Below are 144,179 nucleotides of genomic sequence, written 5' to 3' on the forward strand. Positions count from 1 at the left end.
AAGAAGACATACAAATAGTCAGCAAGTATATGAAGAGGTGGTCCACATCACCAAACATAGTAGTTAATAAAATTAGCAAACATTTGTATGATTCAGTTCTGATGTCATAGCTTTTCTCAAGGCTTAAATTCTAATAACTCATAATATAATTATTGCCCTCACAGTAGAAGATTGAAACCCATTATTGGTATTTTTAATTTTCATGATGTTTTGCTCATCACAATGTGTGAAAAAAAATCTGTACAATGTATGTGTAGAATAAATGCTGAATTAACATAATAAAATTTGGGTTTTTTGTTGAAAATCATTTTGTAAATAACAGGTCCTGGAGACCAGGAAAACCATTCTAGTCTTTTAGACACATTGATGTATGCAATTTTTACAGATCACTGATAATTGCTGATATTTTAAACAATCAAGATGTACTTTGGCAGGTGAATGGATAAACAAACACACTACATTCAAACAATAAAATATTAATCAGCACAAAAAAATGAGACAAAGGTGCTATCAAGCTATAAAAAAAGGAACTTTAAATCCATATGACTAAGTGAGAGAAAGCAAACTGAGAAGGCGCATAATTTCCAGCTTTATGACATTTTGGGGAAATCAAAGCTGGGAGATAATTAAAAGATTAGCGGTGTCTGAGGTTTGGGGACAAGCAATTAGCTATGATTAGGGCAGAAGGGGTTTTCAGGGTAGTAAAAATATTCTGTATGGATAATAACGGTGGATATTAGTTAACCATTGATATTGTTGTCCAAAATGACAGAATGTACAGCACGAGAACAGAACCCTAAGGTAGCTATGGAGTTTTGTTAGTAACAGCATCACCTCCGAATTATAAAAAGGTACCAAACTAAAACACGAAGTCAATGAAAGGGGTCCCTGTGAAGGGTGGTGACAAGATCTATGAGAATTCTCTACGTTTTGCTTAATTTTTCCATAGCCTTAAAATTTCTCAAAAATAAATTCTGGTATTAAAATAAAGCACCGCTTTATGCCATTAATAGATTATCCTGCAAAAGAAGCATGTTATCTTATAATACACTTACCATCGTACTGATGAAATGGTATAATTCGCCACAAATGACATTGCCCTGCAGATGTTGAACTCTGTGTGACATTCACATGGTTCTGTGTGCGTGTGTGTGCATGTGTGGTGTGTGTGTGTGCGTGTGCCTGCGTGTACATGTCTATGTGTCCATGAAGACTCTGAATGTACTGAATGCACCTGTTATTTGATGTGGTGTGCAGTTGACGCTGCTAATTATAAAATTAATTTTTAAAGTGAAATGACCTAATGAAGCTATGTTTTGTTTGTTCATATGTTTGATATTGTTGTTCTTAATCTGTATTAAGAACTCAGATGTAATTATGAGACTATATTTTAAATAGGCATACCTACTAAAAAACTCATGTAGCTTCAGATGAAAAACATTAACCTTGGAAGCTAATCACAACGCAGTATGTTAACTACAGATTTTTCTATATAGAGAGAAGATCTATTTGAATGAACTCAACTAATTACTAAAGTAACATCTGCTTTGTGGTTAATATAAATTATGAGAACTACGGTTTTTGACACACAAATTGAGTCACACTCATTTATTTTGTTTATAACAAAATGCACTCTTTAGAATTCAGATTAAAATGTCCTGAGGCATTTTCCTTAATCTGCCAGCAGCTAAAAACTATGAAATGGTATTTTTAGACTTTTTATATTAATTCATATGCTTCCATCTGTAAAGCAATGGCTGTGATTTGATAATATTTCTAAAAGAAGTGAATATTTATGTTTGAGAAAATTAAATTGTCACTTTTCTCATGTGGATAGTGGTTTATGGATAAGAACTACGCTGAGGCAAATTTGGCTGTAAGTACAACTGGGTAAGCTATAGGCCGGGATAAAACAGTAAAATAATTAACAATGCAATTTAATATTTCTGTATCACTTATATTTCCATACTTTAGAATTTGACTCTTTTTGTTGGTAAGTCATTTTAGTTACTAATTTTTGAAAAATACCTTAAGTGGAATTTTGCCACAGTGAAATAACAGTTTCCTTCTTGACTTGCTTTCCAATTAGTATCTCTGAGTGACTGAATAAGTCAGTGCAAACTGAGTCATGAAGTATACCATTATGTTTGTGATATTTAATTGTATTATCAATAACACAGTCGTGTCTGACTCTTTGTGACCCCATGGACTGCAGCCTGCCAGGCTCCTCTGTCCATGGGCTTTTCCAGGCAACGATACTGGAGTGGGCTGCCATTTCCTTCTCCAGGGGATCTTCCATTGTAGGCAGATGCTTTTACCATCTGAGCCACCAGGGAAGTCCAATAATAATACAGTACTGCCATTCAAAAATTCACGTCAACACATATCTTACAGCCATGTGCATGTGTGTAAGCTAAGCTACTTCAGTCGTGTCCGACTTTTTGCAACACGATGGACTGTAGCCTGCCAGGCTCCACTGCCCATGGGATTTCCCAGGGAAGAATGCAAGACTGGGTTGCCATTTCCTCCTCCAGGGAATCTTCCTGACCTAAGGATAGAACTGTGTCTCCCGCATTGGCAGATGGATTCTTTATCACTGAATGATCAAGGAAGCCATGATTTCTAGATAACCTCTGGTAAATCTAGCATCTTGTAGTAATTATGTATTTATAGGGTATTTTCATTACTCTTCCAAAATACAATATAGTTTATAATTTTTCCCTAAATCTCCAAAGTCTAACTTTTAAGTATTTAGTGAGTGGAAAGAACATGAGAGTAAAGTCAGTGGATGATTTCTTTGATGTAATTATGTGACTATTCCATGTGTATGTATGTTACAGTGTGTAATACCTGTTTGTTTAATAACCAATTTTAAATAATTGACTGTGATCTGTAAGAGCCAGCCAGGTTGAAATGATCTCTCTTTCTCTGTCTCTGACTGTGTCTTTTTCCCCGCTCAGAGATATAAGTAGTAAAATAAAAAAAATTTGTCTGAAAACTTCAAAGGAGTCCCCATTTTTCCAACTCTTAGTTTTATATCAGGTTAGCTCTTTTAATTTTCTGAGACTCAGTCTGATTTTAAAGCCTTCTCAAGGCTTTACTTGTATCACAAAGGCAGATATGAGGCTGGATGAAATGCTATGAAAACTAATTTGCTATTATTTGCTATTAATTTTGAAATAGAATTGCTATTAATCTTGAAATATAAAATGTTTATTGTGACTGCTTTCTGACTACATCAACCCCTGGCTGTCCTAGGAAGCTCGGAGCAGAATAGGTGACTCTGGTAGGTGTCAGAGATCAGCCTTAGATCACAGCAGACAGTAGTTCCATCATGAGAGTATAATGGATCAAGAAAATGTCCAGAAAACAATGCATGGAAGCTCAAAAAATCAAGCAATTGAGATCAAGATGACTTCTTAACAGGTGAGGGTGCCTTTGTAAGGAAGATGGATGTTTAGGAGAAAACCTGGGATAGGCAGAATTCCTTGAGGAAGGAAAACAAGTTTTGATATTCAGTATAGGCCTGGCGTGCTGCGATTCATGGGGTCGCAAAGGGTCGGACACAACTGAGCGACTGATCTGATCTGATCTGATAAGAGTGTGTGCCGGACAAAGTAGAATTGCTGGATCACATGGCAGTTCCATTTCATTTATTTTTGTGGCATTTCCTTATTGTTTTCCACTCTGACTGACCAACTTACATTCCCACTAACATTGTACTTGGGTTCCCTTTTCTCCACGTCCTCTCTGACACTTGTCACTTACGTCTTTTGAATGCCAGGGATTCTGAAAAGTGGGAGATACGTCTAATTATGGTTTGATTTGCATTTCCCTGATGCTTAGTGATGCTGAGTGTCTCTTCATATGCCTTGTGACCATCTATGTCTTAGGAAAAATACCTATTTAGGTCCTCTGCTCATTTTTTTGGAGAAGGCAATGGCACCCCACTCCAGTACTCTTGCCTGGAAACTCCCATGGATGGAGGAGCCTGGAAGGCTCCAATCCATGGGGTCACAAAGAGTCGGACAAGACTGAACGATTTCACTTTCCCTTTTCACTTGTATGCATTGGAGAAGGAAATGGCAACCCACTCCAGTGTTTTTGCCTGGAGAATCCCAGGGACAGAGGAGGCTGGTGGGCTGCCGTCTATGGGGTCACACAGAGTTGGACATGACTGAAGCGACTTAGCAGCAGCAGCAGCAGCTCATTTTTTAATCAGATTGCTTGTTTTATTGATAATGAATTTTGTGTGTTCTTTATATATTCCAGATACTAACCCCTTATCAGACATACCATTTTTTCCTGTAAATATGAGGAATTTTATTTTATTTTTTGCTGATATACTATGAAGCAAAACACAACTGACACCATAGAAAATAGCTTTATAAAATATCATTCACCTCACACTTTATCAGATTTACAGCATTCTGTGCATGTTGAAGCTTATGTTAAGGAGCTGAAAAAAACTTGTTAGTATTCATTTATATATACACAATAAGAAACAAAACAAGTAACTGTTAGGTTTTCCATGGATTTATTGCAAAAAACAGTGCTAACAATGTAACCTGCTAAGCTGTAAAACAAACTCAAAAGGACCCAGCTAAGCTTAAACATGACAATAGTTGCTCAGTGTCTCAGCCTTTAGCTTTCTTCATCAGTTAGGTTTTTGCCAGTCAAGATCACACCCCATCTGTTCAATTTAGCTTCAGTGCTGGAAATAAAGTATGAAGAGAGCCTCTCCAGAGCCCAGATCGATCAGGTTGCCTAGCGCCAGAAATACCTTTAAGATCATGCTACTTTAGGGAACTGGCGATACTGTGAGGTCTGTATTGAAAACATTTAGATGCCATGATGTTCAAGTCTGACCCTAGAAATAAGTCATCCAACCTCTTGGAGAAAAGAATTAATAAAGCAGCATGAACAGAGAGGACAGGGGACATCATTTTCTGCTTATAAACATGGTTTGCTTGTTCTCAGGTGTATTTGGGTAAAGTATTAATCTCCTGCTGGGCAAACTTTGAACCAGATAGTGCAGTAAGTTAATAAAAAGAATATCATTTGCAAATATCTTCTTCTATTTAGTAAGCTGCCTTTTTCATGTTCTTGATGGTTTCCTTCCTGCACAAAAGGTTTTAAGTTTGCTCAGGTCGTATTTGCTTATTTTGCTTTTGTTTCCCTTGCCTGATGTGAAAGATCAAAAAATATTGCCAAGACTAGTATCAAAGAGCACATTGTCTTTTTCATGCACGTGTGTAATCTAAAAAAAGGAAAACAAAACAGACTCATGGATACAGTTAACAGACTAATGGTTACTTCCAGAGGTTAGAGGTGTGAGGTGTGGGCCATGAAAGGGGGAAGGGATTAAAAGGTACACACTACTAGATATAAAGAAATAAGCTACAATGTATAGCACAGGGAAGATAGCCAATATTTTGCAACTTTATGTGGGGTATAATCTATAAAAATATCAAATCACTATGTTGTACACCTGAAACTGGTCTAACATTGTAAGTCAACTATACTTCAATAAAAAAGAAAGTCTCCATAAAAATAACAAGAATAGCTTTTATGTCAAGCTACTAAGTGCTTCCTGCTATGAATCTAAAATTTATAGGCCCCTATTAACAATCTAAGTGAATTACAGCAGTTTTTAACTGTCAGATTTATAGGTAATCTTCTATGACCTTTCTATGTTCTTCCATAACAATGACTGTTTTTAAGATATTACAGTGAGAACTACACACACACACACACACCCCCCACAAATGTGGGAATATCTACTATCTTTATTCCATTTGCTTTTGAAGGGAGAAAGCAGGGTTCATTGTCATCTAAAATACGATATAATTTTAAAATATACTTTATTTAAAAATACCACTCAGGGGCTTCCCTCATAGCTCAGTCTGCAATGCAGGAGACCTGGGTCTGATTCCTGGATTGGGAAGATCCGCTGGATTAGGAAACGGCAACACACTCTAGTATTCTTGCCTGGAGAATCCCATGAACAGAGGAGCCTGGCAAGCTACAGACCATGGGTTGCAAAAGTAGGACATGACTTAGCAACTAAACCACCATCACCACCACCAGAGAGTGGGTGAAATCAGTTATGTAAAGTGAGGTATATGCCTAAAATTTCTTCATTTCAAATCAAACATTCCCTTTAACCTCAGTTATCTATGTTTAGGCTTAGGGGTGATGAGTCCCACAGGAAATGACAGATTTCTTTAAGTGAAAAATTACCTTTTATATACCACCTTTTAAAAAGTACAACTTTTTTTTTTGAATAGCTATCAAGTTAGAAAATCAAATTATGTCTTTATCTAAAATGGTCCAAAACAAAACTTTTGGTTTTTCTAAGCAAATTAAATCTGATTTCAGTAGAGTACCAGAAAGGTGGCAAAGAATCTGCCTGCAGTGCAGGAAACCTGGGTTCAATAGGAAATGGCAACCCACTCCAGTACTCTTGCTTGGGAAATTCCATGGACAGAGGAGCCTGGTGGGCTACAGTCCATGGAGTCACAAAGAGTTGGACACAACTGAGAACATATTTCCTCTATAAATTACTTCAAAGTGTGGACATATCTATTGGTAAATTAGTATGAAAGATAACTGCATTTCTTGAAATTATACCAAATCATGAACCCAAATCATGACCCTCACATAAAAATCAGGCTCCAGTACTTAATAAAATTTGTGAAGTGCTTCAAGAGAATTTAGAGAAAATATGATTTATGCTTTCAGAACCAGGCTAATCCCAATTTCAAGAGAATATTGTTGAAACTTTTAATTAAAACTAAATAGAATAAATAAATACAATTATCTAGAAGGATAATCTTTTACTGAGTTCTTATTTGAACCTTCATGGGAAAAAAAAAAAAAACTAATTAATTTAACTGTCCATGGATATCCAGTTACTCAGTAAATATATGTATGTTCCACTTCTGGATGTGTTTGTGCTCAGTTGCTTCAGTCATGTCCAACTCTTTGTGATCCTATGGACTGTAGCTCCCCAGGCTCTTCTGTCCATGGGATTTCCCAGACAAGAATACTGGAGTGGGTTGCCAAGCCTTCCTCCAGGGGATCTTCCTGACCCAGGGATCGAACCTGGGTCTCCTATGTCTCCTGCATTGCAAGAACATTCTTTACTGCTGAACCACCATGGGATGGGAGTCAGTAATTTTGTTTCATGTCCAGTACACAAAGCAAGAAAGATTTTGGAGGAAAGGGAATACAGCTTGGCAACAAAGAAAGGTCTCAGAGTAGAAGGAAGATGATATATGCTATTTTGCCTTGGATGGTAGGTTTTACTGAACTTCAGAAAGATTGTTTCCATAATTTAATTTACTTCCTTTGTTTCCTAATCTGATGTTAATTTCAATTTAGATTAAAGTGGAAAATCTATACCTTGGGCCCATTATCACACTGGATGACAATGTGAAATTGCCTCTAATAGCCAGTATATGGATGCTATTCCAAAACTGATTATCTTCACTTATTTATCTCAACTGGTTAAAGCAAGGTTTTAATGAAATTTAGGCCATGTACTATGAACACAGGGAATGTAGTAGCAATCCCTGGAAGGAACTTTTAAATTTGTCATTGTCCTTCCACGGACTTTTCACTCATTTTAAACTAGTCATTTTATAAACAAGAGTAGACCAGACAGAATGGATCATTGTCTATAAAAATAATCAAGCAAGATTATTTTAATGACTGACAGATTGCTGCTGACCTAAGACATCAGCAAGGAGAACATTAGGAGTTTTTGAAATAAAACAATCCTTGGAATCAGATGATACACAGAGAAAATGTATATTATAACCTAAGTAACTGGCAAATTAGCACTTTGGGGTGGCTAAAAATTAGGATCAATAGTCCATGAATGTGTTTTTCAGAACTCCCTTTATAATTCCATCCAATTAAAGGAAATGGCACCCCACTCCAGTACTCTTGCCTGGAAAATCCCATGGACGGAGGAGCCTGGTGGGCTGCAGTCCATGGGTTCGCTAAGGGTTGGACACGACTGAGCGACTTCACTTTCACTTTTCACTTTCCTGTATTGGAGAAGGACATGGCAACCCACTCCAGTGTTCTTGCCTGGAGAATCTTGCCAGGGACGGGGGAGCCTGGTGGACTGCCATCTATGGTGTCGCACAGAGTCGGACATGACTGACGTGACTTAGCAGCTGTAGCAACAGTGTCGTCAAAGATAAAGCTTATGGAAACCACGACACAAATGCACACACACACACTCATAGCTCTGTAATATGTTTCCCTTTCTTCTATCTCAATTAACCAAGAAGTCAGATCAAGGGTTGCCAAACTACAGTCAGCTGCCAAAATCTGGCCAACCACTTGTTTGTGTAAATAAATTTTGCTGAAACGTAGCCAACTTCATAGATGTACACATTGTTTATGTCTGTTATTTTTTGCTAAGAGTTAAGACGTAGCTGGAAGACTATTGGTCTTGAAAAACTCGAGATGTTTACACCCCTTTAAAGCAACAGTCGGAAGCCTTCTAATAAAGATTTTTTTTTCTTCTAATAAAGATTTTAGGACAAGAGGCACTCCCTTCCCCTAAACACTGGTGGCACCTCATATGTTACCTTCCCTCCACTCCCAACACAAACAAAGCGCTTCCTCTTACTTTTTTTCCTCTTTGTCTCTAAAACTAAAGTGTTTTTTTTTTTAATTTATTTATTTTAATTGGAGGCTAATGACTTTACAATATTGTAGTGGTTTTGCCATACACTGACATGAATCCGCCACGGGTGTACATGTGTCCCCCATCCTGAACCCGCCTTCCACCTCCCTCCCCATCCCATCCCTCTGGGTCATCCCAGTGCACCAGCCCTGAGCACCCTGTCTCATGCATAGAACCTGGACTGGTGATCTGTTTCACATATGATAATATACATGTTTCAATGCTATTCTCTCTAATCATTCCACCCTTGCCTTCTCCCACAGAGTCCAAAAGACTGTTCTATACATCTGTGTCTCTTTCGCTGTCTCACATATAGGGTCATCATTACCATCTTTTTAAATTCCATATATATGCGTTAGTATACTGTATTGGTGTTTTTCTTTCTGACTTGCTTTGCTCTGTATAATAGGCTCTAGTTTCATCCACCTCGTTAGAACTGATTCAAATGTATTCTTTTTAATAGCTGAGTAATATTTCATTGTGTATATGTACCACAGCTTTCTTATCCATTGGTCTAAATCAGGAAATTGAAAAGCAGAAGAAATCAAAGATTCAAAAATAGGTGTTAAGTTTTTGTGGAGTGAAAGATGAAGTAACCTGTGACAAGCTAATGTTCCCACTGAAAGCAGTAGCCAAAAATGGATAATACAAAAAAACAACAAAACTGTACCTCCTCCCTGCTATTCTTTGTTATCTCTTTAGAATTTTCTCATAAACTTTACTATTATAAGAAACCTAGAATATATCCTTACGAATGTCAGCAAGCTTCATGTTTTATTTGACAGAGAGTGAAGGCGTTCAAACAATAGGAACAAAAGAATAAGTGAACATCTTGATTCACTGAAAATTAAGCCTACCACAAGGATAATTATGAGCTGTGAATTGAAGCATGAGGCTTAAACTTAGCAAGTTTGTACTTTGAATTGTGTTGAAATTAACTGTGTTGCTATTTTTCTCATACTGACTTATGCTGCATGTAAAAGACAAGATGCTCTAAACTAAGGAGATGGTATCTTTGTTCAGGCTATAGCAATTGGGAGACCACTGAGAAATTTCTCAGAGAAATGGAAAAGGGCCTGTGGATTTACAGAGGCAGGCCAGGGGGAGAAGCACCCAGGAGTCCACAAGAAGTTATAAGGAAGAATGGAGACAGTTTTACCTTTCTTGTTCACTCTCTAGGTTGTGTCTGACTCTTCATGAATACAGGAATTATTCTTAGATTTTTGCAATCCTATAATATAGTTATATATTCTGAAGTCTACAGCTTTTTGCAAATTTGTATTATGACATACACGTAAAGCATAATGGATATCATTCAACATTATGGAAACTGTGAAATAGGATCGGTTGTTGGGAAAATAGCAGGTGCATTTGTCTCTCAGTCTATGAGAAAATTGAAGAAGACTGCTATTCTCAAAGTGAATATAAGTGTTTCCACACTCTTCAACAGTGGGGTTCTGTTGCTCTCTGCTCCTTGAGTCTGCCTGGACAAATGACTTGATTTATTCACAGAATATGGCAGTAAAAGGCTAAGCAAATTCTGGGCCCAGGTATCAAGAGGGTGGCAGTTTTCAGTCTTCCTGTGTTGGGATCTTACCCTGAGCGCCCCATGGGAGAAAACCGGATTGGCTTCCTGGAGGATGAGAGGCCTCATGGAAGAGAAATGAAAACTGCCAGAGAATTGCCTACACTCACTGCCAGACCTGCGAGAAAGATGTGGATTTCCAGCCTCGTCATCTAGCAATTGTGCTAGGAAGGGCAGGTAAAAGCTTCATTGAACCACCCAGCAATTTACTGAATGGTGAGAAGTTACAGATCATTGCCTTTTGAAGCTATTACAAATTTTTATACAGCATTGGTTAACCTAGCAGATTTATTTTAATTAAAATTGATGCATTTGAAAACAATTATTCTAGAAAATTATCAAATATTATCTATTGATGTTATTGCTTGCTATGTCAGTTGGCTCACCATAATTTTGCACTTTCTAGAATATGTATTATTCATTGCATAGAACCCCCTCTTGGGAAAATATAAGTAGCATATGTATACATAGATATTTAAATTCTAGACCATTATATATAATTATATGCAGGAAAAGTGGCTCTCTTAGTTTGTATATTTTTATTTTTTAAAAGATTGTTTTTATTTTATATTTTTTAAACTTTTTGTTTTGTATTGGGGTATATCTGATTAACAATGTTGTGATAGTTCCAGATGGGCAACAAAGGGACTCAGCCATCCATATACATGTATCCATTCTCTCCAAACTCCCCTCCCATCCAGGCTACCACGTAACACAGAGCAGAGCTCCATGTGCTGTACAGCAGGTCATTGTTGGTTATGCATTTTAAATATAGCAGTGTGTACATGTCGATCCAGAACTCCCTAACTATCCCTTCTCTCCATGGCAACCATGAGTTCATTCTCTAAGTCTTTCTCTTTTGTTAGTGATTTGTATATTTTTAAGGCTACAGAAACCAATGACACTTGAATGCTTTAAGCCTTACTTTTTGTAAATATCACCCTTTTCTGAAGTCAGGGCTTTGTCCTGAGTGGCCTGAAGTTTTCTGTCCGGGGGGCATCTGAGTTGGACTGGGAACAAAGCACAGTGGACCGTGGCACAGTGGCTGTCGTCAGATCCACTTGAGTAGTTTCCGGTCCCTTCATCTGGGGCCATCACTTAGCCAAAGACATTTCTGTGGTTTATTAAATTGGCTTTTTGACCAGCTTTGAGTCAATGAGCCAAACTGTTAGATAATTGCCAAGGCAACCTGAGAAAAGTCATTATCCCGCATAAAGCCAGTGGAGGAAGAAACTTTATAGTTAAAGCCTCCAGTCCTTCTCAGGCTCAGTCATCCTGAGGATGACCTGTAATGACTTTATTCACATAGAGTAACCAGTGAATGTGAAATGTACTTAATGTGCTAAACTGCTTGTTTATCACATAAAATATCTCATTCTAATTTAGCATGCTTTCAAGAACCAAGAGAAAAAAATGCTAGTTTTCCCTTCATGGGTGGACCTTTAGGACAACACTTTCTGCTGTGTATGTAAGAGTTCTTAAGTCTGAAAATCTCAATTATGTTGCTTCTCCTGGGTGGCCTGGGCGCATGAAAAATATTTGTCATTACTGTTTGATTATTTTTGCTTGATAAGAATTTAGGAATGTTTAGTTTAAAAAGAAGTAAACTGAACTCAAGTTTCTAAAAAAGATGCTATGCTAAACACTTTCAGTGTCCAGCATGTATCTTGTGAAATTTTGACAAGTGGCTAGATTTTTGGAACTTAAATCAACTTGAACATCAAGTTTTAATTTCCCAGATAAATTTTGATGTAATTCTTTTTTACATGTGTATTATACTTATATTTATTATATATTAAATATATATTTTATATTTATATATACGTGAATATACATATATGTGTGTGTATATATATATATATTCAGTGCTTGGTACAGTGAATTGCCTTATGGCTAAAATTACAACAAAACCTGTCAGCTGTGATCCTCATTTAGAATGTAAATACTAACTATGGAAGCGTCCATGGCAAGACTGGTGTAAACCTTTTTGCTTTCCATTTCTTTTAAAGTTATATAATTAGCACAGACTAAAATACTAATTACCAGGTAGTACGTTGATACTTAAAAAATCCTATGGTGGTCTGGGTTTTATTAAACTCTCCATATAATTTCAGTTTGCTTGGTTTTTAAAACTTGATTTCTATGAATTTCTATTGTACTTTTTTTGACATAGAAATATTCTGAATATTTTATCATTTGATGAATATGATAACCTGCTTTCTCATTCTTCTAATTTGAGTATTTTTACTGACGTTGACTCTGTATAAAACCAAGATGAGAAAATTTCTAGTTTATTTTCAGTTTCTCATGTTGTAATTGCAATGCAGTTCACTTTACTTGAGGAATCCGTCTTATTATCGGAAGCAAAATAGAACATTTTTTTCCCCAGTAAAAGATAACAGAATCATGTAGGAGAGAAAATTTCCTCTAATAATTAGATGACACTATTTTAGTTCTTGGGATCTAGCCAGACTGTAAGCTTGAGTTTCTAAGACTATAAAATTATTTTATTTTCTAACTCCACAGCAAAGTTTCAATTAAAAATTAAATTGAATTTAATTCAATTGAATTGGTTCAATAGATATGTACTGAATGTATGGACTTCTACAGTGGCTACCAAAAATGCATGAAATAATGCTGTAGTTTTTGCAACACCATGCTCATGAGAAATGAGAAAAAAGATTGTACTATTTAGTTTCTAAAATAGATGTTCCACAGTTAATGTATCATTTATACATTTTTAAAAACATGTAATCTGTACCTACAATTGTATCAGGCCTACTATTTAATAAGCTTAGTATATATAAGGCGTTTATAAAAGTCAGGCTTCCCTGCCTGCTGGCTCAGTGGTAAAGAATCTGCCTGCCAGTGCAAGAAATGGGTTCCATCCTTGAGTCAGGAAGATCCCCTGGTGAAGGAAATGGCAACCCACTCCAGTATTCTTGCCTGGGAAAACCTGTGGACAGAGGAGTCTGGCAGGTTACAGTCCGTGGGGTCACAAAATAGTTGACAACTAAAATAGCAACCAAACAATAACAATATACAAGGCACAAAGTACACAAATATAATGTAGCCTCAAAAATTACTCAGTTCACTCATATGTTATCAATAAATGCTTTAAGAGGTTTTAATACCAGGTTTTTCATTGTCAAATTTTATTTTACTGTAACAAAACTCCTTTAATTTTCATTAAGTCTAAAAGTGTGGACAATGATAGAATTACTGATATATAAAACAGTTTTATTTTCCAAAGAATTAATAATGTTTAAAAATAATCAAAGTATACTCAATACTAATTTTAAAATAATACTATCCAAACATTCTCTGACAAGAGCTGTGTTAAAAAATTTTAACTCTTGGGACTGCCAGTATCATGTAAAAAATAAAATTTGTAATTAATATGCATTTTTCCTAGTTTCAGAAAATAACCTATTTATTATCATTGAGTCATAAATATAGTACTTTTCTAACATTTTTTCTAGTTATGCTTTGAGTGCAAAATAATCTAAAAATGTTACATATCTTTAAAATTTATGAAATATGATATTGATAAATTCCGATATGGTTTGAAGAGCATAGTGTGTATATAAATATATGTACCTCAATTGTACCTATATGTATTTATTTGTCTATATCTAGTTCAAGATTCTATCACATAGCCCAACATCACTTTGCAAAATTTTGGAAGCTTTGGGAAAGCAGAAAGGAAGTTCAGATAATTCCCATATTCTAATACTCTACTCATATAAAATAAACTCCACAAATCATCTCCAAAACCTCAGTGTTAAGCTTCCTTGCCATGTAACCCTGCCCCTGACTTCATCCATGACACAGGCATTCACCTTTGAGGAAGCTCTAGCTCTGTACTCTGACCTGTGTACTTAATTTACACTTTATTAAGGCTACTCATCCCACCTTCTCGCACTGAAGCTTGCTATTGGTTTATCTAGCTACCAGTGCACTAGCTTAAATACCTTGATATCAAACTATCTGTATCACAATACCCATTCAGAAAACTAAGATCATGGCATCCAGTCCCATCACTTCATGGAAAATATATGGGGAAACAGTGGAAACAATGGCTGACTTTATTTTTGGGGGTTCCAAAATCACTGCAGATGGTGATGGCAGCCATGAAATTAAAAGACACTTACTCCTTGGAAGAAAAGTTATGACCAATCTAGACAGCATATTAAAAAACAGAGACATTACTTTGCCAACAAAGGTCCATCTAGTCACGGCTATGGTTTTTCCAGTAGTTATGTATGGATGTGAGAGTTGGACTATAAAGAAAACTGAGGACAGAAGAATTGATGTTTTTGAACTGTGGTGTTGGAGAAGACTCTCGAGAGTCCCTTGGACTGCAAGGAGATCCAACCAGTCCATCCTAAAGGAAATCAGTCCTGGGTGTTCATTGGATGGACTGATGTTGAAGCTGAAACTCCAATAGTTTGGCCACCTGATGTGAAGAGCTGACTCATTTGAAAAGACCCTGATTTTGGGAAAGATTGAGGGCAGACTGAGAAGGGGATGACAGAGGATGAGATGATTGGATGGCATCACCGACTCAGTGGACAAGAGTTTTGATAAACTCCGGGAGTTGGTGATGGACAGGGAGTCCTGGAGTGCTGAGGTTCCTAGGATCGCAAAGAGTCGGACAAGACTGAGTGACTGAACTGAACTGAATCCAAATGGACTTTTTTTTTTTTTTTTACCAAAAGGGAGTCAGTATAATTTTTGTTGCATATTTTGCATGTAATATTTCCTTTGAATCTCTTAAAAATCCAAATAATGTTGGTTCCGTCATTATATTTAGATTCGTGGAGACAATACACCAGAAATACTATGCCTTATGTCAAAGTAGGAGAGGTTAGTCTTGAACACAAGTCTACTTCTGGTCAATATTTTTACTGTAAATCCACCAATGAAGTCTTTATGTGAAAGAACTATGTGAAGGAAGTACTACATAAATAAGTTGCCAATAATATTTCTTTAAAAAATAAAAAGTAACTTTAAACTGTCTGAACTTATTGCTTATGAAATGCCAACCGAACTGAATTGATGTAACTTATCTAAACTCAATCTTTTGTTAAAAACATATCTTGTTAACTCTGAAAATAAAAGTCAAAGATATAACATACTTATTAAATTATAATGTTTCTATACATTGTACTACATTTTAAGGGGATTATGATTAATTATAAGTAGTAAATCTCAGATTTTGGTAAGAAAAACAAGTTCAATCTATAAATTCAATTAAGTAATTGATAAGAAGTTAATTACGCAGTTCCTATGGTCAAAGGCTGTCTCAAATCAGAACTTTTGGTGACATAAATTAGCAGAAATTTCCAACTTAATATTCCAGAACCTCCAATTGTCAGTTGCATTCAAAACATGTCCCATTTTTGGGAGCAAATCAGATGGATTCTGAAAAACTATAACTCTGACATTATTATGGCCTTAAGAAACTGTCAAGCTGTGCCTCTGAGGCAACAAAATGAAATCAAAACAATTAAGGTAAGAATCCAAAACTTTTGGTATGTTGTCTTTGTGAAATGGTGGTTTCTTTCTTTGGATAAATAACTAGGGATGCACTTGATTGGTCATATAATGTATATATGTAAATATATGCTAATTGTCAGTGCCTACAACTGTTTGCTTTTAACCAGCAATCTAAGAGAGTTCAAGTTGCTCCAAATTCTTGTCAATTCTTGGTACGTTAGGGTTTTCAGTCTGAGACATTTAGTAGGTGAACATTTGCCTCTTATTGTGGTTTTTATTTGCATTTCCTCTAATGCATTTTGAACCACAAATTTTCCCCTCATGTTAAGTTTTCTATGAAATAATTGATGGGTGTTGCTGATTTCTAGTAGACCAGCATGTCTGACAACCCCAACTTGATGGGGCTGCCATAACAAAACACCACAGACTGGGTATTTCTCACAGTTCCGCAGGCAGAAAGCCCACGATCAAAGTGTCAGCAGGTTTAATTTCTTCGGATGCCTCTTTCTTGGTTTGCAGCTGGCCACCTTCTCGCTTTGACCTCACACATTGTCCTTCCATCTGTGTTGTCTTTGTCATAAACTCCTAGTTTTATAGGGACATCAGTCATATTGAATTAGGCCCCATCCCAAGGACTCTGGAAAAGGAAATGGCAATGCACTCCAGTATTCTTGCCTGGAGAATCCCGTGGACAGAGGAGCCTGGTAGGCTATAGTCCATGGGATTGCAAGAATCAGATACGACTTATCAACTAAACCACTAAAACACCACCACCAAGGACTCCATTTTAACTAAAAAAGTCCTATTTTCAAATGTAGTACCTGCATTCTGAGGTACTGGGATGTTAACATAAGGATGTAGGGGGCATGTTCCAGTCTACAGCACAGGTCAGAACCACTCACTCAGTTTTGTTATATAAGAATAGTGAACAGTTTTGCTCTACATGAATAGTTCAGCTGCTAGTGGCTTTCAAATCCTCTGCCCCCTTCTCTTTCTGCCTGGATCTTGTCAAGCTCCTAAGAAACCCTGAATCTCCAACCACAAAAGCCGTGGCCTTTACCAGGGAATCTTCATCTGAGACCCACCTCCTAACCACCCTAAATCCTCAAACTATTTTAGGATTTTCTTGGTCTTAACATGACCCTTCTGTCTCCAGAAATCCTCACCAAATGAGTAATATTGCTACATGTATTTATACCCTCTTGCTGAACCTATGGTACGGTCAGTATCAATATTGGAAACTTAATTGGATGTGAGGTGCAGCCCACCTTGGGGGTGACCCTAATACCAGGGAATTACTTCTCATTTGCTTTTGTTGAAAACGAATGGTTACTTTCACAAAGGGTATACCCAAAGACAACTATTTAGCAATTTCATATTAGTTAATTGTGACTAATAAAATAAATGTTACCAACAAAATGATACTTAATACTTAAAAAACCAAGAGGGTATCTGAACTATCTAAATTATCAGAGCTAATAGAACACCAAATATTTAATTTTGAAATTCCAATACTGATATTGGAGTAGAGCAGAGATAATTACCTTGCCAAGAAAGGTCCATCTGCTCAAAGCTAAGGTTTTTCCAGCAGTAGTATACGGATATGAGAAGAGTTGGACCATAAAGAAAGCTGAGCACTGAAGAATTGATGCTTTTGAACTGTGATATTGGAGAAGACTCTTGAGAGTCCCTTGGACAGCAAGGAGATCAAACCAGTCAATCTTAAAGGAAATTGTTCCTGAATATTCATTGGAAGGACTCATGCTGAAGTAGAAGCTCTGATACTTTGGTCACCTGATGCAGAGAACTGACTCATTGAAAAAGACCCTGACACTGGGAAAGACTGAAGGCAGGAGGAGAAGGGGACGACAGGGGATGAGATGGTCGGATGGCATCACCAACTCAATGGACATGAGTTTGAACAAGCTCTGGGAGATGCTGAAGGACAGGGAAGCCTGGCATGCTGCAGTCCATGGAGGTCCCAAGAGTCAAACAAGACTTATTGACTGAACAACAACAAATCCTGACATTTACAACATTCCAAAGTATGAATGAATATTTTCTTGAAACTTCTTAGTAAAAAATTTGGTGGAATGTGTTAAAAAATCAAAAATAGAAAAAAAAAAAAGCTTATTTGATGTCTTGCTTTACAAATATATTTATTAAAGTACTCAAATAGAGACTAAAATACATTCACTCTGAAGATATGTGGGCTGACATACTTTGGCATTTTAATGAAAAAAAGCAAAGAAACAACAACCCCTAAGAAAAGGCCTTCAGAAGGAGGGGCTTTCAACACAGTTTACTATCAAACCTGGAATACAGAGCAGGTGGGTTCTGAGTTGAAATGTTGATTTCAAGGTTCTCCTCACTAAAGCATTGATGGTAATTCTTCATCACAGTAGCTCAGAGAGTAAAGTCTATTCAAATTCAGTCCAGATGTTCTTCTGTACCAAGCAGTTTTGGTATAATCCAGTCTCATCTAGGATTCTCACTTCTTCCTTTAGGGACTTAGTCGTTAAAGCAATTCATATGTTGCCAAGACTCATCAGTCAACAGCTAGAAATTACATTCAGATTTGCCAGTTCCATAACCTCGATCTTTATGACCAGTGACTTTCAGTGCCCTCGCCCGACGTTCCCCACCTCTTTGGTATTCTTGGTGCTTGCTAATTCTCCTCCACGTGTTCTTGAATGATACTGGGAGCTCTTGCTGACAACCTTCCTCTTTATCGAGCTCCCACATTTGCTGGCAGTGCTGCCTGAGTTTTCCAACCACACAAAGCTCCCCGGGACAGTGGAAATGTGCTGGGCCCACATCACTCATCTTCCCTGGGCTCATCTGCACAGCCCAGCGCAGAGAGCATCTTTATCTGGTTGAAACAATGTCTGTCAAGCAGGGTGAACCGAATTCTGTTCATGTCTCTCTCTGTATCTCTTTCTATCTCTCATACACGTACATATGTATGCTCTTGCGTTTGTACATGTATACACACACACACATTTTCCTATTATGTTTTATGCTTATGAATATGCATATTATAATATATAATACATTATAACATATTTATAATACACATCAATGTTTAGATATATTATATATATCATTCTGTTCTGTGCTTAGCCGTTCAGTCATGTCCAACTCTTTATGATCCCATGGACTATACCCTGCTAAGCTCCTGTGTCCACGGGATTCTCCAGGCAAGAATACTGGAGTGGGTTGCCTTCCATGGCCCCTCCAGGGTATCTTCCCAATCCAGGGATCGAACCCATGTCTCTTGCATTGCAGCCAGATTCTTTACCAGCGAGCTACCTGGGAAGCCCATATATATATATATATATATATATATATATATGGAGAAGGCAATGGCACCCACTCCGGTACTCTTGCCTGGAGAATCCCAGGGATGGGGGAGCCTGGTGGGCTGCCATCTATGGGGTCACACAGAGTCGGACACGACTGAAGCGACTTAGCAGCATATATATATATCTCATATTATGTACATATGTACTTTGAAATCTTTCTTTGTACAAATATTCCACAACCCATAGTTTTACAAACACCTATTCTGTGGTTTTAAGATAGCCAAACATGAATACACTATTTAGCATCTATCCAATAAGAATTTGTCAAAAAGTTGTATATTACTATGTGGGAAGCATGACATGTTTAGGATGTGCATGTCTATCGTGTGTTGGAAATTATGTATACAAATGTATGTATTAGAAGTAAAATATGTACTTTAAACAAAAAATTGCTTTCATTATACAACTAGCATTAAATGTTTTATTTTCTATTATTTTCTATGATGCTAAAATTTAGTCTTAAAGATTAAATAAAAACTAAGCTAAGATCTAAATCTCTTCCTGTTCTCTCTGAATGACTAGACCAACATCTGTAAACCTCCCATCACCATAAAAACTCATGATAGCTTTTAACTGTTAGGTAAAATGGGTAGTAATTAAACATGCAGTTTAGTTTAGGCTCTCAGTCATGTCTGACTCTTTGCGATCCCATGGACTGCAGCATGGTATGTGCAAATAATTTGGAATATGAGTATAAACCTAGTCTTTCAGGTTTTAAATCAGTTCAAATAAGTAAATGGGTTTGAGGCTATTGCAGAGATCATGGATTTTTCCTGACATGAAAGACTTCCACAAATACAAGAAATTCAGTTGACCTGCAAGTTGTTTGCAGAACGGAAAGGGCACAAGTCCTTCAAGAGAAGCTTCTCAATCAAATTTAATGTCAGTTAGGTCAACCTCTTTTTAATTTTATGCTACATTATACATCCCTCAGGGTTCATTGTTCCTTTTTTTATAATGCTGTATATGTTTGATTATTTAAATTAGCAGTCATGAGGATGCTCTCATTTCTGTGCCGATATGCAAATTATTTAAAATTTCGTTTCTAAAGCCTTCTGTGTGCATCCTAATTCTTTGTGTCTTTCCAGGACTTTTTAAAGGATAGCCAAAATATGTTCTCAGTTGCAGAAAAACTGTTGCCAAGTTTTTCAACTATAAAAATATTTTTCTACTTCTGTTGTTTTTCCTGGCTAGGCTATTAAAAATTATCCTAGTTCTTAAAGCACATGCCTCATAAAGCCAGTGTACCTAATTAGTCAGTTTGAGGTTAGAATATTGGGTGGGTGGCCTTGGAAGGCATATTTTAAACAAGATTCTGAATTCAATTTCCTCTGCTCCCCTTTTTAAAATAAATCTGAGTTTTAACGTGAGAAGGGTGATGATTTCTATTTACCATGGAGAATTTTTATGGTGGATATTCATTGTTCTTTTTTCTCACCACCAGCTGCTTCTACAAAGGTATATAAAATTATTAATGTATATTCTTTGAAATCTTTATTTACACAAATATTCCACAGCCCATAGTTTTATGCACACCCAGTTTGTGATTTTCAGATAGTCAAACTAAAGTAAGATATTTAAACTTTTTCCTATAAGAATTTATCAGTGGGCACTATATTACTATGTGGGGAAATGATAACATTGTTCGAATTTGTGTCTCTATGTTTAGTAAAGTCAGAAAATTTAGCACAGTCAGAAAATGCAGTGTTTGATTTGGGTCTTTGAGGATATAGAAGGCATCTGTATGTGGGGATTAAAAGGATGACATTTAGAGAAGAAGCAAATGGAAATAAAGAATAAAATTAAAGCTAGAGAGATGGAAATACACAGTTTATATTCAAAAATTGCCAGTGGATTGGATGGGTAAAGTGCTTTATTTCTGGTGGAAAACTACTGAAAAGATAACTCCATATTGAGTTCCTAATATATGCCACGAATTTCATATAAATCATCTCATCCGGTTATGATCATGATATTAGGTGTGGTCATTATGATTTCACAAACAATACAATTCAGAATAAGACAAGTGAATTAAGCTGCCTGAAATCACAAAGCAAAAGGAAGTGGAGCCAAGACTGAACTCAAGGTGTGTGGGTTCTAAATCTGTGTTTTTTTGTTTGTTTGTTTGTTTGTTTGTTTGTTTTAAAATCTAGTCTCTAGTCACTAAAGCATGCTGCCTTAAGATAAGGCCACCAGGTATATATGGCGACTAGTGGCTGGAGATACTCGGGAATTAGAAATAATCTCTTCGCACCTCTCACCCCCACTCACTCCACAGGGACATTTTGGCCCACTGCGTAGCTGGCCCAGCATTAAGGCAATCTTATACTTCTGAACTATGTCTTTATTTCTCCCAGTCATCTTACAGATTATAATTCTGAATCCTTGCCAAACTGAAAAACATCACCGATTATTTTAATCCTTTTCCTTCTGGATTTAAGCAGAGACCGCAAATGTTTAGTCCTTTTCTAAAGTGTTCCCTTGTGTGCCCAGGAGAAGTTAATTCTTAGCCCAAATGAAGTCATAACAAACAGTATATGATTTTATGTTTAGAATCTTCTCCCACAAAATCAGTGGTTCTCAACTCTGGCTGCATATTTGAATCATATGGAAAACTTTTAGAAATACAGAATATACACTTGCTTCTCAGATACAGAAGTCCCTTAAGTGTAAATAAATTCCATTCTGAGTGTTTATAAGGTCAGTTTGTTCGTGAACCCACAAAGCAAGCCTAGACGAGCAACTATCACCATCAGTTATACAGCACTATAATCTAATGCTTGTCGCACAAATAACACGTACATAAAAAAATAAACACAAAAATAAACCTTATAGTATAGCACCTTGAAAAATACAGTAGTACAGTACAGTAGCTGTCTTATAGGGGCTGGCATGCACATAAACATCTTTGAAAGTTTGCAACTTGAATGTTCTCATGTAGGGGACTTACTGTATATTTATCTCGAGTGGGGCAGGAATTGGTCATGTTAAAGCTACCCAGTTGATTCAAACATGCAATCAGTGTTGAGAAGGACTATCCCATAAAATAGTCAGAAATCCCAGGGCTGATCTCCTTCAGAAACCAGTTCATTCTGAAGGAGGTCAGCCCTGGGATTTCTTTGGAAGGAATGATGCTAAAGCTGAAACTCCAGTACTTTGGCCACCTCATGGGAAGAGTTGACTCATTGGAAAAGACTCTGATGCTGGGAGGGATTGCGGGCAGGAGGAGAAGGGGACGACAGAGGATGAGATGGCTGGATGGCATCACTGACTCGATGGACATGAGTCTGAGTGAACTCCGGGAGTTGGTGATGGACAGGGAGGCCTGGTGTGCTGCGATTCATGCGGTCGCAAAGAGTTGGACACGACTGAGCGACTGATCTGATCTGATCTGATCCCATGAAATAGTCTGACTCTTTGTGACCCTACGGACTGTAGCTCTCCAGGCTCCTCTGTCCATGGCAGTCTCCAGGCAAGAATACTGGAGTGCATAGCAATTCCCTTCTCCAGGAGATCTTCCTGATCCAGGGATCAAACCCAAGTCTCCTGCATTGCAGACTGATATTTTACCATCTGAGCCACGAGGGAAGCACATAATATAGCAAGTTAGGTTCATAGCTCAACCTGTAGCATAACACAGGCTTCCCATGTGGTTCAGATAGTAAAGAATCCACCTGCCAATGTGGGAGATGCAAGAGACTTTCATGGGCAGGCCCTGGAGATGTTCTTACTTGAATTATCTATGTATATGTTTTGTCCTGCTATACAACGAAAAGAAAAGACAGATGGCGGAAGAGAGGTAAAATCTTGAGAGGAATGATTATGTGCAGAGCAACGGAAGAAACAGATGAGCATGAGGCCAAGACAAGAAAGAGAACTTGCAAGGAAGTAGCTGTGAAATGTGCAAAATAATTTTTTATATTTTATGGCAGATGATTTATACAAGAGGAATTTGCATATGGTAAGTGTATGATTATCGTTAATCAAGAGGCCTGTTCAAAGTCAAAGTAATGGACAGAGACCAAAATTTAAAGCAGTTGAAGATGAAGAACAGGTATGGAATTGGAGATAAGTGTAGACACTGTATTAGTCTTGACCCATGGATTGAACCTGGGTCTTTTGCATTGAAGGCAGATTCTTTACCATCTGATTCACCAGGGAAGCCCTAGTACTATATCAGTTATTTTTTAGAATTTAGAAAAGTAACAAAAATATTAGAGGCTTACTTGATTATCTTTATTAGAAGAAAATTTATGGTGATTTAACTTCTTTGTTTCATGTGAGCATGGAAACCATTGAACACATCTATAGAAAGTAGTTATGGAGTGAAGAAAGTGAAGTATTCTAAGTTGCCATAGATCGGAAAAGGCCTAGATGCTGGAAAAGATTGAAAGCAAAAGGAGAAGAGGTCGGCAGAGGATGAGATGGTTAGATAGCATCACCGGATTAATGCACACAAAAGTGAGCAAACTCTGGGAGACGGTGAAGGACAAGAAAGCCTGCTGTTAACCAGGCTGCAGTCCATGGGGCCACCAGAGTCAAAAGCAACAAAGTGACACCACCACCACGGGGAAGTCTGCCCTATAGAATTCAAAGCTGTTGCTTTTTGAAGTGGTCTCTTCTCTCAGATTCTGTGAAACAAACCCCTCTCTATTTTCTCTCTCTCTTTCTCTCTCTTCCTGTATCTTACATTTATTCTCCACATTTATTTCTTCAGCATTTTCTCTGTACAACCCTTCACCACACTGTTCAAAACACTGAACAGTGTGTGTGTGAATGTGTATACCACACACACTATATCTCCCATGATTTTAACCACCAGTGTATAATAAGATAACCAAATCTACTGTAAGTAACATTGCAAACTTCTCAATCTGCAATCTAAATTTCCAGAATCTTATGGACCACACTCTATAAATTCAGCATTTCCTGACTTGAACTGACTCCTCCGCAGCAGCCATCCATGATATTCCTGTGGCCGTTAGCAGCATGAAATGCTCCTCCGAGGGGCCTGCTCCTGCCCGCACTTCAGTTACCTCCGAATGATCGTCATTCCTTTATGAGTGGGCTCCTGGTCTCCAGATATGGTCCCTATGTCCTTTAATCCACTCTAAGGAGACCCAGGTCCCCACATGTGTATCTGGTTATGATACTGCCCTTGCTGCTACTGCTGCTGCTAAGTTGCTTCAGTCATGTCCGACTCTATGCGACCCCATAGACGGCAGCCTACCAGGCTGCCCTGTCCCTGGGATTCTCCAGGCAAGAGCACTGGAGCGGGTTGCCATTTCCTTCTCCAATGCATGAAAGTGAGAAGTGAAAGTGAAGTCGCTCAGTCGCGTCTGACTCTAGCGACCCCATGGTCTGCAGCCTACCAGACTCCTCCGTCCATGGGGTTTTCCAGGCAAAAGTACTGGAGTGGGGTGCCACTGCCTTTAACTTGTGACTATTGTCCCTTCTGCTCAGAATGTGTTACAAACTGAAAATTATTTTTGATACCTCCATTTTTAAGGAACCTTCTCCAATACCTAAGAATTATTTTGTAGCCCTGATGACATAAGACTTTGTTAATACACCCTGAATGGCCCCTCAAGTTTCTATATAACATGGCTTATCATTTGTAGACTTGGAAGTAATTAATGAGATTAATTAATGAGTACATACCAGGTACTATGGGCTGAATGCTGAGGATGAATGGGAAGAAAGCGAACAGAGCTAAAAACAGTCTTAGGAATAGTAACACCCACTCCACCCCCTTTCAGATGTGAAAAACCCTGATCTTCTTTTGGATTTGCTCTGTAAGTGCTCCATAGTATTAAGGACTCAGTCTGCATGCATCTATTGCAAAAAAAATATATGTATCTTTAATTCTCTGTTCCAAGAGCAGTCTTTGAAACCCTATCCACCACTTAAAAATGTTTTTTGGGATTTCCCTGGCAGTCCAGTGATTAAAACTCGTGCTTCCAATTCAGTAGGTGCGGATTTGATTTCTGGTTGGGGAACTAAGATTCCCACGTACTGAACAGCCAAAAAAAATGCCTTTAATTTATAAAAATGTTTCCTATATCACAATGATTTATCCATTAGTCTCCAACCTTACCTTACAAACCTCCATAAAACAGCTTTACTAGTTCTTAAGAGAATTGGTTTCTTTGTCTAGATATTTCATACACTAATTGTTCAATACGTCACCCTTTAATTAGCTTATTCATTTCTTTAACTGCAGAGGTCAAGGAAGGCAGTCTTTAGGACAGTGTATTTTAAATTAACTCAATAGGGTTCCATGATTTTGGAGAATTTTTCTGTATTCATCTCTGGACAGAAGAGTCTAACAAGTGAGTCTTCAACTGGAGTAACAATTCTTGGGATTTTTAACACTGAGTCAGCAACTATTGTTTTTCTCATGTCTCAAGCCTGTACTTCAATTTGTGGACCAGAAGCATATAACTTAGACTGTGGAGAACATTTATAGAGAAGGAGTTGAAATGGTAGCAGGGTACTCCCTTACCTGTGAGTAAAGCCTTTTCCTTGCACACTCTACAGTGGAGTTTCCGCTATTGTGAAAATTCTGAGTCTCTAACTTGGAAGATTCATATATCATCGAGACGATATTGACAAATATTGTAATACCCACTCTCACTGTTCTACTATAAAACATCCCATTCCTCTAAAGCCCTATTAAATATTAAAAAGAATGGCAACCACATGGTAAAATGAGGTTACTAGAATGTAAAATAGAATTTAAATATTTTAGAAAGACATATTGCTAACCTTTAGCAAAGTGCTGCCTCTTAAAAAAGAAGACAAGGTCTCTATCCTGAAAAATAATTCTTTCAAATTAGCATCTCCATGGCTAAAGTCAAAATGAGTGAGATGAGGGTTAAATGTCCAATTAGACAGCACACAGTTTTCACGATTATCAGAAAGTTGCACTGGCAAAAGATTTTGGTCTTGGCTGTGTTCCATACGTCTGAAATGAGGCGACTGCCTTCTACAAATCCCAGACTCAGTGGGTTTTGGTAAAAAGTTACTGGGTTATTATTTATTTCTCTCCTGTAACATAGGGAAATGGAAAGATTTCATCAGTGATGTAGGGGAGGAAAAATGATTTTCCCTCTACCCTTCTAGGTTCTTGGCTGAGAATCCTCTGTAATTAAAAAAAAAAAAATTAATAGCAGAACAGGAGAAAAACAGAAGTTTAATAGCATAAATACCTTCTGTACACATGAGAAATATCCAGGAAAGCTTAAGTAACTCTCTTAAATGATACAAACCACCACTTTAAAGACCATCTTCAGCTAAAGACACAAGAAGGTACTGGGGTAGGGAAGCCGGTTATGGGAGATTATCAGGCAAAGCACAGTGAACAAGGACATGGGCACTCAGTTCAGTTCAGTTGCTCAGTTGTGTCTGACTGTTTGTGACCCCATGATGCTTTTGAACTGTGGTGTTGGAGAAGACTCTTGAGAGTCCCTTGGACTGCAAGGAGATCCAACCAGTCAATCCTAAATGAGATCAGTCCTGGGTCTTCATTGGAAAGACGGATGTTGAAGCTGAAACTTCAGTACTTTGGCCACCTGATGAGAAGAACTGACTCATTTCCTTGATGCTGAGAAAGACTGAGGGCAGGAGGAGAAAAGGGTGACAGAGGATGAGATGGTTGGACGGCATCACCAACTCAATGGACATGGGTTTGGGTGAACTCCAGGAGTTGGTGATGGACAGGGAGGCCTGGTGTGCTGCAGTCCATGGGCATTAGGCAGATCTAAGTTGTTGTCTTTACTGTTGGTGTTAGTTTCCAGAAATTCGATTACCCTTCTCTTTCTGGCACAAAAAGGGAGCATGCATGTTCAGTCACTTCAGTCGTGTCTAACTCTGCAACCCTATGGACCATAGCATGCCAGGCTCCTCTCTCCAAGGGATTCTCCAAACAAGAATACTAGAGAGGGTTGCCATGGCAACCAGGGATCAAACCCGCGTCTCTTATGTCTCCTGCATTGGTAAGCAGTTTCTTTACACTAGCACCCCCTGGGAAGCCCACAGAAAAGGAGTCACCCTTACAAATGGAAATTTCTCTTATAAAGGTTTTCCACAATTAGGTAACTTCTACTAGACTCCACGAGAGCCTCTGTGTCCTCTGTTTCTTAAAAATAATCAGCTTAAAATAATTCTTAGCTAAATTCTTAGTTAAAGAGGTATACTTGGGGTGACAGATTCTGCCCTCCTTCGGTGCCATCAGATTAGCACCATGCTCAGACGGCACAATATCTGGGAATGGAAAAGTGAGTCTGTTCTCTCTTTGTCCCAGCCTTGGAGGAAGTTTGGTGGTTGGCTGTTGGCTTGTAATGCATGCAAGACTTCCTCAACATGAATGTTTTGGATATTTGCTGTTATGGGAATTGTGATGGAGGTTGCCCTTGCTTGTATTAAGTCCAATTCAAAACCGAAACGTGATTTTCTTTTAATAGTTCCATATTAGATAGCTTTACAGTATTTTCTTTAAAATATGTTGGCGCATGGACTGCCAACTAAATGTGGGCACTTGCCGTCTGCCTCTACAAGCATTAAATCTCTGGCCACTGCAGTCGCTAACCTTCGACACATCCTGAAAAGAGATCAGTGTGAAGATCAGGAACAAGGCCTTCTGTGCCCTGGGGAAAACCTGGCAGAACACGCCTTGAGATAGATATTTTCAAAAGAAGATTTTATGAGCCCAATTCTTGCATCTCCTCATATCTAGAAAAGCCCTAAAATAATTTACTTCATCCGCTCCTCACGACCAGTAGTCAGCCTCTGCCAACCGTGCTGCGTGCGACAAGACACATCCCCCTTCACTAAAATCGCATATATACTGACCTTCCCCCCACCGCTAAGGAGCAGTTTCTCAGAGCTATCTGAAGTCCTGTCTCCCAGGCTATCATCCTCACTTTGCCCCAAATAAAACTTAACCCGCGACTCTCATGTTTGCATTTTTTTTTTTTTAGTAGACAGAATCTTGTCTTTGTGAAATATATGTATTTTCTTTTCACAGAAGTGTGACAAATTGTACTTTTCTTCTTCCAAGAAAACACCAGGTCTTTTTGGAGAATGTATATTATTTGTTTACTTCAAAGCAAGTTACCTGAATCATAATAAAGCAAATAGATTCCCACTTAACATATTAAACATCCTGGCATCACTTTAAGCTAATACAATGACATTTTCAACTATGTTCTTAGTTTTTGAATGGAAACAAGGCTGACGGCAGTCCTCACAGACAATTTATTAAAATTAGGAAATTGTCAGGAAGACTCCAGCAGAGATATGGCATTTACTCTGTAAAGTCGTCCTCAGTTTAACAATAAGGTATTCGGATAACTTTTTATTCTCTCCTTGGGCTCAGCTGGATGAAATTTTTACTACAAAGAAAGCCTGATTTTATGCATGTTTGACGTAATTCAGAGGGATTTATGAATACCACAGTAGCCTGTTTGGATTGGCTGTGAAGAATGCGAGGCAGATAGTTTTCATTTCTTTTCAAGCTGAAATATCTGATGTGTTCTTGCTAACTCTTTTTAGCAAAACAGGCATTTTAAATATGAGAGTCCAAGCATCATGCATGCCTGTTTGTTCATTTTCAGTGTCCTTTTTGAAATACATGAGAAAATGTGAAATTTAAAAATGCAAGAGCTCAAAAACTATGAAATAAATGAGGCCAAGTCCAAAATGTGGTGCTGAATCTGACTCTGTATTTTATTTTTTTATTTCATAGAATATCTAAAAGGAAACAGTTGTGGAAATAAACTGTCAGTGTAAAACACACACACACCATTGGCACTAGAATATATGCTTTCAATTAAAACATGGCTGATGTGTGGTTTTTGAGGTAGAGATTGACTTAGATAGCCATATTTTGGTTAGGATTCGTTGGCTCAAATCATGACAATAGACATTTTAGTAATTATAGATTTCTTTTTTGTGCTTAATACTTGTATCACTTGGTGATGATGGTATTGACAGAAAAGTACTATCTTAAGTCGGGTTATAAGAAATGACTTACCTAAAATCTTGTTGTCACATATTCTTTTCTAATTTAATTTTTAATTGAGGATAATTGCTTTACCATATTGTGTTGCTTTCTGCCGTACATCAACATGAATGAGCCACAGGTACAGGCATGTCCCTTCCCTTCTGAACCTCCCTCCCACCTCCCACCCCACCCCACTTCTCTTGGTTGTCACAGAGCATGGGATGGATTTGAGCTTCCCATATCATATGAAAGTTCCCACTGGCTATTTATTTTACATATAGTAATGTATTCCTTGGAAGGAAAGTTATGACCAACCTAGATAGCATATTCAAAAGCAGAGACATTACTTTGCCAACAAAGGTTCGTCTAGTCAAGGCTATGGTTTTTCCTGTGGTCATGTATGGATGTGAGAGTTGGACTGTGAAGAAAGCTGAGCACCGAAGAATTGATGCTTTTGAACTGTGGTGTTGGAGAAAACTCTTGCGAGTTCCTTGGACTGCAAGGAGATCCAACCAGTCCATTCTGAAGGAGATCAGCCCTGGGATTTCCTTGGAAGGAATGATGCTAAAGCTGAAACTCCAGTACTTTGGCCTCCTCATGTGAAGAGCTGACTCATTGGAAAAGAGTCTGATGCTGGGAGGGATTGGGGGCAGGAGGAGAAGACAACAGAGGATAAGATGGCTGGATGGCATCATTGACTCAATGGACGTGAGTCTGAGTGAACTCCGGGAGTTGGTGATGGACAGGGAGGCCTGGCGTGCTGCGATTCATGGGGTTGCAAAGAGTTGGACACGACTGAGCGACTGAACTGAACGAATGTATATGTTTCAATGCTAATATCCTTAAATTTGGAATTTGTTGCTGGGAATGAATTGAACAAGAGCATATGCATATTAATGCAAGTGATAACACCCATCATTTAGCAGATGCTTACAGAGGACAAATCTTTTGTCCAGTTCTGCTTGATGAGGTGTGAAGCATTGTGTTGGGTATGGGGATTGTTTAGACATGGACCTTACCTGGAAGACACATCTTTTATGAGGACCACATTTTTCAATCCCATTGAATTCTTTTCTGACTCCAGAACCAGCATTAAGAAAACGTGCAGATCTCAGCACTGAGGTAGGGAAATATTTCCCAGGATAATTACAAGATGTCCAGGAACCCAAGACATGAGACAAAGGAAATATCTTACTTTACATACTGTATTATTACCACCAGTATAAAACAAAGCTAAGGCATTGTTATGTCATGATTATTCAATTTATATAAATTTTGATGTCTGTACCCAGATCATTCTTTAAAAAGACAGTAATCTGATCCACTATTAGTACATAAGACAGTTTTGTTTTGTTTTCTGAATTCAAGTTATTCTGCTACCTTGGATCAAAATATTCAACTACCAGTATTCTATCTCTTCAAACAGTGATATTTATTATTTGTTACTTTAATCAGTTTTTTTTCTAATTTTTTCAAAATTTAGTTTGACAAAATTATTTATGTAATAGAATAAATGTTTACCACTGGAGTTTCATCTTATTAATTACTTTAATCAGTATTAATAACTGCATTTAGTATTAGAATTCATGCTAAATTGCTAATGAGAACTTAGATACTTGGCTAAATTCAAAGAAGAATCTATCATTTATTATTTTGTTTATTTTCACTCACTTCCCTTCTGAACCCCGACAGTTATCTGAAATTTTTCTAATATAAATGAGTGTACACACTGCTATATTTAAAATGGATAACTCACAAGGACCTCCTGTATAGCACAGGGAATTCTGCTCTGTATTATGTAACAGACTAACTGGGAAAAGAATTTGAAAACAAGTAGATCCGTGTTTACATGTAAGTGAATCACTTTGCTATACATCTGAAATCAACACAACGTTGTTAATCGACTATTACTGTTGTTGATTAGTCACTACATTGTGTTTGACTCTTTTGCAACCCTGTGGACTCTAGCCCTCCAGGCTCCTCTAGTCATAGGCTTTTTCAGGTAAAATACTTGAGGGGGTTGCCATTTCCTTCTACAGGGCATCTTCCAGGCCCAAGGATCAAACCTATGTCTCCTGTGTTGGCAGGTGTATCTGCTGAGCCACCAGGGAAGCCACGAATCAATTATACTCCAATATAAAATTAAAAATGTTTTAAAAAGTGAATTTGATCCCTCGTAAAATGAGAACAAAATCTATTTTAATAAAAACATTTGCCTACATGGACCAAAATTGTGCTCAAGGATTGTGAAAGACCTAGCAAAAATAACATCTGGCAGCTTTCACAATTATAGCCCATCCATGAGAACCTCTTGAAGATCCTCCTTTATGTTACATAAGCACCACATCAGTGGAGGCATCCACATGACAGATACTCTTCATGATTCCTCTAATTATGAGAAATGTTCCTCTCCAGATGAGTGTATGAGTTGTGATGTTAAGAGATAATTACGCTTTATTTTCTAGAGACTCATATTTAATTTCTAGTAAATGAAAAGTATATCTTTTATAAGCAGCACTGAAGCAAGTTGTATTTTAAAATTAAATTAATTTGCTTTATATGCATTGGGTGAATGTTTACATGTGCCTCTGACTGATACTCACTGAAGCACAGTGTTTCCTGGGATGTTTTCTGAAGACTTAATAAAATGTGAAACTTTCATCTACTATTGAAAACTTAATAAAACTGGGATTCATAGTGGAGGAAAATGTCTGAAGTTAATATCTGAACTTCTGTACGTGACATTCAAAGGATGATTACAATTTGTTCTGTGGGTAGTTTAAAAATTAATTTTCTGCTTCTTTATTTATTAGATTTTTCTTATACTGTTTAGATAGGTTTTTCTCTGGGCTTTTTTATTAGTGCAGAAAAAATACAGAGCTTAAACAAAGTCCAAAATCCTTAGCCAAAGTTGTTTTTCAGTGCTCATTTAACACATTTCCAAATAATTTCAAAAAAAAAAAAAATGAAGAGTTTAAATTCCAACCTTACCTAAGCATTAAAATGATTTTTTTTCTAACCCATGATCATTGCTTTCAGAGAAAGAGTCTTAAGAAAGAAGAACTGTTCAAGTTTACTAATTTGAAAAATAGGTGAATTTTCATAGTTAATTACCTTTCTTTCAGTTTATGGAAAAGAGCTGAGCCATTGTCAAGTTACTGGCAGCATCTTTAACATCTTCCAGTTGGTACCGCAGGCCTGTCTATGTGCTTGACCTGCACTGAGTGCTATTCCGGTGCTTTTGCAAGCCACTGAGTGGTGATCATTCGCATGGACCCCAAGTGCTGGCACACCCCTGAGGGTAAGGCCTTCAGTCAACTAGTGCTTTCGTGAGCTCCCACTCAGCTAAGTTGAAGGCGATATTAGCATTTTCATGGGATTCAGTGTAGTCAAAGTTGCCCTTCTTTCAGGGAAAAATTGAATGCCATCTATATTATTATCTTTAAAGTAGGAATCAGAATAACGTTGACCCCAAATAACTAGAGCAAGGAATTCATGGATACATCCCAGTACATAGCCAGCGTGCTGTTTATTACCTGCAGTAGATTATTGCTGGTGAGCTGACATTCCCTTCTATCCTCTTTTTGTCTGTTTCTTAATTATGGCTAAACATGACGATGACAAGTTAAAAAAAAAAAATTCAAGAATGTTTATTGTACAATTCAGAAATAAACAAATTTCAAGAGATGAAATCAAGGGTGGGTAAAGATAATGGTGGGCAGAATTCCTGAGCTATCAGTCATAAAAAGACATTTTCTCTATTGATGCCTAATTTCAGATACACACATCTACATTCTGGGCTCTATTCCTCTCTTAAACATCTGTCATTGTGCTTCAAATCAAGTCTTTCAGATGAATTAAACTTTTTTTTTGGTGGGAGGGGGACAGAAGGAACCAGGAGCCATGCTATAATTCTCATTGGATGGTTAGAATGATCATCCGCCTTTGTTCTGATAGCATGCGTAAAATAATAATAATATTTCCTCATAGTAAAATAAATTTTACTCATAGTGCTCATAGTAATAACAATGATAATAACAAGAGCATATAGGAGGTTGTGGAAATTACATTTGTTTATGTGCTACATTGTATAAAATACTGCTGTATTTTATTATACTGCTGTATATTTAGTATTTATATTTATAAATACTGCTGTATTGTATTATACTGCTGTATAAGGCACTGCCATAGTGTATAAAGCACAGCTATATGTATGTTCTTGCTGTAAGTTATGGTCAAATATTTCCACCTGTAGTAAAACAATGGAAAAGATAATCACAAGAAAAGAAGTGACGATACTCCCTTATTTTTAAAACCGCTGAAGACGTATTCTACGGTGTGTTTTCCAAAGGATTTGGCCAATTTGCCAAGCTTATTTGGGCTTCTGACTGGCTAAGCTATTCATGCTTGGGGAAGCAGGGGAGCTTGAGGACACAACATCAAATGATTACTAACAACTGCACTTATTCGGTGTCACACACACTGAGCATCGTTCCATATGCTGGGACAGCACGATGAAACAAGCGACAACGGTCTTCCTTTCCTGGGAGCTTTTATTCCAGTTAGGAATACAGAAAAGGACCAGTAAAAGGTCACCACGGAAGATAATGAATACTAGAAAGCAATGAAGCTAACGTAACTTCATTGAAAAGACAATGAGAGTAGGCAGGATTGGGGGAGGGTTTGGATTTAAGTGGTGAGGGCTTCCCTGGTGGCTCAGCTGATAAAGAATCCGCCTGCAGTGAGGGAGACCTGGGTTTGATCCCTGGGTTGAGAAAATCCCCTGGAGAAGGGAAAGGCTACCCACTCCAGTATTCTGGCCTGGAGAATTCATGCGCTGTATAGTCCACCGGGTTGCGAAGAGTCGGACACAACTGCGCGTCTTTCACTTGCTTACTTGGATTTAAGTGGTGAAAGGCCCTATTGCCTATGGGCTGATCTGGGAGTGGATATGAAGGACAGAGGCAATGGAGAAAGCAGAGACCGTCCATCAGAAGCAGGCTTGAGGACTTCCTGGTGGCACAGTGGTACAGAATCCGCTTGCCAGGGCAGGAGACATGGGTTCAATTCCTGGTCCACAATGACCCCACATGCCGTGGAGCAACTAAGCCCGTGCCCCACAGCTGCTGGGCCTGTTCTCTAGAGCCTCAAAGCCACAACTACTGAAGCCGCCACAGAGAGAAGCCGAAACATCGCAACTAGAGAGCAGCCCCCGCTCTCTGCCGCTAAAGAAAAGCCTGCGCGGTAAGGAAGACCCGGCACTGCTGCTGCTGCTGATAAGTCGCTTCAGTCGTGTCCGACTCTGTGCGACCCCATAGACGGCAGCCCACCAGGCTCCCCCGTCCCTGGGATTCTCCAGGCAAGAACACTGGAATGGGTTGCCATTTCTTTCTCCAGTGCATGAAAGTGAAAAGTGAAAGTGAAGTCGCTTTGTCGTGCCCGACTCTTAGCAACCCCATGGACTGCAGCCTTCCAGGCTCCTCCGTCCATGGGCACAGCCGAAACTAAATAAATAAACAAATACACAAATGACTATTTAAAAAAGAAAAAGAAGCAGCCTGGATTCTTTCAAAGCACACATCAGAGGTAGTCTGTTGGGTGTAACCAGGCAGAGTAAAGAAGCACAAGGCAGGAGCAGATACAGCTTGAGTGGGAAGCAGGAGGCAGGCATGTAGAGACATGATAAGTCATTATAGAGAGGCCATGGGAGAGCTGCAAGCAAGCCAGTAAAGTGATGGGACATGTGTATGAAAACCAGCATCTGGGAAATTATTCCTGCATAATTATATTCACAAACACACACGCACACACCCAAAGTGACAAATGAAAGATCACAGCTGTACACCCAGAGTGTAGATAAGATGCTATGTTTTTGGTACCATCTGACAATCTTGAGGTTTGTTTTCATTGTCATGGTGGAGAGATCAGTTGGTTTGCCTTTGGACAAATCAAGTCTAAGGGAGAGATCTAAATCTACCGTATTCCCTCAAAATCCTGTGAACAACCATTTAAGGCAGGGCCTAAACATTTAGTTCTAGTGATGTGATTCGGACTCCATCTCCACATACTTTTTAAGTGCTGCCAAAAATGTTTAATTGCTGTGCCTAATCTGTGTTATATTACTATTAATATGAACATGACTCCAGGATTGAATTTTTGAATCTCCTTCATGAAAGATAAACAATATAATTCTATTCACTGTGCATGTACAGACCTCCGGTTCATGTTTTCTGTCTGCGAAAAGTCGCTTCACTGTGTACTATAGCTTTCTTTAGGAAAACTATAAATGCTGAATTTTCAAAGTCCATGAAATAACGGCATGACAATCATTTAAAAGATTTAAGAATCCAACTCTTTTCCAAAAGCCTTTCACAAAGAAATAAAACACATTCTTCATATTTATGATTAGAAATGATGTCATTAAGATTTAACATTATCATCAATATTTTGAGTTTGATCATTATTATTCAAGAATACTATCAAAAGAACATGCATGTAATGATGATAGATTTGTGGGTGAAATTGCATATTACTTTATCCTGGTAATATGTTTTCAGAGTGATAGTTAATAACTACAACCTGATCTTCTCAGCATTGTAAAATAATTTAGCAATATATATTTTACCAAATAATAATATAGGAAAGACTAGAGATATCTTCAAGAAAACTGGAAGGACTGATGCTGAAGCTGAAGCTCTGTTACTTTGGCCACCTGATGCAAAGACTCTGATGCTGGGAAAGATTGAGGGCAAGAAGAAAGGGAGCAACAGAGAATGAGATAGTTGGATGGCGTCACCAACTCAACAGACAAATGAACAAAGTTTGGGAGATAGTGAAGGACAGGGAAGCCTGCCGTGCTACATGGGCTCACAAAGGGTCGGACGTGACTTAAGCGACTGAACAATAGCAGAAATATATGTTTTATGCTTATGATTTGCAGACTGTCATAGACTGAAAAGTGTTTCTAAGATGGTTAACTCCCAGAACCTGTGATTATGGTACCCTACATGGTAAAAGGTCTCTGTAGATTTTATTAACTTAAGGATGATGCTATGAAAGTGCTGCACTCAATATGCCAGCACATTTGGAAAACTCAGCAGTGGCCACAGGACTGGAAAAGGTCAATTTTCATTCCAATCCCAAAGAAAGGCAATGCCAAAGAATGCTCAAACTACTGCACAGTTGCACTCATCTCACACACTAGCAAATTAATGCTCAAAATTCTCCAAGCCAGTCTTCCACAGTAGTGAACTATGAACTTCCAGATGTTCAATCTGGATTTAGAAAAGGCAAAGGAAGCAAAACAAATTGGCAACATCCATTGGATCATTGAAAAAGCAAGAGAGTTCCAGAAAATCATATATTTCTGTTTTGTTGACTATGCCAAAGCCTTTGATTGTGTGGATCACAACAAACTGTGGAAAATTCTTAAAGGGATGGGAATACCAGACCACCTGACCTGCATCTTGAGAAATCTGTATGCTGGGCAGGAAGCAACAGTTAGAACTGGACATGGAACAACAGACTGGTTCCAAATTGGGAAAGGAGTACGTCAAGGCTGTATATTGTCACCCTGCCTATTTAACTTATATGCAGAGTACATCATGAGAAATGCTAGGCTGGATGAAGCACAAGCTGGAATCAAGATTGCCGGGAGAAATATCAATAACCTCAGATATGCAGATGGCACCACCCTTCTAGCACAAAGTGAAGAAGAACTAAAGAGCCTCTTGATGAAAATGAAAGAGGAGAGTGAAAAAGTTGGCTTAAAGCTCAACATTCAGAAAATTAAGATCATGGCATCCAGTCCCATCACTTCATGGCAAATAGATGGGGAAACAGTGGAAACAGTGTCAGACTTTATTATGAGGGGCTCCAAAATCACTGCATATGGTGACTGCAGCCATGAAATTAAGACTTTCCTTGCAAAAGGAAAGTGATGACCAACCTAGACAGCATATTAAAATCAGAGACATTATTAATTGGTTGACAAAGGTCTGTCTGGTCAAGGTTATGGTTTTTCCAGTGGTCATGTATGGATGTGCGAGTTGGACTATAAAGAAAGCTGAGTGATGAAGAATTGATGCTTTTGAACTGTGGTGTTGAAGAAGACTCTTAAGAGTCCCTTGGACTGCAAGGAGATCCAACAAGTCCATCCTAAAGGAAATCAGTCTTGAACATTCACTGGAAGGACTGATGCTGAAGCTGAAACTCCAATACTTTGGCCACCTGATGTGAAGAACTGACTCATTTGAAAAGACCCTGATGCTGGGAAAGATTAAAGGCAGGAGGAGAAGGGCACAACAGAGGATGAGATGGTTAGATGGCATCACCTACTCATTGGACATGAGTTTGAGTAAACTCCAGCAGTTGGTGATGGATAGGGAGGCCTGACGTGCTGCAGTTCATGGGCTCTCAAAGAGTCAGACACTGAGTGACTGAACTGAACTGAAGTGAAGGATCTTGTGATGGGGACACTTTCCTGGATGGTCCTGAATGTACCTGACAGAATCAAAGAGTGAAGCAGGAGGTCAGAGGTAAAAGGAAGCAGAGACTGCTGTGATGAGGTCCTAAGACTGCTGTGATGGCATTTGGGGAATGCCAAAACCTTCTAGAAACTGGAAAAGAGGAGGAATGTGTTCTAGAGTCTCCAATAGGAACCAGCCTTGCTGACACCTTGATCTGGGGCCCATAAAACCTATTTCACACTTCTAATCTCCAGAAGAGTAAATGAATACATGTGTGTTATTTTTGCAGCACGTTTGCCCCTATTTTTATTGCAAAAAGAGGAAACTCATACACATATTAAACTGTATTAATATGATAGGGAGATAAGATGAAACTCTACAATATTAAAAATTGTAATAAGAGCATGTAGCCCAAATTCTCTCCTAAAGAGGTGCAGGAGAATTAGGCTTTGCTTGGAAACTGTTCAGTACATTTGTACCACATGAACAAGATCAGAGCTTCTGAGGAATATGATTGGGAAGCAAACAGAACAGCTTCCTCTGAAAAAGCAATCAATTGTGATTACCCATTGAGGATTTTAGAGAATATTAATTTTAGAATATTATTTATATCCAGTATTTACTTTTTCTCCCTCATATATCTTAGGGGTATAATGTAATTCATAGAATTTACTAAAATAAGACCAGGTTTAAACTACATGTGCATCTGTGGTCTATTTTTTTTTTTTTTTTAATTTTTATTGGAGTCTATTTGATTTACAATGCTGTATTAGTTTCTGCTGTACAGCAAAGTGAGTCCATTATGCATATATCCCCTGTTTTTTAGATTCATTTCCTATATAGGTCATCACAGAGCATTGAGAAGAGTTCCCTGTGCTATGCAGTAGGTCTTTTTTAGTTATTTTGTATATAGTACACATCTGTGGTCTTTGGTGCCTTAAAGTTGATGGGACAGTTCAAGTTTGTTTACTGAGAATGTGTAAGAATGACAATAAAACATCTCGTAAGGTTCTGATCATGGTTCCATCGCATCTTGTTTTTTCCTCTGTGTCTTTAAGGGTGCAGTCATCTTATGAAATGCCACCAGCTGTCTGGAACAGCAGGACTCCACCCAGACAGATAATACTCCTGCGTGCTTTAAAGCATGGCGCCTCCTCAGATCACTGCTTTCCAGCCTGTAACCTGAGACTAAATACTGAGGCTCCGTTTGGGTTGAGGAATATTACTTTTTGTCATTGTAACAAGTACAAGATCAAATTCAAGGAAGCTTTTTTCTTTTTTTCCCCAATGTTCACTTTTTGCTTTGAGTTCCAGCTGTGAGTGGAATTAACTTTCAAAATAGAGAAAATGCCTCTGCAGCTGGGGAGAGAGTTGGGGGCCCACTTGAATCAAATGCTCTTGGTTGGAGGGAGGAAATCTCATGAATACCCCTCCACTATTTTTTGTCGCTGTAGGAGGCCTTTGCAGAAAGAATCTAAACATTATTCTGCCTTCCCATCCTCTAACTGAATGGACTGGTAGCGGTGCTTGTGAAAACTGGTTGTTAAGAAAGCACCGACTTTGGTCACCACTTGTTCTAAGAGAAGAGAAGTCTTTCACCAACTATTCTTGTTCTTGTTTATAACCTACATCGTCTCTACTCTTGAAATTATTCAAAAACTGAATGATGGAATAATGCCCAATGCACTTTTCAGTGACTCCTGCTCACTGAGCTTCCACCTGTGGCATGCAAATATATTTCATCCATTAGATAGTTTGAGCACCATGTTTTCACTGATTAAACTCTGTAATACAATCTAATTTTACTACTAGTAAGATTGCAATATGATTTGTGATATCTCCAAGTGTAGTGAATTACATTTCTGGGTTACTTTTAAAAATGAACAACTCTATTTATGATTAAGATACTTGAGATAAAAAGAGAAAACGACAACTCACTTTGTTATTAATTTATTCTGGGTATATTTATTCATTGGCTTTCCAGATGGCTCAGTGGTAAAGAATTCACCTACAATTCAGGAGACTGCACGAGACACAGGGTTTGATCCTTGAGTCTGGAAGATCCCCAGAGAAGGAGATGGCACCCCATCCAGTATTCTTGCCTGGGAAATCCTGTGGACAGAGGAGCCTGGAGGGCTACAGTCCATGGGGTCATAAAAGAGTCTGACATAACTTAGCAACTAAACAGCAAAAATGTATTTATGCATCACAGTTTCATTGAGTACCCACTCTTCAGTAATTAGGCACTGTTCTAGGCATGGGCAATAATGGTGGCACAAAGCACATGCTGCCCCTGCGTTCTAGAACTTTCATTTTTGAGGGAGAAAATGGTGATTAAATAGGAAACACATATGATGGCCGTCTTCAAGATTTGTAAGCCTGATGAGGAAGATAATAGAGGGTAATATTTTTAGAGAATGCAGGCAGTGAAGAATGGGAGATTACTCAGAAAAATTTCTCTGTGGAGACCTAACTAACTTGTCACATGGAGTTCTAAGAGAGGGAGTATCCAGGTGTGGAGAGGAGTAAGGACCCATCCTGGTGGCCTCTGTGTCTAGACGTCTTGGCGGACAAGGTAAAGGAGAAAGAAGAAAGGGAAGACAACGAAGGAGAGGTCAAACAGAGACTTAGAAAGTGTTTGCTTCTCAAAAAAAATAATATTTGATATTCCAGTATAGCAGTGGCACCCACTCCAGTACTCTCGCCTGGAAAATCCCATGGATGGAGGAGACTGATGGGCTGCAGTCCATGGGGTCGCTAAGAGTCGGGCATGACTGAGCGACTTCACGTTCACTCTTCACTTTCATGCATTGGAGAAGGAAATGGCAACCCACTCCAGTGTTCTTGCCTGGAGAATCCCAGGGACGGGGGAGCCTGGTGGGCTGCCGTCTATGGGGTCACACAGAGTCGGACATGACTGAAGCGACTTAGCAGCAGCAGCAGCATCAGCAGTGTAGCCGATTAACAATGTTGTGATGGTTTTAGGTGAATAGCAAAGAGACTCAGCCATAAATACGTATGTATTCACTCTCCCCCAGACTTCCCTCCCGTCCAGGCTGCTACATAAGGTTGAGCAGAGTTCTGTGTGCTCTACAGTAGGTCCTTCTCAGTTCTCCATTTTTAAATATAGCAGTGTGTTCCTGTCCATCCCGAACTCCCTAGCTATCCCTTCCCTCCATTCTTCCCCTGGCAACCATAATTTCTTTCTCTATGTCTGCACGTCTGTTTGTAAATAAGTTCATTTGTATTATTTCTTTTTAGATTCCACATATAAGGGATGCCATACATCTTTCTTTGTCTGAATTACTTCACTCAATAAGACAATCTCTAGGTCCATTCATGTGAAGTGTACCTTTTTTTAAAATTTAATTCCCTGTAGGACTTTGTCATGAGCAGGTATTGTAGGTAACATATCTGCTTTCCACTACCTGTTCCTAAGATCATTTTGGGTTGATAGGTATCATGAAAGTGAAAGGATTAGTCGCTCAGTCCTGTCTGACTCTATAACCCCATGGACTGTAGCCCGTCGGGATCCTTTGTTCATGGAATTCTCTAGGCCAGAATACTGGAGTGGGTAGCCATTCTGTTCTCCAGGGAGATCTTCCCAACCCAGGGTTCGCACCCAGGTCTCCTGCATGGCAGGTGGATTCTTTACTGTCTGAGCCACCTGAAGCTATGATAATCTATTTGCTTCCTGGAAAGGCTCTTCAGGCTGTGCCCCTCAATTACACTGCTGATACTAGCATGACTTTGATTTTCTTTCCATCATAGCATAACACGATTAAAAAGAGGAACTTGTTTACTTGCCCTGAGGACTCCAAGAATAAGTTGTTACCCAAGCTACAGAAGGCTGCATTAAAGCTCATTTGCCTGCTTTTGAAAAGTGTTCTTTTGGCCATAACATGTTGAAGTTGTGTTGAGAAGAAGAAAAGCTGAGATGCATTTTCATAGCTGCCTCCCTTGTTCATCTTGCCAAGCATTTTCCACTTCACCTGCTACTTCCAACGCAATTTGATGTTGAATTTCTCCCCCTTAACATGACTCCTCAGGGCATTAATTCATTCATCCCATTCTGGGTCGCATGTGATAAATCACAGTTCTCCACATCAAGCAGTACTAAATCTTGTTTGTGCTCCATTAATGAAATCATCTATTTTATCTCATCACTGCAGGTAAGAACAATTGTCCATATGTTATACAGCCTTATCACGACTTCTAAAATGTCGTCATGGTTATATACTATCTAGTTTGTGTTTAGAAAGCAGCATGTCCGTTTACTTGAAAATAATTCTGAAACTGTGTAGAGCTATTCATCAGCCAGTCTCAGCTGCTACTGAATGAATAATTCTATGATTAAGAGCTGGGGTCTGTGCAGGCAGTCACAGAATCTGCTGTTTTTATAGAACTTGATAAATTAATTAGTTCATCTTGTGATTATGTGATTCTGTTAGGAAGAGCAAAGCATTGCTAGGATAGCTTGGGATAAACAAGAACATACTGAATTTACTTTTCCTTTCTCTATTTTTTATAAAATTCTGGGCAGAAATAAAATATCTTAAAAACAGATAAGGCTACCCATACTGCATAGAGTAATCGTCCTAATCAATTAAGCTGAAATCTCAGAAAAAAGCATTGAGTGTCCAGTGCTTGATTAAGAGATCAATTAAGTCTAGTGAAATGAAAATACATCTGTAATGAGTTGCTATTGTGTGCCAAGTAATGCACTGAACAGTTTGATTTTTCAATTTATACTTCATTGTAATATTATATGCTCATAACTGAGGATATTAGAGCATAGGAGAAAAATATTTCGAGGATAGAGAAATAAAAGTATATGCATGTGTTTACATGTATGTGTATCTACACAGATATGTACACATGAATGCATATTCACGGATATGTGACATATCATTTGTGGAATGCACATTCATTTATAACTCACTGGATACATGCATCTGCATATATTTATATGGAAGATTACTTATTCAAGGGATGTGATTTCTTCCCATGTAATTTTGATATAATACTGCATAAGAAATGCCAAGATTCCAAATTTTTTATCACACTATCAGAAGAATCACCAGGTAACTATCTCATCAATAGCAATCTTCAGTATAAAATCTGAACTTGCATTATCCAGGATGATGGCTTTCAGATTCATTGTTTATGGAAAGATTGAAACATAATTTCAAAACATAGGAAAATGATGTTTAAGAAAATAAAACCCATATTTCATACTAGAAATATTTGCTTTATTTTTAATATCTAATCAAAATATGAAAAGGCAATCAAAAGAGAATACAGTTATGGTAGCATAGAAATATAGAGAAAAGGGAAAAATTAAGACAGAATGTCAAAAATTTTTCTAAAAAAATAAGGATTCCAACCAGCAGAAATCCTCAGCATGTTTGACAGGACTTAGTGCTGGTTTATCTCCTAAGGCACAAAAACTCTTTGCAAATCTCCATTTGAGATTTTTGTCTGCTTCAATTTCTACTCAAGTATCCAAATGGCCTTCCAGAGAACATCTCAATCAAGAACTTCCTTTTTATCTGAGTAGTCTACAACTCCAGTGGCATTCATAATTTCAAATAGTCTGTGAATAGTATGAAGATTCACATTTATTTTCAAAAGTAGTCTCTGAGACTGGGAGCTCATAGCACTAGTGGGAAAGAAAGCATACCATTCATTTGCATTAGCCCTGACTCAGTGCATTAGAAACAGTGGACTGATCAAACAGAAAACGGCTCTAGACATCTGTTTCCAAATGCATGAGAGCTGTCATGCCCAGAGGTGACTGGATCAACTCTCTGCAGCTATAAGTTTCAGAAACTGGATCAAGGGCAGAAGTTGCAGGAAGATAGACTCTAGCATCCTTCAACGAAGTGCTCTGGAGCCTGAGAGTGCTCCAGTAATGGAATTGTTGGCTGTGCAGAGACTGAGTTCAAGAGAAGAATTCAAGCAAAGTCACAATGATCTTCTCCTAAGCTATGACAGAACAGATCACTGCCATGGGTAGATTAGGATGATTACTTAAGGAACCCAATGCTCTAAATGTAAGAACCTCTGATTGCCAGCAGTTGATTTCACCATTGCTCCTTTTTTTCAAAATATGAATATCTCATCTTGGAAACAACAGAAAATATCAAATTAATTTTAATATATTAGCAAATTAATATATATATTATTACTTATTGATATTATTATAAATTAATACATTGTATTAGTCACTCAGTCATGTCCAACTGTTTGTGACCCCATGGACTGTAGCCGGCTTCTCTGTCCATGGGATTCTCCAGGCAAGAATACTGGAGTGGGTTGCCATTTCCTTCTCCAAAAATTAATACATTAATTGATAATATTTGCTGTATAATACCAAAGCTAATTAATTTCAATAATACTAATATTAATTACAATTTATTATCAAATTTATTAGTTTGTAACTCAAACAGTAATGGATCTGCCTGCAATGCAGGACACCTTGGTTCAATCCCTGTGTTGAGAAGATCCCATGAAGAAGGAAATGGCTACCCACTCCAGTATTCTTACCTGGAGAATCCAGTGTGCAGAGGATCCTGGCAAAATACAGTTCATGGGGTCACAGAGTCAGACTAGACTGAGCAGCTAACACTACACTACCAAATTAAACTTTATATTAATATATTAATTTGGTAATCAGTTCAGTTCAGTCGCTCATTCGTGTGCAACTCTGTGGTCCCATGAACTGCAGCACGCCACACCTCCCTGTCCATCACCAAGTCCCGGGGTTTACCCAAACTCATATTGTGATTAATATTGGTATCAACTGTAATTAATTAGTATTTATTTAATATAGTATTAAAATATACAACAAAAATCAATTAACATTTGTATTAATTCACAATTACCACTTGATGAATTAATAGTGGTATTAATTAATATTAGTATTAAAATATGTAACAAATAAAATCAATTGTAAAAAGGTCTAGGTAGCAAAGACTTTACAACAAAGGCAATATAATAAAGTTGTACAGAAGTAACTCAAATGAATTAATTGAAGAAAATGAAATATGTATCTCTCAGCCTGTGTTAAAATGCCTGGAAGAATTTACTCACTATGTAATAAAAATATTATGAGACATTCCAGGCTTTTTAACTGCACACCTGTGGTCAGATTTTGACTATCATGATAATTAAACAATCAGCACTAGCTGGCTATTTGAATGAAGCTTGGTTTCTGGTCTTTAGACACTAGCTTGAAATGCTCTGCAGTGGCAGTTTCCCCTTCCCACCACCTTGCTAAATGTTTTTGGTCATAGTGCATGAAACTCTCATTTAAAAAACAATTAGTGATGGAAATACTTGTAAGCAAATTCCATGAAGCTAAAATTCTCGGAATTGCATTCTTTTTCTATTTACCCTTGAATTCTCACTGTTTAATCAGGACATTTTAACACACATTCAGAACATTTTACACTGTAAATAGGACAAGCCTGGCTCAAGCACATTAAAAGAAAGGGAATACAAAAGTCTATTATACACTTGCTAGTCCTTTGCATTATAGGGGACTGGAATGCAAAAGTAGGAAGTCAAGAAACACCTGGGATAACAGGCAAACTTGGCCTTGGAACCCGGAATGAAGCAGGGCAAAGGCTAATAAGAGTTTTGCCAAGAAAATGCACTGGTCATAACAAACACCCTCTAGAAGACTCTACACATGGACATCACCAGATGGTCAACACTGAAATCAGACTGATTATATTCTTTGCAGCCAAAGATGGAGAAGCTCTATACAGTCAGCAAAAACAAGACTGGGAGCTAACTGTGGCTCAGATCATGAGCTCCTCATTGCCAAATTCAGACTTAAATTGCAGAGTAGGGAAAACCACTAGATCATTCAGGTATGACCTAAATCAAATCCCTTATGAATATACAGTGGAAGTGAGAAATAGATTAAAGGGACTAGATCTGATAGAGTGCCTGATGAACTATGGATGGAGGTTCGTGACATTGTACAGGAGACAGAGATCAAGACCATCCCCATGGAAAAGAAATGCAAAAAAGCAAAATGGCTGTCTGGAGTGGCCTTACAAATAGCTGTGAAAAGAAGAGAAGTGAAAAGCAAAAGAGTAAAGGAAAGATATAAGCATCTGAATGCAGAGTTCCCAAGAATAGCAAGGACAGATAAGAAAGCCTTCCTCGGCGATCAGTGCAAAGAAACAGAGGAAAAAAACAGAATGGGAAAGACTAGAGATCTCTTCAACAAAATTAGAGATACCAAGGAAACATTTCATGCAAACATGGGCTCGATAAAGGACAGAAATGGTATGCACCTAACAGAAGCAGAAGATATTAAGAGGTGGCAAGAACACAGAAGAACTGTACAAAAAAGAACTTCAGGACCAAGATAAACACAATGGCGTGATCACTCACCTAGAGCCAGATATCCTGGAATGTGAAGTCAAGTGGGCCTTAGAAAGCATCACTACAAACAAAGCTACTGGAAGCAATGGAATTGCAGTTGAGCTATTTCAAATCCTGAAAGATGATGCTGTGAAAGTGCTGCACTGAATATGCCAGCAAATTTGGAAAACTCAGCAGTGGCCACAGGACTGGAAAAGGTCAGTTTTCATTCCAATCCCAAAGAAAGGCAATGCCAAAGAATGCTCAAACTACCGTACAATTGCACTCATCTCACACGCTAGTAAAGTAATGCTCAAAATTCTCCAAGCCAGGCTTCAACAATAAGTGAACCATGAACTTTCAGATGTTCCAGCAGGTTTTAGAAAAGGCAGAGGAACCAGAGATCAAATTGCCAACATCCGCTGGATCTTCGAAAAAGCAAGAGAGTTCCAGAAAAACATCTATTTCTGCTCTATTGACTATGCCAAAGTTTTGACTATGTGGATCACAATAAACTGTGGAAAATTCTGAAAGGGATGGGAATACCAGACCACCTGACAACAGTTAGAACTGGACATGGTACCACCAACTCAATGGACATGAGTTTGAGGAAGCTCTGGGAGTTGGTGATGGACAGGGAGGCCTGATGTGCTCCCTGTTTCAGCTTCAATATCAGTCCTTCCAATGAACACCCAGGACTGATCTCCTTTAGGATGGACTGGTTGGATCTCCTTGCAGTCCAAGAGACTCTCAAGAGTCTTCTCCAACATCACAGTTCAAAAGCATCAATTCTTCAGCACTCAGCTTTCTTCACAGTTCAACTCTCACATCCATGCATGTCTACTGGAAAAACAATAGCCTTGACTAGACTGACCTTTGTTGGCAAAATAATGTCTCTGCTTTTGAATATGCTGTCTAGATTGGTCATAACTTTCCTTCCAAGGAGTAAGCGTCTTTTAATTGCATGGCTGCAGTCACCATCTGCAGTGATTTTGGAGCCCCAAAAAATAAAGTCAGCCACTGTTTCCACTCTTTCCCCATCTATTTGCCATGAAGTAATGGGACCGGATGCCACGATCTTTCCTGAATGTTGAACTTTAAGCCAACTTTTTCACTCTCCTTTTTCACTTTCATCATGGGATCTTTAGTTCTTCTTCACTTTCTGCCACAAGGGTGGTGTCATCTGCATAACTGAGGTATTGATATTTCTCCCCACAGTCTTGATTCCAGCTTGTGCTTTGTCCAGCCCAGCATTCCTCATAATGTACTCTATATAAGTTAAATAAGCAGGGTAACAATATACAGCCTTGACGTAAATTTTGGTTGAAGAATTCTAATTGCATTTCTAAAAACTAAAATAGATCATTTTTCTTGAAATATTTGAATCCCTTAAGTTATATCTTATACTATCTAAGAATTTGTCTCCCATTTTTTGATCTTAGATTTATAGATGCTCTCTTCATTTATCATAGGAAGATATTTTGTTTTGGATTCAATTTAGACAACATAAATTATACTTATTAATTTTTAATTATCTATTCTGTATATATGTGTAGGATCATGTCTAAAGAATAAGACTAAGAACATGTGACCAAATAGTCACCTTTTCTTTGTTTGTACAAACATTGTAAGGACATGTTCCTGGTCATTTATTTGAGGAACAGCCAAAATTTATTACAAACATATTTTAAAAATCCACATGTTCTACTCTGTTAAAATGGATATGGCCAGCATACAATTTGAAGAAATTACAATCTTATGGGGGAAAAAATGTCACAGATAAAAGTATATAGTTTTTCTTTCAAAAATATGACAATTAAAAGTTTAAAAGTATGGATGTGTTTATATGTGTGTGTGTGTGTGCTCAGCTGTTCACTCATGTCCAACTCTTTGTGACCCCACGGACCATTGCCCACCAGGCTCCTCTATGCATGGGACTCCCCAGGCAAGAATACTGGAGTGAATTGCCATTTCCTCCTCAGGGGATCTGCCCAATCCAGAGATTGAACTCAATTTCCTGTGTCTCCTGCATTGGCAGGTGGATTCTTTACCACTGAGCCACCTGGGAATACCCAATATATGTATGCTCATGTATATTTATGCTCATATATATGTATGCTCATGTATATTTATTCTCATTGTCATATGGCAAAAACCAACACAACATTGTAAAGCAAGTATCCTTCTATTTTAAAAAAAGAGTGTAAATGTAATTTTCCTGGGAATGTTGGGTGGGGATTTCCCCTCAGATTTGAGTGACATTTGAATTTTTGGATATACGCTTGTGAAGAGAGCTTCTGGTTAGCAGTACCTCCTCCCTAGCTCTCTTTTAGGTGCAGTCCCCACCTCCACCCCCTCCCCACTGTTATCCGCAGTTTCACTTTCTGCAGTTTCACTTACAGTCAGTTGCAGTGTGAAAATATTAAATGGAAAATTCCAGAAATAAGCAATCCGTAAGCTTTCAACTGCAGCTCATTCTGAGTAGCATGATGAAATCTCAGGCGGTCCTGCTCTGTTCTGCCAGGTCCTGAGTCATCCCTTTCTCCAGCATCACCCACCTGCTGGTCACTCAGCAGCTATCTTAGTTATCAGGTCAGCTGTCACAGTGTTAAGTGTGCTAGTGTTAAGTGACCTTTAATTTACTTCATAACGTCCCCAAAGCCCAAGAAAGCGATGCTGGCCACTTGAACATGTGGAAGAAAAGCCATAAGTTGCCTACTATAAGTGAAAAGGTGAAAGTTCTCAGCTTCATCCAGAAAGAGAGAAAGTCACATGCTGAGGTTAGGAAGATCTACATTAAGAACTAATCTTCTAGCCACAAAACTGTGAAGAAGACAAAAGTAATCCATGCTAATTTTGCTGTCTGACCTCAAACTGCAAAAGTCACAGCTACAATAACATTGTTTTTGTTGTTTTAAGCCATGTCTGACTCTTTGCAACCACATGGACTGCAGCACATCAGGCTTCCATGTCCTTCACTATCTCCCGGAGCTTGCTCAAACTCATGTCCATTGAGTCGGTGATGCCATCCAACCATCTCATCCTCTGTCATCCCCTTCTCCTGCCTTCAGTCTTTCCTAGCATCAGGGTCTTTTCCAATGTGTCAGTTCTTCGCATCAGGTGGCCAAAGTATTGGAGTTTCAGCTTCAACATCAGTCCTTCCAATAAAGACTCAGGTTTGATCTCCTTTAAGATTGGGTAGTTTGATCTTCTTGCAGTCCAAAGGACTCTCAAGAGTCGTCTCCAACACCACAGTTCAAAAGCATTAATTCTTCAGCATTCAGCTTTCCTTATGGAAAAACCATTGTCTCGTAGAGTAAGATATTTTAAGAAGGAGAAAGAGAGAGAAAGACAGAGTACATTCATATAACTTTTATTACAGGATATTGCTCTAATTGTCTATTATTAGTTATTATTATTGTTAATATCTTACTTCACCCAATTTATGAATTAACTTTTTCATAGTTATGCACATTTAGGAAAATACAGAGCATATACAGAGTTTGGTACTATCCACAGCTTCACACATTCTCTGGTGGTCTTGGAATGTATGCCCGTGGATTCGGGGAGACCATTACAGATGCCAAATCAATTTTATACAAAGCTTTTCATCTCTCACTTTGCCAAGGGAAAGTATGTAGTTAACAACTAAACTATCTGTTAAGGAAATGCAAAAGTCACCCAGAGGGCTTCATGGTCTTTGAAAATAAGTGCCTAAAAATTTGCAGATGTCCCGTATGATTTAAAAAATCATTTACAATAAATTTAAGCAGAAGGATGAAATTTCCCCAGTAAATGTGGCCAACAGGCTTATCTAGATCTTCAGTTTGTATCCAAATATGGTATTTTTAAGACTCCAACACAATATGATGTATTTACCTTGCAGAACATCAGTTTTTTCTGTTGTTTCCCAAAAAGAATGAAAAGAAATTATCTAATATTTAATGACTGCACAATTAAGTCATTTTTTCTTCTCTTCCAGTAAGTAAATATTGATTTATTATTAAAGAAAACAGAAATATTCCTAGGTAAAATTGTGACTCCCTATGGAGTAAATTCTCGTTGCCCTTTCGTATTTATTCAATATTTTAGTGGACTAGGAGCCTGATGATGTACCCTGTCCTGTGTTGAACTTTTTATTTATTAATTAGTGATTCTGAGAAACTGAGTCCTGAAGACTGAGTTACTTGTCTCAGCAAAACGTACAGACGTAGATGGTACGTTCTCAGTTTTCAGTTTATTCTACCCTGCTGTGCTAACATACAGCGATAGATACGCAGGATAGGAAAGTCTGATGTGGTAACTTACATTTTAACACATTTTCCTGTTGTTTGAAGGTATTTGTGTTTTAACTGCTGAATTAGGTTGCTGGGACTGCCATACCAATGCACCACAGGCTGTGTGCTTAAACAACAGAAGTTTATTTTCCCACAGTTCGAGAGGCTTGGAGTCTGAGAGCGAGGTGTGACTGCAGGCTGATTCCTCATGAGGGCCACAGGGAGATGGTTCAGACTTTCCTCCTTGACTTGTTGATGGCTGTCTTCTCTCTGTGTCCTCACTTCATCTTTCCTCTGTCCATATCTGAGGACATTTCTCTTCTTCTAAGAATGACATTTGGACTCAACATCATGACTTTTAGTTTCATTACTTCTTTGCTGGTCAGTCACTAAGCCATGTCTGACTCTTTGTGACCCCATGGACTGTAGCACACCAGGCTCCCCTGTCCTTCACTATCTCTTGGAGTTTGCTCAAATTCATGTCCATTGAGTTGGTGATGCTCTCTAACCATCTCATCTTCTGTCACCCTCTTCTCCTTTTGCCTTCAATCTTCCACAGCATCAGGGTCTTTTCCAGTGAATTGGTTCTTCATATCAGGTGGCAAAAATATTGGAATTCCAGTTTCAGCATCAGTCCTTCCAATGAATATTCAGGATCGATTTCCTTTAGGATTGACTGATTTGATCTCCTTGCAGTTCAAGGGACTTCTTTAAAGATTTTACATTTGAATGCAATCACACTCTGAGGTTTTAAGGGTTAGTACTTTCACATAAAAATTTTGGAAAGGAGGCAATTCAGCTCATAATAAGTACAGAAGGGGCAAAATGCACAGTTTGTGTTCAAAGGTTTCATCTGGTTTCAATATCTGGTGGGTACTTTTGTATTTGTACTAGTTGGGAAGATAACTCATCAAGAAAAATAGCAGAGGAAGAAATAATAAACTATAATATGTGTCACCTAAGGCCTCATCTTCTTATGACACATCTCAGTACTAATAATGAAATCCAATTACTTTATTTTCTCTTCCATATTGAGATTATATCTCATAATTTTTTGCCTACTTTTTCTATGACCTGATCCCACTATCTTACATGCCCATGTCCATCTGAAGGAAGCTAAAACCTTCCTTTATAAAAACAAAATTAATCAAAAATGCATTTTCCATGAATTATCCTCCACTCTAAAACCAGTTGTTTGCTGCACATGGAGCAAAGCCATATTGTAGGAGAAACATGATTTTCATGTACACAGTTACTATATTTCTACTTAGTCTATTTTGTTTTATGAAAGCTATTAATTTAGTTTATGTATGACATCTCCCAAACAGAATAAAAGGTGCTGGAGGGCAATGCATGTTCTTTAATTTATGTTGGTACCCAAGGCAGCATCCGGGATCATGCCATACAAATAATGGCTCCTCACTGAGTATTTTTTCACCAACTGTGCACTGTGGCACAACAATCATTCCAGTAGGCTACATGGTTTATGAAGGCTGAGTTCCCTCCTCATAGTAATGTGTGTGCAACCTGTTTTACCATATCTAAATTGATCCAGGAAGCATATTTTTCTTGATATATGCCTCAAGTGGGATGCCATTATGGGAAGTCAAATTCTTGGTCAGAGATGTTACTTGGACTGTGCATATCTTACACAAACACTCCTGAATGCTTTGTGGATAAAAACACATTTTCTCTCATCCAGCGGAGTTACAAGTCAAGTGACTGCATGCATTGTGCTTGGGTTATCTTTTAAGCAGCCATGCAAAATATGCCATAGATTTCAGCACATTGTATGTCTAATCTCTTGATGTTGACATTTTTCTTCTAGAAAAATGAGTGGAAGGCATGTATTGCTAAAAGCTCAAGTAGTTGTATTTTAAGTGCGAAAATGTCACTGGCAGGTAAACCACAGGCTAGAAATGAGTCAGGACCTTTGAAGAGGACGCAAGTCATAGACTAAGAATCCAGGTCATATTTTCAAACTAATAGCATTTTGACAGACTCTATTGTCAAAATGCTGAAAAAATATCACAGATTTGTTGTAATCTAATCTATGCTTCCCTGGTTGATCTCAAAAGGAAAGACCATTGACTATTAATGGACCTTTGAAAATTCTCAAGATGTTCATATGCAGATACAAGTTTTAGTAAAAGTATAAATAAGACAATGTTATTTTTGTTTCTTCCCATATTTTTGTCTTCTTTGGAAAGAGATATGTATAGTCACATATTGTTTGTCTTTTCTTCACGAAAAGTTTCAAACATATACGAAGGGAAGACAACAGTGTCATGGAGTCCCATCCTCCCAAATCTACAGCCAGAAATGTTTTGTAATTATGTAATTTTAAACAAAAATCAGATTGCTCATAAAAACTGACAACTTATCAGCTTGTTGTTTTGTGGGTTTAATATCCTTGGTGGCTCAGCTGGTAGAGAATCTGCCTGCAATGTGGGAGACTTGGGTTCAATCCCTGAATTGGGAAGGTTCCCTGCAGAAGGGAAGAGCTACCCACTCCAGTAATCTGGCCTGGAGAATTCCATGAACTATACAGTCCATGGGGTCTCAAAGAGTCAGACACAACTGATCAACTTTCACACACATACTCTCACACAATGTTATATTAAATATTAAGTATATTATTTAATTATTTTATATTAAATACATAGGTCAATTATATCAGTTTTATTAAATACCTATTAAAATAGCTTTAAGTGCCTTTAATATTTGTTGATATTACAGGAAAAAATCCAAATGGATATTTTATCAACAGCCCATTTCCGCCCCCCCCATCAGATAAGAATGTCATTCTATCCAAAACTGGCTGTAACATCCACTGATTTTACTGGGGTTTTGTGAAATGTTCAAATCATACATTTTTTTTTTTAAGTCAAGTTCTATAAACCAAGAGGAATCTTGATGGAAAAAATCAAAGCAAGATGTTATTAAAATCCACCACTACAGAGAACAGTATGAAGGATCCTTAAAAAACTAAAACCAGAACTACTGTGTTGCCCAAAAGGCTTGTGTAGCTTTAACAAGCTCTAACATCTTACAGAAAAACACTAGCAAACTTTTTGCCCAACACAATACCATATGACCCAAGAATCCTACTCCTGAGCATTTATTAAAGAGAAAATCATAATTCAAAAAGATAAATGCATCTCATTGTTCACTGAAGCACTATTTTCAATAGCCGAGACATGGAAGCAGACTAAATGTCCACTGACAGATGAATGAATAAAGAAGATGAGGTAAATATATATAATGGTATACTACTCAGCCATAAAAAGAATGAAATAGTGGCATCTGCAGCAACATGGATAGACCTAGAAATTAGTATACTAAGTGAAGTAAGTCAGAGAAAGACAAATATCACATGATATCACTTATATGTGGAATCTAAAATGATACAAATGAACTTACTCACAGAACAGAGACAGACTTCACAGAATTTGAAAACAAATTTACGGTTGTCAAAGGTGGAATGTGGAGGGAGGGATAAATTAGGAGTTTGAAATTAATATATACACAGTACTATATATAGATAATGAACAAGGACCTACTGTATAGCACAGGGAACTCTATTCTATATTCTGTAATAACCTATATAGGAAAAGATCTGAAAAAGAATGGATATATGTACATGTATAACAATCACTTTGCTGTAAACTTGAAACCAACACAATACTGTAGATTAACCATATCCCAACATAAAATAAAAAAAAATCTAACTATTATTCTTTTGTCCACTTGACAAGAAAGGGGTAAAGTTTGCTTTTTAGCAATGAGAAAATAATATTTTTTATTAGAGAGAGTCTAATATTATTATTATTTTATTAGAGAGAGTCTAATAATATTGTTATAACATTATAAAAATAATATTTTATTATTATAAAAATTTTATAATATTTTTTATTATAAGAGAGTCACCTAACACTCTTTTCACACTTACTCCTTAGATGACCATTTAGAAGTCATATAATTTATCTATTTATTTGTTCACATATTGACTCAAAAAATCATTGAATATTTTCCTGCTGCCACGCTGTGCTAAGCACTGGATTAGTAGTGAGCCATGCAGATGAGCCCTAACTCCAATAGAATTTACAGATCAGTCAGACACTAAGAAACTCATTGCAATAAAAATGCAGATAATGGGAAAATAGTGGAGATAGAGCGTGTTCTAGACAATTGTTAGCAGAGGATGCAATCAAGGCAATAAGTCAGCAGGCAGAAAAGTGAGTTTAAGAGGACTTTGCAGCTACATAAGTGAGGTGGGGTAGTCAGTTATTATAGGATGTATCAATCAGAAAGAGTGAGGAGGAGAAAGACACAGAGAGTACATAATGCCTCTCTCTCCCTCTCTATTGTTTCTTAACTAGAGATGGATCAAAACCCAGTAAAATCAATTATCTTTTGATTTTATAGTGCTTCCCTTTAAAGAAAGTCTAGAGGTTCTACCAAAAAAAAAAAAAAAAGCTATCCTTTTGCTTCAGAATACTTTTTAAGTAGCAGAAAATATAATTTAGTATCTCAAATAATCTGTACTAATTTTTTCTGTACACCTTTTTTTTTTTTCAGTAATCTTTGATCAAACTCCTGCCTGTTGTCACCTTGCTTTGAGCCTGTCCATTGCTAGTTGGACATCAACTGAACCAACCACAGACAGTGTGGTACTGTAGTATTTACTACTGAAAAAAATCTCTATAAGCAGATCTGTGAATTCACTTATCTAATGAATCTCTGTGTACCTGGACCCACGTTGTTCAAACCCATGTTGTTCAAGGGTCAAGTGTACCTTTTTAAAGTTCTCCTAACTTGTTTTTGTGCCTGTTGACTTACTGCCTTAAGTCCATTTCCCTCGCTGAAACCAGAGTAAATTCTCATCAAATTGGGTCAGTGCCCCTAACCGTCATGTCATTCAAGGTCGACTGTCCAAGCACGAAAGGAAGGAAACCGAGGTTCCCCAAACCACCTACTTGCTTTACTGTGTCCGACCTAACTTAAAACCGTATAAGATGTCTCAGCATGTGTATGATCATCTTAATCTCTAATTTTCAATGGGCTTGGAATATTTTCCAAAAGACTTCAAGTATACATACATCCTCTTTAAAGTGAATTTTGGTGTTCTCAGCATACTTTTTATGTGTAAATACCTCAGGGAAAATGGCAACATGGAAAAACATAACAATTTATATTTTCTTCTTTGAAGTCTTTTCCATAAAGTTAGCACAGTCATTTGAGTTGATTTGGAAAAGCTGCAAGTAACTGACAAGAAAATACTTGGTAGGCTCAGTCAGTTTCGACAACTGGTCAATTTAGGTTAAAGATAGGCCACCCCGGTAAATTAGTTTCAAATGAACTGCCATGATCAACAACAGCCACAACAACCTGTTATGAGGCTAACTTCAACTTTATCTTAGGATCCAGAGCTTAGGTGAGAAACTAAGATCCTAGTGTTTAATTTAGTTTTACTTTGAGTTTATTTAAAGGAATAATTCAGGTTTCTTTTCAAATGACTTCTTTATTTGATTCCACCATGAAAGAGCTCTGTTTACACAGAGGCCTTGGCATAGGATTTATTTGAATTTGAATTGAAATATGGGATGGTTCCAGAATCTATCATATTTACATTCCTGGCAAAACCTAAATTTTGCTGGAAGGCACATATTCCTCTGTGAACTGTGTAGGGATCTGAGAAATTTGGGTGTTTTCAAGTTCTTTTTGAGGTTACGAAAGCTTCCTAAAGGAAATATATTGTGGCTTTACAAATTTGAAGGTGACAATTATTTCAGTATGCCAAGATCACCATGGTTTTCTGTTGGTATTACTTCTCGGTATATGAAAGGGAAGACGGGAAACAGGAAACAGTTTTTCCCTAAAACTGTGCACTCTGGGTTGGCGAAATCAGCCAGTGTTATCCTACAATCCAAATACAGCATTTCGTGCATCACTGTAGTTTTTTTTTTGAAGTAACATGCAGATTTAACCAGAGCAGGCCACTGATAGCAATGGTTGCCATACAGAAATCTTCCCAAGGGTATTACTGAATATAGGAACAGTGTGTTTTTGAACAATCACACATTGAATAAATGTCTTTTGAAAGATATTTTTTAAAGGACCAGGAAGATGGATTAGGTTTAAACTAAATTGTGTATTTCTTACAAACTTCCTCCTCCCCCATTCAGTCACTGTGAGAGTCTATCTAACTTAAGTCTTCCCTCAATGCTCCCATTTGGATTTTGTGTTCCTATAACACCTTGCCTTAATATTTGAATATCCCTAGATACTTGCCTATTTCCCTCCCTAGATGTTGAGAGCCTTAATAATAGGGACTGCACGTTATTCCTGAACATAGCAAACTCCTTCCTTGTAGGAGATAGAAACAGCTATTGTTTATTGACTAGAGGGAACACATCTTATTGGATTCAATTACCATATCCCTCTGTGAAAGTTAAAGTCAAAACTTGGCAATGTAGAGTGGCAATGTAATAAAACGGTGGGATTCAGGTTGTCCTCAGAATATTCCAGTAGTATTGATGGAGCACAGAACACACCTGGAGTAACACCTGTAGGACCAGCTTAAAATTAAGTGTAGGAGAAATATTTGCTGTTAACCTTTCCATGTTCTCAAGTCTCTCTGAAAGATATTTGTGAATAGATGGAGATATGTTGTGGGACTACTTCTGTGCATTTTAACCAGATTACCAGGAATGAAAATCCCCATGTCATAACAAATGAACAGCAGGAAAAATGGTGTCATATTCTCCTTGCCACCATCCTCTCTTTTACAGTTACATAGAAAATTAGGAGGCCATTCCACTCAGGATACGGCATTTTTTTCAAACCCATCCCACTCATATAGGTTGTAAAAAGGCCTTAAATACCCAACCCTGTTGTTTAACATAATAATTATATTTATTGTGATTTCTTCCATATTAATTGATATTAGTACTCTATAGCTGCTGTAACAAATGACCATGACCTTAGCATCTTAAAGCAGCACACATCTATTGTTTTACTCTTCTGGAGACCACAAGTCCAAAATCAGTCTAGCTCATTTTAAGCACCCCATAATGAGTTATTATGAGGGAATAGACATTTAAGCTCTTACTAAATATTAGAAAATGTATATAGTTGACAATTCTTTTTTAAAATACATGATATTTACTTTGCTAAAAGGTTAACAAGACAATTTATATCAGATTATACATGTCTTTCCTTCTTTGAGTCAAGGAAATCTAGGCTTTACTGAGGTTTGTACAAAGGTTTCTTATGATGTACTCTGCATATAAGTTAAATAAGCAGGATGACAATATACAGCATTGACGTACTCTTTTTCCTATTTGTAACCATTCTGTTTTTCCATGTCCAGTTCTAACTGTTGGTTCCTGACCTGCATATCATTTCTCGAGAGGCCGGTCAGGTGGTCTGGTATTCCCATCTCTTTCAGAATTTTCCACAGTTTATTGTGATCCACACAGTCAAAGGCTTTGGCATAGTCAATAAAGCAGAAATAGATGTTTTTCTGGAACTCTCTTGCTTTTTCGAAGATCCAGCGGATGTTGGCAATTTTATCTCTGGTTCCTCTGCCTTTTCTAAAAACAGCTTGAACATCTGGAAGTTCATGGTTCACGTATTGCTGAAGCCTGGCTTGGAGAATTTTGAGCATTACTTTACTAGCATGTGAGATGAGTGCAATTGTGCGGTAGAATGAGCATTCTTTGGCATTGCCTTTCTTTGGGATTGGAATGAAAACTGACCTTTTCCAGTCCTGTGGCCACTGCTGAGTTTTCCAAATTTGCTGGCATATTGAGTGCAGCACTTTCACAGCATCATCTTTCAGGATTTGAAATAGCTCAACTGTAATTCCATCACCTCCACTAGATTTGTTCGTAGTGATGCTTTCTAAGGCCCACTTGACTTCACATTCCAGGATGTCTGGCTCTAGGTGAGTGATCACACCATCGTGATTATCTTGGTCATGAAGATCTTTTTTGTACAGTTCTTCTGTATATTCTTGCCACCTCTTCTTAATATATTCTGCTTCTGTTAGGTCCATACTATTTCTGTCCTTTATCAAGCCCATCTTTGCATCAAATGTTCCCTTGGTATCTCTAATTTTGTTGAAGAGATCTCTAGTCTTTCCAATTCTGTTGTTTTCCTCTATATCTTTGCATTGATCGCTGAGGAAGCGATCTTCTTATCTCTTTTTGCTATTCTTTGGAACTCTGACTACAGCATGAGAAGCACTAGGCTGGAAGAAGTACAAGCTAGAATTAAGATTGCAGGGAGAAACATCAATAACCTCAGATATGCAGATGACACCATCCTTATGGCAGAAAGTGAAGAGGAATTAAAAAGCCTCTTGATGAAAGTGAAATAGGAGAGTGAAAAAGTCGGCTTAAAGCTCAACATTCAGAAAATGAAGATCATGGCATCTGGTCCCATCAGTTCATGGGAAATGGATGGGAAACAGTGGAAACAGTGTCAGACTTTATTTTGGGGGGCTCCAAAATCACTGCATTTGGTGATTGGAGCCATGAAATTAGAAGACACTTACTCCTTGAAAGGAAAGTTATGGCCAACTTAGATAGCATATTCAAAAGCAGAGACATTACTTTGCCAACAAAGGTCCGTCTAGTCAGGGCTATGGTTTTTCCAGTAGTCATGTATGGATGTGAGAGTTGGACTGTGAAGAAAGTTGAGTGCCAAAGAATTGATGCTTTTCAACTGTGGTGTTGGAGAAGACTCTTGAGAGTCCCTTGGACTGCAAGGAGATCCAACCAGACCATTCTGAAAGAAATCTGCCCTGGGATTTCTTTGGAGGGAATGATGCTAAAGCTGAAACTCCAGTACTTTAGCCACCTCATGTGAAGAGTTGACTCATTGGAAAAGACTCTGATGCTGGAAGGCATTGGGGGCAGGAGGAGAAGGGGACGACAGAGGATGAGATGGCTGGATGGCATCACCAACTGGATGGACGTGAGTTTGAGTGAACTACAGGAGTTGTGATGGACAGGGAGGCCTGTCGTGCTGCAATTCATGGGGTGGCAAAGAGTTGGACATGACTGAGTGACTGAACTGAACTGAACTGATACAAAGGTTAGTGTGGAAGATTGCTCTTTGAAGCTTATGAAATGCTACAACTCTTCACCTATAAAAAGATAAATAAAATAGTTGCCTTCTATCTGCTTATTTATTTAAAGCAACCATGGGGAACCAGGTATGTTGATACTAAGCTTTACAGGAAAATGATATGGAAATGCTGATTAGAATCTAACAAAATCACACATTGCTTCAGGTTCAGCTGGTCCACAGCTGGAATTGAATCTCTAAACCGTAATTAGTAAAGAAAAGAAATATATATATATATATATATATATATATATCCAAAGCTCTGTTATTTCTCTCCTTACAGGAAAGAGAAACATGAAAAATACAGACAAAGACTTCCTTCCCTATGGGAAGCCAAGTTGAACCAATTTCATTAAAGAAACTAAGCCAGTTTTATAATAGGACAAAAGGAGAATTATATGCGTAGCTATGTTGACAAAACTGAAACACAAACACAATCTATTTTGCTTTTTAACAAATCACTTGTTCTGATTCTCCATGAAATTACAGCTATTTGCTGAGGTATACTTTTCAAAGTTGCAATATCCTGGAGTTTTAATAATAAGAAGAAATCCTAGACACTAGACCACCAGGGAATCACTATAATAAAAAATCAATGAACAATTATTTACCTTGTGCATACTTCCTAATTACAGTCCCCTTGGAGTCTCTCATCAATTATCATTATTTAATTTAAGGAGTACTCATACCTTTTCTTAGAAACACATGATTTTGAAAGATGTTTAGATAATTTTATCAGACACACAATGTAGTATAATATTTTTCTTCTTGAATTTACTCAAGGCTAAATATGAGGAAATTAAAGAGTTATTTTCCTATATTACTGGCTGCTTCTGTATTCATCATTCTTGTATATAGAGCAGAGCTGGCAAGTATTCATTTAAATATGAATAAGGAGAGTGAATTTAGGCGTAAGAAGTCACTGTATGTGCTTGTCTGGTACACTCTCTTTTATCTGTAACTCTTTGATTTGAGGAAGCAGAGATTAGTAAATATATTGCCATATTTGAGTGTAATCTTAACACTATGGTTAGTGTGTTTGTATATACAAATATATATATGTATATATACATACATGAGATGAATTGTGTTCCCTTTTTCAGTCCTGAGCTTTCAAGGATTGTTATAAAGTATTAGATTTTGGAAGACAGGATTTCTTAAACAAAGGTCATTGGACAATCATCTTAATGAGAAGCCTTTGACCATTCATGACTTAAATCTAATTTATTGAATTACTGTATAGCATCAGGGACTCTACTCAAAACCCTGTAATGACATTTATGGGAAAAGTTTCTAAAAATGAGTGGATATATGTGTAGGTATAACTGATTCATTTTGCTGTACACCTAAAATCAGTACATTATAAATAAACTCTATGCCAATAATTTTTTTTTAAGTTGATTTATCTCAGTACTGAGTTCTGAGAAAGTGAATCCAGTACAGAAACTTTATGGTAGATAAATACTGAAATTGACCCTTTGTTCTCTACATTTACTAACCTAACCATGTCATTTGCTTGATCTTTTTCAAATCTTTTCTACAATGACCCACCAAATGGCCAGTTGGAGAATTTTCTTGAATATCATCACTATCTGTACATTTTGTAACTCAGCCAGCTTTGCTCTCTGGTGACTTCAGGAGGCTACCAGTCAGATCAGTTCTCTGGTTTGAGTACACAGTACTCAAAACAAAAGGAATCTTGTTGGAATGAATGCAGATCTTCAATCACAGGCCTTGGTAAACAGAGACAGTGTTGAATTTTAACCCTTCTAGCTTCACAGGTCAAGAGCCCTAGACCACTGCCCAAGCTGTACACCCAGACCCAATAGCCTTATGTTAACATGTTGCTTATATGTGGGCAGGTATAATCAGAGCCCAGGCATTGGAAACTTGAATTCATTATTAAACTGCTTTAGTCAACTTAAATAGTCATTCAGTGAAAAAAAAAAAAAAAAGCCAAACCATTCTATTTAAAATAAGCTTATAAAAGTATCTATGTTATAGAACTTCCTCCAGAAGAGTAAATCTTTCCCATTTTTTTATTATGCAATCCTTAAATTTTAGTTTTTAGTCATTATGAATATAAGTGAAATTGAGAATAAAGACCTTATAAACTCAAGGTTGTCTTATATGTGCACTTTTATTTAACACCAATTTACACTTAAAAAATGTTAAAATAAATTACACCACTGGGTCTAATGGTGAGTTAGATGACCTTCAGTTAGGCTATCTAATTTAAAATCATAACTCTGTATTGTCTCTAGCAAGTGAATCTTTCTAAGGCTTAATTTCTCCATTTGTGAAAAAGAAAATAATGAGATTGCCTATCAGGTTTTTACTGCAAAATAAATGAGAAATTTCATCTGACACATATAGGATAGTGTTTGACACATGGTATATACTCAATAACTTGATACCTCATTATTATTAATTTAAACTCAAGCAATATTAAGAAATGTTACTTAAATATTGATAATTCATTAGCATCCTCTGATAGAATGGATAACTTTCATAATATTAAAATACCCACTCAATTTTTGATTAAAAATTTAAAGAACATGAGAATCAGTGCTACATCTCATGGGTGCTTAGTCATCTCCGACTCTTTGCAACCCCATGAACTGTAGCCCACCAGGCTCCTTTGTCCGTGGGATCCTCCAGGAAAAGGATACTGAAGTGGGTTGTCATTTCCTCTACAGTGGATCTTCTTGACCCAGGGATCAAACCCAAGTGTCCTACACTGGCAGGGGATTCTTTACCACTGAGCCCCTGGAGGTCATCGATATAATAGGATATGAAAGACTTGTATGTCGCCTTCTCCCTGGGACACCTGTAATGTCAGCTGCCGTAACCAGGCACCTGCATAACTTGTCCTCCTCCTCCTTTCTGGACTGAACCTTCTTGTTATATATCAATTTTCTCTTCATATGAAATTGCCAGTAGGAGAGTGAAAAAAAATCTTAATCCATTCATCCTTCACACTGATCCACACTGAATCAGTGTGAAGATTTACCTACTTATTTTCCTCTTTTATTTCATGGTAGAAGATATTTCACATAGTTCACTGACAAAAGAGTTCTCAGGAAAATAGAAATACTGAATTTAAATGAATGACTTTCTTCAAGCATTTAATTCATACTGAACTGCCTCCTACCATCACTAAGGGAAACAGCAACAGGAGAGTAAAATCTCACTTGACTCAAATAGTCTCTGTTTAAAAAAAAAAAATGATGGTAAAAGAGCCCAGCCTTATAGGTCAGGGAATTGCTAAGAAAAAAAATGAATAAAAAAGTCATTCCTTTCCTATTTATCTCACTTCAGAATTAATCTCTTCCTTTCCTGTAGAAGACTTCCCTGGTGGGTCAGATGGTAAAGAATCCCCCTGCAATGGAGGAGACCTAGGTTCGATCCTTGGGTTGGGAAGATCCCCCGGAGAAGGGAAAGGCCACCCACTCTAGTATTCTGGCCTGGAGAATCCCATGGACAGAGGAGCCTGGGGGGCTACATACCATGGGGTCGCAAAGAGTCGGACACGACTGACTGAGTGACTAACACTTTCCTGCTAAAACTTTTACATGCATTTTTCTCAGAGTGTAGTTTTTATGGATCTCAAGTATTACCTGTTATGCAAATTAAAAATAGAAAAGAGATGTGATGAATTATATCTCAACTCAACTGCTTTACATGAGAAAACTTTAGGTGGAGAATGGTTTTTTAGGTAAGTGTTGATATAAAATCTTATAATAAAAAATATAAAAATACTGTATAATATATGAAGTCAATTATCTTTATGCATGCAGTTTGTAATGGCAAACTCCTATGCATGATAGAATTCCCCATGGTCTCTCTTCATTAAGGGTATCACACTTGAATGCAAAGACAAAAAAAAAACATAGTGATTCTACATTTAGAATTTTACCACCTTAAAATAAGTGTTTAAGGGTACATAATAGTTACCTGTTTTGTTTTTTTTTTTCCAGAATTAGTTTTATTTTTACTTGCATATGTTTTTAAGTTGCAGACAATGTTCCTAGGTGTAACTTTATGCCATCGACCTCACAATAGCTGCTAGGCTTCCCAAGCAGCACAGTGATCAAGAATCGGCCTGCCAGTGAAGGAGACTTGAGACTCAGGGTGGATCCCAGCGTTGGGAAGATCCCCTGGAGAAGGGAAGGGCAACCCACTCCAGTATTCTTGCCTGGGAAATCCCATGGACAGAGGAGCCTGGGGGGCTAGTCCATGGGGTCACAAACGAGTCAGATGCAACTGAGCAGAGACACAGCACACAATCCCTAAGACATTCAATACGAGTGTGTGTTCCAGTGGTGTGGTTGCTGTTGTTTAGTACAGAGTATGTAAGAGTTTTCTACTGAGAATTCCTTACATTTTGATCAGGTTTTAATTTCTCACTGCCTCATTGTCTTGATTCCTCAAACCAGTCTTTGCTTTTTCATCCTTGCTTCATGTGGATCCATGTTTTCTAATGAGCTCTGCTACATTTTGCTATATGTTGTTGTCAGTGAATGCATGTGACTGTCACAGCTCCTGGGAAGGGGCGTGGAGCCAGGTGGGGATCAAGGGCCTATCCAACTAAGCCAGCCAGAGACAAACCGGCTTCCAGGGTGCGCTAGTTGAGAGAACTGACCTCCTCATTCATCTGTTCTGTGTGCTTGACTCTTACCTAAAACAGGTTGATGTAGAAGGAAAGTAATTATTTCATAGGTACCACTGGTTTAAAAATGCTAAGACTTCATTTATTGTATATACTTAAAATAGTATATAAAATAAATAAATAATATATATTATATTATATATGCAATTATATATAAAATATATATTATATATTTAAAATTATATATATCTATATATGTATCTTTGTGATCCCATGAACTGCATCTTATCAGGCTCCTCTGTCCATGGAATTCTCTAGGCAACAGTACTGGAGTGGGTTGCCAATGCCTTCTCTGGGGTATGTATATATAAATATATATGCTGCTGCTAAGTCACTTCAGTTGTGTCTGACTCTGTGAGACCCCATAGATGGCAGCCTACCAGGTTCCTCTGTCCCTGGGATTCTCCAGGCAAGAATACTGGAGTGGGTTGCGATTTCCTTCTCCAGGGGTTTGTATATATATATGCGTGTACATATATAGTTCACAGCTAATATCTGAGAAAACCCAGGCTAGAGCTTCAACTATCTTCCCTTGGCCTCTCTCTTCCTTGCCATCTGCTTGAACTAGTTCACTGGTTAACCAGTTATGAATGATAAAATTCTTCAGGCTGCACCTACATTAAGGGTATCAGTTAACTGGTGGTGTATAAGAATGGAGAAGGAAATGGGTTCCAGCAGCATGGAGGAGAGTCACGTTAGCCCATCCCCTCCTTCAGAACCCCTCTGGCCCCATCTGTGATGGGGAACGTCCTAGTCTCTGTCTCTCTCCAGGTGGGAAATCAACTCACAGTGAAAATCGCAGGTCACGTCCACAGCCATGGACTGGCCTACTCCTTTCATTTTGGCCTTTCAAGCTAATTTATGTTTTAGTCAAGCCCAGTAAAAAATCTCCTCTCCTGTGGCTATCAGAAATCTATTGTTATTGAGCATTTGCCTTCAGAGAAAATTTAGTTTCTTATGCACTTACATATATGTTGTTAAAAACTTACCACCGCTCAAACATAGTCATTGAGCATGGTGATTTGGGTAGGACCTATGAGCAAGTCTCCTCTTTGTAAACTAAAAGAGAGGAATCTTGTGTATATTCATGCACTGATAAACCTTGGTATTCCAAATGACAAAAGTTGTAATGAGAAATGCGTTCCATCTTATAAGTAAACGCCTCACCGTCGCCTTCTAGTTCTATTTCAAAACCACTGAGGAGGATTTTGTTTGTCTCTTAATAGCTTCAGGTGGGAGACCTAAATATTTAATGAATTCCATCAGTGCAAAGCATAGTTGTTAAATACAAACTTTGTCTGCTGTTTGAGATGAAGGAAGAACATTTTGGTTTGTTTGTGTTGGCAAGATTTTGAGTTGACTGTGCTTTGCGACTCTGCTCATATTTAAACTGCTTATCTAAGATTGCAGAACTCTGCCCCTGAACTCTGAAAGTGAGGTACCATGGCATTCCTCTTTTCATTCTCATCTTCTTTTATATTTTAAAAATAATTTATTTCTCTTGACACAGATTCCTGGCCACACCATTCCAGAAGACGTTCACCAAAAGAAAAATAAATATATATATATATATATTTTTTTTTTTTTTCTTTAAGAGGCCATCTGAATGTGTGAAAACTCTTATTTTGTGAAGCAGTTTTAAAAGAAGAAAAAAGAAAGAATGAGTTCTCTGGGGGTCCAGTGGTTAAGGCACTGAATTTTTACTGCCATGGGTGCAAGTTCCATCCCTGGTCAGAGAATTAAGATTCCACAAAACACGTGATGGGAACTAAATTAAGTAACTAACTAATTAGACATACTATTAAATACATCATAGCACAATGGGGAGCCTCAGAGAAAACAGTCAAACAATATACATACACACAGTACATTTTCAAAATAAATTAATTAAATTTTTAAAAGCAAAGAAAAAAAAAGAAAGAAAACTGATTGACAAGAGATATATTGACAATCATTTGTAAGTTTTCAGTGTAAACAAACAAAAATCCATGATTGTGTTCTCTCCTCAGGAAACTGAATTTTCCTTTGTTTTTGCTGGTTGGATGGAGGTGTGGTTAGTTTTCTCTGCAGAGAAAAATCAATGCACTAGACCCTTGAAGTGGAGAAGGCAATGGCAACCCACTCCAGTACTCTTGCCTGGAAAATCCCATGGATGGAGAAGCCTGGTGGGCTGCAGTCCATGGGGTCGCTAAGAGTGGGACACGACTGAGTGACTTCACTTTCACTTTTCACTTTCCTGCATTGGAGAAGGAAATGGCAACCCACTCCAGTGTTCTTGCCTGGAGAATCCCAAGGACGGGGGAGCCTGGTGGGCTGCAGTCCACGGGGTCGCAAAGAGTCGAACATGACTGAGCAACTTCACTTTTGCTTTCACTTTCATGGATTGTTATGCCATAACATAATTTTTATTCCACTGATTAGCTGTTGTGGGGTAAACACCTTTTGGGGTGTGCAAATCCAGCTGAAAATTTCCTGAGGTGGGAGAGACATTTCCAAGCCCCTCTCTTTTTATCACATCATAATGTCTTTGCCTTCAGGTGCTAATGGTGAATTCAAAATCCACGTAAAAATTGTCAACTAAAACATGCATCCATTATGGTCTCAAGTAGATATTCAAACTGTGAAGCAGTGAATATCCACCCTCCTCCACCATCTCCATGCAGAAAGTGGCACATTCGTCATTAACAGTATATTCACCAAGAGAATCTAGGACTCTGACAGTGAATGGAGCAAGATTCTATATGATCTTACCACCCCCACCCCAGGTCCTCAGGCTGCCTTCTGTCTGTGGAAAAACTTGAGCCAAAAAATAAGTTTCATCAGGGAAGGGAGAAAATGCGGAAACAAAGGAAAACAAAAGAGACCAAATAATAATAGTTTAGTGATTATCGATGGCACCCCACTCCAGTACTCTTGCCTGGAAAATCCCATGGGCGGAGGAGCCTGGTAGGCTGCAGTCCACGGGGTCGCGAAGAGTCGGACATGACTGAGCAACTTCACTTTCACTTTTCACTTTCATGCATTGGAGAAGGCAATGGCAACCCACTCCAGTACTCTTGCCTGGAAAATCCCATGCATGGAGGAGTCTGGTGGGCTGCAGTCCATGGGGTCACTAAGAGTCAGACATGACTAAGTGACTTTGCTTTCATTTTTCACTTTCATGCATTGGAGAAGGCAATGGCAACCTGCTCCAGTGTTCTTGCCTGGAGAATCCCAGGGACTGGGGAGCCTGGGGGGCTGCCATCCATGGGGTCGCACAGAGTCGGACATGACTGAAGTGACTTAGCAGCAGCAGCAGCAGCATTGGCTATAGCAGAGAAGAAAATGGCAACCCACTCCAGTATTCTTGTCTGGAGAACTGCATGGACAGAGAGGAGCCTGGTGGGCTATGGTCTGTGGGATTGCAAAGGGTCAGACACGACTGAGTACACAGCACACACACACGGCTAGAGACAACATCCTGAGCCATGTCCTTTGAGCTGTCTTGTAGAGACTGAAACCTACCCCCTCCCCACCACCCCAGGTGGAAGAAGTTAATCTACATGAGGACTAGATTGTAGCCATGACGTACACTGCTGCAACTCTGAGTATGGACCTCAAGGAAGTGGGAACAAACCGACCCTGGAAATGAAGATTAACTTTGCCTAAAATAATCAAAATCACTGCAGATGGTGACTGCAGCCATGAAATTAAAAGATTCTTACTCCTTGGAAGGAAAGTTATGACCAACCCAGACAGCATGTTAAAAAGCAGAGACATTACTTTGCCAACAAAGGTCCATCTAGTCAAGGCTATGATGTTTCCAGTAGCCATGTATGGATGTGAGAGTTGGACTACAAAGAATGCTGAGTACCAAAGAACTGATGTTTTTGAACTGTGGTGTTAGAGAAGACTCTTGAGAGTCCCTTGGACTACAAGGAGATCCAACTAGTCCATCCTAAAGGAGATCAGTCCTGAGCGTTCATTGGAAGGACTGATGTTGAAGCTGAAACTCCAATGCTTTGGCCACCTGATGAGAAGAGCTGACTCATTTGAAAGGACCCTGATTCTGGGAAAGATTGAAGGCAGGAGGAGAAGGGGATGACAGAGGATGGCATCAGTGACTCAATGGACATGAGTTTGGGTAGGCTCTGGAAGTTGGTGATGGACAGGGAGGCCTGGCATGCTGCGGTTCATAGGGTTGCAGAGTCGGATACCACTGAGCAACTGAAATGAACTGAAATGAAAATAATCAACATGATACTGGTCAGACCATCAATGACTAACTTCAAGATGACTGTTAGAGTTGGCTGTGCTGTTTCTGATTGAAGCCCCCTCCGTCTGTCTATAGAAGCTCTTAAGCACTGATTGTCAGAGTAGGGATGTCAGCCATTGGACAGGAGTCCACATCCCACCCCCAGTTGCCAGCATCCATAATAAAACAAACTTTCCTTCCCACCAACCGGGTCTCTCTATTCCTCTTGAATGGCAAGCAGCTGGACCCCACTTCAGGCGACAATGGGACAATGAGACGGTGTTCGAGGGGCCATGACTAGTGGCCAGCACGCTTGGCTGTTTCTCTCATGAAAGCCCCTATGATCCTCGTGAAGAGCACTGGCATTTCCTTTCTTTCTTTGCTTCCCAGGGCCTGACCTGGTGCTAAGCAGCAGACCGGGAAACAGTGCTGGGTGCGCAGAGATTAAAGATAGCTTCACAGTTCAGACAGCACATGCTGTGTCCCTGAAGTTACAGAGGAATGGATGTAAAAACTGTAAAAAGTGAAGGTAAAGGTAGCAAAAAATAAAGGAATAAGTGCTGTTGGTGAATGGTCAGACCAGGGCTATGGAAAAGAAACAGGATGCGCAGAAACACACGCAGGGACGAGAAGAAATGGTACACCGCAGGAGAGGAGGAGGAGGCAAGTCTTCTGTGGGAAAGACGACCCAGGAGGGCGTGGGAGGGAAGTGATCCTGCCAGACCGCCCGCATCCTCTGAAACAGGTAAGGGATGAGGGGTGCCGTCCTTGGGCACAAACGTGGCGTTGTCAAAGATATGCATGGAAGCAAGGACTAAGGGCTTATCAAGGGCTAAAGGAAAGTCAGCTGAGGCCACATCGCCAAGACAGGAGAGGAGTTAGGGAAAAGTCTAGGATGCAAACTATGTGGTTTCCATGTCTGGTCTCTCTGCCTGCCCAGCGAATGAGTTCATATGTGCCATTTTTCTAGATTCCACATCTACACATTCATATACACTATTTGTTTTCTCTTTCTGACTTCACTCTGTATGACAGCAGATTCTCTGTCTATCTCCATCTCTACAAATGACCCCAATGCATTCCTTTTTAGAACTGAGTATTGGGGCAGAGGGGAGAGTGGGATGAACTGAGAAAGTCGGATTGACATAGAAACACTACCCTGTGGGAAATAGATAACTAGTGAAAAGCTGCTGTACAGCCCAGGGAGCTCTGCTCAGCGTGATGACCCAGAGGGGTGGGGGTGGGATATATGTACACATGTATCTGATTCACGTCATTGGACAGAAGACCCTCACATAATATTGTAAAGCAATGATACTCCAATAAAAAGAAGTATGTAGTTTATGATATCCACAATGGGGAGTGATGGAAGGCTCATAGGCACCTTACTGATGTTGTAGAAATGTACAGAAATGTACACGAAATGTACAGACACCAAGCAAGTGTCTGTAAAGTCATATGTTCAGTAAACCCTGATTCTTCCCCGGCTCCAGATGGTGTGCATGGCCAGGAATTCATAGTGAGTGAGATACAACCTTCGTGCCACAAGATAGAATGGAGACATGCAGAGAATCTACAGAAAAGAGGGTCTGTGGGCAGTCAGCTGTGATGTTCTCCAGATTTAAAGTGAAAGGACTTGATTGAGGAAAGGAAAGTCAGTCTTCTGTGTTTGGTTTTGTCTTCCTTATCTGGGGGGGAGTTGCTTTTGTTTCTGTGTTTTAGTGAAGTAAGCCATATTTAACAAATACTTGGGAATAGGAGGGTAAATTGGGGGGAATATACACAACTGACATGGACAATGGGTTTCAAAAATCAGCTGTTGTGAAAATCGTGGGATGGGAATGAATGAAAAAGAAGACCAATGAGCAGGGGAAGTTTTGTGATGGGGGATTACTTTTTATTTATTTCATCAACTACTAAAACTACAGAGTATACTTTCATAAAGATTTCTCTGTATTTTCCCCAGTTATTTTCGATGTCCCTGAATTGTACCTACCAGAATTCACATAGAACATGTGACTCGGAGATTTTCTCTAAGTTGTTCTTCCTGAATTACTCCAATGAGATGATGATACTTGAGCAGGCTATGTGGGAAGTTGTGTGGGTAAGTGTGTGCGTATGAGTGCATATTCTCTGCTTCACTGTAAAGAACAGAACCTACTTTCTAGTAAACATTAATGTGAAACAGGTTGAATTTTACTTTAACTTCAAATAAGCTCATATTGGATAACTATATTTTGCAAAAAAAAATTTACAGAAAGGAAATGATAAATCACCATCAATTTAAAGCACACCATGTGTCTAACTATACAATCCTCTCAAACTCCCAAACTTGTACGAACGAGTTACTAGACATCACTGGAGTTTGCTTTCTTATCTTTGAAATGAGTAGGTTGGCTCACACAGTTTTTACATATTTTTCTATTTCTATTGGTGAGTCTGATTATGTGTAACAAAGACTTTCAGGGAACGTGATCTATTTGTTTGCTGTTTCCTGTAAAATTGAAAAATGTTTGCAGAGTCTTTCCCTATCTCACTGACCCCTGTTAGGGGAAAAAAAGTCTATGTGATATGTGGAAATCACCACCTTCCTTCTGGTAACCTGCTCTACTGGTTCCATCTAGGTTATCTGCCAGTGTTATAGGTTGTGCACCCTGTAATGGGCCAAACATCCAGAAAGTCCTATTTAAGCCACCTCATTCCCCCCAAAATAGAAGAAAATCTATTCCCAGCATCACAGCATCCCCCATCAATTTAGTGTAAATGTATGTGTGTGTGTGTTGAGGGGAGGGAGTTATAGGGAAGTGTAGGGATGCCTTTTAAGATCAATAAAAAGATGAGTCAGTTTCTGCTTTCATTTAAAATATTTGCATTCTCTATATTAGTAAATCATTAATTATCCAGATATCAGTAATAGTTCCCTGTGTGTGCATGCTCAGTCATGTCTGACTCTTTGCAGCCCCATGGACTCCTCTGCACATGGAATTTTCCAGGCCAGAACACTGCAGGTTGCATGAGCTTCTCCAGAGGATCTTCCCCACCCAGGTATGGAACCTGAGTTTCTTGTGTCTCCTGCTTTGGCAGGTGGATTCTTTCCCACTAGTGCCACCTGGGAAGCTCCTAATAGTTTCTTAGTCCTTCGGTATTTTGATCAATTTAAATCAAACCACCCTCTATCCCAATTCCTGGAAAAAGTCTGTTGCCCTGCCCAAGAATTCTATCAATTCCAGAATTTGACATATACAAAGTAGACTCCGGTTCCAAGTTTCTCGGCAGCTATTTTCTTGTTTCTTTCCCATCCCAGAGTGGGAACTTAGCCTCTTTTCCTTCATTGCCTCAAGACAGGAGAGGAAACAATTCCTTTCAAATTTATTTTGAAACTCAATACCTCACCCTTATAAACTAGATTTTAAACAACATTATATACATAGCATGTCAATGTAGCAAAGTTCACTGTTCGGAAAACCCCATTTGTTGTTCCCCCAAGGGGACATTATTTCTGGGTGCTTGACTCTGTAATTTCCGGTTGCCTGCCATCCTGCCTACCCTCCTTTTACACTTTACTCTTTGGCGCCCCCTCATTTCTATTCAATTCTGCTGTCTCCCTTAAACCCTTCATTTTAGAATCCCCTGTTCCAAATTCTAAGTGCTTGGCAATGTATTTACCTGAACAAAGACATCTCTTTCCTGAGGACTCCAGGGACACTCATGAAAATAATAGATACACACATCCATGTCTGTGCGTGTGTGCGTGCCCACAAACCCTGATTCCTGTTCCATCAAGCTTTAGTACGTTCTAAACTCTTGGGGAAACTGTGCCATTCCATTAAAAGACACCCATAATGATGGTTCCCTTATGTGATATTGAAGTTGATGCCAGTCTTTGTTTGGGGGTCACAAGAGGACACTGAGTAGAGCAAAGCCAGTTACCTGGGAGTGCCAGCCTGCCCTGTGACCCACTTCCCCACATTTTAAACTTTGCTCCTGTATCTCACCTGGCAGGGAGCGAGAACAGGGCTGGCATCTGACCTGCTGGCAGCAAGCCTGCCGGGGAGAAGGTGTTGATCCCTTGACAGGTGTTACCTGCTTTCCCCTTTATGTCTCTGTGGCTACAGGAAGGTTCAAAGAATAAGAAATGATCATTCTTGGCCCTTGAGATTACAGATAAGCCCCTGTATTCCATCCTGTGGCAATTTGGGGGGGAATAGCCTTGCCAGTCGTGTGTGGTACATGTGTGAACATGTAGTACATTATACTTCTCACATGTGACTCAGACGGTGAAGAACCACCTGCAATACAGGAGACCCCGGTTCCATCCCTGGTTGGGAAGATCCCCTAGAGAGCAGATCTTCCCTAGAGAAGGGAATGGATGCCCACTCTAGTCTTCCTACCTGGAGAATCCCCATGGACAGAGGAGCCTGGTGGGCTACCATCCACGGGATCTCAAAGAGACATGACTGAGAGACTCACACTTTCACTTTTCTAAGAATTTCGATTTTATTTATTTATCATTTATTTTTGGCTGCATCAGGTTTCAGCTGCAGCATGGGGGTTTCTCTCTAGTTGTAGTGCTCAAGTTCCAGAGTGTGCAGGCTCTGTAGCTGTACTGTTTGGGCTTAGTTACGCTAGGCCATGTGAGAGCTTAATTCTCCAACCAGGGCTCGAACCTGCATTCCCTGCTTTGGAAATGCAGAGTCTAAACACTAGACCACAAGGGAAGCCCACTCACATGAATTTTAAACTCAGCCATGAGGAAATGAGCCAAGTTATAAACAAGGGAGCACATCAAGGTCATCACTGGGTGCTTTTAAAATACCAAGCAGTGCTAGAAAGAATTCTTCTGTCAATGCAGAAGATGCAGGAGATGCAGGTTCGAACCCTGAGTCGGGAAGGTCCCGTGGAGGAGGAAACGGCAACCCACTCCAGTATCCTTGCCCGGGAAATCCCACGGACACAGGAGCCTGATGGATTATGGTCCTTGCGGTCTCAAAGAGTCACACACAACTGAAGTGACTGAGGACACGTGCTAGAAAATACGCTTTAAAAGAAAAAAAAAATTGACCTTTTTCCCCAATTAAATCTTTTCAATAGATCTCTCTCAAACAGTGGTTATTATTTTCCTTTTCTATCTTCCTGACTTTCTTTTTTAGGTCTAATTAATTTAAGGAGATAGGCATGGTATTCATAAAACAGGTATGGGACAATGGAGCTCAGATTACTAGTTATCATTAAAGAGCTGGTACAATTCATTTTGAAAGTCTGCCTTCGACCAAATTAACTAAACTATGATTTATGCCACTCGGTCTTGTGATGCTTAGATTCTAGGAATAACAGAGCAAAAATATTTTGTCCATTTCGTGAAGTCTCATTGAAGGTATATTCATAAGCTGACAAAGTGTGATGTAAAGGCTAGGATTCAAGTTATCCTGTTGTTTCAAAGGGCTTCCCTGGTGGCTCAGATGGTAAAGAATCTGCCTGCAATGCAGGTTTGATACTGGGGAGGGAAGATCCCCTGGAGAAGGAAATGATAACCCATTCCAGTATTCTTGCCTGGACCCTGAAGGTTTACGTAATCCAGATCATGAGGCTCTCCAACTGAAATTTCATATTGAGCTCTGATTACAAAACAACCTGAGCTCTGGATTTAAAAGTCAGTTGAAGTTTCACTTTTGACCTCATTATCTCAATGCTTTAGGGTTTTTGTTTGTACTAGACTAGACCAGCCCCCTGCTTTCCTGTTCTCAAAGTCTGTTTGGACAAGTGTACCAAAATACCTTAACCGAAGACACCAGCTAGAAGAGGAACCTACTTTTTTCTCCCGTAGACCACAAATCTTGTTTCCTTTCTGTTACTTTTGTCACCTAGGCTCTACGTGTGTTAACCATTCTAAGTGACTCATTCTTGGTGACTTCAATAAAGATGGTCACTTGCCATGTGGCTGTTGAAATATTACCAGGTAAAGAGCCATCTCATTAGAAAAGGCCCTGATGCTAGGAGAGATGAAGGCAAAGGGGGACGGGGGTGACAGAGGATGAGGAAGTTAGATAGCATCACTAACTCAATGCACATGAATTTGAGCAAACTTTAGGAGACAGTGAAGGACAGGGAAGCCTGGCGTGCTGTAGTCCATGGGGTCACAGAGTTGGACAACTCAGCGACTGAACAACAACACCATGTAAAGGGAGGGCCCTATCCAACAAAGGAGCCACTTATATCTGCCTCGGTGATGCATGCTGCCAATTCTTGCCAATCCATCTGGCTCAGTTCCACAAATTGAATATTTGATGACTAATCGCAAATGCATTAAATCCTTGTTCTTCCACAAAAGCAGTTTCGGGAAGCTCAACCTTTGAAAAGCCATGCTTTCTCTGCCTGAACGTGAAACTAGTAATGAAGGCAATAGAGCTTGTTCTAAGCGGAGATGGCTGCAGGGCTTGCGGCAGTCGCTTTGGAAGCCCTCAACGTTTAAAAGCATCGAAGCTACTTGAGGACAGTGCACGTGGCACCCTTCCAGGCTCGTAACTACCAACACAGTCCTGGCCGCGCACCCTCACCTCCTGGTTATTATCAGCTGTGACTAACCCCGTAACCACCTAAGAGAACAATGGCATTTTTTTTTTTTTTTTTTGGTTGTTGTTTCATCCCAGGGTGAAAGAACAGTCTTGGCACACTTTTTATGGGTGACTCAGACAGGCCTTCTCAGAGTACTAATAAGGAGAAGGATTTGATGTGGATGGTGAGATTTCCTCCACCACCAGTGGGAGCTCCTTACCTAAATGTTTCCCTGAGTTCATCTACTTGATCGTGAATTTCAGCCCCTGAAGGGAAGGAGCAGACAGCTGCAGACACAGCACGTGTGTGTGCTTCTGCGTGTGTGCCCTTGTATGATTTTAAAAGTGTTAAGAGAACAGAAGAGAAATCCAGAAGGGAATGATACTGCCAGCAAAAGAAGCACGCACTGTAATAACGAGAGCATTCTGAAATGATTACATCACTACGCTGACTTAAAATTGCCCCCGGACTCTCCCCTCTCTGTCAAAATTGCCTCCTTGTTGGTTGCAGTCAGAAAGGACCTTACTTTGGGTAGCTTGAGGCCACTCGAGATAGCACACACGTCATATACCCATCCTCTCCTTGTTAAAAATCTTTGTGTGTGTGTTTCTGTGACTTTTATCCTATGCTGGTCCCAGGTGTTTGGAAAAAACTTCCCTACACAAACCGTGCACTGATGCTAGAACTGAGTTTTGGATTTTGACTTAGGAGAGCAGGGAGGCAAGTCAAGGATTAAAAAAGAAAAATAGAGAAAAAGCAGTTGAGTGCAGAGATGAATAGTATGTGGAAATTTCAAAGTACCCAAACGACTACATTTTTCATTTTCAATGGATCCTCTTGGTGATGTGTTTGGCAGGGGGAGTCATTGCAAAGACAGGCTCTTGTTCACTTTCTTGAAGTCGTGCTGGTGTGAGTGTGAGGAGAAAACGTGTCAGAAGATGGTGTGTTGGTTTCAGTGGGGGTGGAGGTGTATGATTCCTCAAGCTACCTTAGGAGCCTCATCCTGGAATACAAAGGCTGTTCAAGGGAATACCATGATTAGTAAACACCTGCCTTAGAGGCGGCTCCAAAGTGAGGGTGGGTGAGGATGGCCAAAAAAGTCAATGAAATTACCCCAGTCTCCTCCCTGCCGCCACCCAGCCTGGCTTCCCTGGTGGCTCGGTTTGTAAAGAGTTGGCCTGCAATGCAGGAGACCCAGGGTCGATCCCTGGGTGGAGAAGATCCCCTGGAGGAGGAAATGGAAACCCACTCCAGTATTCTTGCCTGGAGAATTCCATGGACAGAGGAGCCTGGTGGGCTACAGTCCATGGGGTCACAAAGAGCGGGACATGACTGAATGACTAATGCTTTCACCCCCAGCATAATGGAGAAGGAAATTGCAACCCATTCCAGTCTTCTTGCCTGGGAAATCCCACATACAGAGGAGTGTTGTGGGCTATAGATGACGGGGTCGCAACTGAACACACATACCCTTAGCATGAAATGGATTCTCATCATAATCATTTCGAACACAGTCCCTGCTTCTTCTTTTAAGTCTTTCTGGAATTCCTTATAGTGCTGTTTCTATTTTATGTTTTGGTTTTTCCCTCATGGCATGTGGAATCTTAGCTCCTTGACCAGGGATGGAACCCACACCCCTGCCTTGGAAGGGGAAGTCTTAACCACTGGACTGCCAGGGAATCCCCCCTTGTTTCTTCTAACTCTCTGTAAATGAAAGTACAAGAGCAAAAGAAAGATCGAGGTAGAAAAAGTACACCCAGCTATAATCCTGGCCCAGGAAGAGAGATGGAGCCTCCTCCCTGATTTGTGAAGAAACCATGAAAATGTAATGAGAAAATATTAGAAACTCTAGAAGAAAAAAAATCAGAGATTTTGACCCAGTCTTTTGATACCTGTACCTTACTGAGTAGCAGATGTTCCTTAAAAGTTGAAATTGCAAAATGAGATAAGAGAGAATGCTCTGGAAACCTGAGTCATCTTGGACGACCAGGATTTAATTTCTAGAGAAAAGTGAGAGCTCTGGGAATTTGAAAGACAGGCCTAAGGAAACTTGAATTGGAACAGCAAAGACTAGAATCTAACCATGTTTGCTTAAATTTGTATTTATATACTGATAAATACCAGGAAATAGCATGCATGTTCAGTGGTGGCTAAATCTTTGTGACCGCACTGACTTCAGCCCGCCTGGCTCTTTTGTCCATGACATTTTCCAGGCAAGAATACTGGAATGGGTTACCATTTCCTCCTCCAGAGGATCTTCTCCACCCAAGGATTGAACCTGAGTCTCTTGCATCTCCTGCATTCGCAGGCGGATTCTTTTACCACTGAGCCACCTGGGAAGCTTGGTAAATACCAAGGGCAGTTTTTATTAGCAAGTATTTAACTGATTGTTTTCCACATGCTGTTTATATTCTTTTCAGAAAAAAAGAAAGCAATATCCTGAAGATTATGCATATTTTTTTTCAAGATTAGAAGAGAAAACATTATTTCTTTGGAAAAGATCAAAGGAAAATAGCTGGGAAGGATAATTACAAGGTCAGCAGGTGAGGCAACAATCAGCCACCAGGAATGCTAACTTTTGCAGTGGGAAGATTCTAAAGATGGCCGCCAAGAATCTCATCCTTGGTTACTCAATTGAACACTAATCTAGGTGCTTCTGGGAAGGAACTGTACATATGTAATGAAGGCCCCAGGTTAGCTAAGCTTAGAGTGTGGAGACCACTACTCAGTCAGGGGAGAGTCCTTGACAAGCACAGGTTGTCTCTGGCCCATTGTGGGGAGGTCCTGATAAGGGACACAGAACTAACATTCTATCACCAAGTGGAAGAATTCTGGGGGCTTCCCTGGTGACTCAGACTGTAAAGAATCTGCCTGCAATGCAGGAAAACCAGGTTCGATCCCTGTGTTGGGAAGATCCATTGGAGAGGGAATGGCTACTCTCTCTTGCCTGGAGAATTCCATGGACAGAGGAACCTGGCAGGCTATAGTCCATGGGGTCACAAAGAGTCAGACACGACTGAGCAACTAATGCTTTCTATTTTGTAAAGGTCAAAAAGAGAGAGGAGATGACAGACCATATATCCTACCAACCTCCCAGTATCCATCTTTTCTTGCCAGAATCCATCTTAGCTGAGGGACAGGTGCAGAAGTCAGAGAGATTCCAAGGATGAGGCATTGCCTGCTGCCTTGTTTTGAGGGGGCCGCATGATAAAGTGATGAGGGTGGTCCCAGGAACGGAGAGCAGCCTGACGCACAGCCAGCAAGGAGACAAGGAACTCAGCTTCATAGTCTCAGGGAGCTGAGTTCTGCAGTAACAAGGAGAAGTGGGAAGAACACTGGGAGCCTTAAGAGAGCAATGCAGTCAGCTGACTTCAGTCTCAAGGGACCCGCAGCCAGCAACCAGGTACAACATCCTGGACTTTGACCCACAGACCTGCCTGATCATAAATGGGTGTTGATTCTAGCCCCTGAGCTTGTGGCAGTTTGATACAGCAGCAATAAAAAATGAATACATCTTTATTAGAGAAATAAAAGAGAAAAAAGAAAGGAAAGTCACCAGGCAGTGCTGTGCTTCTTTTTCCTCTACAAAAGAGATGAAGATTTTCTCCTTTCATTTCTAACTGGAAGGCACCACTGGTTTTAATCCACAGGTCCCCTAAAATCCCAAAGTGACAATAGAGTGAGGTTCCATTTCCATTCTGCAATGACATTAGATAGTCTGACATTAACATTTTAGAGAGATTTTTCCCTTTGTGACATTTCCTTTTGAGTAGGTACTTCAATTTATGAAGGGAAAACTAAATTCTTACAAAATAACACCACTTCATTTTAAAAATTATATATTCCAAGTTCCAAATAATTGAGCAACAAAATGCAAACTGCTGCAAACTGGAAATTCCCTGTAGTGCGTAAATGTTTCCCAAAGGACCTTCTTTTTAATTTGCTGTCATTTCAACTTTGAATTGAGGAGCAGAAAGAGCTGTAAGTGTGTTAAGTGTCAGGGTATTAAAAAAATAATTCTAATATGCTTTTTGTTTAACTTGGGGAATCAGTGAAGGAATTTTTAGGTTAATAACTACACAATGCTTTCCAAAGAATAGCAAATAATCTCTGCCCCACTCCTACGGAGTAAATAAATAACCTCATTATTACAGTAATGAAAACAAGTTAGGGAATTTCCCAGGAACATAGAAAGACGAACTTTATCCTAGTATCTTCCTGTTATGATCAGCAGGTCCCTGTGTGCCAAATACAGCCAGGTTAGAACTAAAAATCTTTGGCGTATGTATGAAAAAGCTAGAGAACTGCGAAATAGTCTTCTTTCACATATTTTTCCTACTGGACACTGTTTCTGCCCATATTTCACTTGTTCCCAGACTCTACACTGAATCCAGTTATTAGGAATTAAATTAAAAAGAAATGCTCTTGTTATATTTCCTTGTCAATAGTCTGTCTCTGTTGGCAAGAATTCTAAAGTTGAAACACTTATGAGAGCAGCAGGAACCTAACTTAAAAATTACGTAAAGAAGTGGATGAAGTAAGACGTCGCTGTGTGAGTTCTCTGCCTGCCGAGCACTTTAAATTTCTCTCTCTCTCTCTTTTTTTTATGATCTAAAAATATTCAGATCAACGAAGACTTCAAATAAAGAAATAGGCATGGGGAAAAATGCAACCAAAATTTGAAAACTCTTCATCTTAATGAGAAAAGGAAAATTTTAAAAAAAATTGCAATCAACATTTTCCTGGCTACTATTTATACAATTTACACCCAATTTTTGTAATGAAACTTCCTAATTCAGTTATGTATGTAATGATTGTAGACAAATGAAGAACTACAAGCCCTCTCTCTACATTTTTTTCTCCTTTGTTACTTATTAAAAAAAATAGAAAGAAATCTCTCCAGGAATACCTACACAAATTACTCTAAATTTATTAAAATCTACAGAAAGAAAGAAACTTAGTAAGGTGTGAGGATCTGTCTCTACTGTCTTATCTCTAGTTTGACCTCACTGTTCTTTGATTAAGCTCAAAGTTCCATAAATATTTAATTGTTCATACTTGGAAAAAAAAGATTCATCCTCAGTGGAACAAAACTACTTCTGGAACTATTATTTCTACAGGCATTGACTATGTAACATTTATGGGAATTGTAATGGATAAAGAGGTGATTGGCAGTCTGTTGGAATTGGTAATATCAACCTTGTTTTGTTGGGTTGATCAGGATTTGTTGTACTTCTATAATAATAATTATTTGAAATATATCCTAGCTAATCTAGAGCTTTCTTCTCCTCTTAATAGCAGATTAAATATAACTTTACAATCCTTTGGAAAATTCCACCAAAATTGCACCTATTTGGTGCATGTTTGAAAAAAGAAATTAGTACATTTTATTATTGAAACTTAAGGTAGGCGGTAGATATAATTTGCCAAATGCTTAACGACTCCCACAGAGTAGCTTCTTGAATGAGAAAGTGTGACTCACACAACCTATGGATGAACTGTTCTTTTAGATTTTGTCATCAAGTTTGAATGCAGCAAGCTTCAATTTGGGTAAGGTTCAGTAAACACAAGTGGCTAACTCCAAGTGTTGTTTAGAAAAGTGTTTAGATCATGAAATAAGTAGAATTTAAAATTTGATTCAGTCCAGTGTAAGACCACCATCCTTTTCTTTATTTTGAGTAACAAACACTTCATCTAGTGGAATCTGGGAATTGAGAGAAGAGAACCACCATCTGTCTATCACCAACTCTATGCCAGCCACGGCCCTACAGGCTTTATATATTTCATTTATTACCTTTATTCTCACAGTGATAACTAACTGCTACTATTTAGGAAGTCACAGTAAAGAACCAAGAAAGAACTTGTTGGTAAAATCAAGCTTAAAAGCCAGCACATACACACATTTCTGTTAGGACTATACAAACTATTTATTACTTATTTCAGTAGGAAGCTCAGCTCCGTACTCTGTGATGGCCTAGAGGGGTGGGAGGGGGGTGGGAGGGGGGTCCAAGAGGGAGGGGATGCATGCATACATACAACTGATTCACTTCGTTGTGCAGGAGAAAATGACACAACATTGTAAAGCAGTTATGAAAGTGAAAAAGTCACTCAGTCATGTCTGACTCTTTGAGGCCCCAAAGACTATACAGTCCATGGAATTCTCCTGGCCAGAATACTACAGTGGATAGCCTTTCCCTTACTCCAGGGGATCTTCTCAGAAACCCAGATCTCCCGAGTTGCAGGTGGATTCTTTACCAGCTGAGCCACAAGGGAAGCCCAAGAATACTGGAGTGGTTAGCTTTTCCCTTCTCCAGCAGATCTTCCCGGCCGAGGAATCAAACCAGGGTCTCCTGAATTACAGGTGGATTCTTTATCAACTGAGTTATCAGGGAAGCCCTGTAAAGCAATTATACCCAAATTCAATAACTGCTTCCTATATATATATTTTTAATTGGGGTTAAAAAATATATGAAGCAGTAATTGTCCTCTCCTCTGGCCCTCCGCCTCCCAGAAGTATCCACATAATGAACATTTAGATTTGGCCCCTTAAAAACAAAGTGACCATAAACAGCGTGTCATCTATGGTGCTAAGTCATATTTGCATTCATATCTCTCTCTCATAAGAAATTTCTTTGCTTTCAAAATCTAGGCATGCACAGTCTTTTTATTTTTGGTTTTTTCCTTTGTCATCATTTAATTCTACCTAGTGCTTCAACAGTCCTCCCAGTCTTTCTGTTCAGCCAACTCATCCTTTAAAGGCACTCCCCTGTATGAACTTCCCTTAGAAATGCTTATCTGCTCCTGGGGATCTCATTTGGGGACTTACTTCTCTTAGTGGCTCAGCTGCTAAAGAACCCACCTGCAATGCAGGAGACCTGAGTTTGATCCCTGGGTTGGGAAGATACCCTGGGGAAGGAAAAAGCTACTCACTCCAGTATTTTTGCATGGAGGACTCCATGAACAGAGGAACCTGGTGGGTGACAGCTCATGGTGTTGCAAAGAGTCAGGCGTGACTGAGCAACTAACACTTCAACTTTACTTCAAGAGAGAGGTCTACATATAATTGAGGCCCTTGCTAAAGCAGTGATATTTCCAACTGCTCATAATTGAATGAATGAAAGTCTTTCCCAAAAATGAGACAGAATTACCTCTAAGTGAATTCAGTTCAGTTCAGTTCAGTAGCTCAGTCATGTCTGACTCTTTGTGACCCCATGAACTGCAGCACACCAGGCCTCCCTGTCCATCACCAACTCCCGGAGTTCACCCAAACCCATGTCCACTGAGTCGGTGATGCCATCCAACCATCTCATCCTCTGTAATCCCCTTCTCCTCTTGCCCTCAATCTTTCCCAGCATCAGGAACTTTTTCAATGAGTCAGCTCTTCACATCAGGTGGCCAAAATATTGGAGTTTCAGCTTCAACATCAGTCCCTCCAATGAACACCCAGGACTGGTCTCCTTTAGGATGGACTGGTTGGATCTCCTTGCAGTCCAAGGGACTCTCAAGAGTCTTCTCCAACACCATAGTTCAAAAGCATCAATTCTTTGGTGCTCAGCTTTCTTTATAGTCTAACTCTCACATCCATACATGACCACTGGAAAAACCACAGCCTTGACTAGACGGACCTTTGTTGTCAAAGTAATGTCTCTGCTTTTTAATATGCTGTCCGGGTTGGTCATAACTTTCCTTCCAAGGATTAAGCATCTTGTAATTTCATGGCTGCAATCACCATCTGCAGTGATTTTGGAGCCAAAAAATGAATTAGTGAATTAGAAACCTCATTTTTTGAGATAAAGTTTATTTTAAAAAATAAACCACAGATTGAGAGATTGTTACTAAGACTATTTCATTTACAGTTGATTCTTAGGCACAAACCTCTGCCTCACATTGGAAATTATTCCAGCAACTATGGATTCAGGCTTGCCAAGAGTTGCTAAATAAAGACAAAGGTATTGTTGACTAAGAGGCCTCAATATTATGTCTACTCTTCCTTCTGGCAGTCTGCAGGGGCCCACATTTAGCAACTTCAGGATTTGGTTCAAGATTTCTGTTCCACAGATATCGGTTTAACTTTTTATTCCCCATACAATGTGCCCACGCCTGTGGTTTTACTCAGGAAGTGAATAAATATCTTCACATTCAGGTGAGTAGGTAAAAGGTGCACCATGAACTATTCAGTGAAAAGCACACACTACGGAAGAGAGCACTGGACTCTTTCCTCATTTTTAATGAAATGCAAAGTACTCCAATGTCACCTCCAGTAAGTACTGAAATGCAAAGGGGATGAGCCATTCGATCATAGAGAAAGCAAGGGGATTCCAGAAAAACGTCTACTTCTGCTTCATTAACTACGCTATAAGCTTTGACTGTGTGGATCACAACCAACAATGGAAAATTCTTCAAGATATGGGAATACCAGACCACCTTACCTGCCTTCTGAGAAACCTGTATGCGGGCCAAGACGCAACAGTTAGAGCTGGACATGAAACAATGGACTGGTTCAAAATTGGGAAAGGAGTACATCAAGATTGTATATTGTCACCCTGCTCATTTAACTTATTTGCAGTGTACATCATGCGAAATGCTGTGCTGAATGAAGACCAAGCTGGAAGCAAGACTGCTGGGAGAAATATCAATAACCTCAGGCATGCAGATGACACCACACTAATGGCAGAAAGAGAAGAGGAACTAAAGAGCCTCTTAATGAAAGTGAAAGAGGGGAGTGAAAAAGCTGGCTTAAAACTCAATATTCAGAAAACCAAGATCATGGCATCTTGTCCCATCACCTCATGGCAAACAGATGAGGGAAAATGGAAACAGTGACAGACTTTATATTCTTGGGCTCCAAAACCACTGTGGACAGTGACTGCAGCCATGAAGTTAAAAGACACTTGTTCCTTGGAAGAAAAGCTATGACAAGTCTAGGCAGTGTATTAAAAGGCAGAGACATCACTTACTGGTGAAAGTCTATATAGTCAAAGCTGTGATTTTTCCAGAAGTCATGTATGCATGTGAGAGTTGGACCAAAAAGAAGGTTGAGTGCTGAAGAATTGATGCCTTCAAACTGTGATGCTGGAGAAGACTCTTGAGAGCCTCTTGGACAGCAAGATCAAACCAGTCCATCCTAAAGAAAATCAATCTTGAATATTCATTAGAAGGATTGATGCTGAAGCTGAAGCTCCAATACTTAGGCCACGGAAAAGTCCCTGATGCTGGGAAAGATTGAGGGCAGGAGGAGAACAGGAGACAGCATGAGATATTTGGATGGCGTCACTGACTCAATGGACATGAATCTGAGCAAACTCCAGGAGATAGCGAAGGACAGGGAGTGTGCTGCACTCCTTGGGATTGCAAAGTTGGACATGACTTACTAACTGAACAACAATAACAATGCCAGAGACACAGGCAGGAAGCTGATCGCTTGGGCCATGAAAAGAGATTGAATTTTCACTCTAAATCCAATGGAAAATGCAGGGATTTTTTTCAAAAGAGCAGTAATGTGGTTTGATTTTATTTTACTCTTTTTTATTTCTTTTTACCTGCCATGCCATGAAATGTGTGGGATCTTAGTTCCCCACCCGGGGATTGAACTCACAACTCCTGCAGTGGCAGTACCAAGTCCTAACCAGTGGCCCACTAGAGAATTCCCAAATAACTTCTTTCTTAATGGAAAGTAAAGGATGAATGTATTCAACCTGAAGAACTTAAGGAAACCCATTTATTGTGCAAAGCTCACAGTTCAAAGGTAGAAGTTTTCAGGGATTAGCTGTGAGGTATTTTCTCTTGTATTGCACTTCTGCTTGCAGAGTTGAGGTGTTTTAAAAACAGTTGCAGTCTTACAAACTTCCTAGACAAGTCATAGCAGAAGAAAGTATCAAGAAACTAACTCAAGCCCATTTTAGAAAAAGAAAATTTAATTACACAAATAAAATTGTAGTAAGAGCGAAACTGTAAGTAGTTAAAGTGACTTGAGCAGTAAAACATCTAAGCCAAGTGGTGGCCCAGCCCTGAGCTACTAGAAAAGTTCCCACATGTTGTGCTTAGTGAAAAATTAGGTAGGCTATGTGTGGTCAGAAGGAAAATTCCTTCTGGTCTAGTATTACACATTTTAGGTGAATTATGGGCCTCATTTTTCTTAAGCATTTACCATCAGCCACCTAGAGTTAATGGTAAGTGTTAGATCATTAATCTAGGTTACATGAGCATTTAAATTAATTGGATTACACTGAGATTTACATGATTAGAACTTGGAAGTCAGGTTCTAGATTCCTGGTTAAAAGACTCTTAACCCTCTAAAGTAGGTCAGCCCTAACATTTTAGGTTTTGGTTTTAAATGATTGTTGACATTAATTTTATTTATAAAGAATACAAGGCCTTGTCCTGGGAGCCACTTATTCAGCAACTAAAATAAATGAATTTAGATTTAATGCTTTATTTTAAAACTATAATGTTTACTGAAGACTAATAAAGAATAGCATTATACATAATAAAGCATTTAAAATGAAATATATACATATATTACATACATAGGTATGTATATATGCATGCACGCAAATATATGCGCATATATACTCCAAACATAAAATAGAAATCTAAAAACATGAAAGAAACATACTTAGAACTTTAGAATAATGTTTATCTCTAAGCAGAGAGAGGAAGAATTTGCTAAGGAATGGATAAAGGCATTTTAGCTGTTTATTGTGATGTTTCACTTAAAAAAAAAAAGATATATAAAGAACAAATTAAAAAAAAGAAAGTTGGTGAGTCACATTGCAGAATTCTGAAAATAATTTAGGAACGTATGTCAATAGAATGAAATCAGTTTATTATGGCAGACATACGCCACTTTTATTCATTATACATGGCATGGATGAGAATAAAGCTTAGAGGTGAAAATATCTTAATTATTCTTCCTTCAATGCCCTATATTCTTGCTCAATATTGATATTCTTGCCCAATATCAATCTCTGCCTAAGGAGAACTGTGTGCTACCTGAACATACATCTGTTATTCTAGGTAATGGGATAATTCTGAAGAAAACACATCAAAGAATGACTTTAACATAAGAGAATGCTTGTTTTTTCAGTGGACCTGCCTTTCTTGAAAGGATGGAATGTTTGCTATATTTTCTCTATCTACATTTTGCTCTTCTCCTGGCAAAGAAACAACAGCATATTTACTCTTATCCTGGCAAAGAGTTGAAAGTTACTTCTTTTGCAAATTAGTGTACTACAAAAATCAAAAAATAAATCCAAAATTTTTAGTGTAAGGTTTTACTCTGAATATAAGGGTTTTGTGGAGCAAAAAGAAAAGATTCAAGAGCTCTCATCCACTGATGCTCACCTAGGTGAAGAGAGAAAGGGCAGAGACACGCATTAAATCATATCCATCTCTTTCTCTAATAAACACGCCTGATGTGAATTTAGGTTCTTTTATTTTCAAGGCGGCCGGTCACAAGTAGTCAAAATTAAGTATCAGAGAATTGTGTAGGGCATTTTCAATGAAAATCTGCAGCTGTGGGTCTTGCGTTCTCCTGGCAGTTTGCCTAAACCTAAGTTTGGAGACTGGTGCATGACACGTCATCCCCTACCCTTTCTTGACTGGAGCCTAAATCAGGAATGCTTTCTTTATAATAGCCAGAGGTGGTTATCAAGAAGGATGGCGGCGGTGTCTGCTGTCTGGGTTGGAAAGCTATAGATTAATGTGTTGTTTTAAAGTATGTAATGTGCCCATAGGCTGTAGCAATAAGGAAATAAATCATTTGGGGTGAAGAGGGGCGGGATTCAGGAATGCTGGTGTGGGGGAAACATGGTATGAAGGTTGCCAAGGAAACGAGAGTTCTGATTAGTCAGTAAAGTATAATAACCTGTCCCGCATAAATCTTCAGCATCTCAGAAGGGAGCTTTCAAGTGGGAAACAAAGCTGAATCACTAGTTCTCCTCAACCCTCAAGCTTCAGATCTAAATTAAGTTGTTTATGACACTCGAGAACTTCCTTCAAGTTATCATGATAGCATGCATCTTGCCCCCATAAGGCCAACCGAGCATGCAGATGGTTTGAAGTTTGAATTTGGAGCACAATGAAAGAACCCACCACTGAACTCGAGATCATGTAAAAAATGAATTTTTAAAACAAAGTAAAACCATACTCCCATCAAATTAGTTTAGGAAAATACATGGTACTTTCAACTGTCAGAGTAGTTTTCAAATATGAACTTTTATAAGACATCAGGTTATGATTGGAGATTAAATGGCAGAAACATTGTGAGCAAGTTTGGTAAAACTATGATGTGCGTTGCAATAAATTTTGTTTCACTTGCTTTCAGTAAATAGATATAATTTATAGAAATATATTATTGCTATCATGGGTATTTTCTTTTTTTTTTACTTTATTTTTATTTATTTTTTTTAATTTTATTTTATTTTTAAACTTTACATAATTGTATTAGTTTTGCCAAATATCAAAATGAATCCGCCACAGGTATACATGTGTATCATGGGTATTTTCTAAGAAACCTGCTTAAAGAAGAAAAGAGGTCACTGAGATCTTTCAGTTAAACACACACACACACACACACACACACATTGAGCATTTAGATGTAAAATTGAGAAAAACAGGCAAAGCACTACTTTTAAAACCAGAAGCCAAGTTCTAGAAGGCATTGTCCGTAACATGATGGATCATGGCGTGGGGTAAAAACCTAGGAGGGTATTCTCCAGTATAATCTCAACGGTGATCCTCAGTGTTCTGTCACAGAAGTTACACTTGCAAGCACTTCTTCCAATGAGCGTGGCTGTCAAGTTTCAGTGCTAATTTTTGGCGTGGTGTGGAGCTGCGTGACTCCACTCTGTGAGAGAGAGAAGATGGGCTTGTCTTATCTGCAACTAGGTTTGAACATGTCTTTCTCTGACATGTTTTTAGGAATGACTTTGTTGAAGCTCCCAGAAGGAGCCTTGGGGTAAATATCCTCTGTTATTGCTACTACCCATCTGGTGCTAAGGAAACGAGTCTGGATGTGATGAGGACATTTCTCCCCTTGAGATCAAACCAGGAATGAATTTATGACAGCTTGTGAAGCGAGCCAATACCTGCAGGAAATACAGGGTGATAAAAGAAAGAGAGAGAGGCGAGAGATGGATGTGCAGATTGGCTCAAGGTCAATCATGAAATCATACAAGATAATGAGGAGAAGTGAATGATACTCTGAGGTGTTCAAACCCAGGGGCCTAAACGAAAGGAGATTCAGGATTCAGGTACCACTTTCTTCTGTTCAGAGCATCCTCCGTTTTAGGAGATAAACTCAAGTAATAAGTTGCTGTCTGGGACTGGCGAATGCTGAACCCCAGAGCAGATGATGAGGATGGCTACATTCTAGGCTCCATGGCAATACTTTCTTTTTTTTCCCCTCAGTCTTTTGATTATTGTAGACTTGTGGAATCACTCACAATTTGTTTGGTATTTGGGAAATCAAATTCCCTTCTCTTACCTCTTGCTCCTTCCAGAATTAGTTTTTTGATCGCAAGCCTGTTCTGAAGGACCTTTCCTGGCATCCATTTCTTATTTAAAAAGGCAAGACATAGCTAGAATTGTTTTCAGTGGTGTATAGTAAAGACAATTAATTACCAAAAAACATTCAATGTCATTTCACTAAGAACTCAACAGCTTTTTTTCTATCTTGAGGCAGGATGTTTTCATGGTATGTGATTCCAGCCTATTCGTTCAATATTTTATATTTTCCTGAAATGTACATCTCTGTTAAATGTCTTGGAGAACTTGGGAAATAATAAATTTACTTTAAATATTATCAGATGTCTGAAAAATCAGATATAAATTAATTGGGAAAAGTTAATTTTAGTTCTAATTTGAAATATCACATGGTGTTCCTTTGAGCTAAAAGCAAACAAAGAATAAAGTGTCTGTGCAAAGGAAAGCAGAGAACTAGACTTCTCAGTATCTATTCTCCCTCAGGATATAAATAGTTTCTGATCAATGTATGTTCATAAAAGCAAAGATCATGCATTCTATTTCTAGTTTTAAAAATCATCAGAATTCAGAGCATAATATTGGGCTCCTAGAAGACATTTACTTAGGGAAAAAAAATTAATCTATCTTGATTTTTGGTATCTGTTAAAATTGATACTAAAGCTAATTATGAAATGTTTTGTTTTTCTAATATATTATAAACATTCAGATATAGCTGAATAGAAACTTCACCTAAATTGTGTACAAGCTTGCACAGTATTAATGCCTTCCCAGGTGGCTCAGTGGATAAAGAATCTGCCTGCAATGCAGGAGACTCAGGAGGCGTGAGTTTGATCCCTGAATTGGGAAGATCCCCTGGAGAAGGAAATTGTAACCAACCTCAGTATTCTTGCCTGGAGAATCCCATGGACAAAAGAGCCTGGTGGGCTACAGTACATGGGTCCCAAACAGTCGTGCACAACTGCCTAATGTGTTCACGCTTGCACAGTATTAGCCTCAGCTTTTTTTTTTTTTTTTCTAATTTCATTTTATTTTTAAACTTTACATAATTGTATTAGTTTTGCCAAATATCAAAATGAATCCGCCACAGGCATACATGTGTTCCCCATCCCGAACCCTCCTCCCTCCTCCCTCCCCATACCACCCCTCTGGGCCGTCCCAGTGCACCAGCCCCAAGCATCCAGCATCGTGCATGGAACCTGGACTGGCAACTCGTTTCATACATGATATTTTACATGTTTCAATGCCACTCTCCCAAATCTTCCCACCCTCTCCCTCTCCCACAGAGTCCATAAGACTGTTCTATACATCAGTGTCTCTTTTGCTGTCTCATACACCGGGTTATTGTTACCATCTTTCTAAATTCCATATATATGCGTTAGTATACTGTATTTATGTTTTTCCTTCTGGCTTACTTCACTCTGTATAATAGGCTCCAGTTTCATCCACCTCATTAGAACTGATTCAAATGTATTCTTTTTAATGGCTGAGTAATACTCCATTGTGTATATGTACCACAGCTTTCTTATCCATTCATCTGCTGATGGACATCTAGGTTGCTTCCATGTCCTGGCTATTATAAACAGTGCTGCGATGAACATTGGGGTACACGTGTCTCTTTCCCTTCTGGTTTCCTCAGTGTGTATGCCCAGCAGTGGGATTGCTGGATCATAAGGCAGTTCTATTTCCAGTTTTTTAAGGAATCTCCACACTGTTCTCCATAGTGGCTGTACTAGTTTGCATTCCCACCAACAGTGTAAGAGGGTTCCCTTTTCTCCACACCCTCTCCAGCATTTATTATTTGTAGACTTTTGGATCGCAGCCATTCTGACTGGTGTGAAATGGTACCTCATAGTGGTTTTGATTTGCATTTCTCTGATAATGAGTGATGTTGAGCATCTTTTCATGTGTTTGTTAGCCATCTGTATGTCTTCTTTGGAGAAATGTCTATTTAACAAATATAATGGGAGCTCCTTCAACCTTGTTTTCAAAGCCAGGATCTCTGTCATGACTGAATCAATGGACATGAGTCTGTGTAATCTCTGGGAGATAGTGAAGGACAGGGAAGCCTGGCGTGCTGTGGTCTATGGGACTGTAAAGAGTTGGATACAACTTAGCGACTGAACAAGGACAACAATCTCTGTGGTATCTGGAGGATGAACTCACAAACTGAGGGATCATACTGTGACAAGGGTGATATGGGCCCAGAACGCAGTACCCCAAATGTTGCACTTTTGTATTCTCATGTCTGCTATCTTGTCTCTTTCGTCCATATGGTTTTATACCTTTTTCTTTTTTGCTTTACAAGCCTTTTTACATTTCAGTGAGATGTAATGGCTGAGCAGAATTGAAATGTGTGTTTCATCTACCATGCTTCTTTCAAAACCCCTGCTTTTTGTAATGAAAATAATACACTTTTATTATGATTGCATCATTTATATCCTACCCAATCTGCTCTTTGCTCTTCTCTTTTGCTTATGATTATATAAAATATTTTGAGATGTGATGCTAATTTGTTTCCTTTTCATCATTGCTGCTACGTCACTTCAGTCGTGTCCGACTCTGTGCGACCCCAGAGACGGCAGCCCACCAGGCTCCGCCATCCCTGGGATTCTCCAGGCAAGAACACTGGAGTGGGTTGCCATTTCCTTCTCCAATGCATGAAGTGAAAAGTGAAAGTGAAGTCGCTCAGTAGTGTCCGACTCTTAGCGACCCCTTGCCTGAAGCCCACCAGACTTCTCCATCCATGGGATTTTCCAGGAAAGAGTACTTTTCATCATTAATTTTTTTTTTATTTTCTTTATTGTTTTAGGACAGATTTGGCAGTTATATCAATATAATATTTCATAGCTCTTCAAAGGTATAATTCAAGTTTAGCTGAAATGTATTTTGGTATACCATGTAAGGTCAAAGTCTAATTTATTTTTTTAAGTAACTTGACCTGAAAAAGAATCACTTGTTTAATGTTCTACTGTAAATTATCAATGATGCTTCTATTATTAAATATTATATTTATATGTAATAAGGTCTGATTTTGACCTATTATCCTGATGATATATCATTCTAGGAGACCTTGCTATATTTTATGCTATAAAATACCAAATAAGAACTATTTTCTGTAAGGTTCATCTTCTTTATGAGAGGAACAAGTATCCAGAGCCTAATTTTTCATTTCTATTTGTTTTTAAAATTTTATCTATCACTTTGTGTCTTTGAGAGGGAGGTGGGAGGGGCATCAGGATGGGGAACACGTGTACACCCGTGGCAGATGCATGTTGATGTATGGCAAAACCAATACAATATTGTAAAGTAAAAAAAATTAATTAATTAAGAAAATAATAAAATAAAAGCAAAAAAAAGAAAAAAAAGAAAATTTGTTTAAATATTTTTTCAATTTCATATTAAAATTTTGCTGAAACTTTTCATTTATAGGGATTCCCTGGTGGCTCAGGTGGTAAAGAGTCTGCCTGCAATGCAGGAGACCCGGGTTCAAATTCTGGGTCGGGAAGATCCCCTGGAGAAGGGAATGGCAGCCCACTCCAGTATTCTTGCCTGGAGAAGCCCATGGAAGGAGGAGCCTGGTGGTCTACAGTCCTTAAGGTCGCATAGAGTGGGACACGACTCAGCAACTTCATTTTCATTTAAACATGAAAAAGAAATTGAGTAAGAACATCTTTGAAGACTGAGTTTCATTTCCATTCTCCCTATAGAAAGTGAATTACAAATACCTGTTATATAAAGAAGCAAAGAGTATGCAAACAAATTGAAAAAAAAAATGTATACACGTGTTACTCAGTAAACTAATATATTATGCTAAAATTATTTGTGTGCAAATATTTTTATTTTTCCCATCACAGAAAAATAAATCTCTCTTTTCCATTTATTTTTTTTTATTCTGAATTTCTCCTTGTTTTGAACTTTTTTGACACAGCACCTCTGCTCTTTCCTTTTCAGAGACATCACCTCATGTTCATAATAATTACATCGGCACTTTGGTTTTATAACCAGAGCATGAGGCTCAAGATCCTATGTTCCATTATTTTCCAAAATCCTGATACTCTAGGAAAATTCTTAGTAATTATGATTTTTTCCCAAAATGCTTAATAGTAAGTTTTTAAGAAATTATCTTGTTAAAAGAGGATGTTCTTGTATGGAGAGAAAAAACCATCAAATATTTAGAGTTTCTCAGTTAGACACTCAGATCTTCTTTACCATCTGTGATCAGCCTAATTCCTTTTGCTCTCTGAATGTGAGTCTACTGTAGTAAGGATCAAAGGAGATCAACTATGCAATAAAAAGAGAGAGAGAGAAAATAAAAAAGTAGACTACGTAGTGTAACACATTAAGAGAATGTAAGCTTATTTTAGATTTTTAATAGTTTACATAATTACATCAGAAACAAAAGAACATAAATTCTGATATTGAATACAATATGGGGTCAACCTGTAAAAGCTCATGAAAGTTGATGGAAAAACATTGTCAGGTATGGCAGGAATGGTGGCACTTTATTCTGTGTATTTTCTCAGTCACACAAATGTCTCTGCTTCTTCCTAGAGCAGACCATGAATTATGCTTCACTGTATGCAGGTCACATGGAAAAACTCTCAAGTGATCTCATGAGGTAACATCAGCGCCCCCTTTTTAAAATGAAGAAACTGAGGTGTTGAAATGTTAACTAGGTTTTGCCAATTTCTAGTTTTACAGAAGTGAAATAATATAGAAATCCAGGCATCTTTCCTTGGAGCCCACACTCCTAAGCACTGTTACCCAGCTTCCTCTTTGGCAATAAATGAAAGTGAAATGAGAATTGTGGATAAAATGAAGGAATACTATTGCATTCATTCAAGTACAACCTTGCAGGATGATGTTGGTCGGAATGAAAAAAAAAAATAATAATTCACCTGAGGCACACTGCAAGGTTTAAATAATGCATTTTATTAGAGGGATGGAGAAAAAGATAAAAATAAATTCAAGTATTGAGATTGCCTGACTATAAAGATAGCAGTCATTGTCCCTGAGATCAGGGGCTTGGAATAAAAGCTCATGGATTTGACTTGTGCCCATGTTCACTGGCACTTGTAGTGAAAATTCAGACAAAGTTGGAGCTGATAAAAAGGTCAGACCTTGAGATAAAATCTCAAAGCCCTCTTGGTAAAGTTGGACAGCGTTTCCTGTCCTGCTATTCCCTGTTTCTGTCTAAGGGGAGCTTCTTCAGTTTGGTTTACATGACTGAAGGCAGTGAGTTGTTGGACCTAGCCTTAAGAAATAGAAAGAAACAGTCATCTTAATGACCTTTAATAAGTGGCCCCAACTGAAGACCTTTGCATCAATGTATGTGTGCTTTATTGAGTATATAACTGATTAGCTGTGCATGTGTTTATCTGAGGGTGGCTCAACAGTAAAGAATCCACCTGCAATGTGGGAGACCTGGGTTTGATCCCTGGGTTGGAAACATCCTCTGGAGAAGGGACTAGCTACCCACTCCAGTATTCTGGCCTGGAGAATTCCATGGACAGAAGAGCCTGGCAGGCTACAGTCCATAGGATTGCAAACAGTCAGACATGACAGAGCGACTTTCACTTCATTGGTAGCTCAACAGCTAAAGACTCCCTGCAATGCAGGAGACCCCAGTTTGACTCCTGGGTGGGGAAGATTCCCTGGAGAAGGGATAGGATACCCACTCCAGTATTCATGGACTTCCCTGGTGGCTCAGACAGAAAAAGAATATGCCTGCAATTTGGGAGACCTGGGTTAGATCCCTGGGTCTGGAAGATCCACTGGAGGAGGCGTGAGAATTCCCATGGACAGAGGAGACTGGCGGGCTATAGTCCATGGGGTCGCAATGAGTCAGACATGACTAAGTCACTAAGTACAGAACAGCATAGCTGTTTGAAGAAGGAATGTTCTAAGAGTTTAATATCTGAGTAAACACCCATAGTAACTCATTTATACTTAGTTATGTTCTTGTCAACATGTTAGATCATTTTTGTACTGTGAGATTTTTAATTTAGAAGATATTTTAGGTTCTCTATTCTCTGGGGAAAGTACAAATATGGCATATTTGAAGGATGATCTTTGGCAAGCATGAGGTTATCATAGCAGTTACTGATGAGTCTTAGAATTTTAACTACTTTGTCCATTTGTATGAGTTGGGGAGTGAACACAGATTTCTGGATCCCACCCCTTAATAAAATGCCAGGAGTACTAGAGGGAGCATAGAGGGTAATTCTCATGCACCTTAGTTATCCTCTGCAATTCATGACCTTTGCCCAAAATAGCAAAATGGAAGAGAAATAAACTAAAAATGAAATGTGTGTATCTGTCAGATTGGAAAAATATAAAACCAGATGAAAAACGTGGAAATGAAAAGACTAACAAACAAATCAACTGTATTTATGTACGAGAATGCTCTGCAACAATTAGGTGCCATGGACTAAATCTGTATATAACGACGTGGAATCTCTATCCATCTGCCTGGAGTCTATCTTGGCTGAGATGTACGCGCCACCTGGAAGTACCCTGCTGTGCTGGGCTGTGTGTGCCCCCTCAGTTGTGTCTGACCCTTTGTGGACTCAAAGAGTGGTAGACTCTTAGAGTCCACCAGGATTCTCCCTCCATGGACATTTCCAGGCAAGAATACTGGAGCCTGTTGCCATTTCCTGCTCCAGGGGATCTTCCCAACCCAGGGATCGAACCTGCATCTCTTGCATCTCCTGCATTGGCCGGCAGACTCTTTACCACTGAGCCATCTGGGAAGCCCCGGATTAACGTGAATAAACCTCAAAAACAAAATGCTGGCTGAAAGAAATAAGATTGGATTTATGCATAACACCAAGGATAGAAAAATGAACAGTCAAGAAATGTTTGGAAAAATATGCAAACTTTTAAAAAGGGGAATCTGTATTGAAAGGACTTATTTTAAATATATTAGGGAGTGTTTCTATGAGAGAGAAGACACAGACGAAAGTGGGAAATCAAGCAGAACAAGAGAGGATCTAGGTCTAGACTAGAAGCAATGACACACTATATCCCATGAACTGCATAGTGGAGGCCACTCAATGTTGCACCCTGAGGTCCTTGAAGAAATTGTCCTCTTCATTTGAGAAACATGAAAACCCTCTTTATTTGACACTGTTCTTTAGTTTACAAACCATTTCATATCCTTTATTTTATGTAAATTAATCAAAGGAAAATAGATTCAGATACCTAGGCTGAGTTTAAAAGAATGGTATGTAAATAGTTTGGTTCTCCTTAGACCACATTTCTGAAGGATTCTCACTTGGCCAGTAAAACACTTCTTGGGGAAATTTATTTATAATAAGTAGTCCCATGATGCAAACGCTTCAGAAGCCACAGATAATCATGAGAAGGGAGGTAACTTGTTCCTTCTCTGTTATAGTCTAGCTGGCTTTTCTTCTGCAAGTATACAGAGAGACAGGGATGCAGAGAAGGTTACCCAGCCTTTACTGAAATCCTCAAGTGTCCATCCCAAGGAGACAAAAAAGTACAAATTTTATAGCCTTTATTTTCATCCTGGCTGATGGGCAGCTGAAGCTGGCACTGTAGGCTTTCCTGGGCAGCTCTTACAGAAGTACCTTGAGATGACAGAGCTGTGCTGCCCGGTGAGGCGAGGGATGGGTGCCTTTGTTAACCTAGCCCTTCATGTCTTGTGAGACATGAATGAAAGCTGGGGACTATTTGAAGATCCAGGGAACACACACCTTAATCCACAATTAGAGACACAAGAGTTTCCTTTCTGTCCACCTTCTGCTTGTTCTTAATTATGGTATAAAAGATCCTGACTTTTAATTCCAGAGGTTTCCTTGAGACATTAAGACTTAAAATGATCCTTAGCTCTTTCTGGAATGTGGTACTTAATGACTAAGCAACATTTAAGGATCTGTGATGGAAAATTGCACTAGGTACTTATCTGTAGCTTCACTGATGTTGTTCTGTCCTCTTACAGGCAAATAAATAGACTTTGTTTATGGAGAGCATCTAGCTACTTTGCCTAAGCTCCACCCTTCAGGATGTGATTACAACAGCAATATGACTTATCTTAAAAGTAATGTAAGCATGGGGCTTTTCTTTTAGTCTAGAGCAAACAAAATTCAGGTAGGGTGGGTGGATAGGACATGAGTTTCCTTCCTAAACTAAGGGCTTTGCTTTCTTGCACCTTCAAAGGGGAACGAACCCTGTTCCCAAGTCTTCTCACTCAGATCTTCTTGCCTCTCCCTCTTCATTCTACCCTCTCTTTTCCTCTTCCATCCCATTGAGCTCAACTGGCTCCATTATTTTCCCAAAGTGAAGTCTCTCATTCTTGTCCAACTCTTTGCCACCCCATGGACTACAGCCTACCAGGTTCCTCTGTCCATGGGATTTTCCAGGCAAGAGTACTGGAGTGGGTTGCCATTGCTTTCTCGAGGATCTTCTCAACCCAGGGATCGAACCCAGGTATTCCACATTGTAGGCAGAAGCTTTACCATCTGAGCCACCAGGGAAGTCCTTTTCTCAAAGGAAGTGGTTAAGTTCCAAGGAATCTTCAGTTGATCACTTTTTAATGTGTCTAGGAAGTCCTGGGGAAAATTGCCAATCAAGGTAAACATTTTATACTCTTTCATGACCCAGATAATCATGATGGTGTGATCACTGACCTAGAGCCAGACATCCTGGAATGTGAAGTCAAATGGGCCTTAGAAAGCATCACTAAAAACAAAGCTAGTGGAGGTGATGGAATTCCAGTTGAACTATTTCAAATCCTGAAAGATGATGCTGTGAAAGTGCTGCACTCAATATGCCAGCAAATTTGGAAAACTCAGCAGTGGCCACAGGACTGGCAAAGGTCAGTTTTCATTCCAATCCCAAAGAAAGGCAATGCCAAAGAATGCTCAAATTACTGCACAATTGCACTCATCTCACATGCTAGTAAAGTAATGCTCAAAATTCTCCAAGCCAGGCTTCAGCAATATGTGAACCGTGAACTTCCTGATGTTCAAGCTGGTTGTAGAAAAGGCAGAGGAACCAGAGATCAAATTGCCAAATCCGTTGGATCATAGAAAAAGCAAGAGGGTTCCAGAAAAACATCTATTTCTGCTTTATTGACTATGCCAAAGCCTTTGACTGTGTGGATCACAGTAAACTGTGGAAAATTCTGAAAGAGATGGGAATAGCAGACCACCCATCTGCCTCTTGAGAAATCTGTATGCAGGTCAGGAAGCATAGAACTGGACATGGAACAACAGACTGGTTCCAAATAGAAAAAGGAGTACGTCAAGGCTGTAAATTGTCACCCTGCTTATTTAACTTAAATGCAGAGTACATCATGAGAAAAGCTGGACTGGAAGAAACACAAGCTGGAATCAAGATTGCCTGGACAAATATCAATAACCTCAGATATGCAGATGACACCACCCTTATGGCAGAAAGTGAAGAGGAACTAAAAAGCCTCTTGATGAAAGTGAAAGTGGAGAGTGAAAAAGTGGGCTTAAAGCTCAACATTCAGAAAACAAAGATCATGGCATCCAGTCCCATCACTTCATGGGAAATAGATGGGGAAACAGTGGAAACAGTGTCAGACTTTATTTTTTGGGGCTCTGAAATCACTGCAGATGGTGTCTGCAGCCATGAAACTAAAAGACGCTTACTGCTTGGAAGGAACGTTATGACCAATCTAGATAGCATATTGAAAAGCAGAGACATTACTTTGCCAACAAAGGTCCGTCTAGTCAAGGCTATGGTTTTTCCAGTGGTCATGTATGGATGTGAGAGTTGCACTGTGAAGAAGGCTGAGCACTGAAGAATTGATGCTTTTGAACTGTGCTGTTGGAGAAGACTCTTGAGAGTCCCTTGGACTGCAGGGAGATCCAACCAATCCATTCTGAAGGAGATCAGCCCTGGGATTTCTTTGGAAGGAATGATGCTAAAGCTGAAACTCCAGTACTTTGGCCAGCTCATGTGAAGAGCTGACTCATTGGAAAAGACTCTGATGCTGGGAGGGATTGGGGGCAGGAGGAGAAGGGGACGACAGAGGATGAGATGGCTGGATGGCATCAGTGATGTTCATCACTGATGAACGTGAGTCTGGGTGAACTCCAGGAGTTGGTGATGGACAGGGAGGCCTGGCGTGCTTCGATTCATGGGGATGCAAAGAGTCGGACACGACTGAGTGACTGAACTGAACTGAACTGAAACTATCTAAACTCAAGGAGAGCACACATGGTGGCTCATCACGATGAATCATGATGAAGCTCCTCCTTGTCCACCTCATCACCCCAATCTTATTTGCCTAAAGCTCACATGACTCTTATTTGCATTCCTCAATATCATTTTTTTGTGAGCTTAAAATCCAAGTCGTTTTATTCTTAGAGATTAGTTTCTTTCTACGTGTCTTGAGCTTATAATGAATCTTTCCTCCATGGTCAGTTGTCTCCCAATAAAGCATGTCAAGCCCAAACATCCTCTCCTAGTTTCTTCTGTCTCCTTGGTTTCTGGAGTGATTGTGTGATGTCATTTCACAGAGGCTCTTTGGATTGCTACAGATTTGGATTTGAAGAGACAGAAACCTTTTATTTCCATTTATTATTATTTTTTTTCACATCATCTAGAGCTTATGGCAACCCACTCCAGTGTTCTTGCCTGGAGAATCCCAGGGACGGGGGAGCCTGATGGGCTTCCATCTATGGGGTCGCACAGAGTCGGACACGACTGAAGCGACTTCGCAGTAGCAGAGCTTCTTTTGGGCTTCCCTTACGGCTCAGCTGGTAAAGAATCCACCTGCAGTGTGGGAGACCTGGGTTTGATCCCTGGGTTGGAAAGATCTCCTGGAAAAGGAACAGCTACCCACTCCAGTATTCCGGCCTGGAGAATTCCATGGACTACAGTCGGATCCAAAAGGGTTGGACGCAAATGAGCAACTTCACTCTCACTTCACAGAGCTTGTTTACCAAGTGGCTCCAATATTTCAAGCGCTATACCATGTGTTTGAGATTCAAGATGTCTAGAGCGCATGATTCAGGTATCTAATGAATTCCTGTAGTGTTTGATCCACATTTCATCTAACTTTGCTATTAAAGTTAGATATTTTGATTACCAAAGTTCATTTTTATGCATGTTTACCAATGGGCAATTCATCATAATTTTTCTTCTGTAAGAAATCCGGATGTAGTATTTCTAAACACAAAGTCAATATATACATTGATTCTCTCAAAACTGCTTCCCAGATGAAAACAAGTATCTAATTGGCTAAAAGGGCAACTGACTAGAGAAGACAGAAGTATCAGGAAGATGGATCAGGAATTACAGTTAATGCTTCCTTCTCTGCTTTGTGGTTTTTCTATGTGAACTGGAGTTACCATCTTGCCAACTCCAAGTGCAAATTAATTTAGATGACAATTGACATTTAGGTTTGGAGAGGGAGAGGGAAAAATAATCAACGGTATGTGAACACTGAAACTATAAATAGTAACAAGTGGAAGTCCCAAACCTCAAATGCTTTGAAGCATGTTGTAAATTCTGCAAAAACATATGCAAAAGTATAACGGGCAAAATTATCATGGAAGGTTATTGTACAGGCTTTAAGCCACAGGGACTATGATGGGATTTTTTGTTGTTGTTATTACACCAACATGTCAATGTAATTCCTGGCACAGGAAAATATGCAAATGTTAAAGAAAGAAGAAAAAACATGCTTATTTTATTAGGCTTAATTATAAGGGAGAACAAAAAGCACTTGGAACTTTTTTTCTTTTTTTAGTGAATTCATCTCATTCACCACAACCAAAAGCCCAGAACTCGCTTCTAGCTTAAAAATGCATTTTTCCCCCTAAGATCAGGGCACTGATTTGATGAATGTTCTCCAGTTAATCACCCATATAGGACTTCTTGAATGTTACTATGACATTGAGTGCTGTCTGTGTAACTTAATGTTATAAAACCTGGAAGGCATATTTATAGCCCAATCCAGATGGACCCAAACAAAGTACAATTATTCCTTCAAAAGTCGACCTTTGCATACAGATTAAAATGGATTGCTTCCAAGATTCAAATAGAGAAATGAACTCACTTCCCCAATCGTCGTGCGTTCATTATGGCCCTATTGGACTGGTTTTGGACTGTGCTAATTAGTGACATGTCTGTGTTAAAAGTTGGACTCGCAGTCTGCTTTGCAAAGTGGCAGCAGGAAGAGTTGTTATGAAACTAATTACAGCTATCAGAGATGCTGCTATTTTAAATAGATTGTGAATTAAGTGGCTTCACAGAAGCAAATGAAAATGATTTTACTATTGACAATGAACATTCCCATACAAGGACAGGAATATCTGTGTGCTGGGCCATTTCTACATTAAAAGCTAGGCTAGTCTCTTGGAAAATTGAAGAGGAAACTCTGATTTTGATTCCCACTGGAAGCTGGAATATAGAGAGGAATTTTATGAATGATTTTCCTCTTTTAAAATTTTAAAATTAAATATATATATATATATATATATAAGCAAGCAAATTCACAATTATTAAACTCTGCTGTGCTATTCTTAGTCACTCAGTCACTTCTGACTCTTTGTGACCCCATGGACTATACCCTGCCAGGCTCCTCTGTCCATGGGGATTCGCAGGCAAGAATACTGGAGTGAGTTGCCATGCCCTCCTACAGGGGATATTCCCAACCCAGGGATTAAACCCAGGTCTCCAGCATTACAGGTGGATTCTTTTCTGTCTGAGCCACCAGGGAAGTCCATATATGTGTATGTATATATATATATATATATATATATATATATATATATAAAATATCTTAATCTTAAGGACTCCCTTGTCCTTATTTTGGGGTATTTACAGAATATATATTACAGACTAGAGTGGTGGTTACAGTCAACTGAAGGTGGGGATTGGGCAAAGAGAAGAAATCTTCTCTTTCTTTCTTCTAAAGATGAGCTCAGTCAAGACAAGGGGAAGGGAAAGAAATAGAAATGTGAGTGGAACCATTGACTGAAGCTGTCTGCCCTGACCAGGCAAGATTGTAACGAGTTACATGTGTCATCTTATTAACACAACAGGAAGTCCTGTTGAGGAACATAAAGCTAACACATTACCACCAACTGCAAGACTTTCAGAAAAGCTGAAAGGAGAGAGGAGGGCCAGCCCATAGGCCCTGTCAACCTCCCAGCATCTTTCTTGCTGGACTCTATTTTAGCTGAGCCATGTGTGCAGCACCAGGAAGGACCCTGAGTCAGAGTGACCGGCCAGAGACCATCTGGAAACTAACCATATCCCCATCAGTCCTCAGACTGCGACCCATGTGTCTGAGCAGTTCTCCTGGGTTCCCTTACCCTGTTTCTCTCTGCTTGGGTGCCACTTCTCAATAAAGTCTTTTTTTTTTTTTTGCTTTGTCAGCATGTGTGCCTCCTCAGACAGCTCAAGTCCAAGTGTTAGACTGTTGTAGCCATGCTTTCCAGGAAATAAACTCACTCAGAAGGACAATGCAGATAGTGGAGTGCAGTTCATCACACCAGCGGGCCCAAGGCAGAGTCTCCTCTTAGCCAAGGACCCCGACCAGTTTTTGTAAAAACCTTATATACCCTAAGTGTACATGCCCAAACCCACCTCCCCAGATTCCCTGAAACTAGTCTGAACAAAGGAAAAGAAAGATACAATCAAAGTTAACCCATGATTAATATGCCTTAAGCCTAGGTAGTTAACAGTGGACAATTATCAATAGGCCTGTGGTCATACCCCAATAAGCATAATAGAATTTATGATTCTATTTGGTTTCGCAGATAATTAGAGTATTCTTTTAGGTGATGGAGAGTCTAGGTACAAGCCCTGGGGCTCTTCCATCTCGGGGGGGTGGGTTGGGCCTGGTTTTCCAGTTGGTATGTCGTTTCCATAGATACTGGGCATATAGCTCAAAGTCCACAGTCTGGCCCAAGACGGAGTCCTGCTTTCAAGATGGAGCCTGTTCCGTCTGTTTCCTCCTTCAAGACAAGAACACACTTTCTGGCCCTCGAACAGGTCCTCCTTTGTGCAACAGAAAGACTTCAGTGTCGTTTTACTGGTTTCCTTGGTTGGCCAGACCTGCTGTTCCAACATCTCATCCTGCGGTCTTCTGGAGCGCTGGGGTTGTTCTAACATACCCAGCAGAGGAGATGCTCATGCTCATGGCATTACTCTACGCTTACACCCTAAATGAATTCCACAAATATTTCTTGAGTTCTTGCTGTCAGAGGAAATCAGAAGTTTCTGGATGTGTGGAGATAATTAAGAAGACCACATTTTCATAGGGCTCAGGAGCTGGAATTTAAAATATTGCATCCTTGTGGGGGTGGGGGGAATGAAACAACTGGTTATGTTTTAAGGGTGGCTACCATAGCTTTTTAAACATTGTCTTGCTGTAACTAATACACAAGCTAACTATTACAACAGTGCTTCTCATACTTTAATATGTACTTAAATTATTTCATACTGGGGGCTTCCCAGGTGGCTCAGTGGTAAAGAAGCCACCTGCCAAACAGAAGACATAGCTTTGATCCTTGGATCCAGAAGATCTCCTGGAGAAAGAAGGGGCATCTGTCTCCAGTATTCTTGCCTGGGAAATCCCATGGACAGAGGAACCTGGTGGACTATTATCCATGGGTTTGCAAAGAGTCAGACAGGACTTAGTTACTAAACAACAACAACAAGGTTAAAATACAATTATGGGTCAAGAAGTAGGTCTGGGATAGGACTTGGGATTCCAAATATTTCTAGCAATCTTCTGCTAGTCTGTGAAAGGTACTCGAGGAGTGAAACCAAGCAGTACCCCATGGGGCTCCTGCTCACAAAAGCCTGTGTCCCCTTCCCTGATTTCTGAAGGGCAGGTTCAAATGATCGCTAATCAGGGAAGGGAGAGATTGCAGAGACAAGGGAAGAGCAGTCAAGAAATACTAGTTTGCAGCCTTGAGGCAGAGTCCTGGTTCCCCCTCAAGAGAGACACAGAACACTATCCTTGAGTTCTTCCAAACTAACACTCTCACCAAAGGGAGGAATTGATGAAGCACTTCTTCTTCCAGAGAAGGTCACAGTTCACCCATCATCACTGGAGGCCAGGGGATCTCTGGGTTGAAGGAATCCTTCTGATTATGAGCCTTACCAGCAACTGCATTCCCTTGACTATAAAACTCCTTAAGACCCCAGGTTGGAACACACCAGTTTTGAGGGCATTAATTCTCTTTGGACCCCTTTGTCTGGCAAAGCAATAAAGCAATCCTTTTCTATTTCACCCGAAACTCTTGTCTTTAATTTACTGTCAGGATATAGAGGCTGGATTCAAATTCAGTAGCACGTGCTTAGCAAACGCTGTGAATCATCTTTCTGAGATACCTTGAATGGTACCTGGGAACCTCAACGGAGGCTGAATGCTAGTTCCAGGACATCTATCACGCTCACTAAAGGAAGAGAATTCTGACAATGTGTTATTTCCAGATGTCTTATTTCTTCTTTAAAAAAACAATGAGATACAATAAGCATAATTGTACAGAAAGGCTAAGTGACATGCATATCATCAGAGGGTAAACCGACCGAAGTTTCAGGATTTGGCCCGATAACTAGAATGACCTTGAGATTTAATCGCAAGTCTTGACTTTCACCCTTTTAGGGGCTGTTAACTGAAGTGTGGATAAGTGAACCGACTCCCCCATCTCAGTGATGAATGTCCTTGAGGTCAGCTGAACATCCATCTGCCCCTGCAAGTCAGACATGTTTCCTTGTCTCTAAAGTAACTTGATGCGGATGCTTGTAAATCAGCATATTGGCATTTGGCCTCGTTTAGTGTGAGAAGAACTTAGAGGACTGCCTGATTCTGGTTTATTTTAACTTTCAATTTTCTTAATCCTCTCCCTTCCCCCTCCCCCATCTTCTTTCTGGGAACTCAAAGAGTTTGGCCTCCCAGAGTAGAGCCATTCTGAGGAATTCACGCCCACCCTTTTAGCATATGCATGAATCCCAGAAAGTCTCAAGATTTGATTCTGTCCACAAGGGAATGAGCATTAATTACATCAGTTACAGATCTGCCCGCTGCTGTTCAGGGAGTCCAAAGTCCAAGTTCTTGGGTGCGTTGAGCCATTAAAGGATTTTACAATGTAGAACAAAAGCCATGGAAACTCAATTGCTAGAATAATTTAAGAGCTCTTCACACCACTTCAGCTAAATACCCCCATCCTCCACTGATAAGCTCTAGGGCAGTTAATTAAAACCTTCACCTTTGCAATCTTGGAGAGTATTGAACCCAGATGATTTCTTTCCCAAATGAATTAATTTTAAGGGACAGGGAAAAGAAGGAAACAGAAGTCATATTATTGCCCATTAAAAAAAAAAAAATCAGACATGCATTTTTTTAAGCCAAAAAGAAAATTTCAGAATAGATTTTTAATTTATAAGTGCAGAGCATACTTGTTAAGGGAAAAAAAAAAAAAGATATCAGTGTTAAATTTTGAATGCTTACCCTCAATCCACCTGTAAAGTATATAACTTCCCCAAAACTTTTAGTCAGTAACAGCTTCTTTATTATTAGACCTTTTTATGGGTTTGAAATGTATTCTATATGCTTAGTGATCCTAAGTCAAACGTCTCTGATTGCCACTTTATGTAAACTATGTGAAGTCTGAACCACCAGTAAATCAAAATTCAATCCCTTTTTATACAGGTCTGGACACTTCCATATTTCAACTTAGTTCACATCAATCACCTTTTTCAACATCTTGCCTCTCTATAATTTCTAATACATTTAGCCTTCAACCATATCCTGGCTCTTATTCCTAAAACTGACCCTCCCAACTCAGTTTCTTATCTCTGTTTTCATATTTGTGATTGTTTTATAAAGTGCCTAGTTTGCAAAGTTTCATTTAAAAAAATAAATAATAAAACCTCCTAGATGCAATATCAGAGCTATTTGTTTTCAGAATATCGCGTATTTTCCAATGTTTTCTTTGTTTTGTTTTCCTAGCACTCCTGTAAAACCAAGATATTATAATATGCAATTTACATTAAGCCATTCACACAGAGATGTTAAGAGATATGGCAAAGTTAATGCAAATCTGGATTTAAGCTCACAGAATTTATTAAATTTACATTTAGGAATGTACAATCTGTCACACAGGATACTAAGCCATTAAAATAAGACCCAGACTGCGTTTTGCAAAGAGCAGTCAACATTATCGCTTGGGAAGAACAGTGGAGCAAGAAGAGCAACAAAAGGTGGATTGTAAACCATTCTGCTGAGAACCTGAGCATGCACTGGCAAGTGGAGAAGGCAGTTTGGAAAGTTTTGGGTAAGCACTTGAGTATTTGGAAATTAACTTATCAGTGCTTGCAAGCAAGGAGCCTCATTGCAGAGAAGAGCTTGAAGGCATCTACCCACACAATTCCCATTGTCATCCCTAAAACAAACACCTCAGAATCCCTTCAGATCTATTCAGCTCACACTGGGTGTGAGTGCAGTATGGGGTTCACCTATGAAACCAGACTTTTCACCTTTAATTATTAGAATCGGCATAAATTTCAAGATGCTAGTATGAAATCACTTATCCCGTAACATCCATACAAACTTCTCAGACGTGCACCTGTCAGAATTTACTTTGATGATACTGATAAAAGAGACAAAAGAATTTCTTGTGTTTCTTCTCTGACTTCGTGCAATATTAGCAGCTGTACACACTAAGATAGTCATCTCTTGGAGGAGTGTTTTGTGTGCGTGTGTTTCTTTCAGCCTCTGGCTGAAGTTTTGAGCATTTGAGACTAATGGTTCCTCTTTTTTCAAAGGACTCTGCTTTTTGAGGATTCGATTTTTTGATGGGCATGACAGAACCTCACCCCTAAAGTACTTTAAAAGACTAAAGGTAGGTCAATTCATACAGCAGTTTTATATTAGGACTTGAATTGTGGGGAAAGATAAAGTTGATACTTTTCTTATTGTCCCTACTCAGGGTGTAATCAACCAACTGACCCCAGTTCTCACATCCCTGAGAAAGAAAGGGGGAATTGGCATACATTTTTAAAGTCATCCTATTCGTACCTCTTCTTGTTGTTATTATTATTTCATCTTTTGGCCACATCTTACTGCATGTGTGGAGAAGGCAATGGCACCCCACTCTCGTATGCCTGTGGGATCCTAGTTGCTGACTAGGGTTCAAGCCCATGCTCCCTGCATTGGAAGCATAGAGTCTTAACCACTGGACCATCAGGGAAGTCCCCTATTCATTTTTTAACTCAGTCATACGCTTATTTATACATGTTGGGATTCGTTAATATACGGCTAGTTATTTTAATATTCATAGTTTCTCATCACCTTCCATGTTCCAAGTACATGCAGAGTGAGGCACGTTTGACTAAGGTATTACTGCAAAGAACTACAGCCACCAGGAGGGGACATTCCGAGGGCCCAGAACATGGCCTTGCACAGCAGATGGGATTTTAACCGAATCCTGAGGCGTACCTGAGAAAGTGACAGGCAGGCAAGAGGGAGAAAGCATTGAAAGGCACCAGCACAGTTATAAATATGACGTTGCTGTTCAGCCACTACGTTGTGTCTGACTCTTTGCGACCCCATGGGCTGCAACACGTCAGACTCCTCTGTCCTTCATTATTTCCCGAAGTTTGCTCAAATTTGTGTCCACTGAGTCAATGATGCTATCTGAACATCCCACCCTCTCCTGTCCCCTTCTGGTTTTGCCTTCCATCTTTCCAAGCATCAGGGTCTTTTCCAATGAGTCAAATATGATTATAAACATGATTAAACTACAAGTCCCAGTTTGAGAACTTGGAGATTAGGTCTTGCGTCACTTTGGGAAGAAGTGCAGTGGGTCCAGGAGCTGGAAGTGGTGTCAGGAGAAATGGGGATCCTGGGAAGATCAACGTGAGTACCTCTTCATTATCTGCTTTTTTCCCCGCATTCACTTTCAATGCCTCGTTACCCCTGCTTTCTAGATAAGTGGGAAGTATAGGTGGTAGCTGACAAGAATGTTTGGCAGGGAGTGGGCAGCTCAGCTGCTCTGGGAAAGTTTGGGAGGTATCAGTGTGTGAGTGTTTATGTTCATATCACACTTAGGGCTTCAAAGACCTCTGTAAGTACAACTGAGGGCAGTAGTCATGTACAACCTAAGTGGTTCCACATGAATGGACACTTCTCTGTATGGTGTCTTTCCCTTTGACTTTTTTTTTTTTCTTTCTTCTTTTACTTAAAAAAAAAAGTTATTTATTTTCAATTGAAAGATAATTGCTTTACAATAGTGTGTGGTTTCTGCCATACATCAGCATGAATCAGCCAGAGGTATTCATATGTCCCTTCCCTCTTGGACCTCCCTTCCACCTCCCACCCCAACCCATCCCTGTAGGTTGTTACAGAGCCCCAGTTTGAGTTCCTGAGTCACACAGCTAATCCCCATTGGCTATCTATGTTACACATGGGAGTATATATGTTTCCAAGTTACCCTCTCCATTCGTTTCACCCTCTTTCCTCCCTGCCTACCACCCTGAAGGTGCCCAATCTTGTTCCTCTGACTTTAGGTCCTTCAAGCAAAATCCCTGAGCATGCTTCCTTTCATTGAAATTTCTACCAGGGTAGTTGGATCCACTGGATTTCCATTGGTATTGTTTTGTAATTTTATGACCATTTGCCCATATTTATTTTATCCTGAATACTGCATGGGAGCAACATTTCTAAAAACTTCATGTAGTCTGTTATATGATAAACTGGTGGTAAGATGTAGAAGCTGTCATTTAAAAATTTAAAAAATTTTGAAGGGGACAAAAAGTTCATTGGGTGCTCTGCTTAACACATCTTATCACATTAACTCATCTTTCATCGTTCTGGAGTTTTTCTAAACTCTGTGTAAATGCTGTACTTACTGTATAGTATCACTATGCTATGCTATGCTACGTCACTTCAGTCCTGTCCGACTCTGTGTGAGTCGGCAGCCCACCAGGCTCCCCCGTCCCTGGGATTCTGCAGGCAAGAACACTGGACGGGTTGCCATTTCCTTCTCCAGTGCAAGAAAGTGAAAAGTGAAAGTGAAGTTGCTCAGTCATGTCCGACTCTTCGAGACCCCATGGACTGCAGCCTACCAGGTTCCTCCGTTCCTTGGGATTTTCCAGGCAAGAGTACTGGAGTGGGGTGCCATTGCCTTCTCCGATAGTATCAGTATATCTGTATGCAAACAATGCTGATGCTGTTAAGACCATAGCCCGCTAGGCTCCTCTGTCCACAGGATTCTTCAGGCAAGAATACTGGAGTGGGTTGCCATTTCCTTCTCCAGGGGATCTTCCTGACCCAGGGATAGAACCTGCATCTCTTATGCCTCCTGCATTGGCAGGCAAGTTCTTTACCACTAGTGCCCCTGGGGAACCCTTATGTAAACAATGCCCATCTATAAAAACAGAAATATTGTGAAGTGGAGATTCAATTGATTTTTGTTTATGAACTTTAACCTATTTATACATTCATTTCAGTGATCCCGATGGCTATATAATTATGTGGTTTTCTCAATTTGCCTTTAGTTCTAATACCTTACAGGTTTCCTTATTAATTAATCAGTTAAGTGAAATATTTGATATGGTTTTACTATATACTTGTAAAGATTTTATCCTGAAAATATGGTTTTGGTGGGGGGGAGGGCACACTGCATAGACAGCTTTCAGGATCTTAATTCCCTGATGGGGATAGAACCTGGGCCCTCAGCAGTGACCATTCTGAGTCCTAAGCCCTGAACCACCAGGGAATTTTGTAAAAATATTCTTTAAATAAGGTGAGGAACACTGCTTCTGGACACATAATCATCTGCCACAGTTCACCAGGTAGACAATCCATTTTTTAAAAACTCTGTTCCTCTCTAATATTTCAATGGACTAACGGCCAGAAAAGGATTAAATGAGAAGGGTATTTTCCCCCTGTTTTCAATAAGTAATATGAAAACATATGGATTGTTAATATATAAATACAAAATTATGTATTGTAATTGAAAGACCTATTAGCCAACATACACCCCACTCAGTGACATAATTAGTCATCTCAGTCCCTATCAAGCTGTGTTTCCATGTTTCTTTTCTGCACGTTCTTGTGTTTTTGAAGACAGTTGTTTTCAGCAAACTGGGGTAATGTCTCTGAGTGATAGTGGTGCTTTAATTGCAAACTTTTCAGAATAAATGAATTGACATGATTTTAGCAGATGCATTTATGTCTTTAAAATAACTAGGGGTTTCCCTGGTGGCCCAGTGGCCAAGACTCTACACTCCCAGTGCAGCGGGCTGAGGTTCAATCCCTGGTTAGAGAACTAAGATCATGCATGCCACATCACGCAGGCAGAACAAAAGAAATTCAAACAAAAAATATTTTTAATTTATAACTACGTGTTTAGAGAAAAGAGGGAAGGGGGGAAGAGGAGAGGGAGGGGAAGAAGAAGGAGAAAGAATAACACCCAGTGGCCCAGTTAGTATATTTAATATATTTCTCTTCTGCTGGGGCTGTGGTAAACAAGACAAGATGAAATGCTAGAGGTATATGAAATGATAATTAAGAAAATGCTGTCTTAGATTTTCTTCAGCCTTTACATAACTAGCATCTGAGCAACTTTTACCCTTATCTTACTCATGAAAGAGAAACTATTTGTCATCAAGGTTTTTCCATTGTCTCTTCGCTGCAACCATACCACTTCGCTGGACCATGCCCAAAATTCTGAGTCTTTTTGAGATTAGAGATCAAAACATTTTATTACTGAACCATGACCGTTTCTTGGCTTGAGGCAGCACTGGCTTCTACAACATCATTTTCCATCTAGATGAAAATAATTAAAATTTAACCATCCAGCATCCGTTTCAAGACTGTAAAATAGTTTGACATGCACGCATGTTCAGTCATTTCTGACACTTCTGTGACCCTTTGGACTGTCCCTTGCCAGATTCCTCTGTCCATGGGATTTTCCAGTCTGGAATCCTGGAGTGGGTTGCCATTTCCGTCTCCTGGGGATCTTCCTGACCTAGGGATTGAACTTGTGTCTCCTGTATTGGCAGGCAGATTCTTTATCCCTGAGCCACCTGGGCTCTCACCAATACGCGTTTTTGTGATTTAGTTTTCTAGAATGGATTTCCTTAGCCTGATTATTTTCATGAGTCATCCTTACCCTTGTACCTCCTAAAGCATCTTCACTCACATTTGCTGCTGTAAAATTTACATAATTTTAGGATGTACTCTTCCTTATAAATAAGATTTTTTAAACATGTGAAACAGTTGTTAGCTCCTGAAGAAAAATAAAATAATGTCCCAAAGGTGACGATCCATTTGGGAGACACAAATACCAGACCAACAACCCAGATTCTACTGTGTTATTTATAAGTATCAGGTTAAACACATGGAAAAATGTGATCAATATTTATGTTTGAACTTAAAGGTTCAGCAAGTGAAACTTTAAGAACTTTTTTACTATGAGGAGGAGTTAAAATTAAAATTTTTCAGTGAAAATGTCTAGTAGTTTTTTATTGCTTACTATGCCCATTTATAACAAAAACTATCAGAAAATCTAAAACATTGCTTTATACTTTGGTTTTCAGATATTTTAATCTTTTTTTCTCATTAACAATATTAACAATGCACTGCAGAAAGTCTGGAAAACATGAAGATACTTAGACTATTAAGATCACAAATAATCCAACTCTGGTTAAGATTATCATCAACATTGTGACGTATGCTCTACAAGGATGTCTTGTGCTGCTGCTGCTGCTAAGTCGCTTCAGTCGTGTCCGACTCTGTGGGATCCCACAGACGGCAGCCCACCAGGCTCCCCCATCCCTGGGATTCTCCAGGCAAGAACACTGGAGTGGGTTGCCGTTTCCTTCTCCAATGCATGAAAGTGAAAAGTGAAAGGGAAGTTGCTTAGTCGTGTCCGATTCTTAGCGACCCCATGGACTGTAGCCCACCAGGCTCCTCGGTCCATGGGATTTTCCAGGCAAGAGTACTGGAGTGGGGTGCCATTGCCTTCTCCAACAAGGATATCTTGTATACATATGTAAATTTTATATTTTTTAACCTGCTTTTAATGTTATTGATGTTTCATAAACTTTCTTTCATAGAAATAAATCCGTGCAGGGTAATGTTTAATGGCTGCATAGACATCAGAGAGGTAATTTCATAGGTAATATCACTCATTATAAATGTGCACTTTCCTTAATAATTAATTATTACAAATAATATTTTACTGACATTCATGTCTGTCTATGCAGATATCGTCTGTGAAGGGAGTCCATCTGTTTTGTCATTATTTGACATCACAAAAGGGCTTCCCAGGTGGTGCTAGTCTTAAAGAGACTTGGGTTGGATCCCTGGTCTGGAAGATCCCCTGGAGGAGGGCATGGCAACTGCCTCCAGTATTCTTGCCCAGAGAATCTCACGGGCAGAGGAACCTAGTGAGCTATAGTCCACAGAGTTGCAAAGAGTTGGATATGACTGAAGAAATTTAGCATGTTTGCATACTACATCACAAATAGAATTGTTTCAGCAAAGTTATTAGTATGTTCCACTTTAAATATTCTGGGCAATTGAAAAACAAAGATATTCATACTTTAAAATCTTTTGGTCCATAATGTCTAATTATCCTCCAAAATTATTGAAATGCTTCATGTACTCACCAACAGAGTAGCAGGAGGCAAAGCACTGAAAAATAATTTCTCTTGGCTAACAATATTTATTAAGCACTCATTAGGAGAAGTCTAATCCCACTTGAAATATTTTCAAAATTATTTTCTGAAGAATATTTCAGAATATTAAGAAGAATATTTCTTCTTATTGTTACTAGGTAAAAGTATTCGTCATTCAAAATGGATAATGTCAAGGATAGATTTAAAATTTTCTCTTTCAAAAGTATGGAAATAATTTTTATGCTAAATTTTTAACCTATGTCTATCTCAAGTTACATTTGACCCAGGAACTATTTAAACATAATTAGAAGTTATGTTTAGCAATTACAAGAGGCAGAAGAAGAGGAGGAGGAGGAACAACAAAAATCTTTTTGAATTCCCACCTCTGAGAAGTAAGGTGCTTTCCTTGTCATACTCCTCTCAACTGTTTCCATTTCTGCAAAAAAGGTACTCGTTTATGGAAATAGAAATTGCTTCTTCAGGGAAAATTGCAATTAAATGTCTAGCAAGTTAAGTAAACCCATGCAGACTTAAGGATTATCAAGGATCATCTTGATAAGCAGCAGCTGATAACAGAGTGAGTAAGGCATCAGTGCTGCTCTGCTTCACAAACACTGGGAACCCACAGACGCTGTTGCCTACAAGTTGTCATGTGAGATAATAATAAACATCGTGAAAAAATACTGCCATGAGGCTAAGACTGGAAGACTTGACTCTTATAGTCATGCCCATTGTATTTCTATTTCTATTTTAGGATGTTCTTCTTTGTGCCTGTGTGTGAGGGTGTATATCATTAAGGAGGACTATTAATAACAATGCCACGGATACTGTACGTGGACCCCCTGGGTTTGAGGGTTTCACCGTCAAAAGATTCTACCTCCTATCCAGTGAGTTTTAATATCACCTCTTAATGACACTTAACCACAAAAGCAATCATAAATTGTAACCGTTTGCATGTAAAATAGTGCTGGGAACATTTTTAAGTAATAGAACTCCTAGAGAGAAGTGGGTTATTGACAACATTTCTATTAGCATTTGGAAAATACCCAAATTACTAAACCAGACAGTAGCCATAGATGAGCAGATATGGACAGAAGAGCATCTCTTTTCCTTTTCCTCAATATCACTGTTGATTGTTGTCTGTATAACTGTTTCCACCCCATCAAAGGTGGGGGTGGGGTACACGATAAGGTTGTGTTCATGACCTTTTAATTAAAGTATCAGACACTGGAAATGGAAATGGCAACCCCATCCAGTACTCTTGCCAAGAGAAGTCTATGAACAGAGGAGCCGGGCAGGCTGCAGTCCATGGAATCATAGAGTTGGATGCGACTGAGCGACTTTAAATTTTACTTTCAGACATTGAGACTTTCTAACCACCTTTTTTTTTCTTTGTTTTGGTCTCCTGAAACATGTAAGTAGAAATTTCTTTTCTGGAGTTTCTAGATATGGCTAGCTCTAAAAAAGAAAAGGGAGTCGAATAATCCACATAAAAAAATAAAAATCAAGAAAAATAGCCATTGCTGAACTTGAAAAAATGAACCTGCTGACGTGTGACAAAAAGAAGTGGAAAACCCTATGACCCTGGCAACAACTGCTTAAATTCTTTCCCCCATGTTTCTCCAAGATTCACAGATTTTTAGCTTTTGAAAAGAGTTAAGGCAATTTGCTAAAACAAATAATTATTGAATACCTGCTGCTGCTGCTGCTGCTGCTGCTGCTAAGTCACGTCAGTCGTGTCCAACTCTGTGGGACCCCATAGACGGCAGCCCACCAGACTCCCCCGTCCCTGGGATTCTCCAGGCAAGAACACTGGAGTGGGGTGCCATTTCTTTCTCCAATGCATGGAAGCGAAAAGTGAAAGTGAAGTCGCTCAGTCGTATCCGACCCTCAGCGATCCCATGGACTGCAGCCTTCCAGGCTCTTCTGTCTATGGGATTTACACTACAGAAGATAAATGTTGAGTGAACAGTATCAGATGTCCTTCAATATTCTCAGCAGTGGGGTTCCATCTGTATTTCTGTGTACTCAGAAGCCAGGTGAGGGACACTAAGTGCTCATTGAATTTGTAGTTAAGGTGCTGGGAAAATAATCAGGATCTGCATAGCCTGTCTTCTGGGGCAACACTTGTTAACCAAACACACTGCCTTTAAGAATGTAATATTGGATCCAAACAGCATGAAAAGAAACAAATGAATGGGTAATTCATTGCAACATTTTCTCTATAGCTTTTCTTAGAATTGCCTTAATATACATCCCAGTTCAGTTTCACTGAACTAACAAGAGGCACTCTGGGTGCCCTGGTTTTCCAATACTTCTGTCCAAAAATACCAAAATTGTAATGATAAAGTGCAAAATAAATGCAATAGACGCAGTGAAAAATGACTGAGACTCAGATCCCAAGTCATAATTTACTCAAAGGGACCTGCTGATGTCATAAGCGGGCAAAGTAAAGCCTGAGTTACATTTAGCAGGATTTTAAGAGTCAACTATCACAATTCATCCAACCTGCAGGTATCAATTGTCTTTTCTGCATCTATCCATCTTGAAAATTGGTAACTAAGGAGAAAAAAATTGCTAGGTAACGACAACAACGAGGCACTACAAAACAGACTATTCTTCTGAAGATTCTTCTCCTTTGTGAGTGATAAGCAAGAAGTGCAGCACTGTGTTCTTCTAAACGAAAATCAAAGCTGCATAAGAACAATTTAAAAAGGATCAAGGAAAGTACTTAAGAAAAACATATGCTGGTTTTGGAATCAATTCACATACCATGTGTGTTTTTTATCAGATAGTTTTCTTGACATGATAAGAAGTTTTATCTTTCATTGTTATTTCTCTAAACTGAAGAAATGTTATTAAATATTGGAGGATTTTTTTTTCCCCCTAGGCTCTTGTACCATGGCGTGTACAACACAGAAGAATCACCAATTAAGTGGGCTCCGTGTTTCAGACCAGAATGTAGACTCCTGCTAGGAATTCCATCAGTGAGAAAGTTCCTCTGCTCTGGACCTCTGCCCACTCCTAGTTTCAACCTACCCCTAGCCATCACCTCACTACCATATTTGCTTATTTTGCTGTTTTTAATCTTTTGGCCATGCCAAGAGGCATGCAGGATCTTAGTTCCCCCACCAGGGATCGAACTCACAGCCCCTTCTGTGGAAGTGCAGAGGCTTAACCACTGGACCACCACCAAAGTCCCTCCTTTGGTTTTCCACATTCATTGTCTTTGGGCTTCCCTGGTGCGTTAGGAATTTAAGAAGCTGTCTCTGTGCCTCTGCCCCTTCTGCTCCACGCCCCAACCCCACCTCCACCAGCCACCCCCTCACCCCTCCAGCCACCACCCCCCACCCCTGCACCCCCACCAGACACACAATTCCATCTCGGAAACAGAGCACAATTGACCACTGCAAGCTAAGTTGTTCTAACCGAAGCAAGATCTCTGGGGTATTTCCCCTTACAAGATCATGAGTTACCTTTCTCTCTCTTAGCCATTAGTACTGACAGTGGCATTAACAGCAAAACCCCTCCTGTCAAGAATGTAAATTCTAGCTCATTCCCTTATCTTGTTTCCTAATCCATAAGCCATCCAAGACAAGGCTTTCCAAATATTAGATCAGATCAGTCGTTCAGTCGTGTCCGACTCTTTGTGACCCCATGAATCACAGCACGCCAGGCCTCCCTGTCCATCACCAACTCCTGGAGTTCACCCAGACTCACGTTCATCGAGTCAGTGATGCCATCCAGCCATCTCATCCTCTGTCGTCCCCTTCTCCTCCTGCCCCCAATCCCTCCCAGCATCAGAGTCTTTTCCAATGAGTCAACTCTTCGCATGAGCTGGCCAAAGTACTGGAGTTTCAGCTTTAGCATCATTCCTTCCAAAGAAATCCCAGGGCTGATCTCCTTTAGAATGGACTGGTTGGACCTCCTTGCAGTCCAAGGGACTCTCAAGAGTCTTCTCCACCACCACAGTTCAAAAGCATCAATTCTTTGGCGCTCAGCCTTCTTCACAGTCCAACTCTCATATTCATACATGACCACAGGAAAAACCATAGCCTTGACTAGACAGACCTTTGTTGGCAAAGTAATGTCTGCTTTTGAATATACTGTCTAGGTTGGTCATAACTTTCCTTCCAAGGAGTAAGTGTCTTTTAATTTGATGGCTGCAGTCACCATCTGTAGTGATTTTGGAGCCCAGAAAAATAAAGTCTGACACTGTTTCCCCATCTATTTCCCATGAAGTGATGGGACTGGATGCCATGATCTTCATTTTCTGAATGTTGAGCTTTAAGCCAACTTTTTCCCTCTCCACTTTCATTTTCATCAAGAGGCTTTTTAGTTCCTCTTCAGTTTCTGCCATAAGGCTGGTGTCATCTGCATATCTGACGTGATTGATATTTCTCCCGGCAATCTTGATTCCAGCTTGTGTTTCTTCCAGTCCAGCGTTTCTCATGATGTACTCTGCATATAAGTTAAATAAGCAGGGTGACAGTATACAGCCTTGACGAACTCCTTTTCCTATTTGGAATCAGTCTGTTGTTCCATGTCCAGTTCTAACTGTTGCTTCCTGACCTGCATACAAATTTCTCAAGAGGCAGATCAGGTGGTCTGGTATTCCCATCTCTTTCAGAATTTTCCACAGTTTACTGTGATCCACACAGTCAAAGGCTTTGGCATAGTCAATAAAGCAGAAATAGATGCTTTTCTGGAACTCTCTTGCTTTTTCCATGATCCAGTGGATGTTGCCAATTTGATTTCTGGTTCCTCTGCCTTTTCTAAAACCAGCTTGAACATCAGGAAGTTCATGGTTCATGGATTGCTGAAGCCTGGCTTGGAGAATTTTGAGCATTACTTCACTAGTGTGTGAGATGAGTGCAATTGTCTGGTAGTTTGAGCATTCTTTGGCATTGCCTTTCTTTGGGATTGGAATGAAAACTGACCTTTTCCAGTCCTGTGGCCACTGCTGAGTTTCCCAAATTTGCTGGCATATTGAGTGCAGCACTTTCATAGCATCATCTTTCAGGATTTGGATTGGCTTAACTGGAATTCCATCACCTCCACTAGCTTTGTTCATAGTGATGCTTTCTAAGGCCCACTTGACTTCACATTCCAGGATGTCTGGCTCTAGGTCAGTGATCACACCATTGTAATTATCTGGGTCATGAAGATCTTTTTTGTACTGTTCTTCTGTGTATTCTTGCCATCTCTTCTTAATATCTTCTGCTTCTGTTAGGTCCATACCATTTCTGTCCTTTATCGAGCACATCTTTGCATGAAATGTTCCTTTGGTATCTCTGATTTTCTTGAAGAGATCCCTAGTCATTCCCATTCTGTTGTTTTCCTCTATTTCTTTGCATTGATCACTGAAGAAGGCTTTCTTATCTCTTCTTGCTATTCTTTGGAACTCTGCATTCAGATGTTTATATCTTTCCTTTTCTCCTTTGCTTTTCGCTTCTCTTCTTTTCACAGCTATTTGTAAGGCCTCCCCAGACAGCCATTTTGCTTTTTTGCATGTCTTTTCCATGGGAATGGTCTTGATCCCTATCTCCTGTACAATGTCATGAACCTCATTCCATATTTCATCAGGCACTCTATCTACCAGATCTAGGCCCTTAAATCTATTTCTCACTTCCACTGTATAATCATAAGGGATTTGATTTAGGTCATACCTGAATGGTCTAGTGGTTTTCCCTACTTTCTTCAATTTAAGTCTGAATTTGGTAATAAGGAGTTCATGGTCTGGGCCACAGTCAGCTCCTGGTCTTGTTTTTGCTGACTGTATAGAGCTTCTCCATCTTTGGCGCAAAGAATATAATCAATCTGATTTCGGTGTTGACCATCTGGTGATGTCCATGTGTAGAGTCTTCTCTTGTGTTGTTGGAGAGGGTGTTTGTTATGACCAGTGCATTTTCTTGGCAAAACTATATTAGTCTTTGCCCTGCTTCATTCCTTATTCCAAGGCCAAATTTGCCTGTTACTCCAGGTGTTTCTTGACTTCCTACTTTTGCATTCCAGTCCCCTATAATGAAAAGGACATCTTTTTTGGGTGTTAGTTCTAAAAGGTCTTGTAGGTCTTCCTAGAACTGTTCAACTTCAGCTTCTTCAGCGTTGCTGGTTGGGGCATAGACTTGGATTACTGTGGTATTGAATGGTTTGCCTTGGAAACGAACAGAGATCATTCTGTCATTTTTGAGACTGCATCCAAGTACTGCATTTCGGACTCTTTTGTTGACCATGACGGCCACTCCATTTCTTCTGAGGGATTCCTGCCCGCAGTAGTAGATAGAATGGTCATCTGAATTAAATTCACCCATTCCAGTCCATTTCAGTTCGCTGATTCCTAGAATGTCAACATTCACTCTTGCCATCTCTTGTTTGACCACTTCCAATTTAAAACCTCAAATAGTTTTTCTTGTTGCCGAACAAATGTGGAGGTCTTTCCACTCCAGTATTTTCACAAAAAGGATGCCCCGTGGCAACTACGCTTCACCCATTGCCTTGTTTTCTTTCTGTTCATTCTGTGCGTCTCCGTACATTCTAGAAAGAATTTAACAAATTATAGCATTTCCCTTAGCATAAGCCAAGACTCTCAGTATTAGAGTCTTCCTGGTTTTTTTCTTATTTTTTTCTATTTTTTATTTATTTACCTGATTGTGTGGGGTCTTAGTTGAGGTACATAGGATCTTTGATCTTCACTGCAGTGTGCAGAATTTTTTAGTTGTGGCCTGTGGGATCTAGTTCCCTGACCAGGAATTGAACCCAGGCCCCCTGCATTGGGAATGCAAAATCTTAGTAACTGCACTACCAGGGAAGTCCCTGGGTTCTTGATAATAATGAAAGTTTCTCTATACACATTCAGACTACTGAATTATGTTCACTAGTGAGTGTCTTAGAAGCAACATTTTAAATGAATACCCAAATTTCATCCTTTTGAATGATATATTTGAGACAAAATAATGAGTATATCAAGATCCATGGTTTACTGTTGCTAACACAGTAGATCTTAAAAGTCCTTACCACAAGAAAAAAAAAAAAACTTGTAACCATAGGGGGTGATAGATGTCAACTGAATTTACTGGGGTAATAATTCCGTGATATATACACATTACAAATCATTAAGTGTACAGCTAAAACTAATACAGCATTATATGTCAATTATATCTTTTTTCCTAAGTGCCTATACCCACAGTTATTTCTGATGGACATGACCAATAGCTATTTCACAGGACAAACGGTTCAGATCAAAGACCAGAAATCAAAGTTGAGCCATTACAGGCCAATCAATGCAGAAAGCAAATGTTTGCTGTGTCAGCATAACCATCCTTCCAGGAGGGGAATTTTTTTAGAATTGGAGATGTCCTAGATGACTTTTTCTTTAAACCCAGTTGAAATCATAGTTTAAAAAGAAAAGAAGTCCTTGGCTGTACTGACTTTTTTTTCTGCAGTCATTCCTGACTCAGTGTAATGAACTAGCTTGCTTTTCTCTTGTGGTCATTATTTGTATACAGTTGTGTGTTTGTGGGGGGTGGCATAGGGAAGAATCTGTTAAAGGGTTGCATTAGCAGATTAATCACTTATCATAATAAATGTCAAAAAAGTGACATTATCCCCGTCATTGTATGTTCCTCTATAGATGCCCTTGTTGTTGCTAAGTTGTGTCCGACTCTTCTGTGATCCCATGGACTGTAGCCCACTAAGTTCCTGGGTCCAGGGGATTTCCCAGGCAAGAATACTGGAGTGGGTTGCCATTTCCTTCCTGGGGAATCTTCCCAACCCAGGGATTGGGCCCATGTTTCTGTGTCTCCTGCATTGCAAACAGGTTCTTTACTGCTGAGCCACCAGGGAAGCCTGTGAAGTTTACAGTATTTAAATACATCATTATTTAGGAAATATAGTATTTTGAATAAAAAATAAATAAAAATAAAACATGAAAACTACATCGTATTTTAGGCTCGATAATTAGTATAATAATATATCAACAATTTAAGACTATGTGATTTTGCCATGTGTTTACTAAGGCATGATTTAAGTCTTCCCTGGTGGCTCAGAGGATAAAGCATCAGCCTGCAATGCAGGAGACCTGGGTTCGATCCCTGGGTTGGGAAGATCCCCTGAAGAAAGAAATGGCAACCCACTCCAGTATTCTTGCCTGGAGAATCCCATGGACAGAGGAGCCTGGTGGGCTACAGTCCATGGGGTCACAAAGAGTTGGACATGACTGAGCGACTTCACTTTACTTTACTAAGGTATGATTTATAAAATGAATTTGTCACTGGCACTAATAAGCCATTGCTTCTTATTTAGAGCCTTGTATTCAAAGCAATCACTAAAATACCTTTAATTTATAATTTAAGTCAATTCCCTTCCTAATTAAAAAAAATAACTGTACATATAAAATTTATGATGTATTATCCAAAAATTTAAACTCACCAAACAGTTACTAATGCTGAAAAGTATCCCCCTACTCTTTGAAAAAGTTAACTTAAAATTTTGAACTCCAGTAGAGTATTATAACATACAAGTTTAGGATCGTCTGACTTATCTTAGTGATTATTTCCTTCCATATTAGGATAGGAGTATAGAGAGTGGAAGCTGAACAATGAGGATTGTGGTGAATATTATCCAATATTATTCTATTGTGGCAAATAGAATCCCATTAAAAAAGGGGAGTCATGCTTGAGGTCCAGGAAAAATATTCAAGACATGATATAGTCTGCTCAGATAAACTGCTTCGTCACTGAATCTACTCAGTTTATAGAATCTATTCATTAGACCAGGTAGATTTATCACTTTAGTGATAAATAATGTTATATCCACTGTTAGTTGTAATGATGTCAACAAACTTTACTGTGCTGCCAGTGGCTTGCTGCTGCTGCTGCTAAGTCGCTTCAGTCGTGTCCGACTGTGTGTGACCCCGTAGACGGCAGCCCACCAGGCTCCTCTGTCCCTGGGAGTGGCTTAGCACTAGCATAATTCAACTTTAGGATTTATATGTATCTATATACAGGTGTAACTTTTGCCCCTTTCATCTTTTAAGGCTTCAGTGTATATTAATAATATACTGCCTGTGTCATTCCACAGACAATTCTAACTCAGCACCACAAACTATTTGTCCCTTTCGGGACAGTTCAGTTCAGTCGCTCAGTTGTGTCCAACTATTTGTAACCCCATGGACTGCAGCACATGAGGCCTCCTTGTCCATCACCAACTCCTGGAGTTTACCCAAACTCATGTCCATCGAGGCAGTGATACCATCCAACCATCTCATCCTCTGTCCTCCCCTTCTCTTCCTGCCTTCAATCTTTCCCAGCATCAGGGTCTTTTCCAATGAGTCAGTTCCTCGCATCAGGTGGCGAAAGAATTGAAGTTTCAGCTTCAACATCAGTCCTACCAATGAACACTCAGGACTGATTTCCCCTAGGATCGACTGGTTGGATCTCCTTGCAGTCCAAGGGACTCTCAAGAGTCTTCTCCAACACCACAGTTCAAAAGCATCAATTCTTCAGCGCTCAGCTTTCTTCACAGTCCAACTCTCACATCCATACATGACCACTGGAAAAACCATAGCCTTGACTAGATGGATCTTTGTTGGCAAAGTAATGTCTCTGCTTTTTAATACGCTGTCTAGGTTGGTCATAACTTTCCTTCCAAGGAGTAAGCTTCTTTTAATTTCATGGCTTCAACTACCATCTGCAGTGATTTTGGAGCCCAGAAAAATAAAGCCAGCCACTGTTTCCACTGTTTCCCCATCTATTTGCCATGAAGTGATGGGACTGGATGCCATGATCTTCGTTTTCTGAATGTTGAGCTTTAAGCCAACTTTTTCATTCTCCTCTTTCAATCAAGAGGATCTTTAGTTCTTCTTAACTTTCTGCCATCAGGGTGGTGTCATCTGCATATCTGAGGTTATTGATATTTCTCCCGGCAATCTTGATTCCAGCTTGTGCTTCCTCCAGCACAGTGTTTCTCATGATGTACTCTGCATAGAAGTTAAATAAGCAGGATGACAGTATACAGCCTTGACGTACTCCTTTTCCAATTTGGATGAAACCAGTCTGTTGTTCCCTGTCCAGTTCTAACTGTTACTTCCTGAGCTGCATACAGGTTTCTCAAGAGGCAGGTCAAGTGGTCTGGTATTCCCATCTCTTTCAGAATTTTCCACAGTTTGCTGTGGTGCACACAGTCAAAGGCTTTGGCATAGTCAATAAAGCAGAAATATATGTTTTTCTGGAACTCTCTTGCTTTTTCCATGATCCAGCGGATGTTGGCATTTTGATCTCTGGTTCCTCTGCCTTTTCTAAAACCAGCTTGAACATCTGGAAGTTCACAGTTCACATATTGCTGAAGCCTGGCTTGGAGAATTTTGAGAATTACTTTACTAGCATGTGAGATGAGTGCAATTGTGCAGTAGTTTGAGCATTCTTTGGCATTGCCTTTCTTTGGGATTGGAATGAAAACTGACCTTTTCCAGTCCTGTGGCCACTGCTGAGTTTCCCAAATTTGCTGGCATATTGAGTGCAGCACTTTCACAGCATCATTTTTTAGGATTTGAAATAGCTCACCTGGAACCAAGGGGCAGCAAAGATGCTGGGTCAGTGGCAATTCCAAATCAACTTTATGTGCCAACTGATGGACTCTCAGGATTTGTTTCCTAAACTGCCATGAGACCATACATGAAGCTTTTCAGTCTTGGCCACTTCCTATGTAAACTGAAAGATGGTGTCTGACTTGATGATCTCAAGAGGACATTGCCAGCTCCATGGGAGTGTTTTGAAATGATAAAGACCCCACGTTAACTTCAAGATTCTGCTGTTGCCATCTTTAATTTTCAGTTTTTGAGCTCTGCATTTCGGTTTTTACTGGGCCTTGTAAATTATGTAGCCAGTCTGGATAAGACGTCATAAAAAGCAAACAAAACAATATCGCATTCAACCATACTGAACCCCTCAAATAGAATTTCTTGTATTGTCCTCATAAAAGCACTTAGGAAAACACTTAAACACAAGAAATAGGCAAATTATTCATCATTAAACCATATTTCAAGATCTAGCTAAAGAAAATCACCTGCATTTTAAAGTTGTTTATGATTCCTCCATTGAAGGTTGTTAGCAGTAAGCACTTTAGTTTTGAAAAACAGAATCATAATAGCAGGTTTTAGCAGAAAACGTTTTTTGTTTTTCTTTTTTTCCAACCCATTTTCCATGTGACAATTAAGCCCTAATCTGCTAAGGCTTCCGTAGTATGTAATGGATGAAATTCCCTCCTAAGAGTGTAGCATGGTACTGTAATGAGCCTCTTTGGGAGAGCTGAAAAGATAATCACTCAAATCATGTCTGCCTCCGATAGCTCAGTTGAGGCACCAAGTCAAGGTAGTGGTTGATGTCTCTAGAGCCAGAAGTGGAGAAGGAAATGGCAACCCACTCCAGTGTTCTTGCCTGGAGAATCCCAGGGACGGGGGAGCCTGGTGGGCTGCCATCTATGAGGTCGCATAGAGTCAGACACAACTGAAGCCACTTAGCAGCAGCAGCAGCAGAGCCAGAAGCAGCCTCTTAAATAGAAGACAAGATGACTCTACATTGCCCCATTGCTACTTCAGGCATAGCAGCTCCATCATGGAAGCTAAGCGCCAGGCAGCTGAGCCATGTGCACCGTAGCTGCTCCCCCATCACCTCGGATGGACTGTGGAGCCAATGTGATGGCTACTTCCCAGCATTTCCCTCTAAAGACCCGGAGTCCTGTGCTGGTCTCTCTTACTGGTACGGCTAGGTACCATGCACAATACTGCTTTGAGGGAAGAGAGGAGATGGAGTTTATGACTTCTTCATTAAGAAGACAAGAGTCATAAAATAGGAAACACTGGCCTGACATAATTATGAAAAAAGTCCAGGAAAGAGAAGATCACTTTTTAATCTAGGGGTTCTTCCGTGGGCATACTTGTGTCTCAGGGACGACTTGGCAATACCTGAAGGATGTTGTGATTGCCATCAGTAGGCGAATGGGGAAAGGGAGGGGATGTGGTACTACTGACTAGAGTATGGTGGACAGAGATGCTGCTAAGCACCTTATAATGCATCACTGAGTGTCCACAATAAAGTATCCAGCCCCAAACATCAATAGTGGGTTTCTTGAGAAATCCTGTCTGAATCTGTCTTTCTCCGTAATTACCAGGGGTCTCTCACTTCGTAATGACTAGAGATGAAGCCCAAGAATCCGTATCGTTCGAAGTGCTTCGGGTGCTACTGAAGTACCTAGGTTTTATTATCTTTAAGCTCTTGACAGTAGGGCACATGTATCGTTTTCAATCTTTTTAAAACATTCTGTGTATTTATTTATATTTATGATTGGCTGGGCCGGGTCTTCCTTGCTGCACATGCTTTTCTCTAGTTGTGGCGAGCGGGGGCTACTCTCCAGCTCTGGTGCTCAGGCGTCTCACTGTGGTGACTCCTCTTCCTGCAGAGCGCAGGCTCTAGAGTACAGGCTCAGTAGCTGTGGTGCACGGGCTTAGTCGATCGTCCGCGTGTGGGATCTTCCTGGATCAGGGATCAGACCCGTGTCTCCTGCATTGGCAGGTGGATTCTTTGCCCCGGAGCCCCCAGGGAACCTCCTATTTTTCAATCTAAATAAGTTTTAAGACTTATCTCTGGTAAGCTGCAAATTCTGAAGCTGATTAATATTTGTTCTTTGTTCATTTTTAAGATATCTGGTTCTTTTCACTAAAAGATATTTGTCATTCTTGGGTTGTATTATTTTACTCATAATCTATCTGGTGTATTAATCGTACCTCCTGTTCTAGGTTGTCTGGTTTGGTTGTTGTAGCATATATTCTATAGCTATCTTAATTTTTTTCACTTGTATTTTTTTGAGTAGCTATGGCCATTCTTGGTTTGGGGCATCTATAAAGGTGATCAAAGCCCAGAATCTAAGTATAAATTCTGGCCAGATTGGAGGTGAGAGAGCTTCTGCAGTGAGTTGGCTGTTCACATCAGGTGGCCAAAGTATTGGAGTTTTGGCTCATAAGGACTCCTTCATAGAGCTGCATGATAGATTTTGAGACTCACCCATGTCCCTTCTCATGCTTGCACCCACTCCCAAGAGAACTCAAGCACCTACTCTGGGTTTCTCACGTCCTCCAGAACTGGAGTCTTTACTTAACCCCTCCCATCACCTGCTTTTCTACAACCTTGGTCTCCCTTTGTGGTCTTGCCTGTTATTTCAAGAAAACTCTTTCAAATAAGCGTAATTAAGTGTTTTTCTTTGTAAATGCTGTTCTTCTCTGGAGATGTGATAATTACACATGATAATTACATTCGAAGTTTTTTGAGCCAATTATCCTAAGGCGTTCTATTGTTTTACATAAAATGACAAAAACTTCATACACAAAGATTTTTTGGTAATGTTCCTTGGAAAAGCACTGCAGTTGGTATGAACTTCTCAGAGTGCCACGGTGGTTCACTTTTACATGCCAGCATCTAAACCAGGTTCTAGGATGTGAGACAAGATGTATGTTACAATCATGTCCATTTTATTGAAAATCTGGGAAATGAAGGGGAATGGTTCTTAGTACAGGATAGAATTGGGTTTAAGTCCCCGTTGAAGAACTGAACCAGATGTTTGTTCTTGCTAAACTTATTAAATTGCTATAAGATAAAAGGGTAATATTGATTGTAAAAATAGAATGCATTAATATACTTAAAGTTCTTAGCAAGTACAGTGCTTGGTGTTTAATAAATTCTCATCATCTGGTAGCTGTTACTTCTGTAATAATGAGTATTAATTTTATCTAGATGTGTATCACATCTAAATAAATGTATATCACATTTACAAATCTGATTCTCCATACGCTGCATGAACCCCTGAGCTGGCTTATATGATTCTGGGATCATCTAATCAATCCTGAATACTACTGCCAACTCCCTCTTTCTTAAAACAACTTTGATCACTTCGGGTTCCTATTCAAAGGCTTTGATGGTGTCATTCCTTATTACAACTAAACACAATTCCTCTGCTCAGCTTTCCTGACTCACCATGACTTGGCTTCATCCTACACATCAGCACTAGTCAAGATTCTTTGGTTACAAAATACAGAAAAACACTTGAGAAATTCCAACGAAGGGTGGTAGGAGTAACTATTTTCATAATGCAATATGAACACAAGATCTAAACCACCACGCTCAATGAGGACATTGCTGGGAAGCAGCAGAGAACAAACCTCCTCTTGTGTTCCAGAAGGAACATGCCCTCTACACTCTGTGCTTGAGAAATCCTTCTGTTAGAGAAGGGCATTGCTCAGCCACCGGCTTCAAGTCAGTTTCCAACAACGAGCTAGAAGCCCCTGAGTCCTTTTAGACAGGTCAGGTGGACTTGGCCTTGGGCTGCACTTCTGGTCCAGTCGGCTGGAGAAGTGAAAGAGCTGGGGAGGTGGCAGGTGGGGGCCACTATGCTTTTCAGGCAATGGTTGCTAATAGAACCTCTACAAATGTTGGTAAGTTTCCAGAATACACTGTATTACTCAGTAGAATCTTCCACCATAATCAAGAACCAGACATGCTCCAACCTTCCTCACTGTATTTGTCCTTGATACTCCAGCTTTAGCAAACAAGTTACATCTTCCTCTTCTCCTTTGTTTCTGCAAGGTTGTAAGGGTCTTATGAAGTGGCAAACTGAGTGTAGATGTATACGTAGTAAGTGGGAAGGTAAGTGAATGAATAATACTACCAGAATCATGCCACTTTCCATTCATTTTTAAAACTTTGTATTTTATATTGGAGTACAGTTGATGTGAATAGCTGACTCATTGGAAAAGATTCTGATGCTGAGAAAGATTGAAGGCAAAAGGAGAAGCGGGTGGCAAAGGATGAAGATGTTTAAATAGGGTCACCCACTCAATGGACATGAATTGGAGCAATCTCCAGGAGATAGTGGAGGACAGAGGAGCCTGAGGTGCTGCAGTCCATGGGGTCACAAAGAGTCAGACATGACTTAGTGACTGAAGGACAATGAAAGAGTTGATTACTGAGATTGTGATGGTCAGGTGGACAGCAACAGGACTCAGCCATACATATACATGTATGTATTCTTTTTCAAGTTCTTTCATTTTCATTTCTGTGCTTCCACAGATTTTTCTGTCTGCTTTACAAAATTTGGCACAAAACGATGTGGCTTATGAAAATGAGGTTCTCTAAGCCGTTCTGTCCTGGACTCCCTGTTGTTTGATGTGTGTTAATTTGCTCTTCTTTGGGCATTACATACCTTAGGGCAGAGATCATGTTTAAACTTCTATTACATCTCCTTGAAATCTATCATAGAACAAAGATATAATATATACTTGCTGGTCAAATCCAAACCAAACTAATTTAGAAAAAAATTTGTTTTTCATTTTACACAGAAATAGTGATATGAAAATCATTGGTGAAATCATATTTTTTTAAAATTATTCTCACTGCTCATAATACAAAAACATTACTCACTGCTCACAAAATAACTACAATTCAACAGTATTGTTAGTTTTTTTGTTGTTTGTTTTTCCTTTTAAAATTTTCTAGTAATTCCCTTGCCATCCAGGGGTTAGGGCCCCACACTTCCCACTGCAGGGGGCAAGGGTTCAATCCCTGGTCAGAGAACTAAGATCCCACAAGCCATGTCATGTGGCCAAAAAGAAAAAACAAAAAATCTTAATAAAATGACACAGGAGAATGGAAGTTTACAGGGGTAATACAATTACCCTGACGATAACTTCAATGTTAGTGAAGGCACAAAATGTGAAATTAGGAAGTGACTGAGCTCCTTTTGATATATCAATATTAGGATATTTGATAATATTTGTCATAGTCTTAAATGACAGCTGTTAATGAAGAAAGAACTCAAGTTACTCATTTACAAATATCTTAACAGTGATAGAAGACGGGGTTTTGAGGTAAGCATTTATCCATCTATAATGACAGCAGCTCTGTTTGTGGTTTTTGTTTTTAGCCACACAGCTAGTGTCCTAATCCAGGGTCAAATCCAATTTCTTGGGCAAAAGCATTGGATTCTAACCACTGGACCGCCAGGGAAGTCTTCAACAATATATTTATTAAGCATTTACTATTTGTTAGGCATCACATTAATCAGTATATTAATAGACTAGCCATAGCTATGTAAAGGTTTGAAGGGAAGTGGAAGTGTTAGTTGCTCAGTCATGCCCAACATTCTGTGATCCCATGGACTAGCCTGCTAGACTCCTCTGTCCATGGGATTCTCCAGGCAGGGTACTAGAGAGGGTTGCCATTTCCTTCTCCAGGGAATCTTCTCAAACCAGGGACTGAATCCAGGACTCCTGCATTGCAGGCAGATTCTTTACCATCTGAACCACCAGGAAAGCCCCTACTATAAAGTTTTACTAATGTTTTACTCTATGAAACTGAGGCTGAAGTAGTTTCGGTAATTTTATAAAGGACACAGGCAAATCAGTGTGAATTTGCAACTTAAAGGTGTTCTGACTCCATGATCTGTGTTAGCTTCAAGCAAAGCAGACAACTGAGGATTCATGATGAAACCAAATAGGTTTTTTTTTTTTGTAAAACATAGCTGATTTTGAGTACATTTATCTTTCAGAGCATGAAAGTGAAAATAAAATTATTATGTTGAACCCTTGCTAATTTTGTATATAATTTATGGAGAAGATAATAAAGCAAGAATCATTATTTCTTTGACGAATATCAAATGTGGGAAGAAGCTATTTTAAAATTAAATTCTCCCCTCCTTCTTCTTTTATTGTTCAAAATTTTTATTGAACTTAATGGTTCATAAGACCAGAGATTCTGGATGTTTAAGGCACTTATTATATAATTTTCCTGTAGTTTCTGAGGAATTTTTCATGCAAAAATATGTTTTGAATTTTAACTTTAAATAATTGCAGTGTGCCACATCAAAAATGAGTCATAGCCCGTGCTGAGCTCTGTGAAGCGAAGACTCGCCTGCATTGGAAGAAAGCTATATGGTATTATGATATTATGCTGTCTTCCTTTCCTTTTAATAACTTATGAAGTTAAAAAGTCTACTTTGGCAAGCTGAAAATATCCCTTAATTCATCCCATTTACCTCTGGCCAGTAAGGTATTTCCAGTTTGACTTTTTTTGCTTAATTTAAATTTTTTCTCTCTCTACTTGAAGTGGAAAAGGGGAAGGAAGGTCTACGGCTTCAGGGAGGACATGAAAATAGGAGAATAAAGAGGAAAATAGGAGGCTATAGCTGTCCTCCTATTCTCAACTTTGTGGGATCCCAAACTTTGTTGAGCATGTCTATGTAGATATTACTAAATACCTAAAAGAACTTAAATGTTTTCCTATGTACTCTGTTTAAAATCAACAAGGAATGGATATTCAAAGGTGCAGATGCATGGGAGAACATGTAAACTAGATAGTAATAGTACTTCTCAAATATTAACGTGCACAGAACTCACCTAGGTATTGTCACAAAACATAGTCTGATTCAGTATGTCTAGCATGAAGACCAGCATTCTGCATTTCCAGCAAGTGTCCAGGTGATAACAGGTGATACAAGGTCCTCGCTTTAGAAACATTAGAAGGAATTGCCTGATGTTTGCTATTTTGAGATTTTGAGAGCCAAACATAGCTATAAGAATCAAAATATGCATTCATTCGGACAAAGAAAGTGCCCTCTTCCCATAATACCAAGATTGCTACTTTTGTTTTGACAACCAACTAGGTCAAAGATAATAAGAAGAAACCACTCTTTACAAGTGTATTTAAAAATCACTATTTTTTTTCTCTAAGACAATGTTTTAAAATCCAGGTACCTTGCTACACCCCTATCATGTTCAACTAGCAACTAAGCATCTACAAAGTCAAATGCATCCCTGAACGAGGCAGGCGACATGGAAGTGTGAGGCTTATGCAGGAAGCCAAGTCCTACACGATTTGTATTGTCTAATAGATGGAAGTCTCAGAGAACTGCAGATGTGGCATGCCCTTGCTTTGTCTTTGAGTCTGGGCACCACCTTAACTTGATTCTAAGAAAATAAGGCAACGACGGGAAGAGAGATCTCTCCTGGTTATATTACTTGCATGACAAAGATGAGGGCATTCTGCAGCTATAACGAAGGTCCTTCGTCAGTGGTTAATCAGAGGGAGATTATCCTAGGTGGCTCTGACTTAATCAGGTGAGTGTTTCAAAAGTGGGCAAGGGGTCAGAGGCCAAAGAAGTGAGACCCACTCTCCTTTCAGCCTCAAAAAATCACACTGCATGGTCTAGAGAGAGCTACAGGGAAGAGCATGGTGGAGTCTCCAGAAGCTGAGGATTGTAGTCCCACAGCCACAAGAAACTCAATTCTGCCAACAGTGAGGAAGAGGACCCAAGCCTCAGAGGAGACTGAAGCCACAAATGACACCTTGATTGCAGCCTCCTGAAGCCAGAGGCTGTGAACCAGCTGAACCACACCCAGACACTGACATGCAGAAATGAGATAATAAATGTTTGCTGTTATAACCTCTCAGTTTGTGGTAACTTGTTATTCAGCAATAGAAAATGAACATAAAAATCATAATAAGTCTAAGTTGCATTTTTGAAGCCAAATATGAGCCATAGGAACTGTCAAGGAAATGCACACATATGCATGTGTCTGTAGACATGGCCTGAGCCTGCTCTCTGTAACACTTCTCAAGACCTCGGACTTTGCGATCAACAGGTATGGATTGTTCATAGGCAGGTCATGGATTAGCTATGGTTTATGTCTTGTAAAACTGTAGTTTTCTCAGCTGCCAAATGGAGACCAATCTATCCTTCAGGCTTGTGACGAGTTAAGTGTGTGGGGCAGAGCCCGGCGTGCTCAGGATGAGAAGGCTTGTCCTGGATTCTGCACCACCGCTGGCCAACAGAGGAGACAGACTGGGGATCAGAGTGGTCCTGGCAATGCCTCCAACTCCCCTGTCCCTCCTTCTCCATCAGCTGCTTCACCAGCATCTTCTGGTGTAAATATATCATGGAAGTGAAGTGAAGTGAAAGTTGCTCAGTCGTGTCTGACTCTTTGCCACCCCACGGACTATACAGTCCATGGAATTCTCCAGGCCAGAATACTGGAGCAGGTAGCCTCCCCCTTCTCCAGGGAATCTTCTCAACCCAGGGATTGAACCCAGATCTCCCGCCTTGTAGGCGGATTCTTTACCAGCTGAGCCACCAGGGAAGCCCAAGAATACTGGAGTGGGTAGTCCATCCCTTCTCCAGCAGATCTTGCCAACCCAGGAATCGAACCGGGGTCTCCTGCATTGCAGGTGGATTCTTTACCAACTGAGCTATCAGGGAAGCCCAAATATATCATGTATTCAGGGATATATCACCTCAGTTCATGACTTGATGCTCACCATCCCTGCTTAGACTGCAAGAGGTCAGGGTCATGTCTTGCACCTTCGGTTCTAATCGCCAAAGAGTTGTAGTCCCTGGGAAATCTTCTCCAAGCACTTTATCCTCTCCTCACCTCTTCATCTTCCCACCCCAACTCACTTTCTCTTCATTCTATTTACTCTCTTTTTTCTCTCCCTGCCTCTACATATATACATATATATAATTTTTCGAACTGTGTGCTTTTTTGGCCATGTGGCATGTGGGATCTTAGTTCCAGAGATGGAACACACGCCCCTTGCATTGGAAGCACAGTCTTACGGACTGTCAGGGAAATCCTTAGAACATGTGCTTGCCCTTATATTGTAATCAATAAAGGTGGTTTTCCTTTCTTAATTCATTGCTCATGGGTAGTAGTGAGAATTACATAAAATACATGATGGCTAATTATTACATAGAAAACTCAAATTTTCTTTTCTAGTTTTAACTTTCTGTCTAAATGATATATGCTGCTGCTGCTGCTGCTGCTGCTAAGTCGCTTTAGTCTTGTCCGACTCTGTGCGACCCCAGAGACCGCAGCCCACCAGGCTCCCCCGTCCCTGGGATTCTCCAGACAAGAACACTGGACTGGGTTGCCATTTCCTTCTCCAATGCATGAAAGTAAAAAGTGAAAGTGAAGTTGCTCAGTCCTGTCTGACTCCTAGCGACCCCATGGACTGCAACCCACCAGGCTCCAACGCCCATGGGATTTTCCAGACAAGAGTACTGGAGTGGGGTGCCATTGCCTTCTCTGATGATATATGCTAACTGTCGGAATTAAGAGATGGTCATTAAGGTTTTGTTTTGACAAGGTGCTATAAAGGATCCCTTTTTGGACAGAGACACTTGCTTGGCCATATCTGCCATCAAGATCAAAGTTCATTTTTGATCTTTGAAAGCACATTAATTTTTCCTCCCCGACTGCATTTATTTATGTAGCTGAAAAGTCTAAAACTTGCTTGAAATTAAGAAATGGTTTGTGTCTATACAATTATTCTTGTCTTCTTAGAAATATCTTTCATATATATGACTAGATTAATACAAGCCTGGAAAGGCAAGTCTTTAGAATCCTACATTATACATTTCTCAGAGTTATAAGGGTTATGGGGCTTCTCTGGTGGCTCAGTGGTAAAGAATCCACCTGCATTTCAGGAGACACAGGAAACTCAAGTTCGATTCCTGGGTTGGGCAGATCCCCTGGAGAAGGAAATGGAAACCCACCCCAGTATTCTTGCTTAGGAAAGCCCACGGGCCCAGGAGTCTGGTGAGCTGCCGTCCATAGGGTTGTAAAGAGTAGGGCATGACTGAGGCAACTGAACACATAAGGGTAATATTATTATCACAACTTTCCCAAATTATTTCCAAGAGATCTTCAGCCTTTCCATTACCATCAACATGGACCAGTAGCTTTTTTGCTGTTTTGTTAATACACAAAGTTAGATATTCATTCTTTAACAAACTTTGCTTGAGCAGCTGTATGTGTTAGACACTATTCCAGGCACTAGAGACACGGCACAGCGTAAACCGGTGCCTGGATCCATGGGAATAAGCCAAGGCTACGGAGAGGACTCTCATTATAGGAAATGATTTAAAGAACAAGATGCAAGGTATAAATGGAGACTTCTCTATTACCAGGTGGAGAAGCCAGCATACTAAAGAAAACGATGGATCAGTATTTTGTGTGTGTACCACTTAAATTTTAAATGTGCTGTGCTTTGCTTAGTCGCTCAGGCATGTCCAACTCTTTGCGGCCCCATGGACTGTAGCCCACCAGGCTCCTCTGTCCATGGGCATTTTCCAGGCAAGAATATTGGAGTGGGTTGCTATGCCCTCCTCCAGGAGATCTTCCCAACCCAGGGATTGAACCCAGGTCTCCTGCATGGCAGGAAGATTCTTTACCATCTGAGCCACCAGGCAAGTTTTAAATATTTAGCAATAAACATTCCTAAACATTTTGTACAACTTTGAGACACACATACAATTATATTGTTACTAATAAGTAAAAAGTTCCAGTTTAAATTCACCAACTATCTGAGGCAAAGCATCACCCCCTCCCACTGGAATAAATTATTTCAAAATGATAGCATGTGATTTTCTGTGTGCCTTAATGGATTTTCTCCAAAAAACTGTCAAGCTAAAGCAACCGTCAGTAGGGTCTTGCGGTTTTCAGGAGAGATCAAAGGAGGCTTTCATAATGCATAAAACATGTATGTTTATAATATATCATAAACATCCAAACGGTTGTGACTACAACACATTCAGTTCCTTAATAAGGCTATATAGTAGACCTTAAGTTAAACCATTTGCTTTAGTTTTCACTTTTGATTTGAAACATTCTCACTCAGATTTTGCCGAGCTGAACATTGTTTTTAATCTAAGCGGATCCCTGGATTTGTTTCATCCTAATGCCCTTTTCATACCATATTCTGACCTACAGCAAACCCTCACTGAATGCCTGAGTACTAAAGAGATTGAAAGATTCTCAATCAATTGACAGGATGCCATCAGCTTCATGGTAATTTTCAATTCTTATGCATGAATCTCATGGCAGACCATAAATATATTTATTAGAAAGATGCAATATACCTTTTTTTTTTTCAAAGTAAAATACATGAATAAATGTAAAGCAGATGAGGTCTTGTAGTCAGGAAATTAATGTTCTTTTGTTCTATCGAAACCACACACACAATCCTGACAGAAATTTCTTATGAATTACTAATGGGGGTTTAATCCTGACAAGGCTTTATTTGTTCAAGAGTCAGATCCTAGGTCTGGTTGCTCAAAAAGCCAATTATCAGAAAATATCCTCTGTGGCTGCTATCATTAGGAGACAGACACTGATGACGGTTTAACTTGGTTTCAGAGGAGCTCTCTGGCCACAGCTGCTTGCCAGGCAGGCCGGGGACCACTGGAAACGCCCGCTTGCTTATTGACCCTGTGGTAATTGAGGTTATGAAAAGGCTCTTGTTCTCAGACCTCCTGAATGAACGCGTCTCCCAGAGGGACCCGGCAGGACCTTTTGAGAAGGGCAGACCCCCTACACTACTGAACTGCTCAGAACCTCAACCCTGGGCTGGGCGAGGTCAGGTCAAGAAACAAATGTTAAAGATAGGACCTAGGGAATGCCGAAGAACAACACGTCGGCCCGGAGTCGTCGGCTCTTTGCAGTTTTACACGCCCTCTCTCATCTACTCTGCACCAAAAATAAGCACAGGAACTGAAATCTGTTAGCGCTTTAACCCGGAAGTCACGTGGAAACCTTCCCTTGCTGACTTTTGGCCACCCCGAAGTGAAAAGCAAAGGGGGTGTTTACTGGGGTGGATTCCACCCGTGCAACGAACTGAACCATCTGCTAGGAGTGCCGGTATTCTGAAGGCTGAGGCAGGCATGAGATCCACATGCCAAACTAGCCCTTTCTCAACAGCAGCGGTCATTACTCTCAGACAAGAATTAACATGGAAGTGGTCAAGGAAAATAAGGATAATTAACCCAATCAAACAAATTGAACCACTTTTAGAAAAGCATCTCCCATCAATTAGTTGTGCTATTACCTGTGATTGAAGCAATAAAACATTTTTTTTAAATTAGTAACAACGATTACAGGAAGGGAGAATTATTGATAGTGCAATGGGTTTTAAAGGTCAAGAGTCAATAAATATCAATATGTTTGGTGTTTGTTGTTGCTGTTTCGGTTGCTGAGTTGTGTCTGACTCTTTTGCAACCCCGTGGACTGTAGCCCACCAGGCTCCTCCTCTGTCCCTGGGATTTCCCAGGCAAGAATCCTGAAGTGTGTTGCCACTTCCTTCTCCAGGGCATCTTACAGGATCAGGGATGGAACCTGAGTCTCCTGCACTGGCAGGCACATCTTTACCACTGAGCCACCAGGGAAGCTGCATTTGGCCTTAAGTATATAAATGGGGGTTTCCATGATGGCTCAGCAGTAAAGAATCCACATGCAATGCTAGAGACATGGGTGCGATTCCTGGATGGGGAAGATTCTCCTGGAGAAAGAAGTGGCAACCCACTCAAGTATTCTTGCCTGGGAAATCTCATGGACAGAGGAGCCTGGCAGGCTACAGTCCATGGGGTTGCAAAAGAGTCAGACATGACTTATCGACTAAACCACCATCACCAACCACCTGTATATAAATGATACATATCTAGAGTATGGACAATATTTTTATTTATTTTTATGCAAGTGAATAGTAAAAAGTTTGTAACCATTATCTGGCAGGTAATTGCTTTATTTTTTAAATTAAAATGTAATTATGTGTCTGAACAGTGAAAAAGAGAGAAATAATTCCTTTAATAATTCATTGAATATATATGGGGCTTCTACCTTTTTCTTGGCAGTCTGGTAAGGGCTAAAGATACTGTGATTAGGGAAGAACAGAAAAAGTCAGTGTCATTATGGTACAGTACAGCCAAGCACTATGAATTTTCTAATTGAACTTAAATATAATGAAATATTAAAAATTACTTTGCAGTCTTTCATGAGATAAGTTGATATCAACAATAAATAATTTTTATATAATAAGAGAAGTAGCAGACTGTTTTCCAATTCCCTCTTGAAAGAGTTTTTAATCTCTTTGAAAAATTCCCCAACCTAACTGTGGGATTTTTTTTTTTTTAAGTAAAAGTTTTAGTCATCACACAAATTTTTAGATTCTCAATGTCTCTTGACACTTCTGAGGTTAAGGAACACATATATTAACTCAGTCACTTTGATCACTTTTATATGTGGCTCACTCAAAAAACTGAATACAATCCAAGAAGGCAAAAATACCATCCCAGACAGTTCTTACAGTTTGAAAATAAGTAAATGTTTATGTGGGTGAGTAGGTGGAGAGGGTAGGTTATGGGCAGGTAGGTAGATAACACTGAACATGTTGTAATATTGCTTAGAAAAATGTAAGATAGTGTAAATCACTATCTTACACTGTGACTTTTAAATAACATGATCAATACATTTGGACATTTAAAATATTTTACTTGTTTTAATCTTAAAAGTTAAATCAAATTTCATACCTAATAATAATGTACTGAGAATACTAAACATTGTACAGAAACTGTGAAGGGATTCCAAACAGTTAATCTAAATTATCATTATTTTTACTGTCTCTCATTCTTGTTTTGTGAAGGTTGAGCATTCTTTGGCATTGACTTTCTTAGGGATTGGAATGAAAACTGACCTTTTCCAGTCCTGTGGCCACTGCTGAGTTTTCCAAATTTGCTGGCATATTGAGTGCAGCACTTTCACAGCATCATCTTTCAGGATTTGAAATAGCTCAACTGGAATTCCATCGCCTCCACTAGCTTTGTTCATAGTGATGCTTAAACCCTTAGGAATAAGGTATTTCACACAATGTTACCCATGGATTACAGGTTTGGATGGAGGTGTTAAAACTGGCAACTTGATGTTCTTTGTTACTTTTCCTCAAGATTTCCTTGGCAATTTGGGGTCTTTTATAGTTCCATACTCATTGGAAGGACTGATGCTGAAGCTGAAACTCCAATACTTTGGCCACCTGATGTGGAGAACCGACTCATTAGAAAAGACCCTGATGCTGGAAAAGATTGAAAGCAGGAGGAGAAGGGGACGGATGGCATCACCAACTCAATGGACATGAGTTTGAGTCAGCTCTGGGAGTTGGTGATGGACAGGGAAGACTGCTGTGCTGCAGCCCATTTGGTCACAAAGAGTCGGACATGACTGAGTGACTGAACTGAACTAACGGTTCCATACGAATTGGGGATTACTTGTTTTAGTTTTGTGAAAAATGTCATGGGTATTTTGTTAAGGATTGTTTTAAATCTGTAGATTGCTCTGTGTATGATGGCCATTTTAACAATATTAATTCCTTCCATGCAAAAGCACAGGCTATATTTCTGTTTCTTGGTATAATCTTCAATTTCCTTCATCAATTTTTTATAGTCTATACTCCTTAAGTCATCTCCTTAAGTCTATTCCTAGATATTTTTTTTTTTTTTGGTACAATTTCAAATCAATTGTTTCCTTGCTTTCTTTTTCTGATAGTTAAAGTGTATTGAAAAGCAACAGATTTCCATATATTAATCTTAGTGCAAATTTACTGAATTCACATATTAGTTTTAATAGCTTTTTGGTGGAGACTTCTGGAATTTCTAAACATAGTATCATATCATCTGCAAATCATGACATTTTTACTTTCCCCATACAATTTGGATGCCTTTATTTTCTCTTTTTGATTGCTGTGGCTAAAACTTCTAATATTATGTCAAATAGAAGTGTTAAGCATGAACCTTGTCTTCTTTCTGATTTTAGAGCCAAGGCTGTCAGCTTTTCACCATTGAGTATGATGTTAGCTGTGGGTTTGTCATAAATGGTCTTTATTTTGTTGAAATCTGTTACTTCTATACCAACTTTGATGAAGGGTTTTAGCATGAATGGATGTTAAATTTTGTCAAATGAGATAATCATGTGATTTCTATGTCTTGTTACTTGTAGGGTGTATCACACTGGTTAATTTGCAGAAACTGAATCATCCTCATATCCCTGGAATAAATTAAAATCCCACTTGATCATGATGTATAATCCTTTTTATATATTATTGGATTTGTATCACTAATGTTTTGTTGAGGATATTTGTATCTATGTTTTTTAGAAACATTGGCCAATACATTTTTTAAGTGTTTTTGTCTGGTTTTGGTATTATGGCTATGGTGACCTCACAGAATGAATTTAGGGTGGTTGCGTCCTCTTCAATAATTATAGAGTAGTTTGAGAATGGTAGGTGACAGCTCTACTTTCCACGTTTGATAGAATTCCCCTGCAAAATCCTCTAGTCCTGCACTTTCATTTGCTGGGAAGTTTTTTTTTCTGTTTTCTGTTTTTACAAATTAAATTGCATGTCCATTCCTTCCTGATTCAGTATTGGGAGGTTATATGTTTCTTAAAATCTGTCCATTTCCTCTAGGTTGTCCAATTTCCTGACTGTTGGACAGCAACAGTGTACAGGCTGTATATAGGCTGTCCATGTAACTGTTCATAGAATTCTCTTAGGATCTCTTTGTATCTCTGTAATATCAGTTGTTATTTCTCCCCTTTCGTTTCTTATTTTACTTGTGCTCCCTAGTTTTTCTTTTTTCTTGATGAACCTGGCTAAAGTTTAATCAGCTTTGTTTCTCTACGTAAGACAGCTCTTGGTTTCATTGAGTTTCCTTATTGCTTCTTTTTTTTGGATCTCTATTATATGTATTTCCTCTTCATCCTTTGTCTGCTCTTCTTTTTCGAATTCCTTTCATAGCCCTCTCATTCCTTCTAAGTGTGTGCTCTCCCTGCGTCAGCCGTCAGCACCGGCCCTCAGCCCAGAGGGGAGCCCTGCTGGAGCAGGAAGGGCGGGTGCAGGCCCCGCCGTGGGCCTGGGCTCAGGCTGCAGAGGTCCCTCTGCGCTCAGAGACCGGACTGCTTCTGATGTTCTGCCTGGGTCAGTGCCCTGCCTCCAGCTCAGACGCCACTCTGGCTCTCAGCTGCCACTGTCGCCCTCCGCCACAGCGGCCCTTATTCCCGCGTGTACCTGCATCGTGAAGCAAGGCTGGGGTGGGGCTTGGCTCGGGCTGGGGTGTCTGCCTGGGCAACCGCGGGGAGGGGCTAAGTGTCGGGCGCAGTTCTAACCTAGTCTCCCCCCTACTTCTGCGTAAACAAGGATGGGCACACTCATCTGGGGAATCTAAGCTTCTCACAGTCCTCCTGTTGATCCTACCTGTCCTCTAACCAACCAAGGGGATTTGTTTCCGGTGTGGGACCTCAAGGCTGAGGTGCCCAAGACAGGCCTTAAACTGCTCACTTCCTGGGGGGTGGGTCTCCATTCGTGCCTCTCCCTCCTTTTCCAGGTGTCTTTCCACCGCGCAGGTACTGACTTGATCTCTTTTCTTCCCTTCCCCTCTGATTCCATGTGGGGTTTCTCTTAGAGACTTGGTGAAACAAGTCTTTCTGCCAATCTACAGTGAGTTTTCAGTGGGGTTGTAAGATTTGGACATGAGTTAGTGACTAAACAACAATATCAACAATTGGGAAAAAATGCTTTTTTCCCTCACTCAATGTCAAATACAGTTCAGCTGTCTTTCTAAAATACAGTTTAAACGAAATATTTTAACTAAAATTATAGAGTGCTGCCTATTAACTAAGCACCTTGTTATACTCTAAATAAAGAAAAGGGGACAGAAGAAAATACGGATAAATAATCACTTATTTTTATAATGCTTCTTTCTTTTGTTTCATTTTTTTTCTATTTCAAATGCTTCATAAAGACTTGTTTTTAATAAAAAGAAAAACAAGTATGTGTGTGTATATATATATATATATATATATATATATATGTTTATCTATGTACATCACTCCAGTATTCTTGCCTGGAGAATCCCCATGGACAGAGGAGCCTGGCAGGCTACAGTCCATGGGGTTGAAAAGAGTTGGACAAGACTGAGTAACTAAGCACCCATATAATATAATATATATATATATATATATATATATATATATATGCATATATATTTATAACATTTATTAAAAAATCAAAGAGAGAGAGAAAGGAAAAAAGAGGAAGTGAAGTGAGAATGAGAGACACAGAATTGCTGGCAACTTTTAGATCATCTTCAGAAATACTGCAAGCATATTATCTTCATCTTTGCTAAACAGAGAAAATAAAAAAGCACTCTTCCCTGCTTGTCTTCTCTTGCTTGATATCAGTTTATTTTTAAAAGGCCTTGCAGGAAATTATGAGTGAAAAGATAAAACAGTGGCTTTCAACTGTTTCAGTAAAACATGCACACTGCCAGCCTTTTTGTCACCAATAATTCTCCCATAAACGTGGGGCTCTCCTCTCATTATGCAGACTGCCATGCTTTATTGAACCACATAATTTCAACTAATTAAAATAAGCAGTATGTACTCTCCTCCCCAAGTTCTTTTTTCCTGTAGCTGGACAAACGCCAGCAATTATATTTAGAGTACCCTAAGTGGACTCCGCATTAAACATGCATTTTGATGCTCCTTTGAACAATCAAATATAACTCCTGCTGCTCTTTCAAATATTAATATTCATTTTATTTATAAGATCTAAAAAATTGGATACTTTAAGAAAACCAAAATGAATTAGCTTCATAGAGATGTTTGCTAGGCCAGCAAAGTGGATGTAAGTGAGTGGGGGTTGGTCAGGTTTTCGGAGTGACTCTCAGCGAAGACCTCATAAGTCATTAGTTCCTAAATGGTTTGATTTATTTAAACTAATACAAGTTTTATTTAGGCAGCCTGTCAGATACGTGAACATTTTTCCTCTCTTTTTTTTTTCTTCTCTACACATAAAAAGGCTGGGTCTTTCACCTTACCAGTTTCTGTTCTAGAATCACATAGCAGCTACCTAAGACAATTTTGAAAGAGATCCTCTAATTTAATTCAACAGAGGTTGTGGTAGACACACAGCTGAAATTAAACTCAACTACATCAAGTCTAACTTAAGATACATGTTAAGAAATTGCAACCAAATGAAGGGAGCTGCTTTCTGTGCTTGAAATCAAGGCTATTTTATGTGTTCCTTAAGTAGAAAAAGACAGAGATAGGTAGCCTAACACCCACTAAGAATTCTGTCACCTTGTCTGTGACCTGAAGTGCATCTGGTTTTGCATAAGGTCTTAGTTTTCAGATTCACAGGTACACTGGTGATGGGGAATCACCTGTTATATGAAGGTTTTTGCAGCCATGGGTTAATTTCATATTAAAATGAACCATTGGTGTGAAGTCAACTTTTAATTTACCATATCAACACCTTTTTATTCCACTTGCTCACTTCTATTCACAGTTCTTACCTTGCAACTGAATTTCATTTTCAGATGGGTTTAAAATCACACCGAATCCCATTTGCACAGATGGATAGGCAGACAGAGAAAGTAGACAGCTTATGAATGCCAGAAGGCTGAACTGAGACACAGCCATCACCCTCAGTGAGACGATGGGGCAAAGGTGGGCTACAGACATAGGTTCCTTACCTGGGGATCAGGGCACTTCCCTCCCCTTTGGAGTGCTGGGTTAGGGGGACTGTTCACTTTGATTCTTCCCTATGAGCTTAATGCTGATTGACAATTTTACCTGAAACATAATTTCTGCAAGGCTTCCCTGGTGGCTCAGATGGTTTAAAAAAAAAAAAAAGTCTACCTACAATGTAAGAGACCCGGGTTTGATCAATGGGTCAGGAAAATCCCTTGGGGAAGGAAATGGCAACCCACTCCAGGATTCTTGCCTGGAAAATCCCATGGCCAGAGGAGCCTGATGGGCTATACAGTCCATGGAGTCACAGAGTCAAACACAACTGAGCAACTAACCCATTTAAATTCTGCAGTGAGACCTACTCAAACCTTTCTCTGACCTTTAAAATGTTTTATATAAACCTTTTCGAATCAACATGTTGTAACAATCTGACCCTTTTATTTGCTTTTCTTCCCTGTCAATTCTTTCCTACTAAATGCTGCTTAGGACGCAGAAAACATTTCCCAAAGCTCTGCTGTTCACGGTAAGACTACGTTCTTTAAGTCTGTATGTATTTTATGTGGACCAGTTTTTTTTAAGTTTTTTATTGGAGTTGTTACAATGTTGTTTCTGTTTTATGTTTTGATTTTCTGGCCTCTAGGCATATGGGATGTTAGCTCCCGGACCAGGGATTGAACCCGCAGTCCCTGCGTTGGAAGACAAAGTCTTAACCACTGCTTCACCAAGAAGGCCCCTGTATATATTTTAATTACAACAAAATAGAAGAATGTTTGGCATGGCAGAAGCAATTGTGGAAAGCCTTGATGAAGGAACCCAGTATACAAAGACTGTCAGTTTTTACAACAGAAATAAACCCACTCTCACCCTCTTTTTTTTTTTTTTTGCGTGGGATAACATGCTTACTGTTTTCACACTCTAATGCAAAGCTGTCTTTAATGGCACTTTTGAATCATCCCCAAAGTATTAGCTATTCAGACACTTTCTGTTGTGGCTGCTTCTGAAACTGCCAAGGGCAGGATGCTGAGATTGTTTCCTGCTTCATCTGTTCCATAAAACAGCAAGAAACATGTTTCCTCACTGACAAAAATCACTTGAATTTATGACAGGTCGTTTGCACTACAACTTATCTCTTTTTAACAATGATAAAGCTCATTTGGTCAAGGCTAGGTAATGTTTTTTAAACGTGTATCTATAATTTTATTTGGTTTTCCATCTTAAACCTGACTTAACGTAGTTTTTGTTTCTTTTATAATTCCTTCATGCTGCTGAGCAGAGCCGGGCTTCCCAAGTAGCTGAGTGGTAAAGAGCCTGCCTGCAATGCAGGAGCCCCAGCTTTGATCCTTGGGTTCTGAGTCAGGAAGATCCCCTGGAGAAGGGAATGGCAACCCACCCCAGTATTCTTGCCTGGAGAATCCCATGGACACAGGAGCCTGGCGGGCTACAGTCCACAGGGCCACATGGAGTCAGACACGACTGAATCATTTTAGCACACATGCAAGCATACACATATCTATTTCCTGGAGTTTGCTCAAACTCATGTCCGTTGAGTCAATGAAGCTATCCATATATATACATGTTTATTACTTCCTTCATCAAAGAAAAGGCATGCTCTTTAAAGTCCCTTTTTTAATTTTGTATTGCATTCCAGTAATTATAAATCTTGTGTAAATTATTTATCAAAATCTGACATGAAATCAAGTTACGTTTTGTTGGGCAAAAAGGAAACTAGTCTTCTGAGAACACATGGTGGGGAAAAATAGAGGTTATGCTACTACAGCTGTGTACAGCATATACTCTCTTTGGGGTGTGCATTTCTGGAGAAAAAATGCATTATCTGGCGATATTAACTCTAGCAGTTTCTGTTTTTCCCTTATCTCCACAAAAGCCTCAATCTAGATTTTGCACTCTAGTATTTGTCTAAGATCCCAGACAGAAGTTGCCCGTAGTGTGAGAATAGATGGGGAAACAGTGGAAACAGTGTCAGACTTTATTTTTTTGGGCTCCAAAATCACTGCAGATGGTGACTGCAGCCATGAACTTAAAAGATGCTTACTCTTTGGAAGGAAAGTTATGACCAACCTAGATAGCACATTCAAAAGCAGAGACATTACTTTGCCAACAAAAGTCCGTCTAGTCAAGGCTATGGTTTTTCCTGTGGTCATGTATGGATGTGAGAGTTGGACTGTGAAGAAAGCTGAGTGCCAAAGAATTGATGCTTTGGAACTGTGGTGTTGGAGAAGACTCTTGAGAGTCCCTTGGACTGCAAGGAGATCCAACCAGTCCATTCTAAAGGAGATCAGCCCTGGATGTTCTTTGGAGGGAATGATGCTAAAGCTGAAACTGCAGTACTTTGGCCACCTCATGCGAAGAGTTGACTCATTGGAAAAGACTCTGATGCTGGGAGGGATTGGGGGCAGGAGGAGAAGGGGATGACAGAGGATGAGATGGCTGGATGGCATCACTGACTCAATGGACGTGAGTCTGAGTGAACTCCGGGAGTTGGTGATGGACAGGGAGGCCTGGCGTGCTGTAATTCATGGGGTCGCAAAGAGTCGGACACGACTGAGCGACTGAACTGAACAGAGAATTACATCTTATGAATAAGTACCCTGGGTTTGCTTTTGTTCATAACGATCGCTTTGTCACAGTAAACATGGCTAATGTGAACATAGCGACCAGTCGTATACTGACTTTACACAATTGAACATTTCTCAAAGCAACTTGAGGACTGAGTGAGGAAAAGAAAAATGCTACTTTTCCCGCTA

The sequence above is a fragment of the Bos indicus genome, chromosome 12 (genome assembly GCF_029378745.1).
Source record: "Bos indicus isolate NIAB-ARS_2022 breed Sahiwal x Tharparkar chromosome 12, NIAB-ARS_B.indTharparkar_mat_pri_1.0, whole genome shotgun sequence".
Taxonomy (NCBI): Eukaryota; Metazoa; Chordata; class Mammalia; order Artiodactyla; family Bovidae; genus Bos; species Bos indicus.